This window comes from Daucus carota, chromosome 1 (genome assembly GCF_001625215.2).
Source record: "Daucus carota subsp. sativus chromosome 1, DH1 v3.0, whole genome shotgun sequence".
In the NCBI taxonomy this organism is placed as follows: Eukaryota; Viridiplantae; Streptophyta; class Magnoliopsida; order Apiales; family Apiaceae; genus Daucus; species Daucus carota.
In genome coordinates, this window is record NC_030381.2 from 5,360,213 (window position 1) to 5,493,538 (window position 133,326).

Genomic DNA, 133,326 nt, shown 5'->3' on the forward strand with positions numbered 1-133,326 from the left:
ATACAACATTGTCTCAAGTAAATTAATTATTAACATTTAAAGCTATTTATTTTCCTTGTAACACCAAATAAGCTGATGTGTGTGTCCATCTATATATTGTAGAAGAGGCAATAACAAAGAGTCTGAGGCAGATGAAGTAACTGATGTTAGGAAGAGGCAATAACAAACATGCATAAGTTGTAGATTTTGTGGACTATGACTGAGGGAGTGAGGGTTGTAATTTGGCATTTAAAGCTGAACTTAGGAAAATAATTCCTTGTGTTATTTCAGTCAATAGAAGATTCATACTGGTTTTGATCATACTGGTTTTTACGGCTGAATTTGAAGCCGTAAAAACCAAGAAAGTTATTGCAGAAAGCCAAGGAGAATCGTAGTTTAAATTTTTTGACATGCAACGTGCATGCTTCCTGCGTCATCTTCTTAAAAGATATAATAACTAACAATTTAAAACCCAAGCCTACTAAATTATTCATATATGTGTCATGTTATCTAAAAAAAACACAACTTAAAATACCTAACATTACTCGGAAAGAAAACCGTGCATCACTTCAGAGAAGATCTCAGTAATACCCGATCCAATTTTATAACAAAAGGTACCACCCCACAGGCTTCATTACAAGATTTTGAAAGGTGGTACCACAATCCTTCTTCAACAATTTATGTTGTATGCGGTCGCAGAGAATGGAATATAATAATTAAAAATTAATCAAATTAATATAGATAGAATGAAAGTTAATTTTGAAAACAAATTAGCTGAGTAAAAATTATTATGATAAAATTTGAGAAAAAAATACGTATAAAAGAGATAGACGATCTCTTTCCGAAATTGGGAAAATGATATCCAACAATAGATAGGAGGATGAAATGAAATTATAAACAATTTTCATTTCATTTTTTCAATATTCATTCATCCCAATCAAATATAACATTGTTCAAGAAGGTGACTCTGCTGATCCAAAAATTCCAAAGTTTCACTGTTACTTTTCCATTTTACTGAGATCTCGCGGTCTTGGAACCACTGATGTCTAAGTCAATTTAAACGTTGCACGTAACGTAAGATTGCACCCGTTATTCTCATTTTACAAAGTGTGACATATCAATATATAAGGGTTGCATTATTATATTAAATAATATTCTTAACTAGAATTTGGAAAAAAGTGAAGAAAATTTTTAAAATATGAAATATCTTTTGTACTTAAAATATACTCATAACTTTGGCCTGAATGGAGACATGAGTTTTGTCTTCTGATCATTTCGTGTTTGAGAGATCAAAAATAAATGAACTTCGGAACAAATTGAGTAGCCGGTTTTGGAGCAAAGTTTATGAAGATAAGGAAGGATTATTTTATGTATTCACATTCACAATGGCGGTGCGTCTAGTGTGGAAAGGGAAGAGGAATTGACTAGAAGATCAACACAAAGACCTGTGACATGTCAGTTGGATGCAGCATTCTATATTAATGGCAAGCATGTATGGTTTGTATATATATGCAACTCAATATACTGTAGAATGCTAAAATCATAAACATGTCATCTGATGTATGCTGATCATGTATGTGTTTCTCATGCACACTATTAAAAGAGAATTTATTGGATTTTGAGCGCCAGCTTAGGTCCTCTTTCATTTCCTTTTTCCTTTCTTTTTAACCCTTTGTTTAAATTTCAATTACTTTTAAAAATTATCTCAATCATTTTTTTACGGTTTCATTTTAATTTGGTATATCCTATATATACTCAACGGGTTCCATTATTTCCCCACTTTTTCTCTACTATATCTCATTTATATATAAAAAATCAATGAATCTCACCACTCCACTCACTTTTCTTCTTTTTCAACTATTTTATACATATTTCTTGATCTGTGTGCCCAAATCAAACCTAAAGAATTGGCCGGGATGGAAGCGTAAATAAAAAGTAACAGCAACACTAATATTAAAAAGAAATTAACTGCACATATGTGACAAATTAAGGGATGCAGACTGTTGTCCCCATTTACTACATTTAAGCTCTCGTGAGAGCAAGGCCGGTGAGCTTTCCAATGCGCGCTAATATTTATCAAAAGTTTACAGTGCATAACAATGAAAAATGTTTAGGCATCCTCTCAAAACACACCATGAATGTCTGACAAATTAGGAAACATGGCCAACATATTCTGGTCTTCCAAGTTCCAGTCACGTGAATTCAGCTGGTCACAAAGGCGGTCATCTTTGCTGAAATAGATGTATAATATTGTTTACAGCTAGCTGTGTTCTGGAACCCTGTAATAGACGATACTCGAATTGTACTCAGCTACGATTCTCATATTCTAAAAATAGATAACTAATCGATCAAATTCGTATTAGATTTTTTATTAGAAGATTAAACATACAGATTTCTCTGGAATGGGATCAAAATCATCTCATGCCTTGTCACGTGAAATGGCTGGGCCCTGGGGTCACAATTGTAGACAATATACTGTAATATTGATGACTAAAATGGACTCTAGTGCTTGGAATTCAAGTTGCAAGTTTCATGCTTCCCTAGACAGATAAAGCTATAATATGGAGTAGATTTTATGGTGCAATAGCAAGTTACAGAGGTGTAATTAACTCGTTTAACTAGGCTCGACTCGGCTCGTTTAGTTAAACGAGCTGAGCTCGGGCAAAGGTTCTGGATCATTTAATTAAACGAGCCGGCTCGACTCAACTCGTGAAATTAAACGAGCCGAGTTCGGGTAGAGATTTACACTCGATTAAGTGTAAAATTAAACGATCCGCTCGCTCGACTCGCTAAAACCGGCGCGTTTAGCTAAACGAGCCGGCTCAACACGACTCGTGAAAATAAACGAGTCGAGTTCGGGCATGGATTTAGACTCGATTAGTCAAACGAGCCGACTCGGCTCGGCTCGAATTACGCCCAGCTCGAAACTCGGCTCACTCGGCCCGAATTACACCCGAGCAAGTCAAACATTCTAGTTAAACGGGTAAATTTAGCTGCACTCTCAAAAATTGTTGTCACACTTGCTTGGGTAAAGAATTTTAAAAATAAATTCTATGTATTTATCAATTTAATATGTAGGCCTTCTAATAAATTATGGAAAGTTGTTTGTGTATAACATGACAATTAACAAAAGGCCTGGGTTGAATAAATGATATCAGAACTGAAAAAGCATAGGTTTTTAGGAGCGCGAGGAGTTGGTGTATATTCGAACCATACAAGATATGTATTTAGTAACGTGGATTGGAGATACTCAGTATCTTTCAGTTGAGGTGATACTTCATCAAAGCTGGGTATTAAGCTCTTTGCTTTTTATAGTTATTTTGGATGTGGTTACCCATGACATTCAAGCTCATGTACCTTGGTGTATGTCATTTGCTGATGATATTGTATTAATCGCTGAGTCTCGGAACGAGGTTAATGCAAATTTAGAACGGTGTTGTGCATCATTAGAGAGTTATATATTGCGTCTGAGCCGTTCTAAAACTGAGTACCTCGGTGGCAATCTCAGCGAGGAGATTCATGAGGATGATGTAAGTATTACGGAAGCCCGTGTATCACCAACTAATACCTTTATAAGTACTTAGGCTTTATCATCCAGGGTAATGATGATATTTTTACGGATTTGACGTATCATATTTCGGCAGGTTGGCTTCGCTAGAGGGTTGCTACTAGCGTGTTGTGTGATAAAAGTGTACCTTTAAGATTGCAGGATAAATTCTATCGTGTAGCAGTGATGCCGTCATTACTATATGGTTATGAGTGTCGGCCATTGAGAAACGCTAAAGAACGTGGGCTAAAGATAGTAAAATGGTGTATCTTGCATTGGATTTGTGGTAGCACCATGATAGATTATATATCGAACGTTACTTTTCGACACTTTTTAGGTGTTGAGTCTATTTCTAAGAAAATAAGAGAGAGGCGTTTACATTGGTATGGACACGTTCCGCGAAAATGTAACTCAGCCACGGTTACAAGGGTTGAACGTAAGCTATTGAATTATGTTTGGACATGGGAGTCTTAAATCTCACGGGTGATATGACATTAGATAAGAAGGATTGGAGATGGCGTATTAAGTTGTTCAGCTCAGTGTCGTGGTTTACCAAAGGTTAGTTCACTCTAAAGAAACTCATGGCTCAAGTCTTGTGGTTTATAGTTGGTCAATTCACTTTGAAGAATCTCATGACTTTTATTGGCTTCAATTTTGAAAGTTATGGCACTCGGAATTAAAGAAAAGTCTCAAATCATTCAATGACAGAGGATTTCATGACAAATATAAGAATGATTGAAGACGACGTACTGGAGTGGTTGAAACTCAGTCACGTATAGAGAGGGTTAGTTTCCTCGGAAGAAACTCATGTCTTATGTCTCATGATTAATTGTGGGTTAATTCACTTTGAAGAATCTCTTGGCCTTTATTGGCTCTATTTTTTAGGGTTATGACACTCTGGTTTGAAGAAAACACCCAGACCGAGGATTTCATGAAAAAGGATGAGTCCCGTGTAAAGAAAATCATGGACCAATGTACTATTTACATATATATATCACATAATAGTTTGTCTTGCACAAAATCGGGGTCTTCATGCAATGAGTCTCACTACTCTTTTAGAACAAGGACATGATTTGCATACATTTTATTCTTCCCACACCGGGTTTAAAGTGAAATATTGGGTTTGGTTTATTTAAATTTCAATAATATAAATTATCTTAATATGTATTCTCTCAATTTTTATATCTAATATTTATTTTATAGCTAATTTTGTTCAGTAAATTGAATATATGTATTGATTCTAATATTATAGTTTTAAAATGTAGCATTAAATTTATAGATGTATTTTGATTATAAAATAATATTTTTTTTATTGAATTTTGTTAATAAAATAATTTTTTGTAATTGGACTGTAAAAATATATTTTAGAAAAGTTAACACATCTGTATAGATTATAAAATTAAAAGACTATAAATAGAAGTAGCTGTTAAATTAAATTTTGGAGGTCAAGCGGCACAAATTTTTTAATATTTCACTCTTAATAATTTGATCTTAATTAAATAGGTATAATTAACAAAACATTTACTGAGTTAAGATTAATATAATATAGCTTTCATTTGTGAATATATAAAATACAACTGATTATTAATTAATTAATTTTCTTACAAGATCATAAATGTGAGTAAAACAAAAAAACCAAGTTTACACAAGTATATTATAAATCCACTTAAAAAGAAATTTAACTTTCGATAATTCAAAATTTTCTTCCAATTTCAAATTCAAATTAAATTGAAAAGATAACACCATGTTTCAACATTTTTTATAACTAAATAAAATAAAGTAATCTTATACATATATTTTATGTAATTACGATTCATTTCATTTCATTCTAGGTTTAGATAACCCTAGATCGTTATTATTCTTTATATGCTTTCTATCGGTGATGAATATTAGGATCATCTAGTTATTATTTGTAAGATTATAATGATTACATTTATGATTCATCATTGTATACTTTGTTATGATCAATTTTAATATAGTAATAACACAGATAAATTAAGTACTAGTGATCCTAAACCTAGATGACAGAAGTATTACGCGTACCGCCACAAATTCATCAGAAAAGAATTCCTGGTCGTCTGAAAACCATTGTGTTTTTCGTAGGTTTATAAAATTCTTACACCATTAGATAAACTTATTATCTCTTCGTCAATGATAAGATTTAAACTTTTAAAATATCAATAATTATGTGAAATATGACTAATTTTAAATGAGATATAAAATTTTATATAATATGGATGATTTAGAAGTTTATCACTAAATTATGTACTTAAAATATTTTCTAATAATTTTCATTACTAATATACTATGATTTAATATATTTCATAATAAAATATCTAAATAAAGTTTAATATGAGTTCTAGTCGAAAATAGATTATGTATTCAAATATCAACAAAAATATAATTATACTTTTCAAATTATATATGAGTATTCACACGAGCTCATTTAACTGGTATCAACTACTTTTTTTTTCTTTCCTCATGATTTAATAAATTTTGAATATTGTCTAATTGGAAAATATAATAATATTATATATTTTAATATTATTATATTGAAACTTGGAAAGAATATATAGTTAAAAAATTATTATATAATTGAGTTTTATAAGGAAATTTACATTTTGAAATAATATATGCTTTACAACTTTGAAAATATATCATAAATTTTTAAATAAATTTTATGTGAAATTCACTAATACATGACCTATTAGAACATCTCCAATAATGATAATGATGATCTGCTAAACTGAATATGCATGAGTGTCTCTGAGAACACTATTGTTTTGTTGCTATTGTTTTGTTGCTGCACTTTTTAAGAAGTGCACAACAATTGTTTTCACTTTTATAGTTAATATTGATCATAAAAGAGACAATAATTTTTTATATTGGAATGATGAAATTCATGTATATTATCTATAAATTTTATTTTTAACATAGATCTTATCTAAGTATTTTGTAGGGTTGTCGAATACTTATTATGTTATTTAATGTTAAAAAGACTATTATCTCACATATATATATATATAATAAATTTTTTAATTATATTAAAATTTTATATTACATGATTATAAATTTTGGATATATATTTAAAATATTAAACAAAAAAATATAAAGAATGGATGCTATAAAATATGGAATATTACCATAATAAAGATTGGAAATACTATTAAAAAAAATTCTATAAAAAGTTTTATTGAATTCATTGATAACCGCAAATTTTACAAAGAAAGTGTGAGCATTATTATTAATTTCTTAACTATTAAACATTTCTAAATATTTGCATTTACCATTATGATGTTAAATCCTACTAAAAATTTAAAACAATATTATTGGAATTTTAGTTAGAATTCATTGTCTTTTGGTTTCACTTTGCATTCCCCCCACTCTCGAAGTCTTTAAATTGCAACCAACCTCATTCATTGCTCCCCTATGTATTCACATCTTCATTGCAACCAACCTCATTCATTGCTCCCCAACAACATACTCACATCTTTCTAAGTCCCAACGTTATAAGTATATATACCTCATCCAATGGCATTTCAAACTAGGTACTACTATAGAAAAATCATCACAACCAAGAGGTACTAAAACTACAAACATATCATGCCAGTGTGTATGCAGAATTTGATATTTTAAGTAATAGCATGTTTTAAATATTGTTATCCGTATCTTAATTTTTCGTTGAGGTTTATATGGGTGTAATATCTTTTGCAGACAGTTTGTGAACAATCAAGCAGCTGCAGGGTTTAACAATCCTGTGCAGATGGGTAGTGCGAATCCTTTTGCTACTACAGTGGAGGATCCTTGGCTCGGTATTAATCCTGTGTTAGGTTCAAACAATATGGTGATTCAACCGCTAATGAATGCAACAATTTCTGCTCATAATGGACCTGCTAACATGCAGCTCCCAAATGGCCAAAGAAAACGTTCCAGAGTATCAATAAACCAGGTTAACAATCAAAATGTTTATTATCCAGTCCTCGATTATGCTCCTCAACATATTCAGAGTATCCTGAATATATTGAAAGAACAAGATGCGGAAATTACAAACTTGTGGGCATTCAACAATGCACTCCGTGAAGTTGTAAAGGATCTTGTTGATGAGAACCAGAAATTGATAGAATGTGCAATCACATGGAAAATCAAGACTGTGTCTCTGCATACCGAATTAGAAGCTGCCATGGCAGAGGTTAGGAGGCTGCAGGGGCTTGTGGCCGCAAATTGTGCTGTGGCGGCCTCCCATGAGGAGCAAGAAGTACGGTCTTACTGTGGTAGCAACGTCTCTGCTGAGAACACACCAGAGAACTCTCAGTCAGTGGCAAAGGTAGAAGACGGTGAAACTGCGGCTGAGGAGGTGCAGACTGGAGCTGCTGAGATGGGGGAAGGTAGTGCGAGACTACCATGACTGCAACAGCCCCTGTAAGCTTCATCTGAGAAAATTAAAATTATGTCTGAATATGAAAGAAGAAATGTGTGGTGCTTCTCTATAGATTAGTTAAGTCTTTTCAGACCACTACAAGTGGTGTATCAGCTGTTTGTTCAAGTTCTATGTAAGTTGTGAGGTTTTAGTGTCCCATAATTAGTGAACTTTTCGTATTTAATCACTACTCATCTTTATTTTAGCTATTTATTTTGTTGTTTCTTTCGACAATAGTAATTAATATTTATTTTATCTATTTATTTTATTAGTGAACTTTTCGGGATTTAAGAGTAATCGAAGACCTTGTGGAGGTTATTTCATAACTATGACTTTCCAAACCTGTTTGATGAATATATATCTACAATGTACTTTATATTCAATTTTGTATTCTAGTTATTGAATATCAGATTCAATCATTGCTTAGTATATATCCTAAGTTGGCCAACTACTAAGATATTTTATGATGTCCAAAAATTGTGTTGATGATGCTCCGTTTTAAAAAAAAAAAAAAAAAAATATTTCAGATCGATCCTCGTTGATACATGCACTTAATTCGGCTTTAAACCATAAGAACAATAATTTCTGCATTTTACTACGAATCCGGAAAAATATGAACAAAATCTCCTGGACTGGGTTGGTTATTCGAAAAGCTTGGCCCCAATTTTATGCCTGGATATATATTGGGCCAGGAGGCCTATTTCAATTTGGGCACCTGTCTATTTGCTAGTTCATTCACCTTTAAGTTGATGTTGCTAATTGCTTTTTTCATCTTTTTGCTGGTTAGTTGCTTGGTTTGTTGGTTTGTTATACAACACATCTGCGATTCGCCCTTATTGTGGGTTTGTAAACGTACACGCTCTTCGTCATATTAATTTGGGACCTCTAAACAAATTGTTTATGCCTTAATGTTTTTATTTGTGGACTTGTAATGTCTCAGTCTTGTATCATATAGAAGAGTGGAGAGTGGAGAGATTTTAGTTCAGTTTATAAACAAAATATTAGCATCCAACAAATTTGGAAATCAGGATTTTACCTGAATTTTCAAAAAAAGGGATTTGACAGGGATTGTTATTATTATTGACGCCTCAAGCAACCTCACATATTCATGGCAAATGTCCTAAACTTCCTCTATTTAGCTGAGCAGCTGGGCATGAGGGTCGCACTCTGAGAACACTTTTGATGTCGAAAAACAATATAACATTCAAAAATTGAAAATTTTCCAAAATAGTTGTTCCCGCACTTCCTAAGAAGTGCACAACAATTGTTTTCAATTTTATAAGTTAATGTTTTCACTAAAAAAGGTGTGAGCATTATTATTAATTTCTTAACTATTAAACATTTTTAAAAATTTGCATTTACCATTATGATGTCAAATCCTACTAAAAATCTAAAACAATAATATTGAAATTTTGGTTAGAATTCATTGTCTTTTGGTTTCACTTTGCATCTCCCCCACCTTCGAAGTCTTTAAATTGCAACCAACCTCGTTCATTCCTCTCTTATAAGTATATATACCTCATCCAATGGCATTTCAACAACATACTCACAACCAATAGGTACTAAAAAATACTCACTATTTCTCTCCAACAACATACTCACATCTTCCTAAGTCCCAACGTTATAACTTATAAGTATATATACCTCATCCAATGGCATTTCAAACTAGGTATTACTATAGAAAAATAATCACAACCAATAGGTACTAAAACTACAAACATATATATCACGCCATTGTGTATGCTGAATTTGATCATATAAGAAATAGCATGTTTTAAATATTGTTATCCGCATCTTAGTTTTTCATTGAGGTTTATATGGGTGTAAATGTGTAATATCTTTTGCAGACAGTTTGTGAACAATCAAGCAGCTGCAGCAGGGTTTAACAATCCTGTGCAGATGGGTAGCGTGAATCCTTTTGCTACTACAGTGGAGGATCCTTGGCTTGGTATTAATCATATGTTCAAACAATATGGTGCTTCAACAGCTAATTAAGGAATGCAACAATTTCTGCTCATAATGGACCAAAGAAAACGTTCCAGAGTATCAATAAACCAGGTTAACAATCTGCAGAATGTTTATTATCCAGTCCCCGATTATGCTCCTCAACATAATGGACGAAATGATCAGTGAGACTGATTGTCTTTTTTGCCAAGAAGTAAGTTTAATTTTTTAAGATTACCAATATCCTATTTACCTCTAGTTATTGTACTTCAAGGCCATGCATGAATATTCATGATCGATCGGGTCTCTTTTTCTTACTAAAATTAGGGTGCTAGCAGCAGGATACTCATTGGAGCGGTTTATTGCGGTTGTAGATGTAAAATTAATTTGTGAATTTCAATTCAGCTTTTTGAATAGAGCAAAGGTTTTTGGTTCAACAAAACTCTCTCGGATTCGGAAAAAATTAAGAAAATGTAAAAAACTTCACATATCTCACTATCACATCATAAATAACCACTCTCAAACTTTTCTTATAAAGATTTGAATAATTTTGTAGTTAAATATTAACATATTTATTTATTCAGCTCATTCATTTCGCAAGATTTTCAAAAGACGAGTCGATGCAAATAAAAAATGGGGTTGAGATCTTCTGATTCAGAATACACGTTTATCTTCTTTTTAGTTAAATTGATTCGACAAAATTAATTATATACATCTATAAAAATAGTTTATATACGTCTGTACTATTTTTTATTGATTATAATATTATATATTATTTTTATTTAATAGTATATAATATTATAATACTCCCTCCGTCTCAATTTATTGGTCCATTTTGGAATAAACACACATATTAAGAAAAAAGTTGGTTAGATAGAATCTTATCTCATGTATAGTTAATTAGTGTATTGATAAATGAGAATATAGTTGAGTTTCAAAAAAATCACAATAAATATAGGGATTTAGTACATTGAGAAATGAGAATAATGTTGAGTTTCAAAAAAATCACAATTAATATGTAAATAAATTTGTATTGAAAGAAGAGAGGGACAAGTATTTTGGGACAAAATATTTTTGTAAACTGGATCTATAAATTGAGACGAGGGAGTAATACATTCGGGAAGACGGGCTACCATACCTACTAAAAAAGTCTAAGCATTCGGGAAGACGGAAACATCCACATTGATTTAACAACTCCGGAAACTGAAAATTTTCCATCTAATCGCAGCCTTTTCGGTTTGCAGTCTTGGTTGGGAAGTTATATTATTTGGCTGTCTGGATTGTGATATTTTTATGAGAATGACTATTTTATGATAAAAAATAAATATTCATTCTTATCAAAATTTTGAAAACATTCCTTTTTTTTTTTACAAAATTTGAAAAAAGTTTGCAAATCCATAGCTTCCACTTATTAACAAAAAGGAAATATATTAAAATTTTGGATAAAGTTTTTGTTAAAAAATAAAATCTGTGGACTTTTTATAACATAGTAGATTACAATAAAACTTGGAAAATAGGTAAAGAATTTCTGAAAATTGATGTTAAATAGCGTGAAGAAAAAAAGTGCGTAAGATGATATATTCATAAGACCCGTTAATTGACAAAAACAGATGAAAGTAGTTAGATATTATTTTATTTATATCAAATATATACACAAAACTACAAGAAAAATACACTAGACGTTTCGAAATAGATGAGTTTGACATTAGCTACACGAAACATAAATGAGTCAGGTATGGATTTCACTTTCAAAAACTAGAAACACGAAAAAAAAGTTCACCTCCAAAAACACGTAACAAGAAAATACCCGACAAGACTTGATGCTAAATGGTGTGACATATACAGTGGTTTCCCCCAAATGTAGTAATGCATTTATAAACAAACACAAGACAGTCTTGCTTTTCAAACCTACATCATGAAAATTCAAGTTGACATAGATAGCTGCTGCAGATTAAAGATGAAGAAACACCGAGATACTGAGGTTGAGAGGTTATGATCAGTACTTTATCAGAATGAGTGCTGATTTTTTCCAAAAGCAATAAACACCTTTCACCTTCATTAATTAAGATCGACATGAATTTACATTCATTGGGCATTGGCAACAATGCACGCATGCAGAGAACAGTATTATTATTTTGCTTCATGCACAAGATTCAACTTTAAACTTATATAACATAAACATATAACCCGGAACAGAATAATAAGAGCATCTCCAACGGTACTCCAAAATCATTCCTTAAACAATAATATAAAATGTGGCTCCTAGTAAATTAATACACCGGAAATCGTGAGAACTCCAATGCTACTCTTTATATTTGGCTCCTTATTCACATTTTATATTTATTTTATATAAATGAGAAGAAAAAGTTAACTAAAAGAGAGAGAAGATTGAAGGGAAAATAATATAATATTGAGTTAGGAGCTACTAGATGCTCTTTAAAAGAAAGGAGAGAGAGTAGGCTCCTAAATTTTTAAAGAGCATCTAGGAGCTCATTGGAGCACTAAATTTTGATTTGCTCCTAAATTTTAGACTTAGGAGCTTATTTAGAGAGCCCATTGGAGTTGCTCTAAGATAACAAAATTACGCCATAATGCTATAGCTCCGGGAACCATAAACGATAATAAATTTGCCGACTCAAGTCTCCTTTCAGTACTACACAAATATAGTTCAATAAAAAGAATAACAATAATTAACTTAAAATTCATGTACCTATATCAAAGAAGTTTCTTCTTTCAACTAATAAGATCAATGCCACTACATCAATCTCTAGGGGCCAGAAATAAGAAATTTGACCGCAAAATCTTGGTTAGGAACTTTACCAACTCCTCTTATATGTAGCAAGAACCGCGATGCTTGAAGAGTTGTTTCAAGTGTGAGCTCACTTAATAATTTTATGTAAAGATAAAAACATCCTTATCTGAAGTTGCCATTCTCTTTGCGGGCCCTCTGCCGACAATTCTCTCCAGCTAAATATCACAAAAAGTACACAATTAGCATTCTCTGAAAGGTCAATAAGTAGGTCATTACTTATGATATACATCAAAATTAAAGCCCAAGTTTGTCCTCACAAAGGCAACTTCATTGACATATATACAAAAATTTCACAGAGTTGCCTACACAGCAAGTATACAAATGAAAGATCTCCAGTAAGTTCCAACATATTTTATTTTCACTTACACAAATCTCAAACATATCTCCTAAATGTTTTTTTAACACAAATCTCGAACAGCTAAATCTTATATTGGTAGTCAAATAAGATGACTAACATTTACCATGCTCTCTATAAAGACACCATCTCACTATTGTTGCATGTTCCAGAGAAACAAATAACTAAATGATACAGCATTTCACCTCAGTAAAACCTTAGGGATTATTTCAGAAGAATCAAAGATCCCATATTATACGATTTATGAAAATTGCCACCAATCATATCCAAACCCCGCCCATTCTGGCTCCAACAAAACCCACAGTATCAATTCCCTATAAGCAACCTGTTTGTGCACCTCCATAAACAGATATCATTGTACAAGCATGACACCTTCTTGTATTCAGATACTAAATTCTTGCTAATTAAGGTTTAAAATGTTACCCGGAGCATATCAAAGCAAGATAAAAGCACTGTAGTTGTCATATTCTCAGACCCTTGGAGCATATTAACAATCTGAAACCAAGAAAGAACTGGTATAAAACAGGGTGGCATACAAATTGTTCAATTAAAGTGCTTGAGCAATAAGGATTAAACAGACGATACCTCGGGATAGAATTCCTTCCTCTCTGGCAGGGAATAGATAATCAAATTCTGGATACCACGAATCTGTTCCATTGAATTAGAACAATAAGAAAGTTGTAATCAGAGGTGCAAAACTACTATAGATGTACTACAATAAAATAACAAAGAATGATTCACCATAATGTGTCGCCTTTTATGTAAGCCATGGGACAGCATGTTCTAAGTATATTTCAATTCTATCTTTAGTGACCATTTATTTTCCCTCCAAGTTCAGGTTATTTTTCCATTGTTGCTTTTTCATCTGGGGAGGGACATCAGCAAGGACCTATAGCAAGACGCCGTTGGCCCGTTGCTAATTACCTAATCACGCATGAGAGCGTTATATCGGAATAAATCTTTCAAACCTCTCTTTCCTTTCCTATCGTTTGTATTTTTGACCATTTTATCCACCCAGATCCTGTGTTCTAGTATTGTGAGAAGTCAAAAGAGATCTTTTTTATTAAGAATAAGTGATAATGTCCCCATTCATGATTTCCCAAGTTTTTTGCACTAGTATTCCGAGATATTGTAAAAGACTTTACTCATCATTGACAAGTGATATTTTTTCACAACGATGTATCAACCTTGAGTCAACTGTTAATTTTTTTATGCCCCGTCCTTTTTTCACTAAGATTGAATGGTTAAGGGGGGAAGCAATAGAGAGATGGAGCAAACGACTGAGAAGAAAAAAGCAAAAAAAGGGGGATGGGGGATGCGTAACAAATAAATATTATCTCCTTGGTAAAATTAAATAAGGTCTGCCTACTTACGAGTACAGCAAGCAAAATGAAAGAATAGAAATTTCTTGACAAAGAAAAAGAAGTGGAAAGTAAATTATGCTTTAAATGGACCTTGTATCTATGGTAGAAATGGGCTCTCTCCGTGTAGAGCATGATCTTCCTTTTTTCTTGAAAAAACCAAGCTCGTGCACGTGAAATATCACTTTGTTTAGTGTACCTGGAAGCATAAATAGGGATTTATATTTTCAATTATTAGAAACTGCAACCAGACAAATATATATTTTATAGCATTTCAATCATTTGAAGAGATTGGGGATTAGCCAAGTTGTAAAGGCACTCCAACAAAAGGTTGTGGCTTTAATTTCTTATGTGTGTGAGTGACTGAGTGTGCACGTATCTAAGAGAATGTTACAATGTAAGTTACTCACTCCCCAAGAAGACAGAAGGATGCATCTTGTGATTTCAAGAAATTTCGAAGACGTACAAACTCAAAATAAGAGCTTATAAATATCATGGTTCCACCCTGCATACAACTTAGACCATCAGATAAGACCATGAGAGCTGGATTAAATTATATAGATTTATAATAAGTAAAATAAGCAACTCCAATAGTATTTTACCTCTTATAACTTATAAGTAGTATATAAGCTAAACCAAACAGGCTACATAACAAGACCCTAACAAAAGACTAAGTTACTACGGCCCACACACATACCTGAATAGAGTCTTTTATCTTGGGGAACACCTGGAAGTATAATCACCCATGTCACATAATATTAAAGACTCAAAACGTAAAGAAAGCCCACAAAAACTCATTACACTGACCCTAATTGAAAGTTTTTTCATGTGGGCGTGTCCTAGAGATAAAGATGAATTTGAATAATGCTCATGCAAGAAGCTAACATTACTCAGTGAGCCAGTTTCATCTTTGTATGTAGTAACATCCAACTTATCATCTTACTTATCAATACATGTGTGTGCTGCTGCCTCAAGTGGGCTTTGGAACTCCAAAACCTAAATACATTTGCTGAAAGGACCAGTGTTTGAACCATCTAGAATACAGTAACCATTTTCTGATTACTACACATAAGTTAAAATGAGTAAAGACTAAAGACAAGTTATAATAAGAATATACTTATCGCGACTGGCCGTTTTGTATTTCTTCCAGAAACCATATCCTAAAAAGTTCTGGAAAATTTACAAGGGCTCTCCTATTTAAGGATACCCTCCCCAGATCACCCATCCATCTCTTGAATGTGTTGTCTTATTATGTCTTCTTTTACCTAGTATTTTCCTTCAACTTGTCCCCGTTTAAGCGGGTTTTCTTCTTGTTAATGAAGCTCTTTTTCAGGGATAGAGAGAGAGGGAGATAGATCACCCATCCATCTCTTGAATTTGTTGTCTTATTATGTCTTCTTTTACCTAGTATTTTCCTTCAACTTGTCCCCGTTAAGCGGGGGGGAGAGAGAGAGAGAGAGAGACTTCATGTGGCTTTGTGTCGAAACTGCAATCTTAACAACAGACTACGACTTTGTATAATGGCAAACTGCTTACATTGATTCAATCTTGCGTCCTAGTGTAACACAAACTTCTTGCAGTTAATAGAAGATGTATAACAATGCTATTTTGATCAAACATCTTTCAGTTCACTAAAGATTTATAACGATGCTGCCACCTGCAGACACGTAACAGTCTACCTATCCTTTGGCAGGGACCTTGAAAGAATCTTCCTTGTAAAATTTTATTGTACTTCTACAGATTACTAAAAACCTACTCTTTAACCACATATGCTTTCTAAGGATTTGGGCACGCCCGAGCTGTAAAGAGGGCTCTCAAGAATATATTTCAAAATAAACAATTATCTTTAAAGTTGTGTATTGTTAACCACTGCAAATAATAGAGTAAACATGAACAAATAAAGTGTAGGTCTCCGCGTATCTCATATCTACTTAATCTGCAGATGCATTTTACCTATTCCTAAGCAACAGCCAGAACACAAGTTCTAAAAATAATTGATTGCCCTTTACATTGAAAAATGATAACTGAATATCAAAATGCTAACATACTTCTATAATATCTCGAGTCCTTTACGTAATTCATGTATAGTCCCTTATATATAGTATGTTACTACTCAGCAAGGTCCATAATCATTTAAATTACTGATAAAACATGTGATCTTAGAAATGTGTATATTAATACAGAGTTGTGTGTCTGACAATGAGGAAGAGATGCCATAGAAGCTTCACATAACGGCCATTAGTTTAGTTGACATATATGTGTATATGTGTCTATGTGTGTGTGCGCGCGCGCATGCGTACTAACACACAAACGAATCCTAACAAACCTTTTGAGAAAAGTAGGCAAGACGTGCATCATCAACATCTACTATTGATTCTGCATCAAACCGCTGGTAGATCTGGAAAGTTAAAAAGTCATTAGAATACATAAACATTTGAGGAAGCTTATTGCGTTCCACAAATAAGCATAAAGTAGATATTTGAATAGTATATATATTATTTTCAAAATATCATTTAATTATTTATTCACGAGAACATACGATTATAATTTACTATCTATTCCACTTGACATGCAGATGTCGGGTGAAAAAAAAAAACTTCAGAACATGCATGGACCACAAGATGTCAAGAACATTAGGAAGCTTCCTCTATATAATGCATCTAATCTATACCACGTACTCCAATAAGCACATATACACACAATCCACTATATTTACGTAAGTATTTCACTACAACTTAACATTACTATCTACTTCTCGACAATTCTTATAACCACGATAGCACCTACTCTAAATTACTTAATAGCTAGCATCAAGCAACTACAAAATTTTCATGAAACTAAAACCCTAGCAATTCTTATATCACCACTTGACTTTCTGAACGTCTTTGGGCGTACACGTCTCGTCCAAATCCCGTGAAATCTGCAGTGTTATGGTCGATTAAATTAGATTTTACGCGTCGATAGCTTCGTTTTGACTATTCATACGCCTTCATCGGATTCCAATAACACCTCCAAATTCTCGTTTGATTACGAAGAACGCAGCTCGGTTTCTCTCGGTATTCGTGCAGAGAAACTGGTGAAATGATTTACAGTTGAAAATAACGTGTAGAAAGGACTATTTATATTTACGAATAATTGGTACCCCTTCGGATCGTTTATAACATGAAAATACGATATTTACTAGCTTTATATTAATAAAGCGGGGTCCAATCGGTACCGGTTTTCGAGATAATTATCAAAACGGGGCTTTTAAAAAGCAATGATTAGTCTGCGGGCCCCATTTGCACGTATTTCGATAAAAAGTAATATAATAATCAAAATATCTGGCTTTCACGTATATCGAGACAAACCAGATAATTATCAACAATTAAAATACCCGAAAAACTCCGCCGGACCGACTCCGGGAAAAACCGTACTCCGGATCGAAAAAGTCAAAACACGAAAAATGTCCGGAATATTCAAATTAGGCTAAAGGTAAGTTTTCTCGAAATTTCCGGGAAGAAAATTTTGCTATACCGTTACGAGTGGACGGTTTTACGAAAATCAGATAATTAATAAATAAATACAAATATACGCAATTAAATCTGTAAATCGATTGTAAAATCACATAGCAATCCATAAATCAATATGAAAATATCCAAATAAACTATATTTTCTCCTGAGCATATAGAAATTGAAATATCTCAAATACGAACACATATGAGCAGTCAACCCAATAATCCCGATAACACAAAATTCACAAAAAAATTCATATATTAATCATATAATATTCGTTATTAACCACAATTAATTAACAATCAATTCCACCAACACCACTTAATCACATAACACATATATTCACATAATATTCATACAGAATTTTCAAAACAATATATGAAAATCAGTTTTGAAAATACAATTATTTATCAATAACACAATAAGCCGGGATTTAAATATAAAACTTTGAAAACTCATTAAACTGGAATAAAATATTAAATCTTATTCCTTTCTTTATAAAAATCACTTATAATACTAATAAAAATATTTTCAAAAATCCGGGTCATTACACTTTGTTAGCTAGACAAACGAGATGTTCGAATTTTAACTTCACATCCACTGGTTAAGTAGAAATTTGTGTATTTATGTTATGCGTAGTGTATAATATATGGCTAACTTCGAAATAATTTGCTTTGTTGTAATATGAGAATTTAACAGCATGATCTGAGTAGAAAACCCATAGCGGATTAGTTTACATCCAAAGCGCCCCTTATAAAGGCAAGAAAGCATCTGTATTGGGTGGAAACAAGGGGAATCATCAAATCAACATATCATTTCTTTTATAAGATGATATTAGTTTTTTTTTTGAGTAAATAAGATGATATTAGTTAAAAATTAGTAAATATTTAATATTTAGTCTGGCCGGCCTGTGAATTTAACAATGTAGGGTTTACTCCCAACTATTTCGGAATCCTAGTTCCACCACTACTCCCAAGTCCCTACTATCTCATGTACAGTTTTACTACCAACTATTTCGGAATCCTAATTCCACCACTATTCCTAAGTAGGGGTGTGCATTCGGTTCGGTTAACCGAAAACTGAAATAATTTCGGTTCGGTTAACCGAAATTTAAATTTCGGTTCGGTTTTCAGTAGCCAAATTTTGATTTTTCGGTTTTTAAACCTCGGTTAACCGAAAACCGATCGGTTAACCGATTTTTATATACTTTATAAAAAAATAATATTTTAATTAATAATAGAGATATTCTTTTTTTTGAAACAATTATAGAGATATTTTTAAAAGCATGTATCTTTGTGACCTAAAGGCTAAACCTGAATATGAGACCAGTTCATTAACTATCAAACATATCACACCCATCGCCGCTACCTGCTACAGCGAGTCGGCAACCTGCTGCAACCACATTCATCCAGCCTCAAGCAATCAAACCCAATCTCATCCAGCTTCCAGGTCATCCGTTTTGTTTTTTGAATCGATCTCTGGCTTTTGTTTCTTTGCGTGCCTGGACAAGTGGGGGATTTTATGCTTCTGTTATGTGTATAAGTGTATTTCAGAACTGGTGAATGGTGATTCTTTATTTTTAATGTGCTGCAAGAAACCCATGTACTTTATTTTTAACTAGTTTGGCAGCAATTTTCAGATTTTCATACACTATTTAGGAATTTCGGTTTATAAATTCGGTTTTCGGTTTTAACCGAAATTTAAAATTCGGTTCCGTTACAAAACCGAAATAATTTCGGTTCGATTTTCGGTAGACATTTTTTGTGAATTTCGGTTTCGGTTAACCGAAAAAAAATTCGATTTCGGTTTCGGTTAACCGAATGCACAACCCTACTCCTAAGTCCCAACTATCTCATGTACAGTTTTACTACCGACTATTTCGGAATCCTGGTTCTTTTGGAATCCTAGTTCCACCACTACTCCCAAGTCCCAACTATCTCATGTACAGTTTTACTACCAACTATTTCGAAATCCTGGTTCTGCCACTACTCCAAACTATTTCAGAATCATGATTCCTTTACTATTATTTCAAAATCCTAGTTCTGTCAATATTATTTTGGAATCCTGTTTCCGTCACTATCTATAATTTCTGAGAAGAGAATTCTGCCACTACTCCAAACTATTTTAGAATCATGATTCCGTTACTATTATTTCAAAATCCTAGTTCTGTCAATATTATTTTGGAATCCTGTTTCCATCACTATCTATAATTCTGAGAAGAGAATCCTGGTTTCATCATTGTCCGTAGTTCAGAGAAGTATTGAGAAGCTCAACACAACTCACTTTTGGCCCCTGCAAGATTGCATACAATCAGGAACCTCTAACGTCATCTCTGTTTAAATTAAAAGAGGTCGAAATTGCAAACATTCAGGAACCCCCTTACTTGATCTCTGTTTAGTGTTAACCTTTTCGGGAGTACCTAAGGGGTGCATGAGTGTTTACTGTGTTTTCAGTGCGCCTCTTGACTGAACTATCTTTGTTTAACCATGAATCTACGTTTAATTAATTAGTCTAGTTCATCTCTTCCACACATGCCAGTGATTCTTCCTGGAAATAGCCGTTCACCAATAATACCATAATTTGAAACCCAAAAAAGATAGAAAAGAAAAGGTCCACATTTCTCTACTTCAGTTCCTTTGTAATGCATCAAACAGTCTAAAATTCAAATAAGCCAGGTCGCTGCCATAGATATACAAACATTGCAACTACATGTTAAAAGATACAGAACTCTGCACCACAAAAACTCGATAGTACTGGAAACTAAATTGTTCTGCAACCTCGTTTAACATTTTCACTTCTGCTTTTGTGCTAGAAAGTATCCTTGCCATGAGATCATAACAAGCAATATATGTTGCTTCTAATTGCATGCTTAGACCTGAGCCAACGGAACCACACCACACTAATCTGCAAATTTGATCTTCTTTGGAAGAGGTTGATTGCTACCCACCTGAGAGGTATCATACGTGTTATAAATGCATTCAGCATATTCAAGCTATTAAAAACTCTACAGTCTCACTAGTACATCTTTCAGCTATGTTTTTATATATTATAACAAGTAGTTATCACATACTTTAATGTGAGACGGTAATCAGAAATCAAAAGAAAAAGGTAAATTGAACTTTTAAGGAAAACATATAATGTTGGATTCTTACTATTTCAGGGCATTTGTAATCAATACCAGCATCCTCAATCCTCTTCCGCCTTTTCTGGTCCTTTTTCATGATACGTTCCAACAATTTCCTCTGGCCCTCTAAAGTTCTTTCCTGGAAATAAGCTCAAACGTTGATCTCGTGTTAGCTGGCGCAAATAATTGGGCGAAAGGAACTCCTAAAAGAGTCCATTAGAAGCAAATATCTACCACAGTTGTACCTTGTCATGTCGGCTTCTTTCAATTTGAACCCAGTCCGGAGCTGTGTACCAGCGGCTAACACCTTTCCATCTGGAAAATGATAAGCTTTATTTTATTTGATATGATACAAACAAAACTCAATAAAAGAGATATGATTATATATATGTCAAATGCATGTAACAATGTAAGGCTACACAATTTTAACTTCAATTTGTTAATACCATTATCACGAAAAATAATATTCTGATATGTACAGAATCTCAAATCTACATATATCCACTTAGAAGTTAGAACCCGTATTTGGTAGGGGAAATAAGAGGGGTTTCAGCAGTAAATTCTAAAAGAGTATACTGAACATGGTTTACTATACAAGTAAAAGACCACACAGAGCATGTTTGCAGTGTCAATATATCGTGATAAATAAATTACCAACACTTACACTTTTGGATGAACTCGCTCGGGTGGAATGAGCTGAACTTGTAGCAAGTGCTCAAATAAGAGGTAGTTATGCATTGTCTCAGCAACAATTTTGGCCACCTGCAGTCACCACAGAAGTAAAATTAAAATAACATGTGTCAGATCTCGGTGAAAAGTCCATTTGTGTGTCCAATGATAAGTGTATAAAAATCGTAACAAGTCCAACCTCAGGGGATTCAAACTGAATAAAGCCAAAATTCTTTGATTTTCCTGTCTGTGATGTACAAGTCAAACATTTACAAGTTAGCTAATTAGCTAAAAAAAAAAGATATGATGTATAACAGTATAAGATAAACTTCCCACATCAAGTTAATTTTACAAAGAAGTATGATGGATGATATTCAGACTCAGATTTTATAATATAGATCATGCTTTATAAAGAATATTATTCAACAATTGATTAAGATGGCCATCAAATAACCAGAAGTACAAATCTTGAAATGTGTGTAAACTCCAAATTGTTTGACTATGCAAAATGTTTTCATCGACAAAAATACTAATTTTTAGAACCTTTCTGTTCCTTGCAATTCGAAGCCTTTTAATTGTGCCGAATTGTTTGAAAAAGCCTGCAGGAAGAAATAAAAAAACAAGCAGCACATTAGAAGTTTTGCTTTTAAAGAATAAGGTAGCAGCAATAGACAAGTATATTCATGAAAATTGGGTAAAGTATGTACACAGGTAGATCTAGATAAAAAGAAGATAATCACCTTCCATTTCAGTCTCATAAAACCCATGCGGAATTCGACCAATATACAAGACCGTAGCTTTGTCTTCAGACTTCTTCTCACTCGCCGGAATCTTCCTAGCTGGACCACCTTCTAGTGGCTTTTATTCACCCACAAAACACCAACAATCAGCAACAAAAATACCACATTACCAATTACAATCTCCCAATCAACAAGAAAATTAGCATTACCAAGAAATCTGCAGCAGCAGAAGCAGTACTAGCAGCCTCAGCCTTCTTAGCCGAAGCAGCAATCTTATTAACCTTCTTTTTCTGCTGTTTCCTCAACGTCGTTTTCTTTAATTTCGACACCATCTTACCGACCTGATACCAACACCATTACCCCAAATGTCAAACAAGAACTTTATTATCAAATACCAAACAACCCAAAACACGAAACAGCTGCATAATTTCACTCGTATAAACCCTATATCTGCATTGTTCTGCCAACAACTCCCAATTTCCACAAAGCCACATTTTTAATCCAATTACCATCAAACATTCCTACTTTCTTAATTTCTCGATAAACTATCAGCAACCCGACAACAACCATTACGAAACCGCTAGATATCTCAAATCTAACAAACCCTATTCATGCATTATGATTCCAACATCTCACAATTCTATCATAAATCTCCTCTTTTTACTCTAATTTCAATCACTTATTCGACACAAACAAATTATAACTACGAATAATTTTCAATTGGGTATCTTTCTAATAGCAAAAATAACAAACCCAAGTAAATAAATAAACAAACATCAAGTGATACAAATTAAGCTACCAAGCAGTGCTTATTAATCCTTGTACAAAATTAAACGCAACAGTATATGTCTGACACGCGTGTAAGGTATATGTATAACTGACCTTGGGAAGTAGTCGGAGAGATTGAGAGAGGGGGAGTGCGGCGGCGGAGAAGTCTCGTTGAGACTTCGAGAGAGAGAGAGAGATGCGGTGGATGAATAAAGTTTTATAGAGAGTGTTATTTGGGCTGTCTTAAACCCTGAAAATTTGTTGTTTGGGATTCGAAATTGAGAAAATAGAAGGATTAGTTTGGGCCCAGTTTAGAACAGGTTGCGTTTTCTTCTATCTTTTACCTATGGTTTTGCTACTTGGTAAACTCAGGGGGTGTGTGGATGATTGGTAGGAATGGGAATGGGGAATGAGAATGGGGTACCGGAAATGGTAACCGGTGTGGAGGTATTGATTTACCCTTCAAGAGGGAATGAGGTTCCCATTCTAAGCAAAAATTTTACTAATCCAAACATAATGTATGGGTATTAGGTTCCGATTCCCGTTAACCGGACTCATGAACCATCAACCAAATGCCCCCTTAATGAATCCACGTACAAAATTTAAAAAAATTCAAAAAAATTAGTTATTATAAATTATGAATTTATTAATTTATGATTAAAATTATATTAATAAAAAATACTAAATTTTATTAGCGTCTCTTATTTATTATTTTTTATTTTAAATATATGTAATATTTTATGAATATATAGCGCATTGTACTTGTGTGGCTAGAGGGGTTCTTTCCCTACAAAGCCGACTTCTGCTTCCTGTAAAAAAAAAAAAAAAACCGACTTCTGCTTTTATTTTTTTAATTCTTTTGTGTAAAAAGTGGGAATCACGAATAAAAAGTTGAGAATACTAATTTTTATTTCAAGACTTCTGCTTTTTTTGCAAACAATTTAATTACTTATAAGTATTAATTTAATTTTCACTTCTAATTTTATTGTAATTTTTTAAAATTTATCCAAACTAGTAATATTTGGAGGGGCTCATGCCTAATTAGTAATTCCATATGTGCCTTGATGAAAAGTATATTCGAGCCCATTTGGTTACCAAACTGGGCCACTGCTTGGCTTATTCAACCGACTGGATCTGAACACTTCACACTTGGTTCTATAAATCATATCCGACGTCGTTTTCAGTTGAGAAGCAAAAGTCGAGGGCTTAAAAGTTAAAACACAAAACCACAAGCCCTAAAACCCCAAATCTCTCTGCTTTATTTCACTAAACTTAGAGCGCCTAGCCCTAGATTTCATCTCCTCGTCGACAATGAAGCTCGTCAGGTCTGTTTGTTCTACGCTTTTCATGCGTATTGTCTTCGTATAATTTTGTTTTTTTTTTAATTTTCGATTTCTTCGATCTGTGATTATGCGTGTAATTTGATTAATTGTGAATGTGTGTGTAGGTTTTTGATGAAATTGAACAACGAGACTGTCTCCATTGAGCTTAAGAATGGGACTATTGTTCACGGTACTATCACAGGTGAATCTCCCTCCCTCTCTCTCCCACTCTCTCTCCCTTCCATTCTCTCCCCCCCCCACTCTCTCTCTCTCTCTCCCTCTCTCTCCATATATATATAATATATGTGAAACAAGAAGCTATCGAATTGAATTGAACATTAATTTGAATAAAGTGTCTGGACTCCGAGCATGTAGCTTACTTTATAGTGAATTAAAAGTCCATATGTTGTTTTTATTTAGCATGTAGCTTAATTTATAATTAATTAAAAGCAGCTATGTTGTTTTTTATTTCATATTTAATTGTTTCATAAAATCTTGAAGTTTTGAAATAATGTGATTCCTTTTAACACTGTTAGAATTTGGTTTTGTGTTCATTCTTTTAGCTGTGTTTATTTGTGTTGATATTTATTAAAATTGAAGTATGCACAATTAGGTGACCAGTTGGGCAGTATAATTTTATAATTTCGTGTGAGTGATGATGATATAAGTGAGGCTTTTGAGTCTTTACTATTTACACTTTACATTAAACTATTGTTTTAAACAGAATTGCGCCGATTTGTAGTTTCCGTTTATTACCCCAGTTGTGTCAAGTTGTGCATACTAGTTTATGCAAATCTACATGTAATGAAGTATTATCCACTTTTGCTGTTGCATCTGTGGTACTTTATAGGGTACAGTTAACTATACTCACTGTGCAAATATTTGTGTTCTTTGCAGGAGAAGCATGTGTTGTAGGACATGGTTTATCATTGCCAGCCCTGTGTTAGTTGTGTATCACATGTATGTTCTGGGAAGTATAGTGTAAGGAAAATTACCTTTAATTAGGATTAGCAGGTTAATATTCATTTCTAAAACTGAAACATATTAATATAGTCACTCGTATATGAGGAACTGCAGTAATTTGTTATAGTATCATTCCATAGAAAGGCTTCGAGTGCTGTATTTCCAGTTAGGTGCGTGTCAGTAGGTTTTATAGGTTTACCCTTCCCAATTGGCTGATTGTCAACTTCTGTTTCAAGAACATAAAATTCTGTAATTTGGCATCATGTATGTTTAGAATACCAAAAACTAATTGAAAAGTTATTTCATATTTCGAACTGTTAAAAGTTCATATAGGTCTACTTTTTGTCAATATGATTGCCTTACAATTAGATATTAAGTTCTATACTGTTGCAGTTAAATGAAATTTAAATTGGAACTTGAGTGAGATGACCCTGGAAGTCAAAACTGACGGTTTATATTTTACATCTGCTTTATATTTGTTCTCTGCCTTATCAAGTTATGATTTCCCAGCCTATTTTAAACAGACCTTTACATTCATCAGGGATAAGTAAAAATAGAAAAGGACCCACCACGTATCTCTTGGCCTATTCTCTTACTCACTAAAACAATCTAAATTGTTAATACCCTGTTTCCTTTTGAACTCTGTGTGCTTTTATTGCTACTTGAAGAGATAGATTTATTGAGGATGAGACGGAACATACCAAGTTAAGTATGTTGAAAGCCTCAACTGTAGTTGTCTTGAAAGTATTTTGTCTGAGTTTTGCATTTTTAAGATTTCAATTGATTTAGATTATAATTTAAATTAGATGTGTAAACAATTTTTGTGTGATGTGTGATTTTTTTCAATAATTGGAATTTTCAGTCAGACTTCTTCTCTTTCTTCATGTGTTTTGCTACTGATGTTGACAGAATTTCATGTCAAGTTGGAACCATATAAATAGTAGTGTATCAATATTAAAAGCACAAGGTGATAAAATGTAGGAGGTTTTTTTTTTTTTCCCTATATGAGCTTTCACGTTTTCTCAAATCATGTCAATTTCTTGCTACCAACGTCAAGATTTCATTGTCATTAAAGAATCTAGTTTGTCCCAAAAACCTTTTTATTACCAACTGCTAGTGTGTACCCATGAGATTTTTTATAATAGTATCTCACTTGAACCACATGACCTTGAATTGATTGATTAATGTTGTGGAGAACTTTTTACAAATATCATGAGAATCTTATAGAATGTATGATAGCTACTCCTGCGTTCTGGTGACTGATAGCCTCACCTAATGCTATGGAATTTGCAATCATTGCTTTAGTAGTGTCAATTACATACTCTTTTCTTAATATTGGATGATCCACATTTCAGGTGTGGATATCAGTATGAACACACATTTAAAGACTGTAAAACTTACACTGAGGGGGAAGAACCCAGTGACTCTAGATCACCTGAGTGTTAGGGGGAACAACATCTGTTACTATATCTTGCCTGATAGCTTGAATCTTGAGACCTTGTTGGTGGAAGAGACACCGAGGGTTAAGCCCAAGAAGCCAACTGCAGGTTTTTTAACTCTTTCTGGTTACCACTTATTTTTTGCTAAATACTTTTTCCTTTCGTTATAAATGTTATTGTAATTACTATCTACCCTAATTAAAAATTTCACAATTCAGGGAGGCCTGTGGGACGTGGTAGGGGACGTGGACGTGGGCGTGGTCGTGGGCGAGGCCGTTAATTCTGATGTACTGCTACAATTTTTCCAATATTATGTTTCATTGCATTGTTGGAGTTTATATGGTAATGTGCCAACAGTACCTAAAATGGACGATCGGAGGTTATTAGTTTAAGTTATGCACCGAGTGAGATGTGTAGTTTCTGCTTTGTCTATTTGAAAATTATGCTCTACAATCTTACTTCTAAATTAGTGAATTTGAGGCTCCTTGGATGTTTTGGCTGGTATTGACAAAGCTTCTGAGCTATATTTGGCATGCTTATCGTTATTCTCATTACTTAGTGGTAGCTTTTATTTGCTTGCAGTTTGCCCAGTAGTGTTTCTAGTTTTTTCTACATCAACCATGATATGATCACATTAGTTTTGAAATTTTAAATTGGCAACCGCGAAGTAATAAAGACCTGCATACAAGAAATATGCTGAAGGGGCATGTTCAATTTTCTCTTTCAAGGAGGGTTGTTTTTGATGAATTTTTTTTTAAAGGTGTGTCACAATGACAATATAAAAATTTGAGGAGATTGATACACTTTCGCAGGTAGTCATAGATGATAGAACTTAGGCGAAATATTACTCTAAATTTCAAGAATAATTATAAAAGTATATTATACTGTCTTTTTCTTTTTTTGAAACCAAGTATATTATACGTCTTAAATAGGAATTTAGGTTATTATTTTGTGCTAATTAATATTTTCAAATTTCAATAGAGGGGATTGAGATATTTTGGATAAGTTTCAAACTACGCTAACTGAGGAACACACACTTCCCTAACAAAATTAGCATGGGCCTGGTCACGGGCCCACACTAACCGTTGCTTTTGGTACAAGACAAGAAGCATCTGACTCAAACCTACACAACACATATATAAACTCTAAACATCTTTAACTTGTGAAACTCAACAACATAGGAGACTAACTCAATTTCAAGATTCATAAGATTATTATGGGGAAGGGCAATTCGGTGAAGACAGCAGCAGTGGTGCTTGGAGCCCTGGCTCTAGGATGGGCCACAATTGAGCTGGCTTTCAAGCCATGGCTTGACCAGGCTCGAAAAGCTATGGACAAGTCTGATCCTGCTAAGGACCCTGATGATGCCTCTACTTCTGCTCCTGCTCCTGTTGGTGATGAAGAGCAGCCTGCTTCTTAGTTTTATGTATATGTGTGTTATTATGTATTGGCTTCGGCCTGGATTAGCCTCCTAGATTTCGCTAATTGTGATGATTTATCGTTGGGATGTGGTTTGGATTATATGTGATGGATCTTTTGTTATGGAAATTTGTTTTCTCTGTATATTTGGATTAAAAGATGAATTATCTTAAACATGGGTTTGAAAAATTTGAAATCGGATTTTATAGGTTGACATATTGATTTGGGATTTTTTAAAGTTTATAAGATATTTTGTGTGAATAAATCGAATATTTTAGTCTTTAATTTCGACACCATCTTACCGACCTGATACCAACACCATTACCCCAAATGTCAAACAAGAACTTTATTATCAAATACCAAACAACCCAAAACACGAAACAGCTGCATAATTTCACTCGTATAAACCCTATATCTGCATTGTTCTGCCAACAACTCCCAATTTCCACAAAGCCACATTTTTAATCCAATTACCATCAAACATTCCTACTTTCTTAATTTCTCGATAAACTATCAGCAACCCGACAACAACCATTACGAAACCGCTAGATATCTCAAATCTAACAAACCCTATTCATGCATTATGATTCCAACATCTCAAAATTCTATCATAAATCTCCTCTTTTTACTCTAATTTCAATCACTTATTCGACACAAACAAATTATAACTACGAATAATTTTCAATTGGGTATCTTTCTAATAGCAAAAATAACAAACCCAAGTAAATAAATAAACAAACATCAAGTGATACAAATTAAGCTACCAAGCAGTGCTTATTAATCCTTGTACAAAATTAAACGCAACAGTATATGTCTGACACGCGTGTAAGTTATATGTATAACTGACCTTGGAAGTAGTCGGAGAGATTGAAAGAGGGGGAGTGCGGCGTCGGAGAAGTCTCGTCGAGACTTCGAGAGAGAGAGAGAGATGCGGTGGATGAGAGTGTTATTTGGGCTGTTAAACCCTGAAAATTTGTTGTTTGGGCTTCGAAATTGAGAAAATAGAAGGATTAGTTTGGGCCCAGTTTAGAACAGGTTGCGTTTTCTTCTACTACCTCCGTCCCTTTTTATCTGTCCATTTTGGAAAAAAAACACATACCAAGAAATAATTGATTATATAAACTTTTTCATTAATATCTTGAAAATGGTGGAATACCCCAACTTTATGTCTTAAAAACATGAATTCAACCAAGTTTTAAATAAGTCAAACCTTGAAAATTGAAATTATGGAGATATATTTGAAAAACTATCATTAAATTAGTTTTGAAAGTATAAATGGACAGATAAATAGGGACAAATTTTTACTTCCAAAGTGGACAGATAAATAGGGAGTATCTTTTACCTATGGTTTTGCTACTTGGTAAACTCAGGGGGTGTGTGGATGATTGGTAGGAATGGGAATGGGGAATGAGAATGGGGTACCGGAAATGGTAACCGGTGTGGAGGTATTGATTTACCCTTCAAGAGGGAATGAGGTTCCCATTCTAAGCAAAAATTTTACTAATCCAAACATAATGTATGGGTATTAGGTTCCGATTCCCGTTAACCGGGCTCATTAACCATCAACCAAATGCCCCCTTAATGAATCCACGTACAAAATTTAAAAAAATTCAAAAAAATTAGTTATTATAAATTATGAATTTATTAATTTATGATTAAAATTATATTAATAAAAAATACTAAATTTTATTAGCGTCTCTTATTTATTATTTTTTATTTTAAACATATGTAATATTTTATGAATATATAGCGCATTGTACTTGTGTGGCTAGAGGGGCTTCTTTCCCTACAAAGCCGACTTCTGCTTCCTGTAAAAAAAAAAAACCGACTTCTGCTTTTATTTTTTTAATTCTTTTGTGTAAAAAGTGGGAAGCACGAATAAAAAGTTGAGAATACTAATTTTTATTTCAAGACTTCTGCTTTTTTTGCAAACAATTTAATTACTTATAAGTATTAATTTATTTTTCACTTCTAATTTTATTATAATTTTTTTAAAATTTATCCAAACTCTAAACATCTTTAACTTGTGAAACTCAACAACATAGGAGACCAACTCAATTTCAAGATTCATAAGATTATTATGGGGAAGGGCAATTCGGTGAAGACAGCAGCAGTGGTGCTTGGAGCCCTGGCTCTAGGATGGGCCACAAACAATTGAGCTGGCTTTCAAGCCATGGCTTCGGCCTGTATTAGCCTCCTAGATTTCGCTAATTGTGATGATTTATCGTTGGGATGTGGTTTGGATTATATGTGATGGATCTTTTGTTATGAAAATTTGTTTTCTCTGTATATTTGGATTGAAAGATGAATTATCTTAAACTTGGGTTTGAAAAATTTGAAATCGGATTTTATAGGTTGACATATTGATTTGGGATTTTTTAAAGTTTATAAGATATTTTGTGTGAATAAATCGAATATTTTAGTCAAATCGGAGTTTAGTTGCAAATTGCGAATACATTTTTCAAGATTAATCGAGATTTTTTAAAAATGTTATCTTGTAAGCATGGTAAAAAGGCTGTGTTTTCAACTGATTAAAAAGAGTACGTGAACTTCCTTCAAAAAAATCACTCATTTGATTGTAGTTCTCTATCAATCTCATCTCATGTGCTGGGTTTGATTCAGAATTGCAAGAATCACTCGTTTATACTTTATAAGCTAAGATGCTTTACTCCTGACAAAAAAATATAGAAACCAAGATGCTTTACTAAACAAAGGTAGTCTGTGTAAACATTAGTTTCTCGACTTGACTACCTCATAAAACTGAAAGAAGGGTAGATACATAGATACTAAATGCAATTAACATTCAACAGACAGTAATACATTTAGGGTAACAAATACTATTTCTACCTATACAGAATATGCAGAGCTCATCTTTGTTACTAACTGAAGCAAGACTAGATCATTATGGCATAACAGACAATCAAGAATGGGTCTCATCCTTTCGTAGCCTCCTGGTGTCGGGTAGGGAACTAGGTGTAACCTTACTCAACGGGATCTATTGGCGAAAGTACACCCCATAGTTTCTTAACATGCAGGACTTGGACTCTTCACCTTCGGTTATATCTCTGTGATGATGATCCGTATCAGTCCGTTTATAGAGGGTTTCTGAAATTGTAAAATCTGTCAAACATGAAGGCAGATAATGCAGAATATAAATAATAAAGACCACGTCCATTTCTGAGTCACCTTGATACAAAATTGATAGACTGTCTCCAGATGTTATACACCATATCTTTTTAAAGCTTTGCTTAAACTAGGCATAACATTATATGCTTGATAAGATCTTCTCAACTCAATGATGGAACCAACCTGGAATTAAAACAATCAATGTAGCAAATACTTAAGATGCAAAAGTTGTAAGGAGACAACGTTAGAATCCCTATAGAATACCATAAGTTAGCAAGCAAGCACTTAACACCTGCTCTATAGGATCAGCAGACTAACAAGATATCATAAGGTGAGTAACATGAGTGGATTGTATGATATATGCATCAAATAGTGAGGTAGTGCTTTAGTTGGGGAATCAGAGCAACATATGATGCAGAGTAATAAAGCTGGCAAGACAACAAAATACAAAAGTACTCTGTAATAAAGAATAACTAGACAATACTCTCAATATCATGAGCTCAATGGACATGTAAACTTCCATGACACATTCAGTCACCAGGAAGGAAGACAATTGAGAACAAAGGAGCACTAAATTAAAATTCCAAATCCGCCGTAACATATAACTAATAGTGTTAACAAGAATCCCAGAGAAGGATGGCACTATTAATTCCAGATTGCTTAAGAGTCTTTGCCGAAACAACCTCTCCTCTCTATTCTGAGGGGTAAGGTAAGGTCTGCTTTATATCGTACTCTACACCGACTCTGCTCAACCAGCAGTGTAGAGTGAGATATACTGGGTATTTTTGGTTACAGAGTTTGCAACACCACCAAACTATCAGATATAACACTAAATTAGCTTCATGTTGTCTTCTTTTACATGCTTTCGATAAGATTCAAAATAATTTAACTGAAAATAATGGTTGTCCAGGATAAAAAATAAAAAGTAGCCGGAAATGATGGATTCAGAAAATACAGTTAACTAGGGAACTGCTTCTTGTCGGTTCTCCAAATTACTCATAAGGTGAGTAAAATTATATAACAACTTACATAGCAGCAAGATTTTATTAAGTTGTTATAAGACTCAGCTCTGACCAAGCCAAGAGTAAGGACTGAAGTAATATACTTACAATGATTAATACTGATGTAAAACTTATTGAGAATCCCAAATTAATGCTCCGTAAATAATGATCAAGAATGCTAGAAGTAGTTGCCAGAGTGGCAAGCAACAGACCTCCTGCAACATTTTCATTAAAAAAAAGAGAGAACGATGTGAGTAAAATAAGCGGTGAATGGCATCAGCGCTTTTGATAAATTATAAATAATATAAAATTAGATTTACAATACATTAGGAAGACGTACCCCAAAAACGAGTAGAAGCTTGGACCTTCGTTAAATATTCAATGGTGAGGCTTTATCTTCGGTATTCTGGCACCCATCTTATTCAAGTAATCAGAAATCTCCTTTGGCATGTTGGCCTGTATGAAGTTCACTTGTTAGTACAACTTTCTTACGTTAATTAATCAAAGGCGGAGAAGAAAACAATTAATAACAATAACAAATCTTTTTTACAATAAATTATAATAATATATGATAATACAGAATCTAATTATATTAATAGTATAGTGATAGTGCTTTCATTGGCTATAAAATTGATTCAAATAAATTATAAATGATATACAAAGTGAAACATTACAACTACACCATATATCCCAGACCTATTTATTTTAAAACATAACAATTACAAAATTACATAAATTAAATTATCTCTACCACACTAAGTTTCTCAAGATTAGTAGTACAATACACAAGTTTCTTGTAAAGATGAGGTATCAATTCAGGAAAGTACTTTAAAATTTAAGAACAAGCTTAACATCTTTTTAGAAATTTATTTTACATGTTATAGTTGTTTCTTTATTCCTCAGGGTGAGCGAGAGTCGACAACATAGGATAAACCCATCACTTGGGCTATCCAATCACGGTCACCTGTTATAGTTAACTATCAAGCTATCTGTCAAAAGATATTGAAAATTGGTAGTAATGCTATATGCAAACAAGGCAGCAATAATCTTCAAAGGATATATATCACTAGGTCAAACACACTTACAATGTCAAATATGTTGAATACGAAGACAAAGAACGAATAAATTGTATAGTAAACCCATGGCCCTGCTCCAGTAGATGTTTCAGGATTAAGCATCTGTTTTATATATTCCCAAACAGGCGAGCCAAGAAGACTGCAAGAAATAATTCATTAGGAAATAGCAATTGACAATTCTTTTGTAGATTAATTAAGCGTATGCCACTATCAGAAATTCCACATATAACCTCATTAACATTAAATAGGTACTTATATAGAATCGAAAAAGAAAGCATTGATAAATAGACAACTGAATAGATGAACAACCCTGCAAGAATGCTCGGAACTGCCAAGAGATAGGTGGTAGTGAGTATAGGCTGCATTCCGGATGGATTAATATTGAATGGGATATATGGTTCCACCTCGCCTTGTCTGTAAAAAAAATTAACAAACAACATATTAAGTATTTTTGTTATGCTATACATACAATACTGCAATTAGTAAAATTAAAGGCTGTAGATACAATTCTTTTCAGTTCACACCTCTTTATCCGAGAGTGCTCTCTTAATTTGGTAGATATAAACAATGTACTTCATTGTGGTTAATATACATAGTTACACCAATAAACTTTTGATACTACTGTCATTAATTGCAGCGCACAAAAAACGAATTTGTATAAAACAACTTTAATTTTTCCTCATACAGTAATTATAAAGTGAGAATTCCAAGTCACATAGCAATCAGAAGCTTAGCCAAAGTCACCTTGAGCTAGAAGCTAGCTTAAATCCATAATATTGTAATTTGATTTTTCTACAACCCTCAGTTACAACCACAGCATACATAGTCACCACAGTGAAAATGACCAATACTGCAAGCGCATAAGGCCACCAGCTCAGAGTACTTCCTGCAACAAAAGGGTACAAATATAACAAATAGTAAGGCACATCATCAGCTGCATGCAATCAGAATCAGAGCGATCGCCACCAAGTCGAGTGCAAAAATATTTGTCTGTGGTGATGATTAGTAAACAGCTGGAAATTATCATATTGCAAAATTTTGTGGAACGCAATAAGCGAAGCTTCCTAATGTTCTTGACATCTTGTGGTCCATGCATGTTCTCAAGTTTTTTTTCTTCACCCGACATCTGCATGTCAAGTGGAATAGATAGTAAATTATAATCGTATGTTCTCGTGAATAAATAATTAAATGATATTTTGAAAATAATATATATACTATTCAAATATCTACTTTATGTATTTTTGTTAAATTAGCAGTACCTCTCTAGCATTGCCCGGATTAAGATATCGGTTGGGCAAAAGTTTTAATTAATTCTAACTACGATAGAGTACTGACTTAAATAGTGGGTGATATCGTGTGTCCTTCCATTCATTTATGGTGGGTGAAAATTATATTTACACATAAAACCTTCAAACCTTCCACGAAGGATACTCCTTGGGACCAGAAGTCAAAAAGGCACGGCAGAATAAAAACCTTTGATTTTATTTGAGCAACTTCAATGCAATGTTATAATTGATTTTATTATTATATTATAGTATCAAAAATAAAAAAACTCAACTTTAAAAGGATGATATATTTGGATGCATCCATGCATAGATGCATCCTCGATTCTATATTTGAAACTAATGATGGATTCATCCATGTTGTCATATCATCAATAACTAGCCCTAAAACCCATGCAAGGCACGGGTACAATTTCTAGTATTTCGATTTATAAATAGATTAATTTTTCTTAAGAATTTGATGCGACCAGTTTAATATTATAAAATCTAAAATGATTGTTGATATATATATTTTATGAATATTTAGTTAATTTATCGTCATGACTATCGTTCTAAGAGCAAGTCCAATAGGTTACCTATCTCATTACTTATAAATAATATAAAATAATGAATTCTAGTGAGTCTTAGTGATTTAGGTAATCTACTTTTAGTGTCAACTCCAATAGCGATCCTTATATTTGTTCTCTTAAGATTATTTTAATAATAAATTTGGAAGAGAGAAGGAGAAAGGGAGGGAAAAGACAAAGAAAGAATGAGAGAGATGATTTTTTTTATTCATAAATAATATATAGGTAATGGCTAGGGGTTACTTAAAAATAGGTAATGGCTAGCATATTGGAGCATGTGCTAGTGATTTAGGAGCTCACTAGGAGAGTGTTGGAGTGGTTTTTTTTGATTCATTACCTAAATGTGAGTTTAGGAGCTCATATAAGTAACCTATTGGACTTGCTCTAATTTTCTAACCATAAAATGCATGCTATTTTTACATTAATTTTAAGAATTTTACTCGTTTGAACAATTTTATTTGACTTGAATTTTCTATATTTCTCCATTCATGCTACAAAACGTTCAAGTTTTGAATCCCATCAACAGCATATCACAATAAATTATTAATTCAAACACATTTAAGAAAATTATTAACTGTTATAATACACACGAGTTATTGGCGAGTATATTATTAAAGCTAAACTATAACTTAAGTCAAAAGCGTCTTTTCTCCGTTGGAGATTTCCTTATTTTCTTATTTTAGTTTTTATTGATGTTCCCTTTTGAGATGTGTTTTTAGACATTTTAAGTTGAGAGGAGTCCTCTCATTGTAAATTATCTTTTCTTGTTGTAAAATTTTACAAGGTATCTCTCATTTACCCAAGAAAATAAAAATCAGGACAACTTGGATTATACAATTAAAAAATTTGAAAAATAAAAAACAGGCTAAAAATAGAAAAGATCCCCCATAATAACATAATTATCTAATACTTATAAAATTATATATATAAATTATAACATAAACTATGATTCATCATATAATATAATCACATATAAATCGAAATTCAATTTTTAAAACATTAGTTAGCAGTTAATTGACTTGTCACTTGAGTGTTGAAGTTTCATTTAACACAATCATCGATCATAATCTTTGAATCACAAAATATATGCCTAGAAAATCTTTTCGTACTCCCACTCTTTAAACACAAAATGTAAGAAATCTACTATTTGATATATAATTTAGTGTCAATAATTAATGTAAAATTTCAAATTAATAAATATGGTTGTACTACCTTTTTTGCCGGTTAGTTTCTTTGTTTTTGAAGTATTTTTACTTCTTTGATTACGTACTATTCTTTGCTCATTTATTTAAAATCATATCATAGCGTATTTGCAGAATTGTGCAAATGTGTAATATAATCGTAAGACCGTTGTAGGAAATCAGTAGTTTAATACTTTCACACTAAGTTAAATCGGAAATAATTTGAGGTATTCGCACATGTAAAAATAATTATATTTTTTTTAATATAATGGGAATCAAAAGATTTTAATTTAATAGTTATGAATGTAGAGTTTACATGAGAGTTTATTTAAATGTCACAAGTTCAATTCACATGAATTAATTTTATATAAATTTACTAATTACTTCAGCATTTAATATTTCAATTTGTTTGTAATAAGTGGTCATAAACAAAGTGAAACCTGTAATTAAATTAGTACTTATTACGCAAATGTATTAATGACTAACACTTAATTTTCAAGTACAATAAATGAATCACAATTGGTAATTTTGTAATTACAACTAATATAAGGGTATAATGGATATTTCACCATCATTTTATTTGCTCTTTTTGCCCTTGGTTGTCATCTATATATCTATATAAAGGAAAATCTCGGGCGGTCTACGTGGCGCTTCTTACACTCTTAAACCAAAATCTCTGCTCTCTACGTCCTTCCCTGTTTCTTTTATATTCAGGTCTAGTTCAATTTAATTAATAGATGCCGCTGTGAATATTTATGATCAACCCTTTCTGCCCCTCCGCTTGCCTTCAGTTTTGTTCTGTCTGGGATTTGGACAGGCACTTCAGTTACCTGGTTCGTAACTGAAGCCTCTCCTCGGTGATTTTCTTATAAATGGGCTCCCTGGACAATCATTTCACACATGTTGTTTATTTCTGGACCAGTTATGGAGTGCTCTTATCTTTCTGATATCAATGGTAGCGCGGAGGATTGGTTGCTTAGGGTACGAGTTTGCAGTTTTTGATTCATCGTACCATATTGCAGAGGTGATTCTCAAGCTCTCTCCTTTTTCATTGCTTATATGTGTCTATATGTTGTATATATTGATTTATAGGGCTTAATTTGTGGTTTTGATCAATTTTTTGAGTTGGTGGTTTATTAATTTGTTGATTCTTTAATGGGTGTTTTTGATTTTAAAGTTTCTTGGTGTCTCTGGATTGTGGGTCTTTTTTGTGTCCTTGGAACTACTGGGTGCTACTGTGTGGCGTGGTTGCTTAAGGTTAGTTTTTATAATGTTTAGAGTTTTTGCAACTTCTCATGTTCTTGATTCCGAGGCTTGTGATTGTATTTTTTAGCAAATGTGATTATAAAATGTGATTGATTCCGAGGCTTAAGGAGTTACGCGTGATTCCTCTTCATCTCTGCTCTGCTTTTACAATCAATTTAATAATTTTAAAAATTGAAGGCTCGGTCTTTTGATTTCTGCTTCCATTCATTGGGGATTTATAAAGGCCGAAAGCATCTGTTTAATTGTTAGATTTCACACCATTGTGAATAATTCTTGAAACCCATCTTCAGTTTCTTCATCTGATGATTCTGCTTCTGTTGCCACTACATTACAGGCCAATCTATATCTATCTATCTATATAAAGCAGGGTCTCAGGAGGGTGATGCGGCGCTTTCCGTCTTCTGGTCAGTAGTCTTTGTGGCTCATTTGATTTGCTTAGGAGTTGTTCTTGGGGCATGATTTCAATTCTGATCGATTTATCAAATGGCAACTTTTTGTAAAGCGCGACATCAACACATTGTTCTGTATATAACAAAAAGAGTTAATGTGATGATCCTTTTGTTATTTGTTGCAGTGGCTTAACCAATTCAACCTACGCAGAGCTGGCAAAGGTGTATGAAAAATACAAGGATCAAGGTTATTTACTTGCTTCTGTTTCTATCTGGTTTGTAATTGACATGGAGAAGTTTTAGGCCATCACAATTAAACTCAAGTCTAAACATGTTCCGGTAATCCATGCTTAAAGATTCTTGCATTTCCTGGCAACCAGTTTGGATCACAGGAGCCGAGAACTAATGAAGAAATCGTAGAGTTTGCTTGCACTAAATTCAAAGCTGAATATCACATATTCGACAAGGTATGAATTTAAGTAGCTATTTTTTTTAATTAGACCATCTGCATTATTTTTTCATACATTTGCAATCCATGAATGAAACTGATAAGGCCAAACGATAACACCATCGCACTCTTGCACCAATTGAAGGCGGTCTTGGAATGACTCCGGTCTCACGTCCTTGTGGCATTGGTATAGGTGACTCTTTTACTCTTCCTGCGCATGTACGACTGGAGTATAAGAATTTGTAGCTGGCAAACCATGACTTTGGTCTTGCATCTTCTGCAACATCCAATAACTTTATCGATCTCATTAACTACACTAGCTACACTGTAATATTTAATGAATGAATTGTAAATGACTCGATAGGAGCACAACCCTTTTTGATCATATCATCATATAGTTGTGCTGCCCTCTTAATTTGATAAGTTTTGCAACACCCTTGAAAATGGGTTAAATGTTTTGTAAATGTTACATATAGCTGTATTGGAGAACAAAACTATTGCCCTGTAATTTTATTTTTAGCTTACGTTTTCTTCTATGAAGTGCTATTAAATATGGTAGTAGTGTTTAAACTATTTTGTGTGATTTTTGGCGAACCTAGCAAACAATTCCGGGGTGCGATTGGGATTAAAGATACAAGCAAATCTCATGTAGTGTTTAAGGTATTATGCTTGTATTGCTCCGTATCTTGACGCATCTTTTCTTTTTAGGAACTTACAAGTAGTTTGTGAACTTGTGATAAAATTGATAATATAGCAACTAATATTGTTATTTAAGATTATAAACTAACAGCTTATTTATCTTGATAATGTGTTTTCAATGTTTCGAGACATTTTACAGTGTAATGTTTTAACTGACCGCGCGAAGCGCGGGCTTCCCACCTAGTTTAATATATATAAGTAGATAATAGATTAAAAATTGGAGTATAAGTTTTATTTTAGCACAAAAAAACACTTTTTGATGCAAGTTTGAAACTAGTTATAGAACTTAGCATTGGAGTGCAAGTTTTATTTTAGCACAAAAAATACTTTATGATGCTATATTATAACAATAGCAATAGATATATACTGTAGCATCTAGCACTGGACTTGCTCTTAGAAGGTACATATCACATAATTCTATTTAATGATTAAAATTTAATTGCAAAAATTTATTTGTGAAACTAAAATATGATTTAATAAATTTTGTGATTGATATTTTAACTTATTCATTATAATTTAGATAAATCTTTCACTATAAATTAGTAAATTTTTTAGACTTCACTATCAACTAAATTCATTAACTTTTGTTGAAATATATATATATTTATAATAAACAGTTAAAGTTATAATAAAAATTATATTAATAAAATATATATGTAATCTCCTTTAAGCTATTTATAGTTTCTAAAATTAAAGGAGATATTTATAATTTTAATTAAAATAGATAAATTTGACTCCAAAAATAGAGTGATGATATAGAATGGAAGTAACATTAACATGTCAGGTAAAAAATAATAATAAATAAATAAATAAAAATTATGGGACGGATGGATGAGAGATGAACAGCTCACTAGTTTGACTTCCTGTCGGTAGATGATGTGCGCAATTTTCATGTGATGTTTCTCGATCTTTATCCCGCACTCTCATGATTTGAGTCCGTATTAGTGTTGTATCACCATCAACTTATTTTTGAAAAAATAAATAAAAATTATTTGATAAATATAGAATTATTTTTATGTGTAATATTTGATTCAAACACTGTTTTTTAGAGAAAACATGTAATCCTGTATTTCGAAAAAAGGATGTTTTTCTCAACTTTTTACAAATAGTTTACTATCAAAACTCGTATAAAATACTACATCCTCCGTCCTCCGTGATTGTTTACGTTTACTGTTTGCACGTATTTTGAGGCTCCTATTAAGTATAGTTTCAGAACATTTTTTTTTTAAATTTTCGTTTTTTGAATAAAAGTTTAAACATCAAACTTTTATTCAGAGGAAAAAATTTAAAAATTATATTATGAAACTATACTTCAATTGAGTATTGAAAACGTGCCAAAAAGTAACGCAAAGAAATGAGGGGATCAAAGGGAGTATTATTTTATATTATGGGCCCGTTTGGGTGAACTTAAAAAAAAAGCTTATTCCTTAAAATAAAGAATTGAACAACAATTAAAAAATAAATTAAAACTTATAAGAGCAAGTCCAAGAGTGTTCCTGAACTAGAATTTAAAGCATTTTATATAAATGAATACTCCAACAATGTCCTAGTCTTAATACTACTTTAAAACACTAGGACAGCTACCAAACGAAGTGCTCTTATTTTTGAGGCATCACTAGACATGCCCTATTTCACTTCTTACCTATAAAAAATTCTCACTTTTTAGACATCTATTCTCTTCCCTCCAATTGTAATTCAAATATAAAACTATTTTAATAATGATACATATTGTTACAATTAATTTATATAAATCATGTTTAAAATTATTAGAGCACTAATTTCATTATATGTATAAGGTGTCTCGAAGGATATTGTTAGACTTGCTCTAAGTGATTAAACTTTTTAGAAAATAACTAAAATTACGATAGCAAAACTAGCTCAATTTTTTATAAAATGCTTCTAAACATGAACGGACTAAAAAAAGTAAAAACGGACTTCTTACAGCAGCATCCCCTAGCAGACATATCTCTCTCAAAATATGTGATATTAATATTATCAAATAGTTATTTATTCTATGCAATAACAATTTCCCAACACTATAATAATTTGGGATTTTCTATGGTGTGCCCAAAGGCACACAATAGTCCCTAACTACAATAAAAATAGCTCCTTTTGATTGGTGGATGAATAATAAATGACAATGGTCCCTCTGCATTCACATCAATTTCACCAATCAAAATTGGTCATTTTTATAGAATTTAGTGATTATTGTGTGCCCTTGACACGCATTAGAAAGACTGTAACAATTTTGAACAAAGATTTCAAACAGAACTTTATCCTCTTCTTCCTTCTTCGTTACTTTTCCCTCATGAAGTTTAACCTCTTTAATTCGATTCTAACAGAATAATTTGATTTTTGACCGATTAATCAAAAATTAAATACTAATTTGACTGATTTTTATATTAACTAATTTTTGACCCGATTTCTATCGAATCGCATTGAAATCCAAAATATTCAGAATGTTTTTCATCAATAATTTTTTATTTAAAAATAAAAATTCTATAAAAACCGCATTTCATCGGAGACCGAGAATATAAATTCGGTTCGGGTCATATTTCACAAGTCACCTGACATGAGTCATTTAGCGTGACCCTTCATCTCTCTCCCATGTGAAACCGAAATGTAAAAAACAAACGGCTTAACAATCGATTGATGATCCGAACGAAAAGAAGTGAGCGTGACGCCTTTGTGAACGCAACCAAAAAACCCAGCTCATCACTCATGACAACATAGCCCCCGTCACCTCCACGACTTCATCTTCTTCCAACCTATACATACATTATACTTACAACTTTTTCATCATCCTAACAACTCTCTCTCCCCATTTTCCTCATCTCCCTTCACTTTTTATACATTTTAATCATCTGGGCTGCTCTTAAATCTTTCTAAATTATCATAATTCTCACTATATATTCATTCTTGATTTTTGAAAATTTTCTTGGGTTTTCTTGAATTTTTGTGATCAGCTCTGTTTATTAGTCTAAGATTCTGCTAGTTTGATCAAATTCTGTAGATTTTGCTGTTCAATTTTATTTATTTAGTGCAATTTGTTTCGTTTTGTGCAATGTTCTTGATCAAATGTGATGCTTGGATTGTTAGTTAATGAGGTGTTGAAGTTGTTGGTGCAATTCAGGCTGACGTACAGTTGCTTGACGTCACGTTAGGACGACAAGACGGGACGTGTGCATATGACGACATGACAGCTGCTTTGAACCCCCGAAGAACGAGTCAAAAGAGTAGATAAGTACTGAAGAAGTCACATGCGGATAAGTAGGACAGATAAGGCACAGCGCACGTGGAGTAATAATAGGGCAAGTAGTTGTGATCTGGCTTGTATAAATAGGCTTTAGGTTCATAAGAAAAGGGCAAGTAACATCAGCCCATACACATTGTAACACACCTTGAATCATAGTGAAGCATTCTTGGCAGGGTTATATCCCTCCCGCGGTTTTTTCCTCTCACGGGGTTTTCCGCGTCACCAACTTTTGTGTCTTTACTTTATTGTTTTCGCATAATTTCTTTAGCATTTAACCCCGCAAATTCCAGCACGAACAATTGGCGCCGTCTGTGGGAAACTTGCTAAAGGTACTACGAGGAGACGCATGACGACGGATGATCAACAACAGCATGGTTCTACGAGCCAGGGAGACAATCCCACAATACAACAGCTGCTAGAGACAATTCGAAAGATGCAAGATGACATGAGTTCCCAACAAGAAGCCTGGAAAGTCGAGAGAGAGACGCTACAGAAGGAGCTTACCACGGCCAGATCAAAGTCCAATCCTACGTCAAAGGGAGTACTGAACAGTGTGGCTAGGCGTCTGAACATGGACGACGAGGAGGAAGAGGAATGCGACGAAGAAATAGAAGTGGAGAATCCTGAGAAGGAGGATGCGAACATTAACAACAACGATGAAAGAAATGACGCCTCTGGAGGACAAAGGAGAAGTGATGAACGTAACAAGGGAGATAGGAAGAAAAAGAAAAAGGAGAAGAAATCCACTAAGTCACGAAGCCATGACACAATGCGGAAGGAGCTGCAGGCTCTCAAGGAAATGGTACAACGCATCCCGGGCGTGCCTAAGCCCCTGGAAAAGGCCACGCCCCTGAGCTACGCAGACTCACCCTTTTGTGACAGCATAGCCATGGTGGAGACCCCGAAGCGCTTTGCAGTACCAGCCATGAAAGCCTACGACGGCACGACAGACCCACAAGAACACGTAGCTCAGTACAAGCAAAGAATGTTCACAGTACCCATTACGAAAGAACTCAGAGAAGCATGCATGTGCAAAGGCTTCGGCTCAACCCTTACTGGACCAGCTCTGCAATGGTACGTGAGCCTGCCCAATGGGAGCATCGGAACGTTTGCTGACCTTGTGGACGCATTCAACCTTCAATTTGCAAGCAGCCGGGTGTTTGAGAAGACTACAAGTGACCTGTACAAGATCACTCAGAGATATAGGGAACCACTCCGAGAGTACCTGACCAGATTCAACCGAGAGAAAGTGACTATCACCAACTGTGACATCCCAACAGCTATAGAAGCCTTCAGAAGGGGCTTGGAACGAGACTCCCCACTCTACGATGAATTGACAAAGTACCCCTGCAAGACTCTAGATGACGTTCAGGCCAAGGCTATGGCTCAAGTACGGTTAGAAGAGGATAAAAGGGATCATGATGAGAAGTATTACCGGCCAAATAGGAAGATCTTGACAACCAAAACCAGGGATTACAAGCCGTATTCAAGAGATGCTAGAGACATGAAGGAGGAACCACGTGTTAACTCGACCCAAGAACAGGTGGATTGGAGGAAGGATCCCAACCTCCCCCCAACATATGACAGCTACGGATTTACAATAACTCCAGCAGAGATGATGAGGGAATTCACCAAGATGGGAGATGCAGTCAAGTGGCCTGTCAAGAGCAACAAACCAAAAGCCAATCCCGAGTCAAAACTGTGGTGTGACTTTCATGGCGACTACGGGCACAAGGCTTCAGACTGTGTCGCACTACGACGTGAACTACAATACCTGGTTCGGAAAGGCTACCTAACAGAATTCATGGCTGGCAAAACGCCAAGTATCGCTCGAGATTCCCCACACAAGACCCCTTCAAGACAACTGCCACCTCCACCTTATCAGAAGATAATCAACTTCATAGCCGGGGGAAGTGAGATAAGTGGAACTACATATTCACAGGCCAAACGTATAGCCAGGGGGAAGGGCCCTCAAGTATCAGCGGTTGCCGAGAGAGACGACACGACACCTGCACTTGTCTTTGGCGACCCTGACAGACAACATGTAATGGAACCTCAACATGACAGCCTAGTAATATCGCTACCCGTCGGGAACTGCTTCATCAAGCGGATCATGGTAGATAACGGCAGTGCTGCAAACATCATGATGAAAGACACATTGCGACAAATGGCCTTAGAGGACAGTGACATGATCAAGAAGCCAACTACTTTGGTGGGATTCAGTGGCGAAACCAAGAGGACTATTGGAGAAATTACACTACCTACGTATGTCAAGGGTGTCAACATATTGACAAAGTTCTTGGTAATAGACTGTGACTCGACATACAACATAATCATGGGTAGACCATGGATTCATGATCTGAAAGCCGTACCCTCCACTTTCCATCAAGTCCTCAAATTCCCGACGCCCTGGGGTGTTCAAGAAATACGAGGAGAACAGAACATGGCAAGAGAATGTTACAAAACATGTATGAAGCCTACAGCCCAACCTGACAGCATGCAAGACGTAAAGATGCCCGTAACAGGACCAGAAAAGCTGGCAGAAGTAGACCTAGCAGCTGGAGACAAGAAGGTTCTTGTGGGAGATGACTTGACACCCACATTGGAGGCGAACCTAGTCGAATTCCTCACAACACGACTGGACGCCTTCGCGTGGGATCATGGAGACATTACGGGAATCAGCCCAGATGTCATCACACATAAGTTGAACGTGAATCCAGATTTCAAACCTATACAGCAGAAGAGAAGAAAGTTTGCAGCTGAAAGAAACAAGATCGTCAATGAAGAAGTGTCGCGTCTACTAAAGGCAGGAATGATCAAGGAAGTTAAATATCCAGAGTGGCTCGCCAATGTGGTCATAGTGCAAAAGAAAAACGGCAAGTGGAGAGTCTGCGTGGACTACACTGATTTGAACAAAGCATGTCCAAAAGATCCCTTCCCATTGCCCCACATCGACACGATGGTAGACTCCACGGCTGGACATGAATTGTTGACGTTTCTGGACGCTTCGAGCGGATTCAATCAGATTCAGATGGAACCTAGTGATGCCGAAAAAACAGCCTTCATTACAGAAAGAGGCATATACTGCTACTTAGCCATGCCATTTGGCCTACGCAATGCAAGTGCTACCTTTCAAAGACTTGTCAACAAAATGTTCAAACAGCAAATTGGACGCACGATGGAGGTGTACATCGACGACATGGTTGTCAAATCAAAGCGAGCAGAAGATCATGTCAGAGACCTAGAGGAAGCATTCGACATACTCCGAGAATTCAACATGAAGTTAAATCCCAGCAAATGCAATTTTGCTGTCTCCTCTGGGAAATTCTTGGGACATATGGTGACAAGGAGAGGAATTGAAGCTAGCCCTGAGCAGGTGAAAGCAATATTTGACCTGACAAGCCCATCCAACGTGAAGGAAGTCCAAAAACTGACAGGGAGAGTGGCTGCCCTGAACAGATTCATCTCACGATCATCTGACAGGTGCAGAATGTTTTACGACGTGTTGAGGAAGAATAAAGGTTTTGAATGGACGCCTGAGCATGAAGAAGCACTCATGGCCTTGAAAAAATACCTTACCACACCTCCACTTCTTGCCAAGCCTGTACCAGGAGAAGAGCTTTACCTTTATCTTTCTGTCACGGAACATGCCGTCAGCAGTGTACTTGTGAAGCAGGTGGACAACACACAATTTCCAGTATATTATGTCAGCAAGAGCCTGATTGACACGGAGACACGATACACGCCTTTGGAGAAGCTAATCTTGGCCCTCGCCATGACGTCGACAAAACTAAGACACTACTTTGAGACACACAAAATCCGAGTAATGACTAACTTCCCCTTGAGGATGGTGTTGAGCAAACCGGACATGACGGGACGAATGGCAAAGTGGTCCATCCGCCTGAGCACTTACGACATCGTCTATGAACCTCGGACTGCTATAAAATCACAGGCACTAGCTGATTTTGTGGCTGATTTCAGCCCGAGTCTCATAACACAAGCGGAGGCAGAGTGTCAACAGTTGATGACAACACAAGACCAAGGGCCTTGGATCTTGCACACGGACGGGGCATCCAACGTGAATGGCACAGGGCTGGGACTCGTCCTCAAATCGCCACAGGGGGACATCATGCCATATGCGATATCTTGTGAGTTCAAGGCAACAAACAACGAGGCTGAATACGAGGCGCTGATTATGGGACTAACCATCGCGAAAGACCTAAAGGTTAAACATATCAATGTCAACTGTGATTCTCTTCTGATCGTTAATCACGTAAATGGCTCTTACGAAGCTAAAGACGCCAAAATGTCATTATACCTTAACACTGTAAAACAATTACAACACTCATTTGACATATTCAACATTCAACAGGTGCCCAGAGAACTCAACACGCAGGCTGACGCCCTGGCAGGACTAGGAGCCGTCATGAAAAACAACAACATTCTCAACATCCCAATCGTTCACGTCCTGAAACCAGCCAACGAAAGGACGGAGGACCAGACAGCAACCCACATCTTGGACATAGAGGAAACATGCTGTGACAAAGACAAATGGATCCAGGTGTATAAGGATTACCTCCAACTAGGAAATCAACCCACCGATCGCAATGAAGCCAGAACGCTCCGCATGAAAGTTTCAAGATTCATCATGATCGATGAGGTCCTGTTCAAGAAATCAGCATCTGGACTCCTGCAGAGATGCCTCACAAGTAAAGAAGCGGAAGTGGTCTTACAAGACCTTCATGAAGGAGAATGCGGAAATCACACAGGGGGAAGAAACTTGTCACTCAAGGTGCTAAGAACGGGATACTACTGGCCGACAGTAAAACAAGACGCGGTGGACTTCGTCAGCAAGTGTGACGCTTGCCAACGTCATGCACCTGTCCTCCACCAGCCGTCAGAACATCTACACACCTCCATACCATCATGGCCCTTCATGAAGTGGGGAATGGACATCGTGGGTAAATTGCCACCAGCACCAGGACAAAAGGTGTTCATGCTTGCCATGACTGACTACTTCTCCAAGTGGGTGGAGGCAGAAGCCTACAGACAAGTGACATCCAAAGAAGTCATCTCTTTCATCAAAAGGAACATCCTCTGCAAGTTTGGGATCCCGTCAGAGATCGTGTGCGACAATGGGTCTCAATTTATAAGTGAAAAAACTGAAACATTCTGCAAAAGATACAACATAAACCTAGTAAAGTCTACACCTAGATACCCACAAGCAAACGGTCAAGCTGAGTCCAGCAACAAAATCATCATCAACAACTTGAAGAAAAGGTTGACGTCTTGCAAGGGAAGATGGGCTGAAGAGTTACCATGGGTCTTATGGGCTGACAGGACAACACCGAAAATCTCTACTGGCCAGACACCTTTTAGCTTGGTTTATGGAACGGAAGCCGTCATACCAACAGAAGTAATGATGCCAACGGCGAGATATGGATTACTGTCTCAAGAAGCAAACGCGACGGAACTAATCCATGACCTGGACACAGTAGACGAACTCCGAGAAATGACCAAGATACGTCTGGCTGCCTACCAACAGCAAGTGGCCAAGTCTTACAACAAACACGTCCATGTGCGTGCATTCAAAGTGGGTGACATGGTCCTAAGAAAGACGTTCCAGAACACGACAGATCCAACCGCGGGAAAGTTTGCTGACACGTGGGAAGGCCCATACCTGATTGATGCTATTGTTGGACAAGGGGCTTACCGACTCTCGACGCTTGGGGGAGAACAAATTCCCAGGAGTTGGAATGCCTTACATCTCAAAAGTTATCACGTGTAATGATGTTTTATTTTCATTCATCAAATAAGTCGCTAGGACATCACGACGGACGTCGTAAACAATTTAGCTTGCTTAACAAGTCCAGTAGCATGATTTATTTAACGTTGTATTCTTGAAATTTCCATCAATAAAACACGAGAGACATGACGCTTCACTCTTGATATCTAACATGACAACTTACACATCCCACAGGCACATGCATACTTAGAATTTATGAAGCTCTTTTCCTCTTTTGAACACATTTAAAAGTAGTTTTCATACAAAAATTCACGATATCGTGTTTAATAAGAAAAAGAATATTTCATTATTTATTTTAATTATACTTACAAAAACCCTCTTGTCTACTTTGCATATTGCATATTGCATCACAACATTTGCGCAAACCTTCGGGTAAGACACAAACTAGTCACAATTAATGACGAGGCAAGAAATATTTCAAAGGATGCAAGCTCTCTAGTGAATCCCACAACTACAATCAAACATTAACAACATAAAATGACGAGTAAAAACACTATCATCACAGAAACTTGACAATACTCATGTAAATCCAAGCAAATACGAATGACATAGCATAACAAACGTTCGATTTGCCAACCAGGCAAACAAAAACCAAATCATCTAGTTCAAGTAACCAACAAAAATACTTAGTTCACAGAATCAATAGGGAAATCCAACATCATCCAACCAAATTAAGAACAAAACAAACTGGAGCGCTTAGATTAAACAGCAGGAGTGTTCTCAGGAACATCGCCATCATTCAGAACATCATCTTCACCAGCAGACTTGTCTTCAGCAGCATCAGTGACACCAACGTCCTCGACATGAGGCTCCACATCGTTGTTCCTTGGAACATGAAGGGGGAAAGCATCCCCTGGATAAGCTTCGTTGTAGATCCTCACCGTCTCGTTCATGTCCCAAGAAACATGTTCGCCCTTGAAATATTCCATCATGGTCTCGACCCTTGCACGCATAGCATGTTGCGTGATGAGCTTCTGGGCCTCATCATGCATCTTCTCCTCAGTAGCTTTCACCTTCACAGTAAACTCGTCGAGATCTTGCTGCACCTCCCTTGCAAGCCTCAAATTTTCAGAAGCCGTCACCTGAGTCAACTGCAACTTGTTCACACACTCTTTATACTTGTCCCCCAATTCTCGCACCTCCACTGCAGAAGCCTCCTGGGCCATGAGAGATGCCTGCAGGGCCTACACAAGCAAAAATGCAATTAACACTTAGACCTAAGCAACAACAGGACAACTAAAACAAAAAGATAAAAGTGACAGCAATGAATAACTCACGTGAAAAGCATAACCAGTGGCCTCAGACCTCAGAGCCTTGGGACTCTTGCCGTTTGATGACTCAATATACTGCGGTAGCAGAAGATCACCCAAGTAGTGGGCAAACTCCAAGGGCCTGGCATGAGCATTATAACCAAAGAATATCAAAGGAGTAGATGAACCTGATTTTCCAGCAGTGTCGGAAGGAGTAGACTTCATCCTCTTAGCCTCAGGACTGAGAATGGGGCTAGCCAACAGTGGGGTCTTAGAAGATCCAGATTTCTCATCACGGGCTCTCTTCGCAAACAACTCCTTCGTAGACATCTCCAATGGCTTGATGGCGGATGTTTGATACTCTGTCAACACACAACACGAGAGCAATAAGAAGCATGCCACAAGCGCAAGAATTAGACACCAAATCAACAACCTCATAAAATAACGAATACCTTTGGCAAAGATGCGACCTGAACTCAGCTCAAGCCCCTTCTCAGTTTTAGGACTCTCATGGGAACCGGACGAAAGGGTCTGAGGCGTAGAAGATGCACGACTGGTGGCAACCACGGCCTTACTACGGGTCCTATTAGCAACTGTCCTGACGGGAGCCATTTCAGAAGTCTCACCCTCTTCTTTAAACTTACCTTTTCTGACATACTCTGCAACGTTAACTGGACTAGAATTCCGAACAGGACGGCCGAGACAGTTAGGCCAAATCCTATCCTCAATAGGCAAAGCAAGAATCTTACCAACTATCTCCTTAGCAGCCAGATTATTAGGGTCAAATGTAAAGTCCAAATCTAACAACAATAAACAGAATAACCAGTTACATGAAAGCCTTAAGAGGACAATAACGACGAGCAACCACAACATGCAGAGAAAACGGGACAAGAATAGGATAAAGGCATACCTTTGACTTCCCCTTTTGGGTCCCCCTTGGAATCCCAACGATCAAGGAAGTGAGCTCCACCATCACCCAACGAGTCCCTCTTAGTAAAAAAATAATCTTTCTTCCAATTCCTGTCGTTAGCCGACTCAACATTAAGAATCAGTGCTTTTTTGGTAGTGAACCCGAATCGGCACCCAAAGTGCCTCTTGAGGGAATAACAGCATTTTATTACATTCACATCGATGCCCAGCTTATGCTTGGCCTCGACAGCATCAAGACAGGTCAATATTCTCCAAGCAAAGGGCATCAATTGCCCTGGAGAAATCTGCATATCATCGAGCAGCTCCTGTACCAGTTTCGAGAACGGAAAAGTCATCCCAATGTCGAAAGGATAGAAGTAAAGGCACACCCAACCTGGCCGGAAGCAGTCGGCGCGGACAGACGACGGAGGAATCACAGCCTCGATGTTTCCCTCAAAAAATCGCTTGGTGTCTTCAAGCTTCTCCGGTGTCATGAAAGTCTCCTTGCTATCACCAGCTTCAATAAGATTAGTTGCGACCCATGGAGATGCGACCTTAATGGGAGACTTGGCGACAGCTTCGCGCGAAGAGGGGATTTGATTAGCTTTTTTGGCCATGGAAGATGAAGTTTGAAAAGCGCTTTGGAGAGGAAAAGAAGTTGAATTGGGAAATTGGTTAGGAGGAGTGTTCAAAAGAAGGGGCGTAGGATCAGATAACTATGCGTGGGAAGACGTATCGGCAGGAAAAGACTACAGGGGAAACGTGCGCGGGAGTAACGAAGAGATAGGCCATAGCTGCGAAATGATGATTTTATTCAATAAAAAAATTTATTAAACAAAATCAGGGGCTGATTGTTGGTGCAATTCAGGCTGACGTACAGTTGCTTGACGTCACGTTAGGACGACAAGACGGGACGTGTGCATATGACGACATGACAGCTGCTTTGAACCCCCGAAGAACGAGTCAAAAGAGTAGATAAGTACTGAAGAAGTCACATGCGGATAAGTAGGACAGATAAGGCACAGCGCACGTGGAGTAATAATAGGGCAAGTAGTTGTGATCTGGCTTGTATAAATAGGCTTTAGGTTCATAAGAAAAGGGCAAGTAACATCAGCCCATACACATTGTAACACACCTTGAATCATAGTGAAGCATTCTTGGCAGGGTTATATCCCTCCCGCGGTTTTTTCCTCTCACGGGGTTTTCCGCGTCACCAACTTTTGTGTCTTTACTTTATTGTTTTCGCATAATTTCTTTAGCATTTAACCCCGCAAATTCCAGCACGAACAGAAGTGAATTGACGATGTTTTCAAGAAAATTGGTTAGGCTATTCATAAAGGGTTAGCGGCTTTGCGGCGCAGCTTGTTGCTGGTTGAATGAATTGATTGTTACTTAAAAGGAAAAAAATAGGAATTGGAAATAGAAATAAAGGTTAAATTGTGAATTTTGAGCAATGGAGAATTTGACTGAACCATCATCATCGATAAGTTTTAGTTCTTCTAATGGCTCAACTGGCTACACTTTAACCGAATCATCTGTCTCGGAGAAAGTATCTAGTCTTCAAGTTGTGAGTTTATATAAGCTTAGTGCTAGCTTAGAGCAACTTTTGATTGATAGTGTTGGTGAGTATAGTGATGCGGATATTGTAGTTGAAGATATTGCTGTAGGAGTCCACCGTTGTATATTAGCTGCTAGGAGTAAATTTTTCGATGCACTTTTTAAGAAAGAGAAGAAGGGTGGTTCTGCGGGGAAGGGAAGTAGACCGAGATATTGTATGAGTGATATGTTGCCATTTGGTAATGTTGGATATGAGGCCTTCTTAATTGTCTTGAGTTATTTGTATACCGGAAAGCTGAAGCCTTCTCCAGCGGAGGTGTCAACTTGTGTTGATGATGGATGTGCTCATGATGCCTGTCGACCTGCTATTAACTTCTCCGTGGAATTGATGTATGCATCTGCCATATTTGAGGTCCCGGAGCTGATTTCACTTTTCCAGGTTTGCACTTCCTGTCCTCAGTGTCTTTTCTTTTCCTCATTTATTTTAATCGAAATGTATCAGTTTCTTGAGCAAATTTTGTTATAAAGCTACTTCCTAAAAAGTTCATCGACAGTGTACACCATCCTAATACTTATCACGGGCAGCCAAATGTTGAGGATAAAGTTTCCAAAGATTGGCGGAATCAAAAATAACGTAATTAATAACCTAAATTCTATATTTTTTCGTTTGTTCATTTTTTAGAATTTTGTGGTGAACAGAACACCTGCTTACAATGCTACGTCTTATATGCCAATTATCTGTACCAATAATAATCAGTAAACAGAGAAGACTAGCTCTAGAAAATAGGGACTTTTGAGATAGGATAAGTAGTTAAGTGTTAGCAGATTGCTGTGATGAGGAAATTAAGAGCGGACTTATCATGTAGTGTCTGAGATTTTAACTTGTATCCTGTATATAAAAACTAGATTCAATATATACTTTTGACAACAAATTTCAAATTACAAGTTGGGCGGACTCGTCTTTTTACTCCCTGCCAGATAGCCAATAGCTGAGCTAATACTGGTTTCTTATTGCAGCGGCGTCTTTTCAACTTTGTGGAAAAGGCTCATGTTGAAGATGTCATCCCAATCATCCTTGCCGCTTTCCACTGTCAATTAACTCAGCTTCTCGATCAATGTATTCATAGAGTCGCACGATCAGATCTCGACAGCATTTCTCTTGAGAAGGAATTCCCGTTTGAAGTTGCAGAGAGAATTAAGTTGCTCCGTGATAAATTACAGGGTGTTAAGTTACAGGCAGATGATAGTGCCATGATACCCGAGGATCCGTTGCGTGAAAAGAGTACAAGGAGAATACACAAGGCTTTGGACTCTGATGATGTTGAACTTGTAAAACTTCTTCTGACCGAGTCTAATATAAGTTTAGATGAAGCCAATGCCCTGCATTATGCTGCTGCATACTGTGATCCAAAAGTTGTATCTCAGTTGCTTAGTCTGGATCTGGCTGATGTCAACCTTCGAAATGCACGGGGCTACACAGTTCTCCATGTTGCTGCATTACGTAAGGAACCATCAATAATTGTACCACTTCTAAGCAGAGGAGCTTGTGCCTTAGAAACAACACTAGATGGACGGAGTGCTGTCAGTATCTGCAAGAGGCTGACAAGGCCAAAGGATTTTCATGCTAAAACAGAAAAAGGCCAAAAATCAAACAAAGACAGATTATGCATTAATGTTTTAGAGCAAGAGGTGCACAGGAATCCAATGGCTGGAAATTCATCAAGGTCCTCTTCAAACATAACTGATGATCTGCACTTGAAGCTTTTATGCCTTGAAAACAGAGGTGAGATCTGTCATAGTACTATTTACTCTCTTCTTTCATATTAATATTGAAGTATACTATGTACTCTTTCAAATTTTATATGAATATTATATGCTCAAGTATCCCTGGGTGTAATATACTATATCTTTTCTAGCATGACGCCTTCTCCTTTCATAGCAAAACAAAACATACCCGTTGTAAGCCTGATCTGGGTGGGTAACCTCTACTCATAGAACTGGAGAGGCATTCTTCTTCCTCTTCTTTGGATCAGCGCACGAGTATATTTCTATGTGTCACATAAAGAGTTTGGAATGCATTTGCTAACTTGCTACCTAGCAAGGTAAACATAGTTATATGAGTAGACATAGTTTTAAACAAGTTCTTTGCTCTCATGAAAATATTACTTATGCACTTGCCCCATGAGTGCGGAGTCTAACTCATCTAAGATCATATATGGATTCCTATGTGTGCGTGCTGTATAAGCAAGTAAACCTAAAATACACATGCACTGGCAATGCCACAATTTGTATTCATGCCCGTGTCAGATTTGTAGACGGGTATACTGTCTATGATATATTAAGTTTCTAGCTGAAAAAAATATAATTTATCAGTTTGTATTTGAAGTATGGTTTTTATATTTTATATTTGCCAAATTATTAATTGAACTGTCTATGCCTTGAATATTTGTTCACGCAGTGGCATTTGCACGGTTACTTTTTCCGTACGAGGCCCAGCTAGCCATGGAAAATGCCAGCGCAGACACAACGTCTGAGTTCTCTAGCATTTTGGAATCCAAAGTTTCAAGTGGCAATTTAAGAGAGGTAGATCTGAATGAGACACCCATAGCACAGAACAAAAGACTTCTCTCAAGGATGGAAGCCCTCTCGAAAACAGGTAGTTGATATGTTTGTAATTCTATTGATAACTCATTTGTTTGAGCATCAAATCTCACATTGTTGCTTAATTATCAGTCCTATGTGATACTATTGTGGAGCCTTACCTTTTTAGTACTAGGGTATTCTACCTTAAAATTAAGTATTGCACTGTCTGGTTATAATATCCATTGAAGCAAGTAGCCGAGGCTTGCATAAATTCTCCCTGCACAATGCAGTAATTGCTACAACGATACCATTATGTAGTCTACAATATCTAGATCATGTTATGCTCTGATTAAGATAAGTATTCAGATATTCAGTTGATGCTAATTTTTTTGGAGATTGCCTGAAACAGTTTTCATATCTAGATGGCATGTTAGGATGGAAGGTCAATCAATATTCTTCATTCTTTGAATATAAAGATCTTCACTCTGCCTTAAGATTGTCTCATAACATAGAGACATAGAGTTCATCACAACTCCATTATTTGATCAACAATGATGTAGACATCTCAGAGATTGCCAGCATAGACTATTCAAACCAACTTTGTTTAGTCAAAGAAAGAAGAAAGGGAATATTGATTTTTGAAAGGAAGAAAATTGTGTGAACCTTGTTATGCTAGTTTCAGATCCGTTAATCTTTTAATATGAATGCGGATCTTATTGTCAAACAAAGAAATGACTTTTGATTTAATCAGTTGAGACAGGTCGGCGGTATTTCCCACATTGCTCGGAAATCTTGGATAACTTTATGGTGGATGATCTACCTGATTCGTTCTACCTTGAAGAGGGCAGTGCAGAAGAACAGGAATTCAGAAGAAAGCGTTTTATCGAGCTTAAAGAGGATGTTCAAAAAGCATTTACCAAGGACAAAGCTGAGTTAGAGAGGGTTGGCTTGGGCTCTTCACTATCCACATCCTCTAATAAGAAGAGACGTAAATTTCAAAGTTGAAAATTTTATATATGTATCCAAGTTAAAAATTTTATATATGTATCCGAATTTTGTCATTCCTGACATACTGTGTATAAACTGAGTCATCTACATGAAAATTCAGATGTAAGATTGGCAACTTTAGTATGTTTGACAAAATGCTTCCCTTGAGATTTACAAGTGATGCATCGTATGAGATTTAGAAGTAACCTTTAATTGCTATTGCTACAATTATAACATAAACAATACAATGAAAAATTCTAGGAAGAATCTGTGACTAGCAGTAAAATATAAGAATCTATAATTTTACATGTATAATTGTTCAATGCTGAGTTTGAAAGATTTATCTAGCCTACATGTAATAATTTTCTAAAAAATTCCCACATAACAGGACCTTCAGGGTGAATGTTAACAAAGTATTTGACAAACCTTGCATCTGAAGACACAAGTAATGTGCTCACTGTAATATTAGGTTTTGATGCGCCTTGCTTTCTTAACCATGCATACATCGAAAGCCTAAGCTTGATCCGTCCTATATCATAACATAGGTATGATGGAAATGTCACAATAGATTCTGGTGTGTAACCTAAATAGCTTCTTAAACAATCAATCTTTTCTATGAGCACCTCTTTTGACTGGTTCAGCACTGATGGGGCATGTCTGATCATACTTGACACAACACTGCAGTCCAACCCGGCTTGTACCAGGCAATCAAATCTTTCTTGTAACTGGTCTCCTCTACCTCGGAACTCTTTCCAGGCTTTCGCCATTTCTTCTGTATTTTCTAAATAGCCTAAGCTTAATAAAAAGTTTGTTTTCTCCAGAAAATTACTAGGATTCTGGAGCTTCGTCTGTTTAACACTTGCTACTTTGGAAGCCAAACTGATCAACTTTGAAGTATCTTCCTTTATTATGTGACATAATGTAGCTTTATCAACTTCTAAACTCTTCAGAACAGTCCTGGGACCTTTCAGAGGATGTGAACCAAGTAAATGCACTTGATCAGTCACAACTTTAGCAATTGCTTCTGTTTCCATTCCTATCTCAGACATAAAACTTACTGCTTTCGCAAGATTTAGTGCATATTTTGCAGATAACAATTGAGGATTTTCTGAGAACAACGAGTAAACTTCACTCATCTCAAGACCCAACTTAATTAACCCACAAACCATTATATATAACCTCTTTCCAGAACCCTCAAACAGCAACAATGGACTCGTCTGAAATAGGAGTCCCATCTGTATATCATTGTAACCAACATCAGCTAAAAAATTAATCGTATCGAGCATCCTATTCCAATCATAAGTTTTAGAGTCAGATAGATTATCTCTAATCCAATCTGTTCCAAACCCTAATTGTTTGAGCTTTTGGAAAACCTGGACAAATTGTACATCGCCAACAAGAAGTGAAGGGCAGCAAGTTACCAGCTTTATAACTGTAGGTCTACTCAGTCCTAACTCTTCATATGTACCGAGTTTCATGGCCAATATCCTATATTCATATCTAAATATTTCATTTGCTTCCTTAAACATCTTTCCAATCTTACTTTGAGGAATCCCATACTCACAGAGAACATGGAAATTCTCAAGTAAGATGTGATCATCTCCTAGAAAGAACAAGTCCCGCGGAAGAAGATGTTCCAATTCTGACGGAGACAAACCCAAACTCTCCAAAAAAGGCTCAAACTCATTTATTGGATTATAACGGAAGAATTTTGCTAGAGCTCGCGATACATCCTCCTCACTGTCAACCTTACACAACAAGTTTTGAACAAAATGAGGTGAATTCTTACTAATCTGCTCCGCATCCAGGTAGTGAAACCCTCTAGTACAATACAAGTAATCAAAAAGCGCAACTTGTGCCTCCATTTTAGCACCCCTCGAGAACCTAGAAGCAGCAACAGAACTCGAAGTTTCAACCGATTTCCTAACACATTGCTTACCCCTTTCTACAGACTCCGAATGCTGAAAACAGACAATTCTCACAGAACTATATCTGGATAAAGGTTTCTCATACCCACAACCAGCATTAAAAACCTTGCAAATCTTGAATTGGGAAATCATTTCTTCAACTAAAGTAACAACCTTTCTTCATAAACCCTAATTAACATAACAATCTATGCAAGATAACTCAAAAGAATCAAATGGGCCACGCTTAATTTCTATAGAGATGCAAGAACTAAAGGAGATTATTGTTTGCAAGCTCAAGAATTCAAGTGGGTCAATCATATTTTTATAGAACTACAAGTATAAATGCAGGGACTTTAAGTTTCATACCTTTGTTGCTGACCATTTGCTGCTTATATGATTGTGCAAATACAAAATCAGAGCTTTGTTGATACAGTTCACAACTTCAAATATTTAGAAATGACTTTCATTCCTGGGCCGGCCAACAGAAACCCTATGATACGAGAGGTAGGAAATATTTAAAACTCTGACCTCTCTCTATTTCTTTTGTCAGATCTATATTTTGATTTTAGAAAATATTTTGATTTTAGAAGAATTCAGAAAATAAATTGATATTACTTTCATGTCACAAATTTTGTGAAATCAGAAATATATATACTGCACGTGTTCAAGAGGAAACCGAGATAGATGGGGCCTCTAATCCAAGGTGGAATGAGAATCAAATAACAAAAAATATGATCGTATATTTTAAAAAATAATATAATATATAATTTTCAATAAATTATATATTGAATAATATAATAATTTAAATACTAGTTTTTATAATTACTCAAGAAAAAAGCTGAAGGTCTAATTAGAAAGAAGTAAATAAAACCCAATGAAATGAATATTACATTGATATATAATAAATATCTTAATTTTTTTTATTTTTTTAAATAAGAGATAGACGAGTATCCTAAATTTTTGTTAATAAATTTAATAACTTATTTTAACTTTATCAACTTGCAGTCGACAAATTTTCTTATAAATTTGTGAAGAACTAAAATAATCCTTGAAATTTATACTTTCAGTTTTCCACTTCTAGAAGTTAAACATTTTCATGAGTTCAGATAATAAAATAACCTCCCTCCCAAAAAATAAATAATAAATAAATAACCTTCATTTGACATCTTGTTGCAACCATCACTCGTTTAGGCTCATCTCACCCACATGTGTGGCATTACACATCAGCCAAATTATAAATTTGTCCCTTTTTAAACTCCCAATCTGAAACAACAAGATAAAAGAACATGGCAACCACATCCATGTTGATAATAATAATGTGCACATAATATACTTGAACTGAAAAAAAAAACAATCCAAACACAAGTACCCACGTAAGCCTATAGTTCCTATGTTGACAGTACTTCTTTGCGGTTTTTTAAAACTTTAATCCCCATTTAGTCCCCAATCCCCATCTCTCGAGTTCTTTTCTTGACTGGCCATTTTACAGTTCTTGGATTGTGACTCAAACTTACAAAAACAAAGCACATTGACTAAACCTCACCATTTATGTGTTTATACAAGGTTTCTGTGTCTATAATTGATTGATACTGTTCATACTTTGAATATCTCAAATACCCATCTGTCATTTTTCTTGAAAATCTATTGGAGATAACTGGTGGATCAGGTAAAGGGGTTTTCTTTGATTTTATTGTTATTTAGCTTCTGGGTATTGATAAAGTTTGAAGCTTTTTGAGATTTATAATGATTTTGATCTCCCCTGGTGGGGTTTATGTTTGTATCTGCTGTGATTAGGTTGAAAAGAATATTGGGTTTCTTTTTTGGATCTCTCTGGAAATATGTAGTTTATAAATTGTTTTTTAGTGACCTGATTAGACTGTAGTTCAGTGTGCCTGGCTGCATAAAGAAAAGCTCAAGTCATATTTGTGAATGTATATTGTGGAGTGTTTTTTTTTTTTGGACCAAGTTGTGGAGTTCATTTTTCTTATATTGATGTTTGTAGCTTGTTTGGTTATATTTTTGTGTGTTATTGATCATAGTGAAATATGTGTTAGATGTGTGATATATATTTTATTGATTCTGTGACAATTTATTTGGAGGTGTTTTTTGCTGCATATTTAAGTATAAAACTGATTTTGAATATGTGAAGATGTAGATGATTAATGATGTGAAGAAATTGTAATGCTGATCCACATAGGTGATGAAATCACATTATGAATTGTTTATTGTTTCGACTGTCTGTTATTTGCTTAGAAGATCTGACAACCATATTCTTCTTGTGATGAACATGACATCTATTGCCGACTGAGTTCTTCTCCTAACCTATTTAACAACAATAGCACATATATAGAACCAACACCTAGCAGGCTTCTCTGGCTTTAACAATTCATAAGGATCATTAATATACTGCCAGAACACCTTTGAATTTGATCAGTTGGTTAATTGGGTACTATTAGGGAAGATGGAATCATACCTTGCTCATAGTGTGGCATCATGATAAGGGTGGTACTTGGCTGACCTTTCTGGATTTTCCAAGTAACTTGTCTTAGAGATGATCTCTTATCTCCCATATCCGTCTACATCAAGGACAAATTTCATATAATAGTCTGGTCATTTAGTAACACTTCTATAGTCCTATCCATTGTAGTAATTGTCTGTTGTGGAGACACTTCCATCTGCAGTACCTGTGCTTCAAAGAAAACTAGTTTAAGAGCTTTTAAATTTAATTTAATGCAGTTGATTGAAATTGACGGTTTTCCACCAGGTCAATGATCAAGAATAAGTTTGATATGCCGTATATATATGCAGACAGAGTTATAGATTGTTTGTCTTCAATTCTGTTTCGATGTTCTTGTACAGTTCATGGAAAAAATATTAGCCATGTTGATTAGGCACCAACATTACTTTGTTCAGCCGCTACTGTGGTCACTCAAATCCCAAGGATTATCAATGTTAATTGTCGTACCTTAAGTAAGAAGAGTAAAGGAATGAATGCAACACAGGAAACATTGTGTCATCCTGATAGGCAGTCGAGAGTTATCATTTAAGCATATCCAAATTTACACAATGTGCACAGGGTGCACTTGCTAAAATGATGTTTGATGAATCAAGTTTGTTAGCACTTGTTCACTTTTTTATGAATATAAGTTTCTGTGAACAACTTTATCTACTCAATTATGTATTCTCATTTTTCATCCTGCAGGATGCTGGGTGGATAATGCTCAAATGGTTGATGTTATCACCATTTCCTTGAGAAGCAGCTTTATTATCTGTATGGTCTAATCAGTACGTCTAAATGGCAGTCTCTAAAAGGACGTCGATGAAGTTCAAATCTGTTAAAAATCAGGCCGGTGTTCTGGTCAACAGCTACTTACTTTCGGATCCATTTATATTGTACACTTCTGTCCTTAGTGGCGTATTCATGAGCAAAATGGCAAGTTCAAATCCTGCTGTCTATAATACATTTAATTTCTCTTTTTTGGCCTAGATAAAAGCCAGTTCATGTAATTTTGAGTTATGACAGATGTCACTTTTCAGTGCTTGAACAGGGGTTTGTATTTTCACATATGTGCTTGTGTTGTCAATGTATAATATTGGTTGTACAGGCGTAGTTATACGTTGCCAATCTCACTTTCTACCAAATTTGTGAACAAAGTTATCTCTCTGTCATATTATTCAATTTATAATTTATACTCTTGCAGGTCTATGATTTGTCTCACCTGGTCAGCACTTCTTACTTCAGGACATATGCTGGCCTTACCAAAATCCAGCGCATCGAGTGGAATAACCGGTGAGCTGAATATTATGTTTTTTTCTTATTCCACTAAACCTAACAATATTATGTTTTTTTCTTATTCCACTAAACCTTACTGATAATGTTATTCATCAATTGATTTTTATTTTGTTTTTTGTAATATTTTCATAACTCTACCCTTCTGCAATTACTCTCAAGTCTCACCCAATAAGTTTGGCGTAGATTTATGGTTATGGTTGTTTGCTTTTTGTGGTTTTCTTCTCATAATATAGGCATGAAATTTTGCAGGGGCATGTCTACCGTCCATGCTATATTTATTGCAATGATGTCTCTGTATTTTGTGTTCTGGTCAGATCTATATTCTGACCACTATCTCGCTGGAACCATCACCTTCCGAAGTTCACCACTCTCGTCTTTTGCATTAGGCGTAAGTATTTTCTTTTTGGTCTTTTGTTTAGTTTCATATGATCTTTGTTCGAATTTCTTTACTTTTTCACTATATTTGATATAGATATAACAATACATTCTTAAAAAACCTCAGACATTATTAGTATCTTATTTATAAGTGATGAGAGCAAGGAATTGATGACCCGTCACTTTATTTTATTGATTTTAGACTACTAGACAGTCAGTGGAGTAATCCACCAACAAGAGGTGCATATGTAGTTATGTACAATGCGTGTGATTGTGTTTATTCAATATTGAGTGTACCTGGATTTAATAGTGTGATTATGTTAAGCATTAATCATAAAACCATAGATATCAAACAAAGTTAATTCAGATGGGCTCTTAAAGCCAATATTTTAAGTAGGGATCTCTGAATTCTAAACACTTCATGACTTGACTTGGCTATTTGCAGTACTAATTGATAACATTTGATGGCTCGTGTACCTTCAGTTTTTCTAGCAGTCAAGCCCCTTGGGGGAGGGAGGGGTGTTGTTGCTGGGATTTGCATTACTGAATCACTGATTGATAATATTTGGTAGCTTGCAAACCCTAATTTTTTCTATTTCCCTATTTCCTTTTGTGAGTGGGAGAGTGCGAGAGAGCATCTACTCTAATCTTGACCAGAGGAGACCGAGTCTGAGATATCCAAATCCTCAATTTAGCCCGGAAATACTGAGCTCCTACTATATTTATTGTTCATCATCAGCCTTCTCAATTTTGTATCAATTAGAAGGCACTGTGGTAACCACATGTAATGGAGTGTTTATGCAATCATAACAAGAAGATAAAGAAGAAAGTATAATAAATAAGTAATAATCATTTCGACAATAGGAGAATTTAAGCTAAAAAGTCTATTGAGAGAGTAACACAAATCCTTAATAAGATATATGAATACTCTTTTACACTAATCCTGGAATGTAACTTTGCAGAGTCACCTTTTATCAAACCAAAGAGCTGATTTTATATCTTATTATTCTCTGTACTATTCCCTAATGATTTATTTCAGACAATTAAATATAACAGTCAAGAAGAACAACATTTTTGAATAGGAGAAGCAGACTATCACAACAAGCTAATACAAATGTAAACAGGACTAATCTTAAAGATATTGCTGAGATTGTATTTTACAGGGATTTACAATTCTTCTCTCTAGGGAACAATTCTTCATCTTGATGTTATTGATCGAAATTTGATATATAAAGCTTAAATCCTTCTGACAAAGAGCTCCTTGTTTATTCCTACAACAAACATTAGAATTTATTATATGAAATTCCAACTTAGTTGCTTTATTTTTCTATGGAGTCTGAATTTCTTGTTTGTTTCTTGATGCTAATTGGTCAATCATTCTAGTGTGCTTGTTTTAGCACAATATAATCTGTCAAACGAGAACCCTGTGAGCATTTATGAAAGATGAAACGTAATAACACCATATGGCTACCAATACCATTTATAATTTCAATGCAATCTTAGATTTTCTCTCAAAGTGGTTTGAAAAAAACGCTTACAAGTCTTACATATGATTTTGGCAGCTTTCTGTTGGCTACTTCATTTCAGACCTCGCAATGATCTGCTGGCTATATCCTGCTTTGGGTGGAATAGAGTATGTAAGTATATTCAGTAGCCAGTGTCATTTGCTTATAATTTAGATACTGCAGATATGTTGGCATCAACTAATGTGTTTTCTTGAAACACATATTATGCATATTAGTTTCTTACACACATCATGCTTGTATCCCTCAGATCTGTTAAGTGCACTTGCTACCTACAATTGATAATGAACTTGAAAGCATGCAGAAGATGTATTTTGACCCATGGCATTTAGGTCAAAGCCTCATTGTACAAGTATTAACAATGATTCTGATCATCATCATGATGTGGCAAGAGCTTCCTTCACAGTTTACCCCAAAACCAAATACAGTCTGGACCTAAAAAATAGTATTCTTTTATTATTTTTGGTCGCAAAAGGTTGCTCCAATACTCATTCCATAGAAATCTATGTGGATACCATAGAAAGCATGTATATGACCTTAATATGGAAATGCCAGTGAGATGACGTTGCTGCATTTGCATTCAGGTTATTCATCACTCTCTTGCTGGGATTGCTGTAGCGTATTCCTTGTTTACTGGGGAGGGTCAGCTCTACACATTCATGGTCCTCATTTCCGAGGTCACAACTCCAGAGATAAACATGAGATGGTATGTTTATGAGTTTTAATAGATTAATTTTTGATTAGATGTGCATTTAAATATATCATATCGTCTCATGCAGGTTCCTAGATACTGCTGGTTTAAAGAGATCTAATGCATATCTGATAAATGGAGTGGTGATATTTTTTGCTTGGCTGGTGAGTTTGTCTTTCATAGAAGGAAATGAACAGGCTTAAGCATTTATATATGTATTAAATAATAGTAACAAAGGCAATAGATAAAGTTAGATGCTTCTATATAGGATAGTATAATTGCTCTTAGCACACAATGATACATTTTGGCCCCGCAATTCAATCTGAGAAACAGAAATTTAGGGTTCCGGTTTTGAAAATTCTACGCAAAAGTAGATGACATGAAAGTACACAAACAAATATATTGTTCTGATTGAGTTTTTAGATTGGTAAACAACAAGGAAGTACAAAATAAAACACACACACACACACCAGCACCTACACACACCCACCCCCCACACACCCACACGGGCCACACCCACACGGGCCACACCCACACCCACCCGCACACACACGCGCCACACACATCCACCCACACGCCCGCACCCGCCCGCCCGCTAAAATAAAAATTAAATACAAACCAATGCAATTAAGGAGAATGAGAAGGATTGTGGGGCTCGGGGATGGACCTCGAGGTGGGACTAGATAAGGCCTAGTGGGACCAGGGAGGGGTCATGTTTGGGCTCTTCGGCTAACCAATGCAATTAAGGAGAATGGGTAGGGCTGTGGGGCCCAGGGATGGATCCCGAGGTTGGCCTAGATGAGGTCTAGTGGGACCGGGGAGGGGTCATATTCAGGCTCTTCGGCTGTCTAGAGCCTGTCTAGGGTCTGTGCAGAGCTTTGTTGAGGTTCCAGTGGGTCCGGCCTAGATTGAGTGTCGTTAGGGGGTTAGTGATGTCACATAGAGGTTGGATGATGTCATATGCTTAAAAATCCGACGGTATCCAATTGAGATTATTTAAAATCTGAATGCTGATGGATTTTTTTGGAGTTCATAAAATGATGGATTTTGAGAGATTGTTCAGTGTATTTTAAGATATTTGAAATCCCACCAAAATCCATGAGATTTTGAAGCATCGTGCTTAAATCTCAAAAACTCTACATCAACTCTGTGACATTATATCTAGAATCCCCATAAAATCAAAATCAGATATAATCCATTAAAATCCATGGACTATCTAAAATCCATTAAAATCCCAGTTGAATACACCCCCCTAAGATTGGTTTTTTTATTGGAGTAGGACTATTTATGTAAAATTGTAAATATATTAATGTTCATTTATTTACAATTTTGCATGTTGTTTTATTTGAATATGAATTTTAAAATTTGGAGTTGTCCTCTTTTCGGCTAAGCATCGAAAGATGTACATTGAATATCACTATGATACATTAATAATTTCTATATTATATATAGTGTGTTTTTTCCCACACAAAGTAGTCTCACACTTTTATTGAGTATCAATTTTTAATTTGGGTACCTAGTTGCACAAATCCATTAAGTCAAAATATTAAATTATAAAATTTTAATCATAGTCACTTCAAATTATAATTTCAATGAACAATATGTAACGTTTAAAATAATCTTACCTTCTAAGTTGATTTATAAAATTATGACTTTCGTGTAAATTTTTTTAAATCATCATATATGTAACATTTAAAAGGAAATATGAACAAATATAATTCAAATAACAGTGTGAAATTGAGAGGCCACTGCACAGAGACAAGACAAGACGGTTGTCCTCACAATCTCCTAATTCTATATCTTCATTCGTACCCAAGCTTTCCTTTGTGCCCGTCGTTCCATCGTCCCCAAACGTTCCACCGTACTAGGTTCACCCATTGTAACCTTTCTTTTATCCGATTTCGTACCCCATCTTGAACCAAACCGCGTACCATGTAACATTGTATATAAGCTTTTAAAATATACCAACCCTTGTACGATCCTAGAGGAGTACAACACCTTGTAGGTTCAACAAATTTTAGTTAATCATAATTTTGTATTAATATAGCCACCCATATTAGCCGCCACCATTGGAGATGCTCTAAGCTACATGGTTTTCTGATAAAACTGTCATCATTTCTACAATCCTTTCTTCCTATCAATTAAAGGATTAATTATCATTTATCAGTATAAAATATTTGATGTTTCGATTTTGTGATGCAGGTAGCAAGAATCTTGTTGTTTGTTTACTTGTTTTACCACGTGTATCTGCATTATGATCAGGTACTTCGCCTTCTGAACAAAATCTATACAGGTCATCTAGTTGACTTGATGAATATTTGCATTGGACTAGTTGAACTTAGTGTTATGATATATGCTTTTGAAGCATGTGCTTAATATATTTTATAGATTAAAGAAGTGACCGTACTTGTTCCCATACCTACCTCATTTTGCTTATTGAAATATGAATATAATGTGTTGAATTCGAGCATATATTATTAGTTTTGTGAACAATTATAGAAAACTTGAAGGATGTTTTTTCATCATCTCTTTTTTAGACTGTCATTTTCTGGTTACTGTTTCCAGATTTTGCCCTCATCTTTATAAAAATCGTTACATATTATAGCATTTCTAATGAACTTCCACAAAAGCTCACTTTAATCGTATTAACACAGTAGAGGATAGCCATAGGTTAAATTTAGTTTCCGCTAGGAAACCTTAAGTATCTCTCTAAGCAGTCTAAAAATTTATTATGCGCCATCTCCTCCCAAAAAAATACAAAAAGAGAGTTCTGTTCTCCAATTCTTTGTGTCATTAATCTTGGAAATGCACATGAACATTCGATTTGAGCAATCCGTGAATGGCAGGTCATGCAGATGCACATTGTTGGATACCTTTTGATATTTGTTGTGCCATCTGCACTGGGTATCATGAACCTAATGTGGTTTGGGAAGATTATCAAGGGATTGATATCAACTCTGGCGAAGAAAATATAGAAGTTATCATGACTGATCACATTGCTGTCTCCCACTAGTCTCATTTTCAGAGAATTGATCCCGGTAGTCTTATAACGACTAATCACACCGCTCTCCCACTAGTTTCATTCATTGACCCCGGTAGTCTACTTGTATAAATTAGTAGAAGGAAGATGAGGGCAGCTTATTTTGACAAGATGGAAACGAACTGATGTACATGCTTACATATATACATGGTCTTCTTGTGCTTTCTGGCTGTTAAAATTTTGGTAATGTAGTCTATAGGAGTTCATCAAACTTGTATTTCCAAATTTTCGAAGCATTTACTCAGAACTTAAAAGGAGGAATATTGTTACAAGCTCTATCTGCAGCTGAATCATTACTGAGCACCCGTTTTCAACTCTCTAATATGTTATTCAGCATCTTTTATTCTTTGAATCTGTTTATGTTATTTAAATTGGGTTAGATTACCTTGTGCATACGTCTGTATTGCACTGGCTTCATGTTCACTTTATCTGTGCAATTTATGCCATGGTCTGCGGTCGCATGTTTTCGATGTCTTGAAACTTACATGAACACAGGTAGGTATATAATTGTTGAAGATACTTGTAAAATGTTGTGCATAATGGAAGGCATTTTTCAAATCTTTTAGGGACATTACTACATTTTGCAGAAATTTACCATGTTTTTTTTGTGGAAATTTGCTAGTATGATGAAGGTGTTCATTTGAAACATGCTTGATGCTTGACACTTCGAAAGCTTGTTGTCAAATATGGAAGTCTGAAACATGCAAGCAAATGTTATCTATGCACCATGGTGGTAGTTCGCATGTCTTTTGCCTCTTGTAAGAGTCAAACAGTCTTTGTATTACTTGGATGGAAAGAAATTTTAAATTATAAAAATAAATTATGAAGAAATAAGAATTTATGAGACAATATTGATTAAATAGAGGACGTCTCACATTTTTATGATGAAAAACTAGAATGAACATTTCTTCCATGTGAGTTAATTTTTTGTTCCAAAAATTTGGAATGGAATGATTGAATATAATAAAAAATTTAGACACTTTCTCGGTATTATCCCAAATAGTATAAATTCATTCCATTCCACGCCTCGTATTAAAATTACGTAAACATCCAAGTGAATGGCATTGCAGCCTGTGAAATACCAAGGCCAAGGGTAACCATATATAACACGAAAACTATCAAACACCTTCACATTGAAAAAAATGGAGGCAGATCAAGTGATGAGGGGGCTGCTAAGCTCGTCGCGGTCTAGCCAGCGACTGGTTCATGGTTTTTAAAGTCCATTGTGCGGCACATTGACAAGGGTTTTCGGACAAGGGGGTGGGGAAGAGCTGCATAAGCCTGCGGTGTAGGTCCCGCTGCATACAACATAGAGCTCTTTGTGGGGCTTAAAGCCCGCAAGGCTAAAGCTGAAAAATATTCGTTTGTATAATAAGTTACAAAATGGGTTAATTATCTAATTGGTCACTGAAGTGGATTTAATGTATCAAATTGGTCACTGAACTCAAAACGGTATCAAGATGGTCACTGAAGTGGCCATAAATATCAAACAAGTACCTTGAAATATAAGTTCAAGCATTAAAAATATTATTTATAAAGTTTTACACATTATTTTTGAATGTTACCAAAACCAAGTAAAAGACTATGACTTCTAATATTTATGATAATATATTTAGATTTTATCAAGTTTATTTATTATTTATTTTTAATTAAAACAAAGAAAATAACTATATAATAAAATATAAATAATAAATAAACTTGATAAAAATATAAATATATTATTTAAATACCAGAAGTCATAACCTTTTAGTTGGTTGTGATAATATTTAAAAATAATGTGTAAAACTTTATAAATAATATTTTTACTACTTGAACTCATATTTCAAGGTACTTGTTTGATATTTATGGCCACTTCAGTGACCATCTTGATACCGTTTTGAGTTCAGTGACCAACTTGATACATTAAGCCCACTTCAGTGACCAACTTGATAATTAACCCGTTACAAAATTGACTTAATGTTTGAAGTAAGTTAGTTTGAGGTATTTTTTTCCAAGTCAGAAATTAGTTTGAGATATCTTTTTGAATGATTTAATTATTTCAGCCTTTTTACATAAAAATTACTCATAATTCATAAATTATTTTTTTTATTATTACATTTTTATTAATCCATAAATCATTAACAAATCAAGATTAATATTTTAAACACCCGACCTATGACGTTAAATCAAGTTAAATCTTAAACTCAGCCAAACATGCTCTTACGCATACATATAAAGACACATACATCATTTGAATCACATAAACAAAGAGACAAGAAGAAGTGCAGGCACCAACTGATGTTCTGAAAGCAATACTTTAAAACTCTACTGGTGCTCATTGTCCAATATCTTAGCATATCATCACACAAACACTTTGCATTAAACAATGTATATCAAGTACACTTCATGGGTTCTTTCAAATTAGCTTGCTTGAACATAAATAATTGCTTAGCAAGTGGCTTACTATTAAAATGATCAGATATGTAATGCCACTGCAATCATAGGATGAATTTCCAGAAGTAGCAAAGAAGAATCCTTTCTGAGATGTCACACCGACGGCTCAAGAACCGGAATTCGAGGGTGCTGCATCATCTCCACATCAGCAATTCAAAGTACTGTAATCAAGTTCCAATGGGGCTTAATCATCCTATTCATCCACACTAATCCTGGTTTATTCAATTCATTACAAGGGACACACCACAATTTAATGTAATCATAAGCCACTAACTATGTTTATGAAATATAATATGCAACTTGTCTATTTTGCCAGAATACAGATATTCTAGGCATGTCATTCAAAGGTACATATACTTGAGTAAATTGCATGCACTAGTGAAAAATTTACCAGAAAAAAGATGATAACAGTAGATGTAATATTAGGGTCCGGGCACTTGACATACATAAGTTAGTAGCATAGGTTCAACGGAAAAAAAGAAGAAGCGCTGGACAGCCTAATCCTAAGTTTCTGATGTATATACAGGGATGTTACAGTATCATTTAGCGGAAAATGTCCCGCGCTTTTTTTCCACTTGATGTATGCTAGTATCATTCGTATATTCTTGGACCGGCTGTCATAATATTATATGAATCTGTGTATGATTCCTAACTGTAAATCACATATGCAGTTGCACGTGCATTCATCTTCAAGCCACTTGGTTCCAGAGGGATGTAACTTTACATGAGATCAAACATGGGGTCATCCTCTGTACACCTTGCCTAGCGTTAACAAAACTAAATATTTTAAAGCATTCATGCGTGAAATCCGTTTTCCTAGTATTGTGGTAGGTACATGATCTATCCATTCAAATTGCGCCGCTTGCCAAGGCGCCATCTTTTGCTGCCATTGAAAATCCATGCAGTTAAAAAGGCAGCAGTGCATCGCTCTCCATGCAACATCTGTTAATCTCAACTAGACCTCGTGAACCCTGGTTTAACTGTCTTGTATGCCGCATTGTCTAGGGAACTAGATCATTTAGCAATACAATTCTCTATAAATAGCAGTCTGGCATTCTTCTCAATAAACCACACAAAGATATTAGCAATGGCATCATCATCAGTACTCTTCTGCATCCTCACCGCATTTAATCTCTTTTTTCTTACCAATGCATTTTTCACTGCATATCAATCTCAGGCACGAGAGAAAACACCTCATTCACTAATCCTAGGTTTGACTCGTTCTAGGGCCTTCGATCCTAATCCACAAAAGAATGTAGATTCTGTAAGGAGACCATCAGAGAGCTCAGACATGATGGAGCCACTGAGAGAAGTTAGAGATGGATATTTGATATCTCTAAATTTAGGAACACCGCCACAAATCATCCAAGTATATATGGATACTGGGAGTGATCTTACTTGGGTTCCTTGTGGAAACCTATCTTTCGATTGCATTGAGTGCGATGACTATAGGAACAATAAGTTAATAGCTGGTTTTTCTCCCTCCTATTCCTCTTCATCCTCTAGAGATTCTTGTGCCACTCATTTTTGCATAGATATTCATAGCTCTGATAACTCATATGACTCCTGCACAATGGCCGGTTGCTCCTTAAGTACTCTACTTAAGGGTACCTGCAGTAGGCCATGCCCTTCATTTGCTTATACATACGGTGGGGGTGTTGTCACTGGTACATTAACTAGAGACACCCTCAGACTCCATGGCAGTGACCAAAGGGTTGCTCGAGAGATTCAGAGATATTGTTTTGGTTGTGTTGCATCTACTTATCGAGAGCCTATAGGGATTGCAGGATTTGGCAAGGGACCACTTTCTTTCCCTTCACAAGTAGGGTTCCTTCAAAAGGGCTTTTCACATTGTTTTCTTGCCTTCGAGTTTGCCAACAACCCAAACATTTCAAGCCCCTTAATCATAGGAGATCTTGCCATCTCTTCCAAGGACCATTTGCTATTTACCCCAATGTTAAAGAGCCTTATGTACCCTAACTACTATTACATTGGTCTAGAGTCTGTAACAGTGGGAAATATAAGTTCAGCAGTTCAAGTTCCCTCAAGCTTGAGAGAATTTGATGATTTAGGTAATGGAGGCATGTTGATTGACTCTGGAACTACTTACACTCACCTACCGGAGCCCTTCTATTCACAGCTTCTTTCTGTGCTTCAGTCCGCAATTAGCTACCCTCGGGCCAGTGAAGTAGAAGCACGAAGCAGCTTTGATCTTTGCTATAGAGTTCCAAATTCAAGTAACAGCATCACTTTATTAGATGATCTCCCTTTAATCACTTTCCATTTCTTGAACAATGTGAGCGTAGTAATACCTCAAGGAAATCACTTCTATGCCATGGGAGCTCCAAATAATGGAACAGTAGTGAAATGCTTACTGTTTCAAAGTATGGACGATGGCGATGATGGGCCTGCTGGAATCTTTGGAAGTTTCCAGCAGCAAAATGTGGAGGTTATCTATGACTTGGAGAAGGAGAGAATCGGATTTCAACCAATGGATTGTGCAACTGCTTCAGCTTTTCACGGGCTTCACAAGACCTGAGACTACGCATGCAGTCAACGGTTGTTCTTGTTTACTCTTAATGGGACATTTACTAATAAACAATGGTAAACTCCCTTAGTTTGGATTATATTGTTTGCTTGTATTTCTTTAATGAGTTCTAAAGTTGTGCATGTGCTTCAGACTGCATTTGGCTTTCATATGTGATACTTTATAAGCACAAAGTGTAACTTTATGTTCTGAATCACCCTAAACACTTGAGCTGGATATTCTCTTAAACATGACTTTAACTGTCTAAGATACAAAGCTAAAGGTATAATTGCATTGAAGTAATCCTATCAACTGGAGCATCGTTTAGTTATCACTTATCAGTCTGGATCTAATTAAATTTTTTTTATTAAAGATACAGAAAAAAGGCTGACAGCTACTATAATAATGTATCCTAACATACACAGAGGACCAGCACGGGGAAGTTATAATGAAAATGTATGCAAGATCTAGCTATTCTTCATACGGGCTAATTCTTTTACATATTGTTCATCAGATATACCTCTACTAATTCTTACAAGTTAAGAACTCAAGAAGACCCAAAATTTATGACAGCTGACGAACTTACCGGTCTTACCACCTATCCTCTGATTTACCACTAACAATTTATCTGGGAAGTGGGGGTTTAGATTAGAACATTAAAGCTCTTACATAAGCACCTAAAGAAATATATCAACTATTTGCTTAGGCCATGCTAATGTTAGCTGGCCACCAGGCTCCCGCCTAGGATAAGCCACATTGTATATTCATCTTGGCCACTATTTGTAACATCCCACATCGGTTTGATAAAAGAGTGTTTGGGCCTTTATAAACACAAGCAAATTACTAACGTATACTAATTTGCTAACATTTTTGGGCCAACCTGTGGTGGGTTGTTGGGTTCTGTCCGGGTTTCGTATGATATGTATACCAAAGGGCCAACCTGTGGTATATAAGATTTGTTTTTTTTTTGGTAAATTTCAAACAACTTATAAAATTTCAACTCTAATATATGTTGAGCAAGTCTATGTATATCTGTGTGAAATATAATAGAATCAATTATTTGGTCTAGAATTTGGGTTTAATATCACTTTCATGACTGATTTTTTTTTTTTGGTAAGGACTTTCATGACTGATTAGAATCAAATATATTTGATTCTGATCAATCAAGAAAGTGATGTTTAAACCTCTAAAAATAATGAGCCCAATAACCAAATCATCTACTTGGTCCACATTAAACATGCCAATCTGTCAACAGTAACTTGAATAAAACCACAGGCAGGGGTGACGCGTGCTCCAGGGGGGAGGGTACTTGGTGACTAGGGTGTTCCACGGAGTGCCTTAAAATTTTCAAAGTATATATGATTTGTACTTACTATTATATCTGTAATTTTAGACCTTCAGTTGGCTGAGTTGGTCTAAAGTTCTACATTGAGGTCCATTTTTGTAGCATGTAGCAACTAGATTCAAAAACAACTCCAACTATGTTCTCTCTCTAAGAAACCATGTCCGCCAAACAAACAAAAAGGAATCAAACTAGTTAAGAGGATATACAACATGAAAGAAACATAAATAGTTTTGTACAGGCTCCAGAGTAAGGTTTGAGCATACTGGAAGAAAGATCATACAGTTGCAATTTAATAATGGAAGGAAAGAACCAGATAACTTCAAGAGCAGCAAGAAACAGAAGCTAATTTCCCTGAAGGTTTATCCATAAGAACAATATTTGATGGCTGTAGTGGTGGCTGCAGATGCTGCACTGTTTTTGCTGCAACCGAGTATAATAATAAGACTAAGATCAGCTCACTTAAGAAGAAACTAAAGTTAAGCAATACTATGAATAGAATTCATGAAATTTTAGCTGGCATATCAAGCATCTAAAGCATAACAAACCAGTTATCGTCAATATGAATATGAACATTCTAATAATGTAAGCAAGCTCAAATAAAACAGTATTAAGGTAATTGTTCAGACAAAAGGACAAAATCAAATAAATAAGAAAGAATGTACCTGGGACATCTAAATGCTAGGACAAGACACTGGGGAACCACGATATCTACACGAGGATTGAAAATTCATCCAGGATATATATATACAGTGAATGTTACACCAAGGTTCGCTGTGAAAAAGAATAAATACACAATGCACAACTGCATTAAGCTCAAAAAGTAGAAATATACAGACAATTCATGGCTACACCTTTCAAACAGATAGTCAATGGTGATATTGATTTGTTATGGGTTTCCAAGATTAACAAGATGGCATGGCCTTTCTACTGCTGATATACTTTTCCAATAACACTAGGTAATAGGCTGAATCCTGCTCGAGAGTAGTAATTCGACATAAGTAAATACTGTTTTTCTCAGCCTTCAAACAATACAAATAGACTTTCAGCAACAACAAAGAGAGTTTATTGCAAGAAAAACAAACATAAACTAAAACTATATGATGGTCAAAGGGGGGCTAAAAACAGCTAGAAAATCAAGGAAAATTAAAACCCCATATCAAAAATCTATAAACCCCACTACAAAACTAGCATAAACAACTTATATAGACAGAATGCAAAGCAAAAACCAATAGCCTGGATCATTAATTTCTTCGTAATAGGCTCAATGGCTCGACCTAGCCATACCCCCGGCACTAACGTTTATATACAGTGCATAAATATTCATAAGATATATCTGTGAACAAGAGTACAAGACGATCAACAAATGCATGACAGTGATATATTGATTGTAATAAAAGTCAGGGGTGTTAGAGATAGATGAACCAATTAAACCATCTATGCCTTACACAAGCCTTTAAGAACCTTAGTAAAATATGATCAGGGCTTAGGTTTCCGTTTAGAAGAGGTCTTAACTCTGAATCCTCCTACTCCCTCATCAGTCATCATCAAAACAGTAAAAAAAAAAGGAGGTTATTTTGCTAAACAAAGAAATAATTCCATTAACATCCAAACTATAGAAGTAGACATGCAGCAGCAACAAACAGAGTTCAATGCAATAAACAAACGTAAATTACCGAAGCTTCTTCTATGATCATCGAAAGGGAGCTAATAAAATCAGCTAAGAATTTCACATAAAGCCCATATCAAAAAAATCTACAAACCCCACTTCAAAATAAACATTATCGAGTTTAACACGTGAGAATGCACCAATTCATACTGTTACTGACCAATTCATAAACAACAAGGATCAATATTGTGTTGTATAATGTCAGATCACTTGCTTCTTCAAAATTTACCGAACCCCTCACTCGTACATATAATTATTCCCTATATCTAATTGTTGAGCAAGTGATTTTGACCAGTAAAATTGATTATTTTGATTAATCCCTCGTAATCCCAACAATATGACTCGTAAATTCGATTTTTGAAATCCGGTTAATCATTATGAATTTTTCTTAATCAAGATATATTTAATGTCAATATTTTACAATTTAAAGATTAAATATTAGTAATATATATTTATATTATATTTTTTTTTATCAAACGAGATTAATTAATTTACCGACAATAGTATGAAATTATTAGTTTATGTTATTATTGTTCTCAAAAGAAAAGCTTAGAATGATTGTTGAATATTTTAGTACTTGTGTGTCTAACCAAAGTTTTCGCTTTGATTAGATATTTAATATTTTATTATTATTATTATTATCTCATATTTTTTCACAACTTTTTGTTAATTAAGATGTTATGTGTTTGTCAAGATTTATATGTTATAAATGGATTTATTTTTCCTCCTACTATATATACTTTTTCTATTCCATTAATTTATCATTCTTATGTTTATCTTTGTTTGTTTTGATTTTCAGGATCATGGAAGGGGACTTTATGGGTTTTCTTATTCAGACTTTAAAGTCTTATTATCTAAACGTCTGGAGATACTTACGTATCTTTCGATTAGATTTTATTGGATGAAAGGAATCATTGTTGCAGTTATTGTATCTATGATACAACTCATCTACGAGTATGTAGATCTTGACCAAAAAAAGATATATATAATAATTTATTAGAAATAAAATAATATATTACTTTAATTATGAACAGTTAATGAACTTTTGATATATTAAATATACATTTGTTAATAAATAAATAATGTAATAATAATTAAATATTAAATAATATTTTAATATTAAAATACATCCTTGATTTTGAATTAATCCTGAATCGGTAACTCAATCGATTAGGTCTGATTCTCGATTTCCCTAACAATGCATGTATCATATAATTGAGAAAAATAATAAAATTTATATCATTTGAAAGTATATTTAGTCTTTTTTTTAAAGAAATATTTAGTCTATTTTAATATACAACTTTCGAATTTTAAAATTAATAAATAGAAAATTTGTAATTTTCAAAAAATAAGAGCATCTCCAATGGCGTTGACTATAATCGTTAGCTAAATTGGACTTACGTGAAATTTGCTGAACCTGTAAGACATTTTGCTTCGATGGTATTGGCTATATTGGTTGGTTATAATTTAGGAACAGTATATTATTAATATTTTAGATTGTTATAAATAGAATATATCACTTTAATATTGTAATAAGTGATGTGTAATCTTCCACAGATTTTCTTACAGGCCTGTAGCGGATCGACAAATATAGTCAAGGTTGATTATAATATAGATAACAGGTGGGGATGGTTGGAGCGTGAATTTTTTAAGCCATTAGATATAGTTTTTATTATTGGTGTGACAAGTAGGATTTTAGCTAAGGGGTCTTCATGGTTGGAGATGCTTTAATATATTTTACAATAATAATTTATAAATTATAAATGGGCAAATTAATTTATAGGTCCTTGAACTATTGACGTTTTATTGTCTAGGTCCTTAAACTAAAGATTCCGTATTTTAGGTCACTTAACTTTTCTATTTTCTGATCTAAGTCCTTCCGTCAAAAAGATTCTAACGGTGTTAACTAGGGTTCCTGAGTTTTATACAGATCAAAGCAATTTTGAAGGTGTTAGTGATATCCAAACTCAAAGTTCAAGTAGTCAAATTGAAGCTTGAATTACTAGCGACACTCATATGACAACAATTTTCACAAATTAGATTTAATTTTAAAAAACCCCAAATTGGACCATAAATTTAGGGTTCTTTATCGAATTTAGTGACCTAAATTTATAAAATTTTAAATTGAACATAATTTTTGAAAATTGGTGTCATATGAATGTCGCCAGCGACTCAAACTTCAATTTGACTACTTGAACTTTGAATTTGGATATCACTAACACCTTCAAAATTGCTTTGATTTGTATGAATTCAAGAACCCTAGTTAACACCGTTAGTCTTTTTGACGGAAGGACTTAAATCAGAAAACTGAAAAGTTAAGTGACCTGAAATACAGAATCTTTAGTTCAGAGACCTAGATAATAAAACGTCAATAGTTCAGGGACCTGCAATTTAATTTTCCCATTTATAAATACATCTCTTTTGTAATATCAATACATAATGGATAACTTATGTAAAAAATAAACTAAATGTAAAAAACCTTTTTGTAATAGATACAACATAGAAAATCATTTGATCCTAATTAAAAATTATAAATATATTTAATTTAATTATTGTAGTATCGTCAACTCATGTATAAAATAATTTAAATACAAGACTGATTTGTATAATTATGATTTTAAACGATATCATGTATAACTTAATTACAAAACTGACTTAAATTATTAATATTAAGGTGTTATAATTTGCATAATCAAATTAATTGTAGTGTTCGAATGAAATTAATATTGACAATTATTTAAAATTCAAAATCAAATTAAATTCATAAAATGTATAACTAGTTCAAACCATAAAAACGATTTAATTTAGTTTCAAAATATTTTTAGCGTACTTTTTTTATATGACGCTTGATTTTTTGCACAAGTTTCAATGTTCTTTGACCGAGCTGTTGAAATCGTTATCTTTAAAATTTTCTCTTTTTGAATAAAAATAAATAAAAATAATATTATTTAAAAAAATTTAAAAATAATAATTCTAGGGTCCGGTCAAAGCATGTTGAAATGTGTGTAAGAGGTCAATCATCATATTATATAAAAAACAAAAGAAATATATTTTTATCTTATTTTTAAATAAATTGTATATCTGTATTTAAAAATTTAAAATGCCAGTGGACAAACAAGGGACGGACTCGGGCAGTATAAATACAGATCAAGAAGCACAAGTCCTCTACTTTTGTATTCCTGTATTCTTGAACAATCAACAACCGGCATTCCTGTATTCCTGTATGATAAAAAACAGACTGCACAACTAATATTTGACACTCTTTTGTATGTATCGGAGCTCAATATTGGCGTGCCTCTACTTTCAAATTGCTTGGCACTAGTTCTCACCTCATCAGGTATCCTTGACTTTAGTCTTTTTCATCTTCTTTTGCTGCTTTAATTATTTTTTTTGAGTCAGTTGATTCGTAGATTCGTTATGTGTTAAATCACTTAAAATTAACGATGCCCACGTATTAGTATGCGTTAATTAGTTCAAACTGAGCCATTTGTTATGGGTTTTAAGCAGAATTTTGAGCAGTGCTGTTAGGTGTTTGATGAAAGTCCTCTGAGAAGATTTATATTGTGTTCCAAAGGAAATTGATGGTGTGTTATTAGACTATAAATGGGTGAATGGTTTGTTGAAATTAGTTAAGAGTAACGACCCATGTAGGCCAGTAGCAAATACTACATATTGTGGTGGATGATGTTACTAGTAGAATTGAATGAGTAGCTTCGATAAATTGTGTGGAAGTGAACAGAATTGGGCAAAATAAATGTTTAGCGTTTGATTGCTTTGTTTCCGATTTATCCCCAATCCATACCATGTCCATCCGGATACAGCACAACATTGGATTGAGAGTTGCTCGAATTAGTCTTTTGGTAATTGGAAAATATCAAAACAATGAATTGAGAAAGTATGTGATCCAGTGGGACGTGGGTATATGTGAACCAACTATATACTAGACTTTAGGATATGTTTGACAAACAATTATTTGATAAACTATTTTTTAACTTTGTTTTCGGTTTATTGAGTTTTTTTTAGACATATTTAATGATAAATATATGTTTTTGATATTTTAAAAGAGTAAATTAATTTTATTAACATTAAATACGTTGATCCCAACAATCATATGATAGATATAATTACATTGATTTATTTGACCGTACATATAATACTCCCCTTGTAAATCATAATTAATAAATTACCCTTTTCTCTATTTGTTTTTAAAATAAATAGAAAAAAGATATATAAACAAACCTATGTTACCCGGACTCGGCTAAAAGTGTCCAACATGGATACATGTCCGAGTGTCGGATTAGGCAATATTCTAAAAACCTTACATGCTTTTGACCTAAAATAAGTGTCAGAGTATCCATACGCATGTTCGAGTGTCGAGTGTCTGACACGAGGAATTCTCACAAAATGAAGAGTCGGGGTAAAATAGAAACAAACAATGAAAGTCAGACTAACGTATGTCTTCTTAACTCTAACGTGTTCTAGTTCAGATGTGTCTAACTTCAAGACAAGCACGAAGCCGTCATGTGTTTTATTCCAAGACAAACATGAAGGCCAAAATATTCTTTTCCCTGTAAATGGAGAAATATGAAAAATATGATTTAAAATTAGCTAAGAAGACCACAAAAGAAGTAAAATACACATCATTAACAGTTAACACATATTAATATTAAAAAACATTTACAAATAGATATAAAAATGTATATTGTTTCTACTGCCCATTTACTATATATAAAATAAATCTCTTAAAGAAAATATAATTAATCGGTTAATAACATTTAATCAAACTTCAATACATTTTCATAAAATTTCTCATATGAAAAAATGTGGGTATCCAACAATACTAAACCTGAAACCACTAATAAAATGATGTTAAAAAATAATTTAACAAAAAATTTTGAATTATATACTCACGCATGCTTCGCACAGATTTAAGGCTAGCTAGATTAATTCAAGAACACATATGGACATATGGTTGTTCATCTGGTCATCTCTATGTCTGTTCAATGTATCGACTCAAAAATGTTTATATGTTCTATACTTCTATGTATTCTGTATAATTTGACAACTTAACTAAATTGTTTTGCTTTGGGAGATAACTAGATACCAAAGTATTGGGACTGTTACTAGAGCTAAGCTGACAAATCTCAGCAGATGGATAAAAAGGATATGTTAGGGCGCAATAGAGTCGAAGATGTTAATTGGCTCTGCTGCCTGAGCGAACCTGAGCTTGTAAGTGCTTTAAGTACTGGACATATATATTTAGATATACCTGCTTAAAAGCTTTTACTAAAATTCCCATCTTCATGTCAGGATCTACTGATTGATTTAAAGATGATGGTCCTTCAACGTGCCAAAAAAATTGATTGTGATTCTTTGGTTAAGAAGTTTGACTTGAAGATCCTCCGAGCGCTTGGTATGTTGTCAATTCCTTTGTGCTATAATTCCCAAAATTAGTTCCTTCGCAAACTTCAATGCAACACGTGATAATTTAAAATATGTATTTCATCTTTGTGTATCTATAATTGAAAACTTACAATATCAAGTTGAAGAGAAAGTTTCGATCAGTTGCACAGGAAATAAATGAATTTTTCTAAGCCTCAGTGTTGGCTTCATACTGCAGGCTGTATTTTATGCATATACTTTGTAAACATACAAGTTTTTGGATAATTGAAGTTAGTGGAACTCAGCTGCATTGACCAGTTAGCATTCATATTTATGATTGTGTTCACATTGTCCTGCTTGAATTTCCTTATGCAGGATTCATTTTGATGGAGCACTTTAAAGAGAACATCAAAAATATGACAAACACCCCTGACTTGGCAGACATTTGTGCTTCTTTAGACAGATGTAATTTACTGAAACTGGATGACCAGGATGGTTCTGGTTCGGCAAGTATAGAAGAACTGAAAATATTAACTGGGAATAGAAAAAGGAGAGCTGTGGAATTGTAAGTAATAGCAGTGACACTAAACAAGCAATTTTTTTTCTAATTGTATATACTTTTGTATGCTTGTGGCACAGGTGTGTTTCTTTGGCAAACAGGTGCTGAAATCAGTTTAACTGAAATGCTAAACTGTGTGTTAATAAAGGTCATGTATCTAGACAGAAACAATTTAATACCCTAGCAGAAGCTTGCAGAGCTGCCCCCCTTCCCCCCCCCCCCCCCAACAAACACACACACACGTCAGATAGAACTGTGGTACTCAGGACTAGAAGTTTGTTTTTTGGTTTTCACTAGTACAATAATTGACCCCGAACCTTGCTCCAAAATATGATTTATACTATTCGATGTATAACTTAAAAACTTTGTTTCTTTGTGTTTACTCTTGAATAACATTGTTTTATGATTTGTTCGTTTATATTTTAAGTACAAATTGATATTCTAAATTAGAATTAGCGGTGATTGGTGATTTTTATAATTTGTTCGAAGCAGATAGTTCCTCATGTACTGTATAAGCAAATATAGTTTTTGATGAAATCGAAGGAAAAACAACATTAATATATGAAAACTGAGAAGTCAAAACACCACGAGTGTTTTGCATCAAATTTGAGTTTAAATTTTGGTATGTATGATCTCCAGCAACAATCACATTGTGTAATCTATTAATGTTTCGGTCCTGCATTGTTTTTCATATAGTACAAAAGATGAAAGCTATCCTGTAAACCATTGTGAATTTCGTCTTTGCTTTATTAACATGCTCATAGTTTTTCATTTCACTGTGTATGTGCTGAATGGATAGTTGCAATCACGATAGTGTATATAGTGTTGATACTTCTTGTACTGCTAACTTGAACAAGGTTTTATATATGTATTCCAGATATAACGAGGAGGTGCTTGAAGATCCCAGAGGCTGCTAATGGACTGTGATTAGCATATGCTGTTCGCATGATGTGACTCTTTGTTGTTGTCTACAGTTAGTCGTCTTGATCATTTTAGTAGGCAGATATTAGCCTTATAGTTATCATTTTTGGCCCCCAGTGATTTCATTTTAGTTATGTTCCTTGATTCTAGTTTTGTGTACCAACTGTCTATGACCTATATAGACTTTCATATCCAAATTTCAATTAATACAGAGTAAAATGGACACTTCTAGTTGTTAAAGATGATTTACTTGTATTCTCAGCCCGAAATGACTTTCATGTATATGAAGTTACGAACAGTCATCCAATGATCATAGTCCTGGCATTCACCCCTATATATATTGCAGTTCAGTTGATTCAGTTGACTTGGATGATTCGACTTAGGTTTAGTACTATGCCTTGCTAAGTGCATTTAGGCACCCATAGGATTGAATGCGCGGTGAAAAGAAGATATCTTAATACTTCTCAGTTCTGTACGGTATACTTCCAGACATGCTAGTGTTTTTTTCTGACTTACAGGGAAAGCGGAAGAGAATAAGGTTAGCCAAATAATCTTCATGTAGGCATGCTTGCTTGTTACTTTTTGTTGTATTCATCAAAGCCATGGAAATGAAGTGCTTTAGGGACCTCCATTTTCTAAAAAAGCTTGTTTCTAGTGGTCTCTTCTTTGTCATCTTATTTCCTGTATAGTTATCTCCTTTTGATACCAAAAGCTTGAGGTGATGGGCACTTGAAATTTCTTGTTACAGAAAAAGGAAATTATGAGCCGCAAGGTATCATAGTACATGCTTTGCTTCATAGGCAATCTATTGTGGAAGAAATTGTGTCCCGAGTCAATCTAATCATGCTAGTTATTGTAATAATACTCCCATGTTTTGTAACCTCTAGCTAAAGCATATTATTCTCTCTAAGGGAGGAAAAAATTTATAACGTTCAAGGAATATCATCATTCGATTCCAAGTTAAGAACTTTGGTTGGTCGGAAAACACTCGATAAAAAAAATGTATGGATTTTTCGCATAAGCAATATAAGCAATGTTTTTAAATTTATTTATTTAAAAATCCCCGATTAGTCTTTAGAATATATTTTACTCATTTACCGATGATTTGGTTAAAAAATTTAGATAAATTCTCAATAATTCTTAAATCGATAGGTTAATTGATTAGTTCTGATTTCTGCAAGATCGGAGCATTATTAGGTTTTATATTCTTTCCTCGGCATTAACCGTTGAATCAACCCTACAATACGGTTGTATGTCTTGTTTTATGGTTTTTAAAGACGTAAATTGACAAAAAAAAATCTCATGTGAAAGAACACACTCCCTAGTCCCTACTAGCAGCAGCTATATGAAATTTGACTTGTTCAAAAGACAAATCTGTAATAGTAATATATGTTCCCCGTTGATCAGAGGCTGTGGTGCTTTTGACAATATATTAACATACATTATTCAAAACACTCCAAAGTTAAAGTGTTTGGAAGGTGAGAGTAGTTAATTTTTGGTACAAAGAACATAAATTATTTCTCTTTGACTTTTTTATGCCTGCTTTTTCTTGTTTCTAAATTTTGAATTTATATGCTCTTTTGCCCTTCTCTCGTCACCAACCGAAAGAAAATTTACATTTTCTCCACGACCGAAAGGGCAGGTCACACCAATGCTCTGTGCTTGAATCGACTCCTGCAGACAGTTTGTCTGAAAATAAAATTGTTATGTTGAATAAGTTACAGCGTTGGACTTAACTCAGGGGTGTTTGGCCCGGACGTTTAAATCCGGCTTCCGGAATTATAAGTTGAAAGCATATTTTTGTACCGTTTATATAAAAAAGTCAAGAAATACTTATAAAAAACTAAAAATACTACTTATAAGTCTTAATCTGCTTCTAACTTCTATTTCACTTTTTTACTTTAAGCAAGAACCACTTATTTTAATCTCACGCAAATGACCTCTTAAAATTGTGACACGTGAAGTTGGGAGTTTAAAATATCTGTTTAGATAATTTTGGTTTATTAATGACTTAAGAGTTATTAAAAATGTAACAATAAAAATAAAAATAATTTATGCTTTATGGGTAATTTTTATTTAAAAAAAGCTCAGAAAAATTAAGTTACTGAAAAAGATATCTCAAACTAAATTTGTGACTGTAAGTCAATTTCTGATTTAAGGGGTATTTGGTCAGGCTTTTAAACTTGGCTATAAATTGAAAGCACTTATTTGTAGCATTTGTGTTAAAAGTTAAAAAATGAAAAATGATTATATGAAGTTGAGAATAATAGTTTTTGTTTCATGACTTATATTTCTTTCTCAAACACTTTAATCACTTATAATCCCTAACTTCCTTCTAACTTCTATTTGACTTCTCTATTTTAATCAAAAAATATTTATTTTAAATTCACTCAAACAGTCTCTTAAAAGTCAATTTCTGACTTATTTCACAAATTGATATTTTTCAGTTTAAAATAAGAAACCGTTTTAAAGCGGGACAAACAGACTCATGTACTCCCACGTTCTTGTGAAAGCGGACAATCTTACAAATATATTCCAAATATTAAGAGAAAATATTACCGTGAAACTTAAAATTGAAATGACTGATATAAAACATAAACGAAATATTTTTTTTAACGAGAAACTTATCATGAATCTACTGATTTATGCCATTTTCGTCATTGCTGGTGCAAGGTATAAACGATCATCCACCGAAAATACCGATTAACGGAGCAGCGAGAACCAAGAGAAGCATGCGTGAGAAGAAAGATGATTTTACAATGTCAGGTTTATTTTATCTTTAGATTGGCATATCATTTTTTAAATAATCCCCACAGAAAGCATGCGATTACACAAGATAATACACCTAATTTTTTTTGACAAAATGCAAATTCATTCCATTAAATTAAAACAAGTCTAGTCGGGACAAATCCCCAACTAACAATGCAATCAGGTTGATAAACAATAAAACGAGATAAACAAATAGCCGCATTGTTTCCAGACTGCTTAACAAACTGAATCCAAGGATTCTTGAAATTGAAAATGAATACAAAGGCTTCTCGAGTAATCCAGCCTACATCAATCCCGAAAATGGTAGCTTCACAATTGACCTTCACACTAGTTACATGGCTGTTGCGGTGTTCAGACGACTCAGTTGTAAAAACTAAGAGCATCTCCAAGAGCCTCCTTGTTGGCTCCTAAATATAATATAAAAAATGTGGCTCTTAGTAATTTAGGACAAAGTTAAGAGTGTAAACTCCAACAATACTCTCTACATCTCTTCTCTATTTCATATTTTATTCATATATTGGGCTCCACTATAACAAAAGAGAGGGAAAGATGGAAGTTGATTGGAGGGAAGGATTTTTTTATTGTGAAAAAATAAGTTAGGAGCCATGTGGTGGCTCTTAACTTTGAGGAGAGAGGAGAGAGAAACAAGAGGCTCTTAAGATTTAAGAGCCACTTAAGAGTCTCTTGGAGCAACATTTTGGTTCTCCCTCCTCAAATCTCAAGTTAGGAGCCTAAATGAAGAGTCTCTTGGAGATGCTCTAAGCAATGAGGAACAAGGGTCCTCGAATAATGAACAACTATAATTTGTGAAAGGTGAGCACATGCGATCGTCACCGTTCCAAGCATACCCCAGCTATCTACATGCCGGGAGCCAGCTATAGACATGCCGAAAGTAATAATGATGCGGTAACCTAGATCTCCCAAAACTCCATCACAATCATTCTCATTGATAACACAGAAAGACATAACAACGCAGAATCACCCAAGAATGGGGTACTAAATCAACACAAGCCAAAAGGCGAGACGGGAAAACACAATCGGACCTTTGATTTCAAAAGATCTGATTTATTCAGAAAACAATCAAGCCCAAACTCAAATCCGAAACAGATCCGAGAATAAAACTCGATTGAAATCTTCGAGGTTTAAGCAACACTCGATTTTATTGAAAAACAAAAAACTGGTAAATAGTGGAGAAGATGGGAGAGCGAAAATGATTTGGTGGATGAAGAGGATGAAGGTGAAGAATGGAGAAGTGACGGCTAGTTTTGGGAGTCGACTCTCAAAACCCTAATTTGAGAGAGAACGGAGAGTTTAATATTCGTTTAATCTTAGATAATACACCTAATTAAACACTCATAGATGACCAGGTTCATGTATTCAGTGATTTTGTTAATTTAATAATAAAATATTGTTCGAAGATAAATTTACTGAAAATACACCACTACCATGTAATTTGTCCATATGCCAAAAGTTAAAGCTCCTAACAGCATTTTTAAACGATGGCCTCCATATTCGTCTTTTCAACTGTCATCACCTGAATTTATTTATATAATCTATATACTTAAAAAAAAGTTGCATATAATTGTGCTATTTTCTAATCTTTCATCTTACCATTACTAGACCCTTCTATCCATTTTTCTTAGAAGACTTCAGTTTGACACGTATTTAGAAAAATTTACAAAATATAATTTTACAAGTTATTTTTAAAAAAATGAATAAAAATTTGATATTTAATATTTATATAACAATTAAAGATGAATTATGAAATATATTATATATACATTTTAATATTTTTTATAAAATTGTATATATTGATTTCAACACTCAGCCAAAATATCAAATATGATACCTTAAATCTATAACAACTTTACCAGATTTCTCCTTGTAACCCATGACACTCCTCAAACCAAACGAGCCCAACGATCAATTCCGAACGGTGAATGTATTATGGTCACGGATAGGGGTGGCAATCGTTTCGTTTCGTTTCGTGTATTTTAGTGTTTCGTGTACTCAAAGGTGAAACCTGTATCCGCCCGTTATTAATTTCGTGTACCTAATTTGAAACCCGTATCCATTTCGAATCGTTTCGTGTATATTTCGTGTACTTTTCGTGTATATTATATATAAAAATATTAATATATTTTTTAATCAAAAAATAGATTTAATATATATTTTCCTTTATAAATTTATTAAATGTGAATGATATATATTATACTTGTATACAATTCTTTATAAATTTGTTAATGTATCTACAATATATATCCACACATACATATAAATATATACTTTATACTCAATTATATATTTAATATATCATTACATATATATAATAAATATAATCTACAAATATTTCGTGTACTTTCGTGTATTTCGTGTATCCCAAATGAAAACCCATATCCGACACAAAATCTATCGTGTAATTTTGTGTTCGTGTACTTTTGTGTTTCGTGTATCGAAAATCAAAACCAGTATCCATTTTTTTTATGTCGTTTTGTTTCGTGTTAGCGTGTTACGTGTCAAATTGCCAGGCCTAGTCACGGATCGCATCTTCTGATTTGTAGACTGTATAATGACTATCGCTCCCCACGAAAACCTCCCCACTTTTTCTTCATTTTCACTCCATTAATCTACTTTGTGACACTTATTCACTCTCGTTCTCCACTTGCTAATCTTCATACTTCTATTAACCTCTATATATTTTACAATCCAAGTGGACCTACAATTATAATTCTTGTAGTATCCAAGCAATAGTACTGATATATCATAATTCATAGCATGAAGCTTAATGGGAGAAAACAGAGTGGTGCAGCTGCAGGAGGTTTATCAGCAGCAGCACAAGTATCACCATGCGCAGCCTGCAAGCTTCTTCGGAGAAAATGTGCAGCTGGGGACTGTGTATTTGCTCCACACTTTCCCCCGGATGATCCTTCGAAATTTGCCAATGTTCATAAGGTCTTTGGTGCTAGTAATGTCAACAAAATGTTACAGGTATGTCGATGATGTACACAGTCTTACCCTTATTTTTCGTTACAAGACTGGTTCTGTAAGTAGAATCCTCCTGAATAATTACTCTCTCGGTCCTCCTGAATTGGATATATCGGGAGACCGGACGCGGAGACACGAAACGTAGAGAGAAAGAAAAAATCTTAAAAACAAGTTATGAAACCATAATTCATGTGATCATTTAAATACGTGCCGAGCAGTGAAGATATAATATACAAAATAAATAGGACGAAAGGAGTAAAATTTAAGAAATTTGGTCAAAATTCCTTGAATTTCGAGATATGTGTGACATGTCTGGTCATGTTGTGACAGAACTGACTGTTGTGGCACCTGTTTTTGTATTTTGTGAGTAGATCACAGTGTCAGATATATGTTTATGCAATTCCAAATTTCTCAATTCATTTCATAAAAATTATCAATTATTTTACTTGATCATCGTACCTGGTACACAAAACTCCCGCGAGGTTATAGAGAAGGTCCAATGCACCGTTGATATACTTATTTATCGGTAATTTACTTGGTAAAATCTAAATTCATAGCATTTTGGATTGCAGGAGGTGCCTGAGCATCAAAGAGGAGACGCAGTGAGTAGCATGGTGTACGAAGCAAATGCCAGGGTCCGAGACCCAGTTTACGGCTGTGTTGGGGCCATTTCATGTCTACAACAACAAATTGACACATTACAGACTCAGTTAGCCATAGCTCAGGCACAAGTATTGCACCTCCGTGTTCATGTAGCGGCTACAGCAGGTCAAGCCCTTTGCGCATCAACTTGTGGATCACCTATGACATCAAAGATAACAATGAGCAACCAGACCAAACCTAATTCTAACATGAGTATGGTTGTAGACCAGGGCAGCCTCGGAGATTTCACTTGGTCATGTTAATTTTTAACTAGCTAACTAGATAAACTTTATTATGAATCTGTAATCAAACCCACTGGCCACTGTGACTACATTGGACTAAGAGGTGTTTTAGTTATCAACAATACTTGTCATCATTGTATGTTATTGTAATATATTATTAGTTGGTACTTATGTACATAGTGACTCCTGTTACTTCTCTTGTTTCATGTCTGATCATAAATTATGCAGTGGAGTCGTGGAAGATTAGATGGACTAAAATACCAGTAGACTGAATCCCCGGAGAATGTCTAGTGGTGAATCAGTTGTTAACGTCAAAACCTGACTTATTCACTTAAAGCGGATTCTGCAGGGAAATACCAGTAGACTTAATCCCCGGAGAATGTCTATTAGTGAATCAGTTGTTAACGTCAAAACCTGAATTATTCACTTAAAAGCGGATTCTGCAGGGCACCCCGTGTTAAAATCCTAACAGTATACCAAAAGAGTAAACTGAGAAGCAACCAAAATCGAATTCAAGTCTTTGCTTAAGTTTAATGCCACAGATAGTGCGCCTGCCCTGCGCGCCTGCCTCTTAAAGCCACCATTAAAGAGATTAGGACCCTGAGGCCCGGGTTTTGAATGTGTTGCTGCGTAAACAAACAACCAAACTTATAATTTATAACAGAATTAAAGAATATGACAGGAAAGTTGTTATGTGCATTATATGGTCAAACTGCTACTAATCGATATTGACAACAAATACTGATGATCACATATTAATTTCGTGCAGTTGGTGTAATTATCTCAATCAAGTCTTCTGCTTCAGTATAAATCTCAATTAATGGAAATTTATGGACTGCAAAATATCAGCACTCAATTTCCTTTGTGTTGGGTCTAGTAGGGTGGTCCACACCCGGGGTTTACTTCTAAAGCTTCCCCGTCAAAAGAAAAGAAAAAAAGAACTCAAAGCAACTGAAGGTGAGTTCATAACTCCAGGTTTTTCGTTACTCTAATAGTATATCATATGGGGAAGGAGAAACTGCCTCTTCGCCATCAGAGACGAGAAGAAGGCAAGACAAAAGGAGATCATCGCCTGTATCCGCTTAGCAGGGCTGTTGCTGCCTACTGAGCTTTCATAGAAACTGAATTATTCATCTAGACTGATTTATTCCGCTAAAGTAGTAGGTGGGAGTCTTGTGTACTGGGATATACAACGTGTTTAGTAAACATATATGGACGATGTTATATGAAAAGGCGCAACAGAGTCACAAATATGTAATAAAACAGTCTTAATATTTCATAAATCACTAACAAGACTTTTACAAATGCCTCTCCTCTAAAATAAATCCACTAACCCTATAACAACTTATAAGCATTCCAAGCTTCTTCAAATTAGTATATCTGCAATACACTCTCACACTCTTGTTATAATTATACACTCATTCAAGCCCAAACCAACCAAAAACCTTTTTACCTATCCCTAGCATTAAACTCAACTAAGCACAGCACAATCTCGGATAATTTTTATCACGAGTGGCAAAGCAAACACAACCAGAATCACTCGGCTTAGCTGAGCTCGAGTCACAAGCTAAATAAAGAAGCTAATCATTAATAATAGTCGCCTAATTAATTAGAAGACAAGGTTGATGACGACGTTGCAGATGAAGTTCTTGGTGATCCACCAGACGCGTGTTTTAACACCACAGTTGGGAGGATACTCGTCTTTCTCCTCTCGTGCTCCTGAACTAATTCTCCGGAAAATAACTCCAGTTTCTCCAGATTAGTCTTTTGAACCAACTTTTTCCCCTTGAACAACACTGATTCTACACTCTTTTGTCTCAACATTTGATCAATTGATGCCAATACCTTGTCATTCTTGTCCCCTTTTGAGCTACCGACACCATTAGTGGCTTGTATGCGAACATAATCACTTGACCTACACTCTCCAAATGCCATGGATACAGCTTGATCAACCTACACATTAGAAAAACAACCATAAGATTTTGTAAATCATAGAAAGTTAAAAAAAAAATTCCAACCATTTCTTAAAAATTCTCAAGCACACATGTATCCGTGTATCCGCTCAGACAATTGAGTGTCGATTCGTGGTTATTGTTGTATTTGTACTTTGACACAATTTATACTGATGTGTGACATATAATTTGTACCTAAAAATAGAATCTAAACAATTTGAAGTCGAACACAATAATATTAGTCATTTGTCTGTCTGTCGCGTCATTTGAGCAAAGAATTGGATTAAAATTTGGTATGCATAACATAACTCTACATATATACGAAAAACAGGGTAAGTAGAAAAATTTACCATGTCCGAAACTCCTTCTCCGGCTATCTTGACAAATGCTGTCGGCAAAGCGGATAATTTTCCGACAAGACCGGGACATGATTCACCATTGCCCAAAGACACAACCAACAAGTCCTCAACTCCATTACAAAACGGAAATTCTTGCTTGTTATTAAGCACATGAGTGATGGCCGCGGACGTCGGATTGTTCATCGCAATTTCTCCGCCGATTGCCGTGATCATTGTTTTCCGATCAATTGATTTCATCTCAACTGCCACGTGGCCAGCTGACGTGGCAGCACACACATCCTTGATCATGAAATCGTAGCCGTCGGTTTCGAAAGCATCAGCGCGGGAAAAAACGAAAGGCGCACCACTTGTCAGATCATAACAAGGGATCAAAACAGCCTTCAACGTGTCTTTTAAAGTCAACTCGCCGAACCTCTTGCCGAACACATTCTCCGGTGACCGGAAAAACCGCCGGAACCCTCCTGCCGCCGGCGACCTGAAAATTTTCCGGCGGTTCTCGACAACGAAATTCAAAGCTTCCGTCGCCGTGAAAATGGGTCTTCCGTCTTTTCCGGCGGTGAACAAAAGCGCGGCGAGAACGCCGCCGGCGCCGGAGCCAGCAACGACATCGAAAAAATCGGCAATTCTCGCATTTGGGTCACCAGATTTCTCCCGGAGACATGATTCTAGATGGACTAAAGCCTTCCCGGAAAGCACACCATCGGTAGCACCCCCGCCGTCAATAGCCAAAACTCTCACTTTCCCGGTAATGTGCTTGCCGGATTTGAGCTGTTCCAGCGGCAAAGCTTGGTGTTTGGCAGAAAATAATTGTGGGTCATTCACATATTCTCCGAACAAAAACTTATTTTCAAGAATCGAGAAGATCTCGGAAGTGAGCTTGTCGAGCTCACAGTTAGTGTCGAGGATAGTAGCAGCCATTAGTGGTAGAAGATAAATGTGTGTTTGTGTGATGACTTGTTCACTTGCATGCAAGTGTGAAGTTAAAGAAAAAGAGGAGGGAAGTGAGTGATGATGAGGAGATGAAGAAGAGTGGGAGTGGAGTTATATAGTGTGAGAAAAGTGGAGGGAGGGATGAGAGAGCATGCGGATAGTGATTGACTCAATACATTGGGTGAATGGGGATTTGGGGGAGTAGATGAGTAACGTTACGTGTATGAATTTGTGAAATTGTAGCATAGAATCTCCATGAGTTAATTACATTTTGTAACTCCTAAATTTGCTCCGAACGCGGTTTATTACCTGAACTTTAAAACGTGACAATATACACTCTAAACTTAACATTCTCGTGCAAGTCGTAAACCTTAGTCACTGTTCCGTTCAAATATGCCGTAAACTTTAACTGTTTGAAAGGTAATACTGTATATATTAGTTTCTAACAGTTACTTTACTTGACCCTTCATTTCTCAATACACAGAACGATGTAAAAAAAATTAAAATAATTTTTAAAATATGTATCTAGATTTAGAATCTGAAAATTTATTTTTTTTACATAAATGATATAAATTATTTTAAAATTTTAAAATAAATACATATTTTAAAAATTATTTTAGTTTTTTTTACATCGTTCTGTGTGTTCATAAATAATTTCAAAATATATTACATAAACTTTGAGGGGTCACAGGGGTAAATTAGCTGTTAAAAACTAATATACAATTGTACCTCTCAAACAGTTAACGTTAACGGCAAATTTGGACGGAATAGTGACTCGGGGTTACAACTTGCACGGGAATGTTAAATTTAGGGTGCATGTTGCCACGTTTTAAAGTTCAGGTACTAAACTGCGTTTGGAGCAAACCTAGGAGTTACAAAGTGTAATTAACTCAATCTCCATGAGTCTACGTCGTAATGGTTTGTTAAATTAGACCTACATGATAGTATTACGTAAATTTGTTGAATTTATAAGATATCGTGCTCAACTATCTTGACCGACGATAATTTAAAAATAATATGTAATTAATTTTTAGATTTTTTTAAAAGAATGTATCACTTCAATATGATATGATAATAAATGATGGCTAATTTTTCGTAAGATTTCTTATATATTTGTAGAGGTTGACAAATATAGTTGTTAGAGCCAAAGTTCTGCCGGATGCCAAAGCCTGAATATGACCTGAAACAGAGAAGAATGCGAGGGTTTGTCCCCCCGATTCACCTCCGGTGTGAGAATAAGTTAGTGGCTCTAGGAAGGGTTTAGAGAACTGCAAGCGAGTATGTAAAAGGGTATGTATGAATGTGTATAAAATTGTGAATGTCCATTATCCTCGATTTACCTTCTTTATATAGGGGGGAGATGAACCTGAGCTTTATAACGTTCCCGCCCGATGCGGGAGGGAAATGATGGTGAGTAAAGGAGGCGGGATTCCCTCGCTCGACCGTTGCAGTAGTAACGTTGGAGTTTAAATGATGGGCTGGACCTGCTTTGGGCCGTAGTGAAATGGGCCGAAAGGCTTATAACCCAACATGTCCCCAGGCTTCAGTCGGGTTGCAAACGCGGCCGAAGTCTGAGTTTGTTTCGACCGACCGATCGGACGAGGTGTTAGGCTGGGAGATCGACAGCTGCTTCGGTATGATTTCAAACGTTTGATCCTGCCGACGCGTGGTGCCGCTTGAATGTTTCTTGGGCTGGATGACGTTACCTCGAGATGTGCGTTAAATCTGGGCCGTGCATTCCAAAGGGTGCATTAAATGAGGCGCGCCTTTTCATAATTTGTTTATAAATACAAATTATTACTCGGTTTCTTTTCATATCTCCAACATCTCCTCATTTTCTTTGCAACTCCCCGCTCTCTCAGACTCCTACTCTCCAGCAACCGGCGACGGTCCCAGCTCCGGCGTATTTCCACCGTTTTCTTCCCGTTCTTTCTTCAACGAGTAAGTTCTTCTTCCGTTCTTATCGATTTCTTTTATTGTCTTTGTAGAAGGTTGTTAGATATCATGGTTTCTTTGTATTGTATTTTCCGGCGAGTAGTTTTCTTTTGCTGTTTGTCTACATTGTGCTGGTTGTCGTAGATTAGAATTGTATTTTCCGGCGGTTCCCAGTTTTTCAACTTAGGTCTTGCCGCCGCTTCCCCCTCCGTTTTGCTACTTTTATTTGTACTTTAATTTCTGTCGAGTCTTGAATGTTGGTTGATTTGTTGCTTGGGTTGGCTCTCTAGGGTTAGGTCTGGTTAAGTCACGTTGGCCCGACCCGATTCGGCCCTCTGTACTCGGGCTTACTTCTTTTTCTTCTTTTTCTTTCTTTCCGAGTACAAGGCTTATGTTTGCCTTCTCTCGTTTGCAGGCAAATGGATCGGTCGGGCGACATAGTCGGGACATCGTACTCGGCCGCGGATCACTTTAGCGATGTGCTGAAGTTTCCCATGGCCAACTTTCCTTCCTTACTGACCGAAGCGGATCTGAAGTCGTTTCGGATAAAGTACCAGATACATCGGTCGTGGGATATTTACCCGGCCGTAGGGAGCGATTGTATCTACCAAACACCTGAGTCAGAAGAAGGACACAGGTGTGTGGGCATCTCCGAAAACGCCTTCAAGTGCGGCTTTCGGCTCCCGATGCTTCCCCTGTTGAAGAAACTTCTGAAGCAGACGGGGATCGCCTTAGGCCAATTGGACCCGAACGGATTTACGTACATAAACGTATTCCAGCATCGGTGTCTGATGGCTGGCGTGTCTCCTCGGCCAGCTCTCTTCTGGAATCATCATGATTTCAAGAAAAATGCCAAGAGCAATGGCTTTTATACCATCGGCCGCAAGACCGGCCGACCGAATTGGTGCGAAACCAACTCGAGCAACAAGGGTACCCACGAACGGTGGTTCTACCTAGGGGGTCACTCGATCCACAAGTTCTCTGTGTGGAGGGAGGTAGACCCCTCTATCATCACCACTCCCCCTCTGGCCGGTAAGGACCTGGAGGACTTTGAGAAATTGAACAAAGTCCAGGAGCCGAACCGGATTCTGCTGTCGACCAGTCGGGAGAAGGAGTGGCTCTTCACTCTTTGGGGTAGTGACGGTAGTCCTTCTATTTCTTCTATGCTTTTCCCTCGATAGTTGATTACTTGATTTATACCTGTTTGTTGTTTTAACACTGTCTTTTTTGTGCAGTGTCTTCCCGAACCGAAGCCCTGAAGAGGAAGACGGCGAAGGCCATGGCGGCCAAGAAGGAGGCCGAGGCAAAGGCCCGCGGCGAGACAACGGTTGGTGCCATAGTCCAGGCGGATGTGGCGAAGGAGAAGACCCCGGAGGTCGGTCACCCGGAAGGAGGGATCGAGAAGGCCTCTTCGGTCGAAGAAGTTCCTGCCCCCGAGGTGGCTAGGAAGAGGACAAGGCCGGACGGTTCGTCTGAGGTTCGGCCTTATGTTCCTGAATGGTCGGTCTTGTCGACCGATTCGATAGCGATCCTGGCTCCCGACCGGATCAAGGACGTTTCTGGAGATCTCTGCAGGTCCCAGATTCTTCCGGCCGATAGGGGAACCTATGAGTCGGCCACGGCGCTGCAAGCTTGTGAGCAGCTCATGTGCTTCCTTTCGTTGCACTACGCCATAAGTGCTCATATGCAACGCCCAATAGTGTTGCCTTATACCCCAAATGGTGTTGCCTTAGGCCCGAAATCGAGATATGCAACACTTTCTGAGCGTTGCATATGCGAGCCTTGCCTTTGACCTATAAGGCAACGCTTATGGCTATGTAATGCAACACCGAAAATGTATTGCCTTATACCTATAATGCAACACCACTGTTTTGTAAAGGCAACATCTACTGGTGTTGCCCCTTAAGGTGGACACATTGCAGAGGTGGGTCCCACTTCATCTGCCACGTCAGCTGGGTCCCACTTGCCACATCAGCTGGGTCCACTTGCCACGTCATTGATGCGTTACTTTCCACTTCATGGATGGGTCCCACATGATCCAAATATTTAAAAAATAATTAGTGGGTCCCACATATCTTTTGCAACACCATATATTTCAATATGCAACACTAGGTTATTTATATTTGCAACATTGACAAAAGTAAAATGCAACACTTTCCATAAAATTTTGACAATATCTGTCTTGTACATTCATAAATCCATTCCTAACGAAGCAAGTAAACAACAAAATAACCTAGTCTCAAATCTACATAAATCACTTCTCAATGTCGTATGCTCATTGTAGATACTATATCACTACTGAGCAGCATTGCCTTGGAAAAGACCCTCCCTGATTTGTGAGGCTATGTCTTTCACTACACCAGGTCCATGTGGGACAAAAAAGGCAGATGACTTTGAGGATGCACCCTTTCACTTCTGAAGCAAAGTACCCTTTTTCCCTTGTCAAGCTTTGCTAGGATACTGAAAATAAGACAATGTTAGTAACTCATCTTGATTGTAATTTGTAATCAAGAATCATTATCAAAAGAAACCCACCTTCTTAAAAAGAACAATTCTCAACTCAAAGCTTTGGTTCTTAGCAGAAATGTTTGGAAAAAAAAAAGATGTAAATGTCTGGCTACGAAAGATGGACCAGACAAAGAGTATCAGATTTTTACTTTTTTAATTGAAATTTGATGTGTGACATGGCCTTTGCAGTATTATCATTAAACTAGAATAGACATATAGCCAGTGCCCAGTATATATTAGGAAGGCAAAAACATCTTGTTTTTTTAGTTTTCAAATTAAATAAAGTTTAAGAATATAGATTATAATGAGAAATTTCAACAGAGATCTTCCCAAATCAGCAGTAGGATTTAAGATCCGAAATTTTAATTCAACAAGAAATGTAATAACAGATTTTTACACACTGCACCTTTTTATAATACAATTTGTCTAATAATCAATAATTATGACATCTAGCATTTGAAACTATAACTAGCTGCAGCCAGAGAGCTCAGAAAGAAATGGGCTTCATAATATAGGCATCTAAAGCTCTTCATATGTACTAGGTGATATTAAGGATTATAACTTAACCAGCATCCCATCAAGTGTATCTCAATTTAGACAAGATTAAATAAAAAAAATATTTCAGAGTACTAAAATAACTGGCCGTAAGATCTATCTTCAGAGTTGTCAGACTTACTTGATATATTTCTTGTTATTTTTGATTTTGTGTTAGTCTTCCCGGGATGATGCATGGTAGATGAGGCAGTGATATATGCATAATTGTCTAATTGCAAAAGCCCCTGAAATCTAAAAACTTAGGCCGAGTATAGTAAACAGAATTGAACCTATGATCTGCATAATAACAAAATGCCTAAGTAAGAACACTTTTGGCAGAACACTTGACATGTTATAACAATCCGCCAAGCAATGAGAAGAATAACTTCTTACTCGTAAATATTATATCTCTCACCTAATGCAGGTCTGGTGATGGTGAGACTTCATACAATGCACTGCGGTACCAATTTGTTGCAGCCTCATTTCCTGGTTAACTTCCTAACACTTAAAATGGCTTTATCAACCATTATATATTACCTTTCCTTGATAATTGAGATTTTCAAAATTTACATAAATATTTTAATTAACTAATTTATTTTTATGAACTCTACTCTTACATAATGAGTACCAATAGTGTCGCATCTAGGATATCTGTTACATTTGTTTTTTGTGTTGGAAAAAGTTGATACATAAATATAATTGGCAATCTGGCACTAGCTACTCAATTAATATCATATTTGACCTAGAAAACACATACCTTCTTCCTGCCAGTATGGATACATATCTTGTGCAGCATCAAATTCTACCTGATTTATCTTTGCAACATGATTATATATCAGAACTGAAGTTTGAAAATGAAAACCCACTATCGAATACTTTCAATAGGATATGAGCCAGTTGACAGAAGGAAAATGTTTCCTCTGTGCCAACTTTTTGTCTAAACCCCAAAAGGCTTTCAAATAAAATTTGAAATCAATATAAACCAAGATAAAAAATATAAGACCACGCGGCATAGAATATTGCAAAAACTCTCATTATTCAGTATAATTAAAACAACTAAGATCCTCTCTAGTAGAGTTGCCAACCATTGACAGATCATCATATATATTATATATATTTTAGCAACTTAATTCATACCTGAAGGATGCAGAGTGTGGCCGATGTAACAGGGTCAGAAAAATCTCCTCCTGGAGGTACAACAGCACCAACGTTGCTGAGTGTGGCAGATGTTTCAGAAACTTTGCACAAGACCACTTTTCAAGCCACTCCCCATACTAAAACTAGTGACTTGAGTACACTATACTGGCTCCATTTTACAAGAATCAGTCGCTGACTTCCTCCAACTAATCCAAAATCGACCACATAAAAAAAAAAAAAACAACATAGATGAGGATGTGAAAGCAAGAAACACGGCCCTAAACAACCATAATAAAGACTCTGTTAGATAAATAATAATAAACTTAACAAATCTTTATTCATAACAAAAAAAACACACAGATAGAAGAGGGAAAGAGTGATGACCACCTAAGCAGTTGTGCACAGATTGGAGATATTAGCAGCAAAATGAAATCCACGATTAGAGTTTTTAACACACATTAGCAATCCCTCTCTCAGACCTCTGAAAAAAAAGTAACAATACTAAATAAAGCAATTGAACTCTCTCACTGATTCAAACCCAAAAATCTTAATTCGCAGCGGTCAATTGAGAAAACACTAATTACATAGTCACTAGGCAAATTACATGTAACACCCAACCTAGCTCATATCAACCAAAAAATACAAATCTGTATCTTAATTAAAAAATAGGAATTACCATCCTGAAGAACAGAGAACTTGAACTGAGAACCAAAACCCCAACCGAAAAGTGATGTTGAAAACCAAAATCCCTAAATCGAGAACACTAAAAACTTAATTGCAGATGCCCAACTCCCCAAATCGAGAACTGAGATGTTGTGATGGAGATGTGATGTTGAGAACTGAGCAAAAATCCCCAAATCGAGAACACCAAAACCCTAATTTGACCTGTGAGGTCAAGACTGTGAGGTGAGATGTTGAAATGGAGGTCGCGATTGTGAGGTGAGAGAGGTGAGAAAGTTGAGAGAGGTGAGAGTGTTTGTGAGGTCACGACTGGATGGTGAGTTCAGGAAATGGAGGTCGCGACTGAGGTGAGTGGTGAGAGCGGCCAGATTGTTTGCCTGAGAGGTGTAGGTGTTTGTTTAAAATGTGTGTGTTTGAAATTTCACTGGGCGGAGTTTTACCCGCTTAACATTTCACCATCTGATATGAATTACTCCCTCCGTCTCATTTTAACTGCTTTTGACTTTTTTACACGTATTTTAAGGTGTTAAAAAAATCACATCTAAACATAATTATTGTTTATAAAATTTATATCAAATAAAAGTTTAGAATCTAAACTTTTATTTGATATAAGAATTAAATCTTTTTATTGAGCGTAGATACTATTTTTTTACACCTCAATATACGTGTCAAATAGTCAAACATCAGTTAAAATGGGACGGAGGGAGTATAAATTATAAATTATATATATTTAATTTTAGGTTTTTAATTTAAATTATAAATGATCTATACGTGAGAAATACTTACTTCTACTTAAATTATATATTATATATTAATATAATAAGTCAAATATTATACTTTTTTTTTTGTTAAGTTTTTATGTAAGAAATATCAGAATATAAATATCTATGTACGATACTTGATTATATATATAATTTTTCTAATTATATAAAAAAAAATTTAACTTTAATGCAACACTAGTGTTGCATGATATTGCACCTCGCAACACTATTGTGGCGGCGCAACACAACATACATGTCTAATGCAATACTGTCTAAGGGAGTGTTGCATAAGATCACTAGGACAGAGCTAACGAAACACTAGGAGTGCAACACTTTACAAAACGCGTTGCATATGAGCACTTATGGTGTAGTGTTGGTAAGTATATTATTATTCTCTGCCCCTTTATTTTATAGGCTTCGGACGTGATTTTAACTTGTCTAGTTTTGTGCAGGCTTCTCCCTGGGCGGCGGCAGTGACTGATAAAGTCCAGGACATGCAGAAGCAGATGGCCGGGGTCAACGCCCTCACTATCAGGGCCAATCTTGCTGAAGACACCCTGGCGGCTTTAAAGACCGAGCTGGATGCCGCCCACCAGGATATAAAAGACCTTCGGGAGTCGGAAGGTCGACTGAAGGGTCAGGTCGATACTCTGACAAGGAGGGTCCAGCGTCGGAACCTGGCCCTGAAGGCTGCTCGTCGAAGGGAGAAGAAGACGAAGAAGATTCTGGAGAAGACCGAGGATCGGTTCCTCGAGATCGGGTACGACGAGGCGGTTCGTCGGGCTCACAAGGAAGGCCTGGATCATAAGCTTCTTCTGGATGAAGGTGCTTCGGATCCGGTCGGCCGTGATGATCCGGACGAGCCTCTGGTCGTTTCTTCTGATCCCGAGACTGATTACTCGGAGTAGTTTTCGGTAGTTTGCTTGCCTTCGGGCTTTTATTTGTAAAAACGTTCTGCCTTCGGGCTTGTACAAATGTTTCGCCTTCGGGCTTTTAATTAATTTTGCCTTCGGTCCTGCTTTCAATGCTTGGTTTATCTCCATACATGTATCTTTTTCCGATGTATATCTTCGATAACGTTTAGATAATGCCGATGTATGTCTTTGACTTAAATCGTCTCCATACATGTCCTAAATGTCGTATTTCTTAGGCCGAGCGATCGGTCTCAACACAAAGGTAGTGAATTTTTTACATGTTGTATGTCTCTGACCGAAGAGTCTCGATACATGTTTATTTTAAATTCAAGTTAATGTTATGTATGTCTCTGACCGAAGAGTCTCGATACATGTTATCATAATTTTCAAGTTGTATATCTTTAGCCTAGACATCGGCTTCAGCACAATGCCTCTGGATTCCCCCAATATTTGGAGATTGTTACTATGTTTAAGTTAGGAATTCGATCGGCCCCATTTAGAGATAGAAACAATCGTGCAAATATTTAGGTTAATTATGACCAGCTCCTTCGGTCCCGTGATTTTTATCAGGTTGCCCCGAATGACGGGATCAGTCGGAGTGTTTTAACAAGTTGAATTAACTCAAAAAATTTGTAGGAGTTTTTATTCATTGTAAGGGAAGCAATTACATAATTGTAAGGAAGTACTGAAAGTAAAATGTTCGGACGGGAAGCCTTACTGATAATATTTCCGAAGCTGGGAAGCATGCCAAGTGTTCTTAATGGGGCTTCCATCCGGAGTGGCAAGTTTGTACGTTCCCGGCCGAACTATCTCAACCACAGTGTATGGGCCTTCCCAATTTGGCATAAGTTTTCCTTGCTTCGTCGGCATGGAAGTAGCCAAGTCTCGAAGAACCATGTCCCCAACTCTGAAAGAACGTTTTCGGATACCCGAATCATAATATTGAGATGCTTGCTGTTGGTATCGGACGTTCCTCTGATGGGCGGCCTCTCTTTCTTCTTCTAGGAGGTCCAGGTTGCCTCGGAGTCCATTTTCATTAGTATCGGGATTGAAGACCTGGGTTCGGTAAGATTCCAGGCCAACCTCAACCGGGGCAAGCGAGTCGGTCCCGTAAGCTAACCGAAATGGCGTTTCTCCCGTCGAGGAGCGAGGAGTGGTTCGGTATGCCCACAAGACCCAAGGGAGCTCTTCGGCCCATAACCCCTTAGCTTCTCCAAGGCGCTTCTTAATTCCGTGAAAGATGATCTTGTTAGCTGCCTCAATCGCCCCGTTCCCTTGGGGATGACCGACCGAGCTGAATCTCTGTTGAATGCCGAAGCTGGCCAAGAATTCCTTAAACTTTTTCCCAACAAACTGAGTGCCGTTATCGGACACACACACCATCGGTATTCCGAACCTTACAATTATCTGCTCCAGGAAGAATTTCTTGGCAGCCTGTTCGGTGATAGCTGAAAGTGGTCGGGCTTCGACCCACTTTGTCATGTAATCAATGGCCACTATGCAATATCTGGCTTGCCGGGTGCTGGTCGGTAGGATTCCAACTATGTCGATGGCCCACATGGAGAAAGGGATTGGGCTGAGGACCGAAGTCATTTCTTCCGGGGGTTGCTTCGGAACATTGCTGTGGATTTGACACTGTCGGCATTTCTTTGAATAGTTGGCCGCATCTTCTCTGAGGGTTGGCCAAAAGAATCCCTGTCGGAGTATCTTTAGGGCTAGGGATCGGCCGGCCAGATGTTCGCCGCAGATGCCTCCATGAACTGTCTCCAGGGCCAGAAGTTGTTCCTCTGAATCTAAGCATCGGAGCAGGGGCTGAGAGACTGATCGCCTAAAGAGTCGGCCCCCGATCAGTGTGTAGCTAGCTGCTCGGTACTTTATCTTTTGGGCTTCCTTCTTCTCTAAGGGCAAGAACCCCTTTTCTAAGTATGCTCTGATGGGGGTCATCCAATTTATGCCTTGATGAATCTCCAGGCAAGCTTTCTTGTCGACCGAAGGCATTCTCACCTCCGTCAAGTAGATGGACCCCGTCAAATTCTGTGTTTCGGCCGAGGCTAAACGAGAGAGAGCATCAGCGCGGCCATTGTCCTCCCGACCGATGGCGCTTAGTTCAAATGTTTCGAAAAACTGAGTTTGTTCCCGTACTTTAGCGGCGTAAGCCTTCGTTCGGGGCTCCTTCTGTTCATACTCCCCAGAGAAGTGCTTGACAACCAGCATGGAGTCACTGAAGGCCCTTAAATGCCTTACTTCCAGATTTTTCGCTAGACCCATGCCTGCCAAGAGGGCTTCGTACTCGGCCTCATTGTTGGTCAAAGGGAAAGTGAACCGGATGGCTTGACAAATCTCAAATCCATCGGGACTAGAAAGGATCAATCCGGCCCCACACTTTGACCCGGCCACCGACCCATCCACAAACAACTTCCACTTTCCTGGAGTCCGGATGAGCTGTTCCTTCGGCTCCAAGTCCTTCGGCCCGGAAAAGATGCACTCCACCATGAAGTCAACCAAGGCTTGGGCTTTAATTGCTGTTCGGGGAACGTACTCTAAGTCGTATTCCCCCAATTCTACAGACCAGGCGACGACTCTGCCCGAAGCCTCTGGTCGGCTGAGGATCTTCTTCAAAGGTTGGTCGGTGACCACTTGTATCGTTCGCCCCTGGAAGTAGTGTCGCAATTTTCGGGAGGCCATGACCAGCCCATATGCGAACTTCTCGGCATTCGGGTATCGGGTTTCGGCATCCCTCAGCATATGAGACACATAGAAGACCGGATGTTGGTTCTTCTCGTGCTCCTTCACTAAGACCGCACCAAGGGTTCGGTCAGTTACTGCTAAGTACAGCTGGAGGGTCTCCTTAGGATCGGGCCTCAGCAATAGAGGGGCTCTAACCAGATATTCCTTTATTTCTTCGAAGGCCTTTATGTAGTTCGGCCCCCACTCAAAATTCTTGGCTCCCTTCAAAACTTCAAAAAATGGGAGCGCCTTTTCTGCCGACCGAGAGATGAACCTTCGGAGGGCTGCCAGTCGCCCGGTTAGCTTCTGAATGTCCCGAATGGTCTTCGGGGCTTCCATTTCTAATACTGCCCTTATTTTTTCAGGATTCGCCTCGATCCCCCTTGCGCTGACCATATACCCTAGGAACTTGCCACTACAAACCCCGAAGGTGCACTTGGCGGGGTTGATCTTCATGTTGTTCCGTCTTAGGGTCTCAAAGCATTCCTTGAGGTCATCGGCATGATCTCGAAACAAGGACTTTACTATCATATCATCGACGTAGAATTCCATGTTTCGGCCTATCTGATCGGCGAAGACTTTATTCACCATCCTTTGAAAAGTGGCCCCCGCATTTTTCAGACCGAAGGGCATCTTGATGTAAGCATAGGTTCCCTTCGGGGTGATGAATGCTGTCTTAGGAATATCCTCGGCATTCATGGCGATCTGATGATAGCCTGAAAATGCGTCTAAAAAGCTGAGTATTTGATAGCCAGAGGTGGCATCTATCAGCTGATCGATGTTCGGCAGAGGGTAGTGATCCTTCGGGCAATTCTTGTTGAGGTCGGTATAATCGACACACATTCTCCACTTGTTGTTTGACTTTTTGACCACCACCACATTTGCCAACCACTCTGGATACTCGATTTCTTCAATGAACTTGGCCTCCAGTAACTTCTCCACTTCGGCCTCAATCACCTTCTGCCTCTCCACAGCGAAGTTCCTCTTCTTTTGCTTAACGGGCACAGCCTGTGGATGAACATTTAGCCTGTGCCGAGCGATCGACTCATCCAACCCCGGCATATCCTCGGGCCCCCAGGCAAAAACATCATGGTAGCGACGGACCACATCAATCACTTTTTCCTTCAACCCTGGTTCCATATCTTTACCGATCCGAACCATTTTTCCCGAGCATCCTGCATATAATTCCACCTCTTCGGTTTCAGTGCCCGGTTCGGCTATCGGGTTTGAGAGATCATTTCCAAACTTCTCCAACTCAATATGTAGGGCATGGCCGCTGCCCCCAGGACCATCTTCGGTTCGGCGCCGTTTGTTTCCTTCGGCGCCACCTAGATCCTTATCTTTCTCCAAGTCTTCCAGCATAATGATCCTAGCTGCCTTCTGATCACCTCTCATCTCTCCCACCCCCTTTTCGGTCGGGAACTTCAACTTAAGATGGGGAATAGAGGCAATGGCTTCGAAAGCAGTGAGAACAGGTCTCCCCAAGATGGCATTGAAGGGACTCTCGACTCGGACCACATAGAACTTGACCTGTTTTTCCACAGTATAAGGAGATTTTCCGAGCAATAAGGGCAAGTGGATCGTACCTTCGATCGGGACCGGCTGGTTGCCGAAACCATAGAGGGGTGCCTCATAGCAGGTATCGATCTGCTTGCCTTCCAGGTTCATCTTCTGGTAGGTGTTGTAGTAGAGGACGTTAACAGAACTTCCCCCGTCAACCAGAACCTTCCAGATCTTGTTTTGGCCGATCACGGGATTAATGACCAACGGATCCTCGTGCGGCAGCATAACATCCTCATAATCTTCTTGTGAAAACATTATAGGATACGACTGTTTGGTGGAGTTGATGCTATAGAGGTTGTAGACCTGTCGGGCGTACTTCTTCTTAGCCGTTTTGCTACTTCGGTCCAGAATTGTTCCCCCGAAAATCGTTCGGACCTCACCTCTGTACCTCTCGCCTTCTTCGGGCGCCTTCCCTTTATCTTCTTTGGGACCCAACCGATCCCTCAGATCCTTAACATACTGGTTCAAATCACCAGCCTTGACCATCCTCTCTATTAACTTCTTCAAGTGGTAGCATTCATCGGTATTATGCCCGTTGTCCCGATGATAGTCACAATACTTATCAGAGTTCTTCTTGTAATCTGGGATCTTCATCTTCGGTGGCCGAACGAATCCTGGTTTCCCTTTAATTTCGTTAAGAATCTTGGAGACAGATGTATTCAGAGGAGTGAACACAGTGCTGTCTCTATCCCTCCTTCGTTCGGCCCCCCTATCCAGCTTTTCCTCCCTTTCATCTCTCCTGCCTCGGTGGCCATCATTTCTTTTTCCCCTGCCGTCCGAACGGGAACTGTACCGATCATCTTTCCGGTCGCTCTTGTGTCCCCCAATGGATTCCATCTTCCTTCTGATGCTTTCCCCCCGCAAATAGATGTCATTCAGCGACTTGGGGGGTATGTCGTATAAAGATGATCGGAGCTTCTTACCCTTCACCGGATCCAGACCTGCCGTCAGGAACCCTGCAGCCTTTACCTTATCCAGGTTAGTGACCATCCCAGCTTCTTCTTTGAACCTGGCCAAGTAATCGCCTAACTCCTCGTTAGGTCTCTGTCGGCAGTGAATAAGGGCTTCTGTATCCTTCTCCCTTCGGCACAAGTGAGAGTAGTGCCTCAAGAACTTACGTTTCAATTGATCATAAGAACTGACCGACCTTGGTCGCAGGGATCGGTACCACATCGTCGCGGATCCCTTCAGGTAGGTCTTGAACATCTTGCATAGCATGATGTCGCAATGCCCCATTCCAGTCATCAAGGATTCGTATTTGTCGCAGTGGTCGATCGGGTCGCCCTTCCCGTTAAATTCATTCATCTTCGGGAACTGTCTACCCGGGGGCGGCCGATATTGCTCGATCTCCTCGACTATGACTGGCTCATGGGTCAACGTCTTGTCCCCAAACATGGCCTTCTCCATTCGGCGAAGTCGGTCCCTAACGTGGGGACCTTCGTCTCCTTCGGTGTCCGAAGGTGTGACATGCCTGTGACGAGGCCCTCGGGAATGCGACTCGGAGTCCGAAGACCCGTCTTGGTCTTCCCGATTCCTCTTCTTATTTCCTTCGCCTTCCGGCACTCGATCTCCTTCGGCCTCCAAGGCCTCTCGGAGGGCTCTCTCTTGGAGCTCAATCTCTTCCCTTTGTAGCTGGAGGGCCTTCAGCCGGAGTTCGTCGGCTTCCCTCTTCTTGGCTAGTCGGGCAGCTTCTTGCTCTTTGGTCTTGGAAGATTGGGCTTTAGCAGCCTGCTCTTCTCGCCATTTCAACAGCATCTGCTGTTGTTCTTCGGGGGTGGGCAACAGCCCTTCGGGACTATTGCCAAAGTCGAAACCTGGGTTTGGGTTGGAGGTATTTCCAGTGGTTTGTTCGGTTGTGTTTGTCATGGTGTTGATTTATGAGAAATTCTACTTGCAGTTCCCACAGACGGCGCCAATGTTAGAGCCAAAGTTCTGCCGGATGCCAAAGCCTGAATATGACCTGAAACAGAGAAGAATGCGAGGGTTTGTCCCCCCGATTCACCTCCGGTGTGAGAATAAGTTAGTGGCTCTAGGAAGGGTTTAGAGAACTGCAAGCGAGTATGTAAAAGGGTATGTATGAATGTGTATAAAATTGTGAATGTCCATTATCCTCGATTTACCTTCTTTATATAGGGGGGAGATGAACCTGAGCTTTGTAACGTTCCCGCCCGATGCGGGAGGGAAATGATGGTGAGTAAAGGAGGCGGGATTCCCTCGCTCGACCGTTGCAGTAGTAACGTTGGAGTTTAAATGATGGGCTGGACCTGCTTTGGGCCGTAGTGAAATGGGCCGCAAGGCTTATAACCCAACAATAGTTATTCAAAGAAACAAGACTATAATTATTGAATGATATCAAAGCATGATTGAAGTGTGCTACTTTCAGGATATTATCTAAAAAAATTAATTTTAATGTGTCAACACACTTTTTAGTTAAACTTTCGTTCTTGGAGTTTCTCTTATCAAATTTTTTTTGTCTCAAAATCATACAAGGTGTTAACAATCAATTCAGTGTGTGCATATATTGTAATATCAAGACCCTTTTATTCATATAGGGGCCGTTTGAATAAACTTAAAATAAGTGCTTCTTGATTTAGTAAAGAAGTGAAATAGAATTTACAAACAAATTAGACTTATAACTGATTAAAGTGTTTGGGATAGAAGTAGAAGTCATGAAACAAAAGTTAACATTCTCAACTTGTTATAATTACTTCATGTCTTTTTACACAAACGATATAAATAAGTGCTTCTAATTTATAAACCGGAAGTCGAGCTTTTAAATTCGGGCCCCATGAATAGCATGATTAAAAAATCCCATCCCAGTTGTGTAAAAATTTGTACTTAATTTTATGCATATAACACTACTCATCGAATTATATTATCTTTGATTCGGTAAATGGAAATGGAGTGGAACGAGCGAAAATAAAAAAAATTAAAGGATCGAAAGGACTTTAAAAAAATAAGTAGATGAGATTTGGGTAAAAAAATATGCTTCTGTCCCTCTCATTTTTTTTATAGTTTTTTCACACTACTCGACACGTATTTTAAGGCGCAATAAAACATAGTTCTATAACTTATTTTTAATTTTTTTTTTATAAAAATCTAAACATCAAATTTTTATTTAGAAGAAAAAATATTTCAAAATAATTTATCGAACTACGTTTTACAAGAGTATTAGAATGTGTGCCGAACCTCGTCCCCCAATTTAAACAAATGAGGGGGACGGAGGGAGTAGAGTATTTTTTTTTTTTTTCAGTTTAGAGTTGTAGTTAAGGTTGATAAGAAGTGATGGAGCGAATGAAATTATTAATATTTAACTAAATATAATTAAATTATATTTTGTTAAATCCAATTAAGTCATCAAGGTGAAGGATGGCAAAAAGTTCTATCTAAAGTTTGATTTCATAATAGAAAATTATTTTCTATATTTAGAAATATAAAAGTGTTTACTGAAAAATACATATGATATTGGCCTAATTGCTAAACATTTTTTGATAAAATATAAAACTCAAAAATGACTTTAAGGAAGATAAAAATAAAACCTCAACGCATTATAGGAACAGAAACCTGGTGCATTTTTTCATTTTCTCATAAACCTGGTGCATTTGTACAAATTAAACTTGGATAAATATTCCTGTAAAAAACAGCTTTAATATACTGAAATGAGTGGTTCGCCGCAAATTTAGGAAGAATGGAGACGAAAAACACATGAATATACATACTCTCGGTCTTTTTCCGGTCGTCAACTATTAGTTTTTAATGATCAAATTGATTATTTCTTTTTCAAAGATTACGGAATTTTTTTTATTCTTTTAAGAAAAAGTTGAAAATTGTATTTTAAAATAAATTGCATCTACTTTATAATGATATCTTTTAAATATTTTTTTAAAAAATATAATATATATAAATAATTAGAATTTGATTATTAAAATTTAAAACTAGATAACTAAAAAAAGACCGATAGAATAAATAATAAGTGGCGAGGACAATTAGTTGACCATACATGATGTACGACATTGAGTTATTGAGCGCAAATATTGGCGGATGAATAGTTTAAATTTGTACCGTAAGTGGTGGCTTTTTATTTTGGAGAGAAACATTAAAATAGCTACGGAAATGACTAAACGAATAAAGCATGTTGGCACATAAAAGGAAAATATTTATTTCGTATTACATTAATATGCACCTATATCTATTTACTTTAATGCCACCTGATTAATAGAAGGTTCATTTGTAAAAATTTAGGTGGACTCGTGTTGGCATTCTCAAGTTGTATTTGAGGAGGCTCCATATTGGCATCCTCCATTTTTTTAAACTAGTTGAGAAGCCGCGCGTTGCGGCGGCCTATAAAAATTATATCAATAATTCAATATTAATATATGTAGAATATAATAATTTTGTGATTGTCTATAAAAGGTATATTAATGATTAAAAAATAATATTTGTAAGATAAAATAAGTTTTATATTATAAAAATCATGATGTAATACCAATACTAATATATAAAATCGTAAAATTGGATTATAATTCATGGTGAAAAAATGAAAATAAATTCCTACATGTAATTAACAATTTAAAGCACGACGAATCTTAATTTTATTTGCGTTTTTTTATTAAAAGTAATCATGTCCTTACATTGTCACCTTCCTCCAATTTTTTTGGATTGATTGTGCACAAAAACATCTCACTTAAATCCGTGAGATAGCGGTCTATAACCACCCTCGCTTGTAACAACCTTTATTTTTTAATAAAAGTTGCTTGAACGGAGCAAACAGATAATGCATGAATAATATTTTCCTGTGTACAAAGTAAATCATATAAAAATTAACAACAACAAACATGTCCGATGAACAAAACAAATATTATAAAAGAATAACCAAAAAACATACATCACTAATAGTTAATTTTAATTGATATCATCCATCAATATCATGTCAAGATTATATTTTTCTCCCGTGTTTGGATTTGTCAACTCCCACATAGCGGTCTATAACTACCTTTACTTGCAACAACCTTTATTTTTTTAAATGCCGTATAAATAGCCTCCAATTATCGTTGCAGAAGAACGGCACCACCGAGTTAGAAATCGAGCAAGAGAACTATATATCACCGAAGAGAGGTAGCGTTGTGGTATTGAGAGAGAGTAGGTTGTGTTTAGATGATCCAAAATCCTAGAACCTATAGGGTTATTTATAGGTGCAGAGAGACTTGTGTGCTACTCTTTCCCATAATTAAATAATCTGAAACAAAATTATATTAAAACTTTCAAGCTGCTATATTCCATAAATAATCTAACACAAAATCAGATTCTGAAACTTGCTTCTAATATATCCGAAACTAAAAAAGGTAGTTCTAATTTTTGATATTTTTATCCAAAAATTCCAGAAAATTAGAAAAATAGAACGGAGCGATGTGAGAGACGCCACCTACAAGCCCCTCGTTTCTCTTTTATATAGAAACAAAATCAGATTAAAACTTTCAAGCTACTATATTCCATAAATAATCTGAAACAAAATCAGATTCTGAAACTTGCTTCTAATATATCCGAAACTAAAAAAGGTAATTCTAATTTTTGATATTTTTCATCCAAAAATTTCAGAAAATTAGAAAAATCGAACGGAGCGATGCGAGAGGCGCCACCTACACGCCCTCGCTTCTCCTTTATATAAGTATATTGATTTATATAAGTATATTGATAGTATAAAAACTAATGGACTTTAAGAGATGATCAAACAACAATTGTTCAAGTCGATTTATAAATAGAATATGTCTAATGCATTGGATAAAACAATTTGATAAGATATATTAATTTTGATTACGTTGAATCTGTGAGTTAGAATAAATTTATCATAAAATTTTTATATTTTGATAATAATATATTCATAAAACTATTACTAAAAGGGTTTTTGTCCATGACAATCGATTGTCATGGAGGTCTTGTCCAACACACAGTTCCATTACTATCAGATCTGTATTTCAAGGGTTGAGATTGAAACCTGTTTTTTTTAAGTATCTGCTATAATTTTTCGCGGATAGGGAAAGTTTCTATCCGCGGAAATTTTCCGAGGATAGGAACTTTCCCTATCCGTGGAAAATTATAGCAGATATTTAAAAAAACAAAATTTTAATCTGGGCCCTTGAAAAAGAGATCCGACGACCTTGGAAGTGTGTGTTAAATAATCTGTCGTTGATAACCAGTTATCAGGACCAGGACCCTTGCTAAATATATCACTCCCTTCTCTCGTTGGAGTTGGTTTTACTAATAAAAATTCCGCTTTTCAGCAAAAAGTAAACAGAAATTGTCGTCCGGTCCTCATGATCACAAGTTATTCTAGACTAAGAAGTGGACCTTGGAGTAAGTCCAATGGTGCAAAGCAGGTGTTATTACTATAATATAACATTCACAATTTCACATAAAAAAATTCAAACTCTAATTAGATGCTAATCCGATTCATAATTGTTGAGATTTATTCTCATTATAAAAAAAAAGGGATATAACAAGTATAGATGGTGCTATAATTGTCAGATAAGAATGGAAGTGACAAAATGCATTAATAAAGTAATAGTAACATATATAATTATGTATTTTAAGATTGTGTAATTAGAATATAGTTTTATTTGGATATGTTTGATCCTATTTTGTATTTATCATTGGATCATAAGACCTATTTTAGCATCAAAAATAATATTTTGGTTTCAAATTACGTAGAAGATAAATGTGTGTGTGACTATGACTGCTAAAATCTTATATCAAATATATTATTTATTTATTAATTTTTTTGTAACATCATAATATAAGTATATCTATTGTTGGATCATCAAAAAAAATTGAAAAAAATTTAAAGCTCGATTTGATACCAGACGTGTGAAATTATAGTGAATAGTGATATCACCAGTTGTTAAAATCTTATTTCAAAGATATCGTTTGTTTTTTAATATTTTTATAAAATTATTAATTATATAAATCATAATATCTGTACGGTTGGATCATCAAAAAAATTTTAAGAATAAAATTGATCACCAATTCGGGACCAAACTTGTTTTGAGTGATTTTTTTTTTTAAATTTAAATTTTCATGAACGAATCGATCGCTTTGAACTTGTTTTGACTTGAATTATTCGCGAACAAATCGAACTTGACTCGGTTCATAACAAACTTAAGTTCGGACAATAAAAAATATCTAAAATAATAATTAAATTTGAAATATAAATGCTAATTTATATGTATTTAAGTTTGTCTATTCGAAAATTGGAATGCACTAATGCTAAATATAAGTATATAACCGACAAATAAAATCTATAATCCCATTAAGACGAATTTTTAAAGGTACTCCTTCAGTCCACGCCCCCGTGGTATATAATATGGACGGGGACGTGGCACACATTTTAATACTTAAATAAAATATAGTTTCGCACTTTATTTTTAAAACTTTCTTTTTTTATATAAAAATATAATATTGATATTATAAAAAATTAATAATTTTAAAAATAAATTATAAAATTATATCTTATTAAAGTCTTAAAATATGTGTTGAGCATTGAAAAAACATATACAATTGAATAAGATACCTAAAATGTACTAATTATGGTGGTGTTTGGCCACGGCTTAAGAGCGGGCTTCTGAGTTTATAAGTTAGAATCACTTATTTCGCACTGTTTATGTAATAAGTCAAGAAGTACTTAAAGCTGAGAATGATAGTTTTTGTTTCACGGTATATGCTCCTTTCCAAAATATTTTAATCAAAGTTTTAACTTGCTTCTAATTTTTATTTATTTTTTATATTAAGAAAGAAACACTTATTTTAAGCTCAATCAAACCAAACGTACACATATCAACATGAACAAAGGTAAGTGGTACACCAAACGCATTGTTAAATGAAGACCCTTGTGAGCTACCGGCTGCCCTATGCACAAGATATTCGAAGGGAACGACCACATTGATTGTGTACTTGTTAGCGAATAAATGAGAAACGACCCACAACGTCAATGTGCATTGACTGTACCAAAACTAACTGCCAACTTCGTATCTTTCTGGATCTTGTCTTCTCAGCCAATTTGCTTTATCCAAAATATCACTTCTTTGCTTAAATCTCCTCTGAGTTACGACCAGGAACGGTGTTACAGATCACGCACCGTCGCTTAGGCTTATCGAACTATGAATTGAAGAATTCATTTCAGAGTGTGAATTTTCATGCTGTGCTTTAATATTAAAATAAAAATATTGCGAGAGAATTAAAGCCCATGATCAAGAAAAACGTATAAAATTAGACGGGGGATGTTAGTTAAGTTTTTGAATGGGAGAAAGACAACTATTTGTAGTAAATCTTTGATTAAGTACTCGGAGGAAGTTTTCGGTGAAAGTTCTCAAATCATTTCTTGATATGATTTTTCACAAAAAATTCTTGAAAATTTTCTCAAGAATCTATCAAATAAATATTTGAGAAAATTTTCCATCATATTTTCCCGAAATTTTTTACTATAATTCGGAAAGAATTCCGAATTTTTTTTGAAATTTTTTCGTCAGAAAAAGTCTATGAGAATTTTCATAATTTTCAGAGGAAGTTTCTGAAAAATGTTCGGAAGAACTGTTTTCAAAATATTTCTGAAGTAATATTTCAAATTACTTGACAAACTTCTATCAAAAATGAAATTTAACTCACAAATTAAATATCGAGCCGAGTCAAATAATGTCAACTTAAATTCGAATCACTAAATTACTACAGATCACTAAGTTACGACCAGGAACGGTGTTACAGATCACGCACCGTCGCTCAGGCTTATCGAAGTATGGATTGAAGAATTCAATTCAGAGTGTGAATTTTCATGCTGTGCTTTAATATTAAAATAAAAATATTGCTTCTTCATTTCAGAGTGTGAATTTTCATGCTGTGCTTTAATATTAAAATAAAAATATTGTGAGAGAATTAAAATGCATAGTAAAAAAACGTATAAAATTAAATGAAAAAGAATAAATGTTAGTTAAGTTTTCAAATGAAAGGAAGACCAACTATTTGTAGTAGATATTTCATTAAGTACTCTGAGGAAGTTTTCAGTGAAAGTTATCAAATCATTTCTTGATATGATTTTTTTCACAAAAAATTCGAGAAAATTTTCTCAAGAATCTATCAAAGAAATATTTAAGAAAATTTTCCATCATATTTTTCAGAAAAATTTTACTATAATTTGGAAGTAATTTTTTTGTCAGAAAGTCTATCAAAATTTTCATAATTTTTCAGAGAAATTCCTGAAAAATGTTCAGAAAAACTGTTTTCAAAATATTTCTGAAGTAAAATTTTCAAATTACTTAACAAACCTCTATCAAAAATGAAATTTAACTCACAAATTAAATATCGAGCCGAGTCAAATAATGTCAACTTAAATTCGAATCGCAAGTTATCATCCTCATGTCACATGATAAACCCAACCCAATATGAGCGTGCGGTTCATACCTGATGTTCCAGACCAAACCACCGACGCTCGAAAAGTACATACGATGCGAGATGTAACAAATCTAACGGTGAACACATATAAATGCATCGCGTAAAGAAAAAGATAATGCTAAGAAAATCAAAAAATTGTCACAGGGCTAGTACTGTAGGCCGAGGTGGGGAGCACCACCGGAGAAGGGGCGGTGGGTACGATCACAAACGAGTAAAGTAGATATTTCTAATGGTCCACTTACTTGCAACATTAACAATTCAAGCACATACACTCTTGTCGGACCACTGCACTTTCCTCTCTATTTTACCACTTGCTTCTAACATTAATCTTTTGGACCGTCACGCTACTTAATTTATATTAATATTATATTGAAAAGGGGTTAATTATCTAATTGGTCACCGAAGTGGGCATAATGTATCAAGTTGGTCACTGAACTCAAAACAATATCAAAATGGTCATTGAAGTGGCCATAAACATCAAACAAGTACCTTAAAATATGAATTCAAGCAATAAAAATATTATTTGTAAAGTTTTACACGTTATTTTTGAATGTTACCAAAACCAAGTAAAAGGTTATGACTTCTAATATTTATAATAATATATTTAGATTTTATGAAGCTTTTATTATTATTTATTTTTAAATAAAACAAAGAAAATAACTATATAATAAAATATAAATAATAAATAAACTTGATAAAATATAAATATATTATTTTAAATACTAGAAGTCATAACCTTATAGTTGGTTATGGTAACATTTAAAAATAATGTGTAAAACTTTATAAATAATATTTTTATTACTTGAACTTATATTTTATGATACTTGTTTGATATTTATGGCCACTTCAGTGACCATTTTGATACCGTTTTGAGTTCAGTGACCAACTTGATACATTAAGCCCACTTCAGTGACCAACTTGATAATTAACCCTATTGAAAAGGGAAAATAGATTTTTTTGCCACTCAACTTATAGCGTTTTTAAAAACTTACCACCTAACTATTTTTTTTCTTTTTTCAGTCACTAATGTTAGGTTTGGTTTTATTTTTAGCCACCAACTTAGGTTCGGATTTGATTACTAGCATTATGATAATTTTTTGTACCATCGTTTATACATATTGATAGTATGTAATATTTTAATGATGTGTTGTATGTTTATATCTTTATATATAGTAATAATAATATAAAATAAGCCGATGAAAAATTAAAATCAGGAAAAATCGTAATTAGATTCTAAAAATTTAATAATCCATATATATGAAATCAATGACTTTAAACAATTCACCCTCTCTCATAAGATAAAGTGTAATTGAGTGATATGACGCATCATCCTTCGCTATTAAAGTTTCAATCGACTAGCTCAGTCTAAGATCTCTCTTAAATTTATCTTCAAAAGTTTTAATAACTTTATCTTATCACAATTTTCAAGATAAATAAATAGAGAGGAAAACTTAATTTTTAATGATTGTCCTCCATATATAAAGATACAAACATATATCAAATCATCAAAATATTACAGACTACCACTATATTTTAACAATGCTACACATAAAATGTAATGCTAATAATCAAATCCGAACCTAACTTCAGTGACAAAAAAAGCTGAATCTATCGCTAGTGAGTAAAATAAAAAAATTATAGTTGAATGGTTAGTTTCTAAAGACGCAATAAGTTTAGTGATAAAAAAATTATAATAATACTAGAACCTAAGTTGGTGGCTAAAAAAAAACCAAACCTAACATTAGTGAGTAAAAGGAAAAAAAATTTAGTTGGGTGGTAAGTTTCCAAAAGCACAATAAGTTGAGTGGCAAAAAAATCTATTTTCCCTATTGAAAACTATACTCAAAAACAATTTACAATGAAATTTAATGAATATTCACCCCTACAAAATCCTGAATTTTGCAATTAATCCTCGTTATATTTTTGAGAAATTTCTAAAAATATCCAACTTTTCAAAAAAAAAAAAATCCAAAAATACTGTCGCAACACTGGTTGAGAATAACTGATTTTCAGAAAATCTATAAAAATAGTCATTTTTCAATCTTTTTTCCAAATATATTGTCACAATCACGTATGAGGTTGCGTTAAAAGTAGTTGATTTTCAGTAGTTTAGGCTGCACGTATATTTTTGAAAAAATCATAATTTTTATTAATTTAGAAATATTTAATAGCAACAAAGTAAAAAAACAAAATTATAAATTGATCATAACAATTTCATTTTCAATTCTCTTTAAAATATGAATTCCACAATTATCCGGCTAATTTTACGTAAAAATATGCGAAACACATGATTAGAGGTGACATGAGCATGAAGTTATGGTAAAAATACAATAATACAAACATCATAGTGTCGGACTATCATTTGCAACATCAACATTATTTTAATTATTTGTTGCTCTTCACGTCTAATCCCATCTTTACATTGACAACAACTTGGTTCTTTAATCATGTAATTACTTCTTTAATTATTGCGTTAGTTAGATTCCTTTGGTTAATTTATTTGCATTACGTGATTTTAATAGTTCCGATTTGTCTGATGGTGAAGTTCAATGGATAGATAGAGGGGAATATGTCTTAAAGCAAATTTCTTATTTTATCGAGTGTACTTTCTAGATTGATTTATTTAAAAATACAGATCTTTGTTTTGTTTCGAATTTTATAATTGGGATTAGGCCACAATGCGGTTGCGTCCAATTGATTACATTAGTGGTTGATAATCATGCTTATTGGGATCTAAATTTTTAATTAGTATAATTCCATGCCATGTTTTTAACTTTATTTAGTTTGTTTGCCACTCGAGAATTAATTTGATGGTGACGTTTGCTTTACTTATTTTGGTTAACACTGCATGCATGATTATTAAGCGTTAAAAAACAATTAAATATAATCAATCATCAAGTGGTTGTTGGTTGATTAAGGTTGTTAAAGTTCCTATTTTTTGCCTTTATATAAAATAAATTGGTTGGTTAGAATTAAGAAAAAAAAATAGATATTTGTTATTCTCTATCGAATTTGAGTCGTGTTCATTTTAATTTTCAAACAAAATTAATTAGTAATAATATATTAAAGAGATGGATACATCATACATCAAACAAATACCACGACCACCACAAAAATATCTTTTTATTAGAAGAAATAAAACTATACTCTAAAAAAGATCCCAAATCTGATTTGTAAACTTATTCCTTCTGTCCTCGTGCCTTCTTTATTTCGGGACTTCTTCATAGTTCCTGTAATTATTTCAACATTTTTCTTAATGAAAATTTAATTTTCAAATATTTATATCAGGAAAGAAAATTTTAAATATAATTAATGAAACTACTATATTTTTACTTACATATTGAAATGCGTGTTGAGTATGAAAGAAAATTATAAAAAAAATATGAGAGGGACGGGAGAGTATATAATAAATTATTACTCCCAATGTCCCTCTCATTTCTTCATCTTTTTTTTTACATTACTCGACACGTATAAAACACTGTTTTTTAATCTTTATTGTGAATTTTTTTTTTTTTATATAAAAATTTGTTAAGATTAAATATAAATAATGTAGATAGACAGAGGATATATCCATCGAGGTTCTTCTGATTCATGGTCTTCAAAGTGCGCGGTTCGCAGATAAAAAAATAGTTACTCTATGAAATTAAGAATCTCCTCCGCCGACACTGGGCTGTGTTGGTTTTGCAACATGTTACATATTCCGTTTAAAGAGAATTTAACTTTCTTGTCTCGGTCAATATTTTAACTAAAAATCACATGTACGAACCTGCCCAAGTACAATGACTGCTAAACATGAGATTAAATTGTACTGTAGCAATTAATGAGATGAGGACCTTGGAGCAAACTGTCACAGGATTAGTTGATCCATCAAATTACAACAGGAACAGGACTGGTCAGCTGGGGATCAGTTCAGATATCAGCAGCAGATATGATCATGTTCAGATTCGTTACCAGGTGTATTATCGCAAGATTTGACTGTCTTTGTAGATTGAACGAACCAGCTTTGTCTTTGATTTGAGGCCATGGCTAAATTTGGCTCGAATTATTGGAAAGAGACGGAAAATTTTAAATTAAACATTTTATGGGAGGAATCGAATCCGAGACTCTTTTCTAGACGGTCAAACAAAACCAAACATACTCAATATATCCCGCTTAGAGCAGGGTCTGAGGAGGGTAAGAACACTGAAAAAAAAACGTGAGGAAAATATCGGCAACTGAATACAGACCACATGATGCAAAATTGCAAATACTGTGAACTGCAAGTGAAGCAGAGGATTTAGCATGGCAATTGAGTTGGCCTACTTATACTAATTAGTTGCTATGCTGCTTGTTTCAGCAGTGGTTAGAGTACAATTCGAGGTTTTGGTATATTCTGGAAAAAAGACCTTCACAGTATAGTAATATAGAGATCATCATAGATCATACTGCAGCAAGCTGCTGCAGCAGATCTACTTGACCCTTCTGGGAGGCTGCTTAATTTTATTTACTTATTTATTGAAGAATTTACTTGAAGCAATTAAGCAAAAGTGTCTGCAAGTATGGCTTGTCACCAAATTTTAGCCATAAATTCTTACATATTGGATTTTAACAATATGTTATTGCTTGATTGATGACGGTGATCCATAGACGGAGGTCAGTCGTGTCCTAATGCATGTACTAACCTTTAACAAATTGAGCCCTTTCACTTCAATCTTAACATGAACGCTTCAGCATTGCCGTCTCTTAATGCACGAATTAAGCTTCCATTTACATGCACTCCTAGATCAGAATCATGCACCGGTTATGCAAGCTGAATGGCCATAAAGTTTCAAAACATTTTTAAGCACTTTTTTTATGAGTTAATAGTTAGAGCAGTTCCAATAGGAAGGACGCTTGCTTAGTTGGAGGAGAGAGAAGTATATCCTACTTTTTTCAAGCGTTGTAGTGGAATGAGAAAGTTGGTCATGGGCCACCAACTTGGCGGGACCAACTCCCGCCAAGTTTTTAACTTTTTTTGTTTTTGATAAAATTTTATGTCCATTGCATTAGAGCAATCTATCTAGTTTATTAAAAAGGCTACCTTTTGACCAGGTGACATGCAAAAATATGATAATGGCAGGTGACTTGGGCAGGGGCATTGGACTTGCTCTTAACACTTGTTCCTCATTCTGAAACTCTTTCCAATAGCTGAAACTGTAATCAACAAGAGAACAAAGAAAGAAAAGAATAAAAAAATTGTAATCCTCCTTGCAATTTCCAGGTATGTTATCTTCATTAAACAACATGAAGATGAAGGGATTGGACCATAAGTTTTGCTCGATTGAAAGAACATGCGGGATTTTAACCCGGAGAAATTATATTGTAAGAATATTGCATGATTCAATCTGCCTGTTTTAGCTCTTGTTGACAACTAGTCGCAAGGCTTCATACCTCCTGAACTGAAGAACCTGAATAAACTTTAAATTTAGGCTAGCATGGTAGTACTAAACTTTATGGTTCAACCCCTTCATCTTTAGATCGTTTAATAAACGTAATATTTTTGCGAGCAGCAAGTAGAATAGACTCTGACACCTGTGCAGTTAACATAATGCAATTACAACATTGTGTTAGAATCTTAAGCGAGCTATATATCTAGAAACGCATTTCTGGAGCGGGGAAACTTGCCTTGATGGTTTCATAAGTTTTCATTTAAATGCAAAGATACTTGATTTGTAGAATTAGTATAGCTCAAACACCTACAACAAGCCTCTCCAACTATTGTAAGAGATAACTAGCTTGCAGAGGAGTCACGGGGAAGTGCAAAATCTGGTTTCCTCTCTGGCACTCATCTTTCGGGTGAAAACCTTAATGGTCAACTGGGGATCAGTTCAGATATCAGAAGCAGATATCATGCTGAGATTCGTTACCGGGCTTAGTTATCGAAAGATATGAACTTTGTCTTTGATTTGAGGCAATGTAACAAAATTTGGGTCGATTCATCGGAAACAGACAAATAAATACTTAAATTAAATAAATGGGTGTGGGAGGACTCGAATCAAATCCAAGACCCCTCTCTAGACTGTCATCATAGATCATAATGCTGAAAGCTGCAGCAGACCTACTTGAGCCTTCTGGGAGGCTGCTTAATTTTATTTATTGAAGAATTTACTTGAAGCAATGAAGCAAAAGTGTCTGCAAGTATGGTTTGTCACCAAATTTTTGCCATGAGATCTTACATTTTGGATTTTAACGAAATGTTATTGCTCGATTGATGACACTGAACCATAGACAGAGGTCAGTCGTCTCCTGATGCAAGTAATAACCTTTAACAAATTGAGCCCTTTCACTTCAATCTTAACATGAATGCTTCAGCATTGCCGTAGCTGAATCCATAAAGTTTCAAAAAAAATTTAAGCACTTTTTACGAGTTAATAGTTAGAGCAGGTCCAATTAGAGATGTCCAAAAAATCTGAAATCTGAAATCAGAAATTCGAAATCCGATCTGAAAAAAAATCTGAAAAACCCGTCAAGTTTATAATTTTTTCTTTTTCTGGAGGACACTTGCTTAATTGGAGGAGAGAGGAGGGTATCCTCCTTTTTTTAAGTATTGTAGTGGAATAAGAAAGTTGGTCACAGGCCACTAACTTGACGGGGCCAACTCCCGCCAAGTTTATAACTTTTTCTTTTTTTATTAAATTATTTTTTCATTGCATTGGAGCAATAAAAAGCCTCCCTTTTGACTAGGTGGCGTGCAAAAATATGATAATGACAGGTGACTTGGGCAGGGCAGGGGCATTGGACTTGCTCGTAATACTCTTTCCAATAAGGGCATTGGGCATTGGACTTCCTCGTTCTAAAACTATTTCCAATAGCTGCCTCCTTGCATTTTCCAGCTATGGTATCTTCATCAAACAACATGAAGATGAAGGGATTGGACCATAAGTTTTGCTCGATTGAAAGAACATGCAGGATTCTAACCCAAGAAGTTATATTAGAGAATATTACATGATTCAATCTGACTGTTTTGGCTCTTGCTGACAACTAGTTGCAAGGCTTCATACCTCCTGAACTGAAGAACCTGAATAAACTTTGAATTTAAGCTAGAATGGTAGTACTAAACTTATGGTCCCTTCATCTTTAGATCGTTTAATTAATAAATGTAATATTTTTGCGAGCAGCAAGTTAAATAGACTCTGACACATGTGCAGTTAACATAATGCACTGACAACATATTATCTAGAATCTTAAGGGAGCTATATTATCTAGAAACGTATTTCTGGAGAGGGGAAAGTTTTCATGTAAATGCAAAGATACTTGATTTGAAGAATTAGTATAGCTCAAACACCTACAAACTCATAGTGCTTAGATTAATCAGACAAAACAGAGCAGAACACTATTAAAGCATGTTTTTTTTTGCTAAGCCATGGATCATAGTATACAACATATTCTGCAGATTACTAGTTTCTTTCAATTTATAATCCTCGCTTGGGAAGAAGGAAGACTCAATATTTTTCAGCACAACATTCATGACTGCGGGAAAAAGGAAGTCGTGTCAGCCTGTGTTTTGGGATCAAAGTCGAGATGTTTTACTAATTAATTCAAATGATATTAGACTTAAGTGTTCTATAAGATGAACAAGACGGACGCTTAATCAAAAGCATTGGTGAATAACGAATAAGTGCTTATTGTATTACCGATTGAAGAAAATCCTGATGAATAATAAATCTGCAAAGCTACAGAAAGTATCTGACAAAATATGCCTACTTAAGGATAATATTTTGTAAATTATGCGGAAACTTCAATTTAAGTTACAGTTATATATATTAATCACGGAAAAATCAATGAAAGGAAATATACAAGAATGAAAATATTGTTTAGATGTGCTCTGGAGACATTGTTTAGACATCCTGATCTGCTGTCAGAACTGATTAGCATATAAGAAGAATGTAAAAAAGCAGCAATTCCGCTGTTCAAATATCAGAGGCTTGATCAAGTAAATCACCTAAGTCGAACGATGAAGATGATAATGGACTCGGACTCATTAATCATTTCACTCCAAAAAACGATGAGACATTATGGGGCCGCTTGGACAAGATTTAAAATAGTGATTATTTGCTTAAATTAAAGAATTGGATTAGAATTGAGAAGTAAATAAGTTAATAAAGTATTTGGAAAAGAAGTAGAAGCTCTGAGAGAAAAGCTGATATACTCACCTTCTTAAAAGTGATTTTTCTTAGAAAAGCAGATTGCTCCTGCTAAATAAACAGCCCCGGTGTATCCCAGAACTCAGTTGCATCATGCATGCACAAGACTGACCTCTTCTTTTCTTTTCTTGTTTCAAAATGTTGATCTAATGTCTCAAGAATTGTTATTTTCGATTTTTTAAACAAAAGAAACTACTTATACACGAACTATAAAGCAGAAAGATAGGAATAAAAACTCAATAATGGATCGTATCCATAGATACCGAATCTCCCTACAGATTTTAAACTGTTGGTATATTATGATACATGTACATTGCCTAGAATCAACACATGCACATGAAACCAAAGCAGTGCAGCTAATTTCTTGAGTTCATATTAGTGCAGCTATTTTTGCAAGGAACAAGAGTTTCACTGGTTTTTCACCAAAAAGGTTTTTGTTCATCATCTTCCCTTTTTGTCCGTGACAACAATTGTTGTTATTAGAAAAAATTATATAATTACATGTTAAATTTGTTGAAAAATAAAATAAATTTTTATGACATATATAGTTTTATTGTTGATAAAAAATAAATTTTGATCAGATACAAGTAAAATCAGATGGAGAGAATATATTTTAATTTTTATATTTACATAGAGGTTAATATCTTACCAATATATTAATGTATAAAACATCCGTTTAAAACAGTGGAGAATTATTTTCTCAATGATATTGATTTTTCTATAATTTTACCGATATGAATTTATTGTTGTAATCATGGTATACATTCATTGTCAAAATTATTAAATTTGATAATGATTGATACGTTCATTTATTTTTAACAATAATCACATCAATCTGAGTAGAAAAATGATAATTTGTTAATCTTTTAAATGCACTAATATTATAATAATTAGTTATAATAAATTTTAGAAACTTACAATAAAATTGCGTCCCATTGATACCAATATTTTTTCCCTTAATAGATTATAGTTTTTGTATTAGAAGTTTTTATTTGAAACTCAACTAAATAGAGTCGGCGTAAATAGGCACCATTACATCGATAAAATATATTCATGGTCCATGAAAATAAATAATTATTTCTATAAATAACCAATATAAACTCCACCTTAATATTTTATTATTAAAAATAAAATCTGAATATGACTTTTCTGTCTTTATTGCCATAACAAATACAAAAAGAAATTTCCTAAGCAAATTAGAGTCAGCTTGGCTAAATTGCACGTGCAAAAAATTATATAAAATTTGTCAAAGCTGTAAGACATTTTACTTCGGTGGTACTGGCTATATTTCAGAAATAGTGAGTTATTATTCTTTCAAGATTGCTACAGGCCTGTAGTGGTTGGCCAAATATAGCCGTTTGCTATATTTCTATAAATTTTATTTATGGTATGATTTAATGAATTTTAGCTAATGGTTTTGATGGGTTGGAGGTGCTCCAATAGCGGGAATTTATATAATGGTTGACTATATTGATTGGATAAATTGATTGTGTAAATATTTTCTTAAAAGAACATGTATATATTTCAATAAAAATATATATAATTATGTTTGTGTAAAATTATACGGGATCACTTGGTTCGACAATATAATCAATCAAATATATATGGATGCTAACTTAACGATGCCACCATACCAGGCACCTGCTCTAGCAAGTAGCAAACCACAATGGAAAACACTTTCTTATATAAACTTTAGTACACAGCTAAATTGGAGTCATATTTTGTCGAACTAAAGTGGATACCAGAACAAAAAAGTAAAAAAGATGGCTAAGCGAATCAGAAACAAAATGTAAAAGGCCAGGCATCTTTTTGATAATGGGATGGGAATTTGTTCCATCAAACACTATACAGCATTGTAATATTCCTTTTTACTTTCTTTTTTGGATTGGAAGAGCAACAGAATATTTTAAAGCTGCACCTCACCTGACCCATGTCTTCCTTTTATCCTGGACACAAAAATAATAATAATTAAGTTAATTAAGCAAGTAATCCCATAATTAGGCATAGATTAATGATTGCATTGTATCATGTGTATCCAATGTTGAAAAAATACAGCAATCTTGTTCTCATCTTGTATAGTCAGACAAGATTATTATAACCGAGTTAACACAAAGAATGTATCACTATACTGCCATTAGTTAGGACAAAAAATTGTTAATATTGATACTTAAAGCTTTCTTTTTGAACCTGTTAATGACATACTTAATCAGAATTAGTGCTGTCTGAACAAGAATCCTAGATCCTGTCACCTATAATACATTGAATAAAAACTGAAATGTTATATACAAAGCAAGAAGTTTATTTTCGGAGTAGTCTGTGTCACCATGCAGACACAGATCTATCTATGTTGTAAAAAAATCATAGGGAAAAACCTAGATGCATGTACATGTAATTACGAAGCCGACTGAAACTGAAACACACAGTAGTAATCAGTCATGTCTAGATATATACAGACACACAAGAACAGTGTTAATCATCTAGATTTTATAATCGACGTATAGTGTTTGATCAGCATCTGCATGTGTACAAACATCGTGTTGCTGTTCCAAGTCATGATTCACACACATGTCTGCAAAACAAGTTCATCTACATTAGAATATTAGATTTACACACATGGATCATGAATGTATAAATCATCTATATATCTTATGCAAGTTAAAGAACTAATTAAGCAAGGTGCTTGAGAAATTGATGAAAGAGATGAGATTAATGGAGAAATTGAGAAGAGATAAATCGGAGAAAACTCAGTGAATAATTGCATGCTTGGCTCACGGTACGCCACCCGGGAAAGGCAATCTCGAAAGCAGATCGGTCTCGACGTGTGGCATACAGGGAGCCAGGCATGCTTAGTTTTCATCCTCTTCATTCTCATTCTCTCCATCTCACTACTAATACAATGTTCATTGATTAATTAACCGGAAAGAAGAGATAAATGAGGCAGATTATTTGTTTATAAGGAGAGAAATTTTGTGTATATGGAGGTAGTGAAGAACAAGAGAATTAGAGTGAGATATGAGGGAGTATCGAAGAAGACTTGCAATTTATAGGGCGAGATTGGGCCGTGACTTACTATTCTACATAGGGTTTTATTTTCATCATAGCATACGCTCCCCCGGCCTTCTTACCATATAATCATATTAACCAACTCTATTTGTCTTAACATGATTATTTTATTAATATATTGTTAATACGCATTTTCCTTCTTTAAGACAGGTATTCTAGGAAAACACCAAAAGATTCCTTACTGGAAGAGGTGTTTTCCAATGCTAATTTGATATATTGAGAATTATGAATCATCCTTAAAAGTACATCTATTTATATTAAATTTTTTAGAATATGAAATTGTTTCAAAATGCTGATTTTAATGAGTTCTTTTATTTTGTATATTTGTAAAAACAGAAAAAAATCTGTGAGTATTTAAAAAATTTATCAAAACTCTATGAGATAAAATTAGAATTAGTTATAATATCAAAATCATAAATGTATTTAGAACCTGAAATAAATACTTATCTCGAAGATCTTTACAGAGTAGGATATTATTAATTATACAGATCAACATTCAGGCTAAAATCAAGAAATCACCAAATGACGGTTTTATTTCTATTATCCCGCCCCTCCTCGTAGGAAGTATTGAAACATATATTTTTTTTTTTACGAACAATAAAATTTTACTGAACATAAAACATAAGAACACAGTCTGGACAAACCCCCAAACTGACAACTACAACCTGATTGTGAAACAAAAACCGAGCTAAACAAATAGCCGCTTTGTTTTCAGATTGCTTAACATATGAAATATAAATATTCTTGATAATAAAAATGATTACAAAAATTTCTCGAGCAATCCAGTTGACACCAACATCACTGAAAATAGTAGAATCACAATTGACCTGCGCACATAAAAATTCGGTGATAGACCAGTGTTCATATCCATCAGTTACACCAACTGAGGTTGGGGGTACAGATGCTCCGTATATTGAACAATCCTCTGTTGTATGAGGTGAGCTCTCGCGATAAGTACCACAATTCCAGATTTGAAGCGGGTTGCCCAGATCTCCCAATACACCGTAGAAATCATTCTTCACGCAACATGACAACGAATCAAAAACGAAACAAGACATACACCCAAAAATTGGGGACAATCAACAACCCAAAAAGATGGGTACGGTAACAAGATCACACCCAAAAAGATTTAGATCTCGATTTTATTGATAACTATTATAATAGAAATTAAAGATATAGAAATGGAAGAAACGGGATGAGAGGATGGATGGGATGGATGTGGTTTTGATGGAAGAAGAGGGCGGTGAAAGATGGATGATAATTATGAATGGTGGCCGACTCTCATGAACATATATTTATTTATAAAATACTCTATCCGTCTCATTTTAGTTGTCACGTCTATTTTTGTTGGTCAAATTGACCAATATCTAACATTCACTCTTTCATTATTTTAAAAAAATTGAATATTACATCTTAAAGTAGATTAAAAATTATTTCTAATGATATAATTTTTTTAATTTTATCAATTAATAAAATATTAATAAATTTCTGTCAAATTTTAGTCAATTTGACCGGCACAATGTGACAACTAAAATGGGACGGGGGAGTATACAATGTACATGTGGCATATCCAATATAAACATAACCCTGAAATTTGAGAAATTTTGGAATTTTATTTTTTTGAGATAACAACTATTTTCCGAAAAAATTAGAGTTCAACAATCAGGCTAAAATCAAGGGATAATGGAATTATTTGTTATGAACACACCTGCCGACCCCCTCTTTCTTCATCTTTTTTAGTGAGAAACGTCTCCATCAAACTGTTACTTTCCATACAGAATTTACATCACAGTTTCTAAATAAAATGAAGCCTCGCGATCTCGGGATAGATATGCCTGAAAGATTTCCGCGTGTGACACGAACATACAGACATGTACATGTATCGATTCGATTGTTTTCCAGCAAAGCATGCAGACAGATTTGAAGGCGTTTACAACTTTTCCTTTTTTATTATACTATTTATATTCATCACTAACGAAAAAGAGACGACTGCTTTTCATCTCTTGAGAGCTTTGTCAGGATTGATTCGAGATTTGTAGATTTTTCTGATTCTCCCGCCCACCCCACCTCCTATCACTTTACTTCACACCTTTCCTATATTATTTTTTTTTCTCCAACTTTATCTTTTTTGTTAACTACTTGGAAGAGCCAGATGCTTTAACCTATATTTGTTGGTCAATTTTTAAAGCTATCTCCGACCAGGTCTTAATTAAAATTAGTTAAAAGGATATTATGAACAAAAAATATGTAGAAACAAGTTGCACTATAGAGCTCTCATTGATAATTTTAGATAATCTCATGATGATGGTTTGAATGTCTATAAATATTCAATACCATCTCCACACCCAAAATCTTATAATTTGAGTAAAATTTACATTTTTATAAATTTACATGATAATGTGCATTTTGTGTATTTATATTTTAAGAAACATCACATGCAATATCGCACTTCATAACATATACAGATCCCGTCTACGATTCTCAAAGATATGGATTTTTGACGGTTAGGTGAGTATTAAAAAAGATATGAAAATGATTTTTTTTTTCATATTTTTATCTTCATTTAAATAATTAAATATAAATACCTAATATAAAATCAAATTAATGAAGTAAAAATATATTTTATTAATAATTTTATCAATTTAAATTAATAATTTAAAAATTTTAAATTAAATACATTGACTCTAATACCTAACTAAACATTCAAACCCATAATATTATAAGGATTTCTCATTTAAACCCAATATCTTTCGACCTAACCAAACGAGTCAAGTTATTAATCCCATGTTTCATTGGTGTATCCGCATGCGCTTCGTAAGATCTTACTGGATGTTATCTTGTTCATGTGATTGACAGCTTAACATTGTAATAACCATGATCATTTTCTCTTCCATCTCTAAATCTCCGTCTTCTTTTTATTTAAATACTTTCTTTTGGTAATTAAAAAAGAGAAAATAATTACTCAGATTATGCATAAGAAGAAAACAAATATCGATCTTTCAAATTTAGATTTTTCATGTATAAATAATTTTTTGATAAATTAATTGAGAATAATTATTTTTTTTTGAAAAGAGAATAATAATTTTGAGATCAACTTATACACGAGTATATTACAATAGTAGGGAATGCAGTAAAGACGGAAACAAATCAGACAATACAACACTGTATATATACCACTATACATGCTCTAATTTAAATTTGTTGCCTATAATCTAGCTTTAAGTTCGTTGTCTACTATTTCTTTCTTCTTCTTTTTTTTAAACCAAGGAAGCTCATTGTCTAGAGTAGTTTCAGAAAAATATTTCTTAAATATTCACTTGTTTTTATGTCCTCCAAATGAGTTACAAAAATCATTTCTATACAATTTTTTCACTGTCGCTATTTATTAATAATATAAAGTATTATTACACTGTAAAATCCTGTAATTTTATTTATTTATTTAAATATTTCTATTTAATTAGTATTGTTATTATGAGTTAGATTTTAGATTTAAATTGTTTGTATTTATATAATTAGATATTAGCCTTAATTGGAAGCTTCTAGAATTTATTTTTGTGTTAGTTGTTTGAATAATAAAATAGAAAGAATTCTTTATGAAAAGAAGCGTAGAAATATTATCGAAAATCGAAATCTTCTTGAGAAGATCTTATATTTGGAAATTGGTTTATGAGGTGGAGAAAATTGTGACCCAAGTTTGGAACTTCCTATTTACGATTAAGTTTTATGTGCTATATAAGAATCTCTTTAGAATCCGAATAAGTCGTACAACAATTTACGTCGACGGGTATGCTCTCTTTTCCTCTTTGATTATAACACGTATATGTTGACTTGAGATATTGATTTCTTGCTTCTTATCATGTGTATTTGATGTAAATATATCATGTTTGCTTAATTGTTTATGCTGAAATTCGTATATAGTAATTTCTGTGAATCAGTTGGGTTGTAAAATTCATAGTAAATTGAAAATTGATCGGATATTGTTGATTCTGGACATTCTGAAAAGTTCTCTTCGATACCTACAACTTTTGTCTCAGGACTTATTTCGAAATTAGCAGTGTATCAATGCTAAAAATCACATTCTTTGTTACTCTTCTGTTCTTAGTCGCGAAACTTTTTCCCATGTTCAAAAATTCGCTATAAATTGATCGTATGTCAAAAATTTACTCGTGATACCAATCTGAAAAGCTTGAGATATATTCTTTCATTATCAGTCATACCCATTTGTTGTTTTAATTGATTTAATTGACTAAACTGACTTACAAAGATTCAGGACTGTTTATATTTTTCTGCTGAGTTGTTCCGTGTTTAAAAATTCATATCTCCCTCGTTATTTGCCATAAAATTGTGATTTTTACCAATTCTGAAACCTCTGAGAATGATCTTTAAGTGTTTAGTTATAGTCTAATTGATATCAGTTTGTTTGCTTCGTGAAAATCTGCTTTGAATGTAAACTGCTCCTGAGTAAAATTCTGCTCTGTTACATGAACTTCTAAAATTCATAACTAATTCGTTATCTGTCCGTTTGTTATGAATCTGGTCATTCTGAAATCCTTGTTGAATGTACTTTAATTCTCCAGTTGATTATTTTCTCATAATCAGAAGTTATCTTTGGTTAATATTGAGATTTGTAACAGCATGCATGTTAATTATCTTATTCGATAAATGAAATTGTGTTAATTGTTATTAGTTGTTAAAGTTTATATCTTGTTAAGACTTGTTATGTGCCTTGCTCTTGATTGTTTAAGGAGTACTATATGTTAATTATGTTTTGTTTATTAATTAAATGTATAGGCTTTGTTCGTGTTATTAATTTCGGATTTTAAGTGTCGACTTTGAGGTAAGTACCTTTTGACTTACTTTTATTTTCGAAAGGATATTTTGATTTCGTAAATTTCTGATTTTTGTATAAGATATAAGAATAAGAATTTTGTTCGAAGTTTATAAGATATAAGATATGAGAATCTTTGAAGACCCAGTCTCTACGTTTCGAACCCGTTCGTAATTTACGCTATAGTTCCGGAACTAGCCTTAGATACCCTTAGTAGGCGCACAAGTGTGCAACTTTAGATACCTGCTAAGGGCGCGTGATTATTGAACTTTAGATCCCGGTCACTGGGTAAGTGTGGCAAAAGAATAAGAATAAGATCCCGGTCACTGGGAAAGTGTGGCCGTAGAGCAAGACTGTGGTATTGATAAGATTTTTGTTTCTGTTTTAAATTCTGATTGGTTTTAAAATATAAACTGTGGGTTGAATTTGTTCTTACAAGTGTTTTCAAAATTATAATTGTTTTGAGGAACAATGTTTTATTAAAAACGCCCTCTGATTTCGAGATTAAATGTGAGTCAATTTGTTACTTGCTGAGCTGTGTAGCTCATCCCTTTACAGTTTTTCAGGTTTGATTTAAGAGCAAGTTGATGTGCATTGGATTTGGAGTTTGAGGATATTAGATTCGGAGTAGATTGACGTTTGGACTTCCGTTAGCTGCATTTTTGTAATAGTTATTTTTGTAAGAGGATTATTGATTAATAAAATTGTGTTGTATTTTAGTTTTGGATTTAGTTTTTAATATTCCGAAAATTCGGGATGTTACAGTTGGTATCAGAGCGAGGTTGTCCTTCGGAGTGTGTTAGGTATGGGACTAGCTCATTCCCTAGGGTGCGATCTGTGGACCGAAGTTTTAGTTTGACTTGTCGGTGGTTACTGAGTCTTAGTTATGTGTCATGATTTTAAGATAGGATTATAGAGAGTGGATTTGGGAGAATTTGGGGACCAAATTCTTTATAAGGGGGGTAGAATGTAAAATCCTGTAATTTTATTTATTTATTTAAATATTTCTATTTAATTAGTATTGTTATTATGAGTTAGATTTTAGATTTAAATTGTTTGTATTTATATAATTAGATATTAGCCTTAATTGGAAGCTTCTAGAATTTATTTTTGTGTTAGTTGTTTGAATAATAAAATAGAAAGAATTCTTTATGAAAAGAAGCGTAGAAATATTATCGAAAATCGAAATCTTCTTGAGAAGATCTTATATTTGGAAATTGGTTTATGAGGTGGAGAAAATTGTGACCCAAGTTTGGAACTTCCTATTTACGATTAAGTTTTATGTGCTATATAAGAATCTCTTTAGAATCCGAATAAGTCGTACAACAATTTACGTCGACGGGTATGCTCTCTTTTCCTCTTTGATTATAACACGTATATGTTGACTTGAGATATTGATTTCTTGCTTCTTATCATGTGTATTTGATGTAAATATATCATGTTTGCTTAATTGTTTATGCTGAAATTCGTATATAGTAATTTCTGTGAATCAGTTGGGTTGTAAAATTCATAGTAAATTGAAAATTGATCGGATATTGTTGATTCTGGACATTCTGAAAAGTTCTCTTCGATACCTACAACTTTTGTCTCAGGACTTATTTCGAAATTAGCAGTGTATCAATGCTAAAAATCACATTCTTTGTTACTCTTCTGTTCTTAGTCGCGAAACTTTTTCCCATGTTCAAAAATTCGCTATAAATTGATCGTATGTCAAAAATTTACTCGTGATACCAATCTGAAAAGCTTGAGATATATTCTTTCATTATCAGTCATACCCATTTGTTGTTTTAATTGATTTAATTGACTAAACTGACTTACAAAGATTCAGGACTGTTTATATTTTTCTGCTGAGTTGTTCCGTGTTTAAAAATTCATATCTCCCTCGTTATTTGCCATAAAATTGTGATTTTTACCAATTCTGAAACCTCTGAGAATGATCTTTAAGTGTTTAGTTATAGTCTAATTGATATCAGTTTGTTTGCTTCGTGAAAATCTGCTTTGAATGTAAACTGCTCCTGAGTAAAATTCTGCTCTGTTACATGAACTTCTAAAATTCATAACTAATTCGTTATCTGTCCGTTTGTTATGAATCTGGTCATTCTGAAATCCTTGTTGAATGTACTTTAATTCTCCAGTTGATTATTTTCTCATAATCAGAAGTTATCTTTGGTTAATATTGAGATTTGTAACAGCATGCATGTTAATTATCTTATTCGATAAATGAAATTGTGTTAATTGTTATTAGTTGTTAAAGTTTATATCTTGTTAAGACTTGTTATGTGCCTTGCTCTTGATTGTTTAAGGAGTACTATATGTTAATTATGTTTTGTTTATTAATTAAATGTATAGGCTTTGTTCGTGTTATTAATTTCGGATTTTAAGTGTCGACTTTGAGGTAAGTACCTTTTGACTTACTTTTATTTTCGAAAGGATATTTTGATTTCGTAAATTTCTGATTTTTGTATAAGATATAAGAATAAGAATTTTGTTCGAAGTTTATAAGATATAAGATATGAGAATCTTTGAAGACCCAGTCTCTACGTTTCGAACCCGTTCGTAATTTACGCTATAATTCCGGAACTAGCCTTAGATACCCTTAGTAGGCGCACAAGTGTGCAACTTTAGATACCTGCTAAGGGCGCGTGATTATTGAACTTTAGATCCCGGTCACTGGGTAAGTGTGGCAAAAGAATAAGAATAAGATCCCGGTCACTGGGAAAGTGTGGCCGTAGAGCAAGACTGTGGTATTGATAAGATTTTTGTTTCTGTTTCTGCTTCTGTTTTAAATTCTGATTGGTTTTAAAATATAAACTGTGGGTTGAATTTGTTCTTACAAGTGTTTTCAAAATTATAATTGTTTTGAGGAACAATGTTTTATTAAAAACGCCCTCTGATTTCGAGATTAAATGTGAGTCAATTTGTTACTTGCTGAGCTGTGTAGCTCATCCCTTTACAGTTTTTCAGGTTTGATTTAAGAGCAAGTTGATGTGCATTGGATTTGGAGTTTGAGGATATTAGATTCGGAGTAGATTGACGTTTGGACTTCCGTTAGCTGCATTTTTGTAATAGTTATTTTTGTAAGAGGATTATTGATTAATAAAATTGTGTTGTATTTTAGTTTTGGATTTAGTTTTTAATATTCCGAAAATTCGGGATGTTACACACCTATTAATTTCTTTTATTATCTCAGATCTATTTTATTAAATGTAATATATTTTTCATCTAATTTTATTCACGATATTCATATTTTTTTATTTACATATTTACATTTAATATATATAATTTAATGAGACGGAAAGA

The 133,326-nt window shown here is 35.1% G+C and overlaps 14 protein-coding genes and 2 long non-coding RNA genes across 19 annotated transcripts; 9 read left to right on the plus strand and 7 right to left on the minus strand.

Annotated features, from left to right (window-relative positions):
- Window positions 1–6,978: 6,978 nt before the first annotated feature.
- Window positions 6,979–8,130, plus strand: LOC108199686 (uncharacterized). The gene is made up of 2 exons (XM_017367625.1): window positions 6,979–7,107; window positions 7,241–8,130. Exons 1-2 carry the CDS (start codon window positions 7,058–7,060, stop codon window positions 7,929–7,931), a joined length of 741 nt encoding a protein of 246 aa, XP_017223114.1. The 5' UTR covers window positions 6,979–7,057; the 3' UTR covers window positions 7,932–8,130.
- A 4,371-nt stretch (window positions 8,131–12,501) lies between these two features.
- Window positions 12,502–16,872, minus strand: LOC108216777 (protein NUCLEOLAR FACTOR 1). Its single transcript, XM_017389619.2, has 7 exons — window positions 16,742–16,872; window positions 15,113–15,142; window positions 14,826–14,920; window positions 14,509–14,614; window positions 13,640–13,702; window positions 13,478–13,549; window positions 12,502–12,854 (listed from the first exon to the last, which is right to left on the minus strand). The coding sequence occupies exons 1-7, from the start codon at window positions 16,847–16,849 to the stop codon at window positions 12,780–12,782; spliced, it is 549 nt and encodes a 182-aa protein (XP_017245108.2). The 5' UTR covers window positions 16,850–16,872; the 3' UTR covers window positions 12,502–12,779.
- Window positions 16,873–20,505: 3,633 nt separating this feature from the next.
- On the minus strand, window positions 20,506–29,290 carry LOC108205146 (uncharacterized). The gene is made up of 10 exons (XM_017374956.2): window positions 29,272–29,290; window positions 23,326–23,392; window positions 22,653–22,784; window positions 22,444–22,561; window positions 22,247–22,302; window positions 21,903–21,950; window positions 21,699–21,796; window positions 21,280–21,349; window positions 21,063–21,173; window positions 20,506–20,857 (listed from the first exon to the last, which is right to left on the minus strand). Exons 3-10 carry the CDS (start codon window positions 22,773–22,775, stop codon window positions 20,810–20,812), a joined length of 672 nt encoding a protein of 223 aa, XP_017230445.1. The 5' UTR covers window positions 22,776–22,784; window positions 23,326–23,392; window positions 29,272–29,290; the 3' UTR covers window positions 20,506–20,809.
- Window positions 24,425–27,510, plus strand: LOC108205145 (small nuclear ribonucleoprotein SmD1a-like). Its single transcript, XM_017374955.2, has 4 exons — window positions 24,425–24,536; window positions 24,659–24,735; window positions 26,852–27,043; window positions 27,154–27,510. The coding sequence occupies exons 1-4, from the start codon at window positions 24,523–24,525 to the stop codon at window positions 27,213–27,215; spliced, it is 345 nt and encodes a 114-aa protein (XP_017230444.1). The 5' UTR covers window positions 24,425–24,522; the 3' UTR covers window positions 27,216–27,510.
- Window positions 29,291–31,037: 1,747 nt separating the features above from the next.
- Window positions 31,038–34,683, minus strand: LOC108197351 (preprotein translocase subunit SCY2, chloroplastic). Its single transcript, XM_017364942.2, is given in 9 exon segments — window positions 31,038–31,459; window positions 31,541–31,663; window positions 32,590–32,696; window positions 32,822–32,868; window positions 32,870–32,937; window positions 33,567–33,696; window positions 33,867–33,971; window positions 34,302–34,491; window positions 34,605–34,683. Coding segments are annotated over 8 exon segments (816 nt in total). The 3' UTR covers window positions 31,038–31,459; window positions 31,541–31,573.
- Window positions 34,684–37,540: 2,857 nt separating this feature from the next.
- Window positions 37,541–38,492, plus strand: LOC108200423 (uncharacterized). Its single transcript, XR_001802689.2, has 4 exons — window positions 37,541–37,611; window positions 37,765–37,844; window positions 38,188–38,257; window positions 38,428–38,492. It is a non-coding gene; the product is annotated as an uncharacterized LOC108200423 (long non-coding RNA).
- A 4,499-nt stretch (window positions 38,493–42,991) lies between these two features.
- Window positions 42,992–48,434, plus strand: LOC108216789 (uncharacterized). The gene has a single exon (XM_064079315.1). The coding sequence runs from the start codon at window positions 42,992–42,994 to the stop codon at window positions 48,431–48,433; it is 5,442 nt and encodes a 1,813-aa protein (XP_063935385.1). The 3' UTR covers window position 48,434.
- Window positions 48,435–51,880: 3,446 nt separating this feature from the next.
- On the plus strand, window positions 51,881–55,905 carry LOC108205369 (BTB/POZ domain and ankyrin repeat-containing protein NPR1). Its single transcript, XM_017375311.2, has 4 exons — window positions 51,881–52,606; window positions 53,185–53,950; window positions 54,626–54,823; window positions 55,502–55,905. The coding sequence occupies exons 1-4, from the start codon at window positions 52,064–52,066 to the stop codon at window positions 55,753–55,755; spliced, it is 1,761 nt and encodes a 586-aa protein (XP_017230800.1). The 5' UTR covers window positions 51,881–52,063; the 3' UTR covers window positions 55,756–55,905.
- Window positions 55,906–55,940: 35 nt separating this feature from the next.
- Window positions 55,941–58,171, minus strand: LOC108205370 (transcription termination factor MTEF18, mitochondrial). 2 transcript variants are annotated; one of them, XM_064091245.1, is made up of 2 exons: window positions 58,011–58,170; window positions 55,941–57,698 (listed from the first exon to the last, which is right to left on the minus strand). In XM_064091245.1, the coding sequence occupies exon 2, from the start codon at window positions 57,600–57,602 to the stop codon at window positions 56,082–56,084; it is 1,521 nt and encodes a 506-aa protein (XP_063947315.1). In that variant the 5' UTR covers window positions 57,603–57,698; window positions 58,011–58,170; the 3' UTR covers window positions 55,941–56,081. The 2 variants fall into 2 exon arrangements, with proteins under 2 accessions (XP_063947315.1, XP_063947309.1); XM_064091239.1 differs by having other exon boundaries at window positions 55,941–58,171.
- Window positions 58,172–58,970: 799 nt separating this feature from the next.
- Window positions 58,971–67,418, plus strand: LOC108205036 (uncharacterized). 2 transcript variants are annotated; one of them, XM_017374791.2, is made up of 9 exons: window positions 58,971–59,310; window positions 60,847–61,077; window positions 61,346–61,434; window positions 61,687–61,825; window positions 63,375–63,449; window positions 63,920–64,041; window positions 64,115–64,190; window positions 66,229–66,288; window positions 66,873–67,418. In XM_017374791.2, the coding sequence occupies exons 2-9, from the start codon at window positions 60,940–60,942 to the stop codon at window positions 66,999–67,001; spliced, it is 828 nt and encodes a 275-aa protein (XP_017230280.1). In that variant the 5' UTR covers window positions 58,971–59,310; window positions 60,847–60,939; the 3' UTR covers window positions 67,002–67,418. The 2 variants fall into 2 exon arrangements, with proteins under 2 accessions (XP_017230280.1, XP_063947317.1); XM_064091247.1 differs by lacking the exon at window positions 58,971–59,310 and adding an exon at window positions 59,355–60,253.
- Window positions 67,419–70,335: 2,917 nt separating this feature from the next.
- On the plus strand, window positions 70,336–72,310 carry LOC108198262 (probable aspartyl protease At4g16563). Its single transcript, XM_017366027.2, has one exon. The coding sequence runs from the start codon at window positions 70,587–70,589 to the stop codon at window positions 72,036–72,038; it is 1,452 nt and encodes a 483-aa protein (XP_017221516.1). The 5' UTR covers window positions 70,336–70,586; the 3' UTR covers window positions 72,039–72,310.
- Window positions 72,311–73,562: 1,252 nt separating this feature from the next.
- On the minus strand, window positions 73,563–74,909 carry LOC135151975 (uncharacterized). Its single transcript, XR_010290989.1, has 2 exons — window positions 74,034–74,909; window positions 73,563–73,791 (listed from the first exon to the last, which is right to left on the minus strand). It is a non-coding gene; the product is annotated as an uncharacterized LOC135151975 (long non-coding RNA).
- A 3,295-nt stretch (window positions 74,910–78,204) lies between these two features.
- On the plus strand, window positions 78,205–82,141 carry LOC108194321 (uncharacterized). Of its 2 annotated transcripts, none has more exons than XM_064091254.1 (5): window positions 78,205–78,374; window positions 80,138–80,266; window positions 80,348–80,450; window positions 80,795–80,984; window positions 81,856–82,141. In XM_064091254.1, exons 2-5 carry the CDS (start codon window positions 80,189–80,191, stop codon window positions 81,893–81,895), a joined length of 411 nt encoding a protein of 136 aa, XP_063947324.1. In that variant the 5' UTR covers window positions 78,205–78,374; window positions 80,138–80,188; the 3' UTR covers window positions 81,896–82,141. The 2 variants fall into 2 exon arrangements, with proteins under 2 accessions (XP_063947324.1, XP_063947326.1); XM_064091256.1 differs by having other exon boundaries at window positions 78,234–78,374; window positions 80,130–80,266.
- A 5,107-nt stretch (window positions 82,142–87,248) lies between these two features.
- On the plus strand, window positions 87,249–88,712 carry LOC108205390 (LOB domain-containing protein 4). Its single transcript, XM_017375333.2, has 2 exons — window positions 87,249–87,656; window positions 88,226–88,712. Exons 1-2 carry the CDS (start codon window positions 87,444–87,446, stop codon window positions 88,556–88,558), a joined length of 546 nt encoding a protein of 181 aa, XP_017230822.1. The 5' UTR covers window positions 87,249–87,443; the 3' UTR covers window positions 88,559–88,712.
- A 1,078-nt stretch (window positions 88,713–89,790) lies between these two features.
- On the minus strand, window positions 89,791–91,917 carry LOC108205389 (patatin-like protein 7). Its single transcript, XM_017375332.2, has 2 exons — window positions 90,840–91,917; window positions 89,791–90,490 (listed from the first exon to the last, which is right to left on the minus strand). The coding sequence occupies exons 1-2, from the start codon at window positions 91,764–91,766 to the stop codon at window positions 90,143–90,145; spliced, it is 1,275 nt and encodes a 424-aa protein (XP_017230821.1). The 5' UTR covers window positions 91,767–91,917; the 3' UTR covers window positions 89,791–90,142.
- A 9,045-nt stretch (window positions 91,918–100,962) lies between these two features.
- Window positions 100,963–106,404, minus strand: LOC108216816 (uncharacterized). The gene has a single exon (XM_017389662.2). It carries the CDS (start codon window positions 106,402–106,404, stop codon window positions 100,963–100,965), a length of 5,442 nt encoding a protein of 1,813 aa, XP_017245151.2.
- Between the last annotated feature and the right edge of the window lie 26,922 nt (window positions 106,405–133,326).

What these genes read in the sequence shown, in the direction of transcription:
- LOC108205370 (XM_064091239.1), bottom strand. Translation starts at nt 57,797, where the DNA reads ATGATTTCCCAATTCAAGATTTGCAAGGTTTTTAATGCTGGTTGTGGG.
- LOC108205146 (XM_017374956.2), bottom strand. Translation starts at nt 22,775, where the DNA reads ATGGTGTCGAAATTAAAGAAAACGACGTTGAGGAAACAGCAGAAAAAG. An exon ending in GAATTGCAAGGAACAGAAAG is followed by an intron (nt 21,951 to 22,246) that starts GTTCTAAAAATT and finishes TGTACATCACAG; the next exon opens with ACAGGAAAATCAAAGAATTT. An exon ending in ATTACAAATGCCCTGAAATA is followed by an intron (nt 20,858 to 21,062) that starts GTAAGAATCCAA and finishes GATACCTCTCAG; the next exon opens with GTGGGTAGCAATCAACCTCT.
- LOC108198262 (XM_017366027.2), top strand. Translation starts at nt 70,587, where the DNA reads ATGGCATCATCATCAGTACTCTTCTGCATCCTCACCGCATTTAATCTC.
- LOC108199686 (XM_017367625.1), top strand. Translation starts at nt 7,058, where the DNA reads ATGGCATTTCAAACTAGGTACTACTATAGAAAAATCATCACAACCAAG. An exon ending in AAAATCATCACAACCAAGAG is followed by an intron (nt 7,108 to 7,240) that starts GTACTAAAACTA and finishes TATCTTTTGCAG; the next exon opens with ACAGTTTGTGAACAATCAAG.
- LOC108205036 (XM_017374791.2), top strand. Translation starts at nt 60,940, where the DNA reads ATGGCAGTCTCTAAAAGGACGTCGATGAAGTTCAAATCTGTTAAAAAT. An exon ending in GCGTATTCATGAGCAAAATG is followed by an intron (nt 61,078 to 61,345) that starts GCAAGTTCAAAT and finishes ATACTCTTGCAG; the next exon opens with GTCTATGATTTGTCTCACCT. An exon ending in CTTTGGGTGGAATAGAGTAT is followed by an intron (nt 63,450 to 63,919) that starts GTAAGTATATTC and finishes ATTTGCATTCAG; the next exon opens with GTTATTCATCACTCTCTTGC.
- LOC108205145 (XM_017374955.2), top strand. An exon ending in TGTTCACGGTACTATCACAG is followed by an intron (nt 24,736 to 26,851) that starts GTGAATCTCCCT and finishes TCCACATTTCAG; the next exon opens with GTGTGGATATCAGTATGAAC. An exon ending in GCCCAAGAAGCCAACTGCAG is followed by an intron (nt 27,044 to 27,153) that starts GTTTTTTAACTC and finishes TTCACAATTCAG; the next exon opens with GGAGGCCTGTGGGACGTGGT.
- LOC108216816 (XM_017389662.2), bottom strand. Translation starts at nt 106,404, where the DNA reads ATGACAAACACAACCGAACAAACCACTGGAAATACCTCCAACCCAAAC.
- LOC108194321 (XM_064091254.1), top strand. Translation starts at nt 80,189, where the DNA reads ATGGATAAAAAGGATATGTTAGGGCGCAATAGAGTCGAAGATGTTAAT. An exon ending in GCCTGAGCGAACCTGAGCTT is followed by an intron (nt 80,267 to 80,347) that starts GTAAGTGCTTTA and finishes TCTTCATGTCAG; the next exon opens with GATCTACTGATTGATTTAAA. An exon ending in AAAAGGAGAGCTGTGGAATT is followed by an intron (nt 80,985 to 81,855) that starts GTAAGTAATAGC and finishes TATGTATTCCAG; the next exon opens with ATATAACGAGGAGGTGCTTG.
- LOC108205369 (XM_017375311.2), top strand. Translation starts at nt 52,064, where the DNA reads ATGGAGAATTTGACTGAACCATCATCATCGATAAGTTTTAGTTCTTCT. An exon ending in AGCTGATTTCACTTTTCCAG is followed by an intron (nt 52,607 to 53,184) that starts GTTTGCACTTCC and finishes TTCTTATTGCAG; the next exon opens with CGGCGTCTTTTCAACTTTGT. An exon ending in TTTATGCCTTGAAAACAGAG is followed by an intron (nt 53,951 to 54,625) that starts GTGAGATCTGTC and finishes TTGTTCACGCAG; the next exon opens with TGGCATTTGCACGGTTACTT.
- LOC108205390 (XM_017375333.2), top strand. Translation starts at nt 87,444, where the DNA reads ATGAAGCTTAATGGGAGAAAACAGAGTGGTGCAGCTGCAGGAGGTTTA. An exon ending in ATGTCAACAAAATGTTACAG is followed by an intron (nt 87,657 to 88,225) that starts GTATGTCGATGA and finishes TTTGGATTGCAG; the next exon opens with GAGGTGCCTGAGCATCAAAG.
- LOC108216777 (XM_017389619.2), bottom strand. Translation starts at nt 16,849, where the DNA reads ATGTTTATGTATTCTAATGACTTTTTAACTTTCCAGATCTACCAGCGG. An exon ending in ATTTCTACCATAGATACAAG is followed by an intron (nt 13,703 to 14,508) that starts GTCCATTTAAAG and finishes TCAATGGAACAG; the next exon opens with ATTCGTGGTATCCAGAATTT. An exon ending in GGAAGGAATTCTATCCCGAG is followed by an intron (nt 13,550 to 13,639) that starts GTATCGTCTGTT and finishes TCTTGGTTTCAG; the next exon opens with ATTGTTAATATGCTCCAAGG.
- LOC108205389 (XM_017375332.2), bottom strand. Translation starts at nt 91,766, where the DNA reads ATGGCTGCTACTATCCTCGACACTAACTGTGAGCTCGACAAGCTCACT. An exon ending in GAGAAGGAGTTTCGGACATG is followed by an intron (nt 90,491 to 90,839) that starts GTAAATTTTTCT and finishes TCTAATGTGTAG; the next exon opens with GTTGATCAAGCTGTATCCAT.
- LOC108216789 (XM_064079315.1), top strand. Translation starts at nt 42,992, where the DNA reads ATGACGACGGATGATCAACAACAGCATGGTTCTACGAGCCAGGGAGAC.